The following is a 144,179-nucleotide window of genomic DNA, read 5'->3' on the forward strand; positions in this document are numbered from 1 at the left end:
AATCAGTTAGACAAAATTAGTCTGGCCTGTATAAAAAGATAGCTGTTCGCAAGGAACAAACAAATCAAATCAATCATCTGACAGTGTAAAATTCCAGATATGTTCGCCAGTCCCTGTATATAAGAATTCTTAATCAACTCGCACACACACTTTGACTGTCAGCATAACAGAGAATAAACTGTTTAGAAGACAAGGAATCCTTAGTTTCATTGAAAACAAATGTCCTGCAAAATCATTTGCAACTCAGCTAAAATGAAAACTCTGAGTATTGCTTCTATTTTGGAAAAAAAAAAAATTAAATCTTTCTCTGACTGAAAATTTTGGTGTGTGTGTGAGGATTTCTTGAGTGGGCTCAGGAAAACAGAAAAGCACGTTTATCCCCAGACATTCTGTATTCTCAGTTACTGCCTTTGAGGAAGCCAAATAAAATCAGGTTTCTACATACAGCAGTTTCTGCCTGGCATTGGGCTAGACTCAAGTCATTCACCTCTCAACCAGGTCCAGTGACTTCCACACTTCTACCCGTTCTGCTTGGTGCCGTGTGACTGCTCTTCAGACAGCGAGGGGGGATTTTTATTTGGTAACGGGACGACATTGGTACTAACAGCCGTGGAAGTACCACAGAGGGCTGTGTGAACACAAACCAGGGCAGGAGCCGTGTTCCTCAGCAGCACAGGCTGCAGCGGAGCAGGCCGAGGCCCAAGCTGCCCAAGCTTTGCTCGCAGGAGCTGCGGCTCAACGCACGTCCTTGGCCGAGCCGCGCACCCAGCTTTCCCATTTTCCCAGCTGCTTGCTTGGCACGAAGGTAACGCCTTCACTTCCCAGCTCTGTGCACCCCTTATTTCTGCAAGCCTCAGTCACCAACTCCCCACCTCGCAGAGGCGCCGGGCGGCTCAGTTCGTGATTCGTGTGGCGCTGACAAGACGGCCCGGGCCCGTCGGGCGGCGGTCACCGCGCGGGCAGCGGGGCAGGGAAGCCTCGGGCCGAGCCCCGCGGCGCTCTGGGGGCCGTTACGGCCGTTGGGGGCCGTTATGGCCGTTGGGGGCTGCCCGCCGGGGCAGGAGCGGGGTCTCCCCATCCCCGCAGCCTCCCCGCCCCGCTGTCAGACCCGTCCCGCCGCCCCGAGCCGGGGCAGGTGTCGAGGCGAGGCAGGCGGGACGCTGTGGGTCGGTCCCCCCTCGCTCCCCGCCGCCCGCCCCCGCCGCCGCCCGCAGGCGTGTGCCGGGGAAGGCGCTCGGTGCCGCTCGCCGCCCGGGCGGCGCTTCCACCCCCCCTCCCCGCCGCGTCCCCCCTCCTCCGCAGCCGAGAGCAGCCTCCGCCCGGCAGCGCCGGGGCCGCTCGCCGACGTGCCTGCCGCGCTGCCGGGACGGCGCCGCCGCCGATGGCCGCCCCGTTGCCCGCCGTGCCGCCCGGCCCCCGCGGCGAGGTGCGCTCCCCCGGGCGGCACCCGCCGCCGCCGCCGCCCCCCGACAGGTAAGGCCGGGGTCCCGAGGGCGCCGCCAGCCCGGCCCCGGCCCCTGCCCGCTGCCGTCCGGGGGCTGGGGGTGCCTGCACCGGGCGGGGCGGGGAAGGGGGCGAAGCGGCGGCGGGGCGACCCCGGCCCGGCCTTGCCCGGGGTGTGGGGAGTTGCTGGGCGGCGCTGAGCGGGGCTGCCCGAGGGGCCGGCGCTGGGATACGCGGCGAGGGGAAAGTTAACGGCGGGGCGGAGGGGCTCTGCGCCGGGCTGCCGGCCCGAAACGTGCTCTGAAAAGTTGCTGGGTGGGCTGGTGGTGCCCCGGGAGGGGTTCGTGCGGCGCGTCTGCTGCCGTGGGTGCGTCCTCCCCCGTCTCTTCCCCTTTTTTTATTTCTAAGAGGTTTCCCAGTTTGAGGCGAAGAGGGACGCCGCTGCCGATCCCGCCTCGCCAAGCCCACCCGAGCCGCTACTTCGCTGTCAGAGCGGCTTCCCCTGGCGCTTGGCAGAGCTGCCTCACCGCAGCGATGCTGCTGCTGTCACTGCTGCTGCTGGGGATGTGCGCGCTGTGTCTGGTACCCCTGAGGCTAGTCTGAAAGGCATTGATCTTTATTTTTAGTCCAGGAAACTGCGAGCTTTTTTTTTTTTTCTTTTTTTTCTTTTTTTTCTTTTTTTTCTTTTAATGGAGCATCCGATCAAGTTTAGGAAATATTGAAATGCTGCATATGCTATTTTTCACTCCTCCTTAATGCTGAGTGTCACGTTAAAGGAATGTGCTCTGTTGGTTTCCAGAAAGAAAACCGTCGTCAGTCCGCGTTGTTACCTTACCTTGATGGCTTTCCACACTTTTATACCAATTAGTATGTGAAATCTCAAACGACAATAATGAATGTAATAAAGTTAAACATTAAGCTTGGAGTCATCAACTCACACATGTAGAGAAATCTCATTATGCACTGGCAGAGTCAAATACCTGGGGTGCTTTGGGTGCTGCTCCCCAAATGAAATCAAGTAGAAAAAGTGCTCTTTGATATTTGCCGTGTGAGAAAACCATGCAGGGTAATGTGCCCAGCATTTTAGCCAACCGTGTTATTAATGCGGCACTTTAAGGCAGTGTATAACGGAGCTCTTCAGCAAGTACAGCAGCGATTAGCTTCCAAACTCTTGCAAGTGCTGCTTGGTGATATTTACAACACAGATATATTTAAGTCACCAGAAACTACTGAGACATTTATTTTGTGATGGAGCTATGGAGATTCAGATACAAAAGTAATTGAAGATGGAAATGATTGTATGCTCATTTGCTTTGCACTATTTTGTCTTGTCAATCACTTCGACTCCTGATTCTGGGGAAAAAAAGAGTTTCCATTTGTTCAATATATAGTTGTGATGTACTTGGGAAGTATTGCTGAGATGTTACATGTATCTGCTGTTGTAATATTTGTACATAGGGAATGGCATGAACACAGGGACAACAAAATATTTACTAATGTCCTGAGGAGCCAATATAAATATATCCATGCTCTTAGTCTGCAAAGACTTACACATATTAAAACAACTTTATATTCAGAGCTGAGTGCTTGGATTGCTTTCAAGTAGAGTTAAGCACTATATGTTAATAGATTCAGCCTACTGATTAAAAAATAACTGCACAAAAAAGCTAATTACTGCAACCAGAAAATATCGTGGTATTAGTGCCTTAGTATGGCATGCACTGTAGTTGGTTACTGCAATTTTAACAACATTTTTTTGTAATTATCTCTTTTTATTATGTATTCTGTTGAAATAGGAGAACAAAGAAAGACGACAGTGTTTTGGAGATCCCATCAATTCCAAATCCTTTTCCTGAGCTGTGTTGCTCTCCGTTCGCATCCGTTTTGTCAGCCAGTCTGTTGCCCAAGGCAACTTCAAGAAAAAAACAGGTAAGATTTTTAAATTATTATTTGACAAATACTAAATTAGTTTCATGAAGGCTTGAAGAAAACCCAAGTTACCTATTAAAATATTTTTCTAATAAGGGTGTTCCATATTTCTGTAATTTGGTGAAATTTTCCCTGTAGATCATCAGTGCTTGTAGGCAATGAGGTTTCAGAATCTGTGACTTAAGACATGACTATTCTTACATAGGGTCTAAATTGGACTGTACGGATTTTTTGGATGAAGCCGAACCATGGGCAGGCAATACTTTATGTCCTTAAATATGAAGTTAATTTCTTTCCTCCTCTGTACCTCCAAGTATTGTCATCAGTTCTATGGCATGGAGGGCTTTAACAATCACTGATCAGCTCCTTTTTTTTCTGGATGTCTAATTTTTCAAGGATAATGGAATACAAAAGAAACTGAAGGGAAAGGAACAAATGCTGTGTACGTGGCTATATTTTGTATCTATGTGCATAGTTGCTGTTATATGTGTGTCTCTCTATATGTCTGTGTATATTGTGTGTGTGTGTGTAGTTGATGTTATACATCTGTATATATATGTCTTGATGATGTTACTATATTTCTATAAATACCTTAAAGTGTCAGCCAAGGGAAGTTCTGAGTGGGCAGACACATCTGGTGGTGCTCTTGGTTCTGTTCACAAGCAGTGTATTTGTTTTCCTGAGCAGAGATAGAGGATAGAGTTTCCAATTAATGGAGATTACTGGTGTTGAAGATCCTTAGAAGCTTACCTGTTCCTTTTTTTCCTTTTTTTGAGACTCTAGAGAAGTCTGACAAGGAACACTTGTGAGATTAAGGGTGCTACTTCCTTCACATTCTCTTTTTTTCTGGTGGTCTGAAAGATCTCTGTCTTAACAGCTTTAGGAGCGATATTGGAGGTGTAAGAACTTTTACTGATGTTGCTAATTCAGTTTTTAAATTTGCATAAAGAAATGGTCTGGAAGTTGAAGCTTTGTGTAATTGTATTAACCTTCCTGAAGCTGACCAGCCATGTCTGTTTCTGTGCACCTGCTGGAAAGAATAGATGCCAGAGACTTTACTAGGAAATTTCTGGGTGGACACCTTAATGGGAAACATTTTCTTATTTTTCCCTCCCATCTCTTGTGAAAATCATGTGTGTCTGGGAAACTCTACTGATTCAATCTTGTCATATATTGTATGTTCTCTAAAAATAGCTGTGGTGTCTTTCTGACTATTTGTATCACTTTTAATTCTTTCCTACGATAGCAATGCTAATTTGGAGTATTCCTGGTCAGTTTATATGTAAGCACTGCAAATACAATGGGGTAAAATCATGTTAGTTTCATGCCTGTGCACTGACGGTCGTTCTGCAGAGGCAGGAAAACCACCAAACTGGTAACATTATCTTTCAGAACATAAGGATTGGGAGTCACATTTTAAAAATTAATTCAAATAACTCTTGTTGCTGGCTTAAATTTCACTCATTGTGGTAGTCTTCATGCTTGCAACTGGAAAGTAGATTTCCCAAGCATGATTTAACACAGAAAGGTCAACTGTCTGCATTTGGGGCCTGTCATGTTTAAAATTACTGACTGTCATGATCAGTTAAGCCAGTTAAATGTAAGCTTCAATCTCTGAGAAACTGAAGTTCATGGCTTCACTGATTTCACTTATGTTTTTTTAGACGGGCTCTTGTTGCACCTTTTGTGACAGTTTCTTCTTGCAGTCCTTTCATTTCCCCCATTTTACCATTGAAGAATGTAGTACCCTCTGGTAAAAGCAGGATCAAGAAACATTGGTTTACTTGCCAAAGAAAGTTAAAATAATAGTAGTGTCTACAGAGGGCCTAATCCATTTTCCAGAGTGCAGAAAAATAGAGAGGAGTCTTTGTATTTGCTGGAGGCATTTTAACAAGACCACAGTTTTCATCACAAAGCCTTTTACTTAGGTATCTGTGTATGGCCACTACTGGAGAAATGGTACTGGGCTACGCAGACCTTTTGTCAGACATGGCACAACTATTCTTTTGTTATTAATCTGAAGCTATCAAAGGTTACGACCAAATGGGAAGTATTGAGTTAAACTTGTAAATCTGAAATTCAGGTTGAAGTCTTCTAATATCTTTGTGAAATTACTTAGATATGAAAAGGAGAGGGAGTGAATGCTAAGCAGGTGTGCAAAAAGGAGGAGCAAGCTGTGGCTTTGACTTCCCATAGTTAGCTGTGGGGGCTGTGCTTGGAAATGTGGTATTTCCACACCATGTTCTGGGTTTGCCTACACAGCTCCTTCTGCATATACCTAATCACTATACAAACCCGTAATTGAATATAGCCCTGAAGAGCATGGATATTACTATTGCAGTGTGATAATTTCCTAACTCTTAAGAGAAACAAGAGGAACCAGGTACACTTAAGCACTCTTTTTTTTCTTCTTCTCCTTTTTTTTTTTTTTTTTTGTATACAGTGTTGACAGCTGCCAGAATAATTTCTGCTCACTCTGTGATGATCTACATATGTTTTCAATGATTCTTTTAGATTGCTTTATTTCTGATTTAGTTTCTTCGTCTTCTGTGTTTTTAATTTCAGGTATAATAAATAAAAATTACAGAGTGAGTTTCTACTTATGTCTAATAGGTAACTATTATCAAAATATGTGTTTCAAAAAGAAAAAAATAATTCATGCCTCTTTTGTCTTATTTTTATCTCCAGAAAAGATTTTCTATTTCCAGGGAAAAAAGAAGTTGTCAGAAATATCTATCTGTGACATTACCACTCTCGTATTCATAACACCCGTGACATCTGAAAGGTTGAAGTTCTTAAATATCTTTCTTTTTCTGAGTAGATTATTAACATTATTTAGAACTCTTGTTTTTCTAAACTGATGTTCTTACTGTCTTTTCATGATCTTTTATCATAAATACTCTTAAAGCATTGAACATGCTGCTTGAACAACATATCTGTTTGTGGAGCAAACAGCAAATTGGTAAAAAAGCACGTAGCGGAATGGTGAATTATCTTTGTGCTTGGGAAGTAGGAAATCTTTGTGTCTGAACATTACTTGGTCTGCCTCAAAAACACAGCTGTTGATCTAATTCTTCTTCCTGCTGTTTGGAATAATTGTGTGTTATATTCTCACAGACTCATAATCCTAACATGTTAGCAGTAGTTAGAAAAAGCTTATTTCAAGAGGCAACCTTAAATTTTTACTTATATATATTTTTTTAATTTAAAAAAGAATGGAGAGGGGAATGACAGGGTTCAAAAACAAGCAGTAATAGTACAGAGTCAGTATAGTGACAAATTTTATTCTCCTAGAGAGAGAAATGGGAGCCAGGAGGGTGGAAAGAAAGTCTGCATTGACCATGCTGAGACAGGCAGACTTGTTCCGCAGCTGACCTGTTCCCAGTGGAGCATTTCATGGAGGTGGTCCCATGGAGCTGATCACACCCGTGTTTGGGAAGGGGAACTTTGAGATGTAGCGTGAATGGGAGTGGGATTGTGTGATTAATATCTTCATCCTTAAGGGAGTAATCTGGAGATGAAATCAACAGCTGAATTGGCAAGGTTAGCAAGACCACTTTGTGGATTTTGAAATCTACTCTGTATGAAACCATCAAGTTTGGTGTCCCTGCAAGAAATGTAGGAGGGGATTGGGTGCTTTTGATATGAATAGTGTCAGAGATGTCCACATAAACTAAATTTTATGTTCAGGGTGAAAGACTTTTATTTGAAAAGGCAAAAAAAACAAACACCTGGCTTTCTCCTCATGCCCAATGCAACACAGTCAACTCAGTACATGGTGGCAAATGTTGCCTTTCATGACACTGGTTTAGGTGTTTGCTGTTATTAAGTGGAGTATGTGAGCGCACATATGGAAATCTAGTAGTGTCTGGGAGTCTGTTCTTTAAGAACTGGCAAGGAGCTGAACATGTAAAATACGTACATTAGCTTCTTAATTTTCAAAATAAATAACTCATACTTTTGTCTCTAATTAAGATCAAAATGGATATTACTAGGGAAAAATGTTACTTGTAAAAAAAATAAAATTTTCTGTTCATTAGTGTACTTTCAGCTTTCTTCTGTCAAATGACCAAAAACCATGTTACTATAGTTATGAAAGCTTTCTTTTTAAGTCTTTCCGAAACAAAGCCTGAATCATTTGCACTGGAGTGATAGTTCTTGCCCTGCTCAAGGATAAGCCAAAAAGTGATTCATCAAAAAAGTAGTTCAAGGTAATTAGTGCCTTGTTTCTTTAAATTCAATTAGGAGTGCAAAAATAAAACTCAAGTGAACCTCAAGGTGAAGAACACTCAATTCTTTGGTATAATATCTTGCCTCTTTTGTCTTTCTTGATGTTCTAAACAAGTAGATATTTTAATCATTTAGAATCTAAATATACTCCCACAATGTTCCTTCTTGGAAAATAGTTGTATAAAGAAACTCAAATACATATTTGATTGTAGTGAAACGTCACTTCCCTTTTTGCATTACAAAGATTTTCATGTGAGGCTCTTTGGAAAAGAAGAACTGAGGGGAACTTTATGGCAAGGAAAATATGTTTCTTTAAATGTGTGCTATTCTAAGTTTATGATTTATATTGAGCTTTGACTGTTGCAATCAGAGTACCGTTTTTTTTATAGTTGTAATTTAGGGTCTTTTAATGTACCCTCTTGAAACCTTATCCTTGAAAATATTACAGATAATTCTGTTAACAGACGTAAATTGCTAAGTATCTTGTACTTAAAATTTTTAATGACAGGGTTTTTTTTGGCTAAATTCCTGTTTCCTCTTGACTTTTGAACAATATAGACACAAAAACAATTTCATTCATATGTGTTAATTCATGAATGTACAAGCACGTACTTGCTGGTAAGTTAATCTGGAGTATATCATTTATAATATTGGCTAACTTTGGTGTTCATTTAATGCTTTTAGAACTTATTTTGGAAATCAGAATAAATTTTAATTTTCTGTTTTTTTTTTTTTTTAATTAATTATTTTTTTTTTATACTATGATAAGATTTATTCTGGTAAATAAGTGAGTGCTTACTAGTATAATTATGTTGGTATGTACAAACTGTGTGGGCAAGGTTTAATTTGTGCCTGTGTTTCCTCACAGTAGTCATTTTTTACTTCCATATTCAAATTTTGAAGGACAGGAGGTTTCTCATGTTAGTTTTCCATACTCTTAGAGCTGTCAAGTCAATAATTCTTTTGTTTGTTCTTACAATGCAAAGTATGCCTTAACATCTAATGTGTGTTTTGGGCAGTTGAAGGAAAAAAAATCCTGTTAGGATGGGGAGACAAAGTGGTGAGCCATTTGCATCTCTTCTTAGTCAATTCCACTTACCTTCTCTGTGCATGGTACTGTATCTGAACACCCTATATTTTTTAGTTCTAGAAAATCACGCCTTAGGTACCCATCATTACTTTTATATATTTGGTTTCAAATGCTTGTATTAGATGTAAGGAGGTCTGGAAACCTTGGTTTGAATAGCATTACTCCAGGATTTGCACTATTTTTAAATGCTTTAGAGATGAAATATCTTTTCCCACCAAAGATTAATTAGTTAAATTTATTCTATAATTCTAGTCTCTCTGTTTCTTGCCGGACTTCTTTCCAGGCTGGAGATCATTGCACATATCCACTGTTACCAGTTCTTAATCTTTTTTCCTTCCAGCTCCTAAACATATATCTGTTCCTGCTATGTCTTCCCCTTAAATTACACAAAAGACTTTCAGTTTGAGAGGCACAAGGGAACAAGAAAAGTCTTTCTAGCAATTTACAGATTAACAGAAAAAACATCCTACACAGAACCAACATAAAGAGCTCAAGGTTTTTATTTGAAGTCTCTAATAGGAGACCTGATTCAGTTGGACTTTTTTTTTTTTTTTTTTTTTGCAGTGACTCAGCTGGAGGTTTTTGCTCTAGTTTCCATACTCTGTTCTTTGTTTAAATGGCTGTGCCCTCTCACCAAAGAAGGATTTATTGCTATTACACTGGGTTAAAATTTCTTAGAGCCTTATTACAACTTGCTGTTTTAATGCACACACCTATATGCTTTGACCAGTCATCGCAAAACGGTGGCAGAAAGTCACAGGTTTATATAAGCAAGAATCAGGAGGCAGAGTTGAAAAATTTCTTATTTTAGCAATAAAGAATGTTGCCTGGTTTATATTCAGGTGGCATAGCATAAGCTGTCTGAAACATAACCTTGGCAAAACTTCAGAATAATCCCATGTTTAAGTCTTGTCTTTTTCTTTTTGTATTTTATTTTATCTTTCTGTTGGTTCATTCATTATTGTATCTTTCTTATGGAGAAAAGAAATTGCTTTCTGTCAGACTTCATATCAACCCTCAATGTTATTACAAATTAACCTTGTACTTTGTTACTGTCCAAAAACAACCCAAGCAAAGACTCCAAACATTCTAACTTTACAAAAATAGCATGTCTTCGCCTTCCCCCCCCCCCCCCCCCAATGAACAAGCAAACAAGGTCACTCTAACTTTGCTGGTTACTAGGATATTGCTCCTACCCCTTTAATTCACTTATGTCAGGCTTAAATTTTCCCTAATTTGTAGCTTGATAAAACAAAAAAATCATCAGCACTGTCAGAGGTTTTGGTTTTCTTCCAGTGTTTGTCAGATTGGAATGATTTTGATCATTCTTTTGATTTTGATTATTTTGGGTTTCATCTGCCTGAAAGTCAAAACTGAACTTTCTTATCTTTTCTGGTAGGACTGTTTTCTCAGTACAAGAAGCTGCCTCTTCTGTCCCATTCAGGAAGTTATATTTGGAATAAGAAACTTCTGGTAGATTGCAATAGATCTAATTTGTTATGTAGAAAACCTCTGCAAATTTGTAAATGCTGTTTCTCCAAAAATCTATGCTTTGGTATTCATCTCCTGAATTCTGAGTTCACTACCTGGTATTGTGGTCCCATGATCTCTCTAAAGAACCATGTAATCACAAGGTCACTGAAGCAGGCAATGTTAAAAACAGTCTCTATTTCTTTGAATATATAAGAGAATTGCCAGTTAAGGCCCGCTGAAACTGCAGGGAACTTCTGCTTTAACATTGCTGAATTACTCCTGATAACTCAGTTTTATTGACTTTGACTTTAAAAGACTGACTGTTCAGCAGCCTGAACCCTCATAATTTTCAGGAGGGAAGGAGATGTGGTAGATGCTAGGACTGTTCTTTCTCATAAGCATTCCAGGAATGGGTACATTTATGAGAAGTTAGACTGGAGAACTGAGATGGTTAGGTCATTCTGTATCAGCTCCATACCTTTCATGGATACAGATACATGATGAAATACGTATTTTCTAGGCAGGTGTTTTTTCCAGTGGCTTCTCGTTGGTGGCATTGTCAGTGAGTGATACCATTGGGGGGGGATGCAAGACTTCAGTTATAACAACAGAAAGCTAATGACCTGTTCCCTTTATGGAGCACTGTCTGAGCTGTCTTTTAATCCAAACAGAAAAACATTCCCATCCGACTTCAAGACACACAGTTTGGGTTAATTAGAGCAGTGTTAAATAACATTTGTAACTTTGTATTATCTATTCTAGATTATGATTAAGATGAACATAGAAAAATTGTGTGGTTTTCTGTTTAAAGGACTGACTTCTGTTGCTTTTTGAATCAATGCTATTCCCAAAGTATTGAGAATTTTTCTATTCCCCAAAAGATTGTTTTTAAAATCTTAAAAGACTTAAACACCAATGTTTTTAAACTGAAATTCTAAACATGCATGCTTATGTCTGCATTTGTGTGAGAGCTTCATAGATCATTTTCTCTTTTTATTGCCACAGCAGTTTCCATATTCAATCAGATACAAATAAGACTGTCTCATGTGCTTTTGTATTTCTTTTATTTTTCCTTCATTTTTTTTCCCTTTTTTTTTTTTTCCCTTCGGTTTTGTCATCTTGCCTTATAAAACCTCTGTGGTCCTGTTCTGATCTGCATTCGTCATCTCATTGACTAGTATCATAAACACCTGCTGGATTTTGTGTCCAAATGAAGGCTAGTGAAGGGTCTAGAGAACAAATCTTACAGGGAGCAGCGGAGGGAACAGGGATTGTTTAGCCTAGAAAAGAGGAGGCTTGGGGAGACCCTGTCATAAAACTACCTGAAAGGAGGCTGTATCTAGATGGGTATCCATCTCTTCTCTCAAGCAACAAGCAATAGAACAAGAGGAAATGGCCTCACATAGAGTAGGCTTAGGTTGGATATTGGAAGAAAATTCTTCATTGAAAGAGTTGTGCAGCATTGGAACAAGCTGCCCAGGGAACTGAGTTGAGTCACCATCCCTGAAGGTATTCAAAAGATGTAGATGTGGTGCTTAGGGACATGGTTTAGTGGTAGATTTGACAGTGGTAGTTTAATGGTGGACTTGATGATTTTGGAGGTCTTCTCCAACCTAAATGATTCTGTGATTTCATATTCTCCTAATTTTATAATGAAAACAGTTTAACAGTTATATAGTATTGAATGAGATGAGAGTAGTCAGTGATGAATGGTTAAATTACCTGAAATGCAAGAGGTTTGGTGAAGCTGGCAACTCAGATGTTTCTTATTGAGTAATCATGTGATTACTGTCAGGTTTATGCCTTTCACCTCCTTTGAATTAGAAGCTTTGCAACAGATGGAGAAAGCACTAAGTAGTTTACCATAAATTTTACTCTACAGAAACTAATGTAAGATGATAAAAAGTACTTGTATTTAAACATACTAAAACCTTGTCATCCCCTAGTGCTGGGATATTACCTGAAGAGTAGAGCTCAAACTCAGATTAATTTCTGTTAGGAGTTTTAGTGTGGTTCTTAACATAACTTTGGATTGTTGCAGTTAAGATGTTCTGAGAGTTATTTGTTCAAATTAGAACTTGATAGCTATGGAGGACAAAGTGAGGAATATCACCATTTCACAATTCTGTGTGTAAATGTTGCTACACTACAAATAGTTTAAATTTTGTGTACACAAAATGTACCTTCACATAAACATCAATGTTAAACCTGGTTAGTTTTCACCAGGTAGAATTAACTAAGTAATGCATATTAAATAGTCTTAAATATTTGTGGTCAGTAAAATGATTTTCTATTCATTATATATGTGTATCTTCCTGTAAGTTATTTTCAACAGATTGCTGAAGCCTTGCTTGTTCTGTGACATGATAACTCTAGAGCCACTAATACAGTATTTTGTGTTGTTTTTCCAAATTTTTGCTTTATGATTTTCTTACTCTTTGCAGTAGTAATTTTTATGTATGCTATGTCACAAAAAAAAAAATCAGGTAAAATCCTGTAATGATAAGTGGGAGATGACAGTTGACCACTGGCCATATTCTCCTTGTTTGTCTTGAACTTGTTTAAAGCTGTTACTTCTGAGGGAATTAATTCCTTTATGACTGCCTTCAGTTTGGGAACGAAGATAAAGGGAAATCTTCAAGACAGCATACTTAAGTATGCCTCTCATGTTAGAGTCCTGATGGGAGTCACCTCAAATGGGAAGATTAAAAAAAATGCTAATCAGGCCAAAGAAAATTTTTCAAGAAGGGCAGTTGCAGGAGGAGGAATTAAAAGGGAGAAGAAATTAGACCTCTGCTCCAATAACAGCATGAACTTTCTTTTCTCCTGGTTCAGTTGCAGAACATTCATTTGCAGCTAATCAGCTCATATTTTAGCCCAATAGCATTCATGGTGTTTAATACTTAAATCTCAAGAGAGAAATGTATATCGGTTATCTTAGAGGTGTGCCTGTGCTTCTAATTAGCGTACTGATGGATCGTTCCTGCCTCTTCTGGTAGGTATGCATATGCTGCACACTGTTATGTCTCTCTGTTTGCTTCTTAACTTAATATATCCACAGAAAAACAAGATATGGTAGATTGCCTTGTGATCAGAAATGGATTTTTCAACAAGTGCATTCTTGGGCTATAAATAGCGTTTTTATTACTTCTGTTATGATAACTCCTGTTACTGATTACATTAAGGCCTCGAGTTTGTGAGCAGCTGCAGGCACTTGATAATGACACAGAAATGGTATCAAATGTTGAGAAAACAGGCTGGAAGTTTGTTCACTAGAATTCACTGCTATATAGTGAAGGGAAGCTTGTACAGTGTGTGGGTTTTCTTATGACTTAGTTGACAGAACTTCGTTATCAGTATGTGTTTCAATTTGTTTTGAACCTATTGATTGCAGAAATAGGTAGCTGAAAAGCTTTGCAAGAACTGTTTGTGTAACAAGGATTTCACAAGTTTGTAAGAATTTATGAGGATGGAAAATTGCATTATGCTCTTTGATGCTGTGAAATTTAGCTGCATTAATGAATAGTGTTCAGCTTTTTGCCATTGTTCTTAAAATGTGAACATTTCCATAATCACAAACTATGAAGCTAAATAATGCAGTAAGAGGAGATTTTTATTTTTTTCCAAGCTGGTATGATCATTATTATTAGGCTTTCTCCAAGATAATTGAGCCCCACTCTGAGTAGGGTGCCGTAGCATTATGATACGGGAATATGCTGCTCCATTTTGGTAGGCAAACAGGATGGATACTCAGGTCATTTGTCTCTAGTACAATTATTACTTGTTAGGTCTAAAGGAAAACTGTATGTATTCTGATTTTTGAACTTTAACTTTGTTTCCATATCTTTAATTTTTGACTGTTTGCACGTAATATTTATGTCTGATTGTTCTCATTAAGCTATATTTCTGAAGTTTTTTTTTTTTTTTTTTTAATTTGGAATTTTTTCAAAGTATGGGGTTTTTGTGTTTGTATGTGTGTGACAGGAAGTAACTGTTGTCTAGTTTCAGGTTATGCTGGTAAGCTGTTTTACTTCTTCTTTAGGGATATGTTAAGATTTGTGAGATGTTCATTTTCTAGGTAGAAACTGAATCCATCAGTTAGGGTCAACCTGGGAGAAAGCAAGGTAATTTGGACTTCTCAGACAGGGAAAAAGCTCTTTATAGAGCTGAAGATTAAGGGTCTTGCTTGTGATGCTGAAGGTTTAAATCCTTTCATCAGTTTGAAGTGATCTGGATAGGAAGGCCTTGCTCTAAGTAGAGCAAATCTGTCTTCTCTTCTTCTCTGGTGTTTTGATAACCAATAATTTTGAGAAAAAAAAAAAAAAAAAAAGATTTCACAGTTTTAAAAAAATAATTTGTAATATTCTGAAAGGTGGTAGTATATGATTAGTCACTTTTGTAATGATAAATCTGTTTGAGCTTATTGTATTCAGGTAACTAGAGAACATGGAACTTTCAAAGGAAGTTTGTGTGTTGTCACCTCTGGGCAACTCACTGGGTGATGAGATTCACTTTTACCCAAGTGTCCACAAAACTACTCATTGGTATGATCTTCAGATAGGATACTTCTCATTCATTGAAATTAGGAGCAACCAAGAAAAAGGTACGTTCTGTGTGTGTGTGTTTTTTTTTCTGTGTTTTTTTTTTTTTTTTTAAATAAGATCAAAAAGGAGTTGAAAGGATTTTGGAAAAGTGCTGCTTTTCAGTTACTTCTTATAAAAATTTGTACTTTATCCTTTGTACTTCTGTCCATGAGACAATGACCTTATTAAATAACATTGAAGATTAAACATTAATACAAGTCAAGTATCATAACTTTGTTCTTTTTTACCAGGCATTTGGCAAAGAGATAGAAGATCTATAGGTATGAAAGATAATGCCAGTTTTGTAACATTCCTGTTATGCTTGGGCAGTAACTGGCAAAAGTGGATGGCAGGAAGAGAATTTATGGAAAACTGGAATTTATAACTACTTACTGGGTCAATCAAGCTGTATAGAAGATGTAAGATACTCTGAAGCAATAGGTCAGCAGAACTGCTGAAGGATGAACTAATAATAGTTGGGTGTTCCTTTTCCCAAATCCGGAATGAATTTATAAACAGCAATTACTCAGCTTTTCAGGCCCAAGGAAGGGTGATTTGTAGGATAACTGCAAATAAACAATACGTAAGTTGCTGGAGAGGAAAGGAATGAATAAATCTAGGCTTTTTCTAGAGAGCTACTGTGGAGAAGTGATGGAAAAATTACTCCCAGTCTTTGCATTTGGGGCTTATGCATTGGTACAAACCTTATATGATTGTTACCCACTTTTAAAACTCTTCCAGGAGCATTACAGTATTGAATTAGGAATTGTATTTACCTAAGTATAAAAATCGCCATGTGGGAAGTTACTCATATTGACTCCTCTAAATAAGATTTAAGAGAGTATTTACAGTTGTGACTCTGAGATAAAACACATTTCCAATTCAGTCTAAGCAGTCTGAACATACAGTGAAGAAAATACTTTGTTTGAGGAGCTTCCTCACTTGCATGACGGACTGCTGTCATTGGTTGATTTCTGTGTAGCAGATACTAACAAGGCATCTGCTTTTCAAATGAAACTAACTCCTTCAGAACAGGAACATATGGAGAGAGTAAAACTGAAGCCAGTGATTCAGTTGTAGCACAAGAAGCTGCCTTACGTATCTTTGTCCGCTCACTTTCTTCCTGCAACATGTTCTGGTTGCTAAATGCAATTTCCTTTGTAAAACTAAGACTTGATAAGAAAACTGTTTTCTAATACAACCAGCTTGTAATCTTGAGTGTCAATAGTCTCTGAGAATTTTTATCCGAGAATCTGGTTTTGTGTATGTGTAAGGCTCAATTTGACCCATAACTATAACCAGGAGGAAGAAGGAAGCTGATGAATGGGTTAGTAATTCAGGGACAGCATTAAAAAGGAGTTCAGAGTTTGTGCAGTACATACTGCTTTGCCAGCAAAAGAACAGCAATCTACTGAGAACTATGAAATAACAAATTTGGAGATGGCTTTTCAGTGCAGGGTTTAGGATCTGCAGTTATCTTGCTTTGCCATTAAACTGCTCCATCGTCATGTGTTCTTTGTAATGCCTACCTCATACATGGAAAGGCTGAAAGAGGAAGAACTGAATCTATGAATTGTGCTATTTCTGTTTTTTTTTTTTTTTTTTTTTAATTATTATTTTTATTTTAAAGCGCATTATTCTCAAAATAGAAGTATAAAATAGATGGATAATTGTATGAAGAGACAGGAAAAAAAGAGATGATGGTGCAAACTTGACTGTGAAATCCCTAGATAAGTTATACGTATGTTGCTTTACAGGCAATATATTCTGTGTTAATGCAATCGTTTCTGCATAGAATCAGTTATTACCAACCCTCTAGGAGGGTGCGCTGTATATTCTGTTTTGAGGAATAAGACCTTGTTAAGTTTCTTTGTTTAAGGGACTACAGGAATAGAAAGGCTCACATCACTTTGAAGCCTTTTTTTTTTTTTTTTCTTCCCTGTGGGATAATCCTATTTCAGTTGTAAAAAAAAAAAAAAAAAAAAAAAAAAAAAAAAAAAACAGCTATTTGACAAACCTATGCAAGAAATGCTCTATATATGTTTCCATGGTCATATTGATGGTATAACTGATTCTTGCTTTAGTAGAGAGACACAAGTCACCATTTGTGCCAAGCAGACATGAACACAAATGAAGACTGTATGAACTGTATGAAAAATAACCTACCTGGCTTCACATTGGTCTTGTGTAATAACCTTCTGATTTAGCTTAAAGGTAAAATGAGTATAAAAAAAGCAGTGTCAAAGTTTTTTGTTTGGTTGGTTTTTTAAACCTTAATGAATTTATGTTGTCTGGATTTTATTTTTTCATCTACAGAGGCAAAACCTGGCTCTGCTTTGCTTGTTGCTTATAAATGCCCACATTCCTGTTATGTCTGCCAGAGCCAGGAATAAAATCAGCTGTTGTGACTCCCTATCCAGTGCCTGAAGTACAACACTGACCTTCCTCTACTAGCAGGATATCTGTGTTACATATGTTGATATAAAGCATGTATTTGGAGCTGCTAACTAAGAACTGTTCAGTTCTTATCCGCTCAATTTAGTCATGCTTTCTTTAGTGGCAAGAAGTAGACATTGCTTGTATTTTGAAGTATCTAAAAAGTATCTGAAGAGTGTTTTTAGAACTGTATCTGGTAACTGAGTGACAAAAATAGGAGTGAAAAGCTGCATAAAAAAATTCTTTTTTACAGAGCTCTCAAGCAAGTGAGCTGGATCTGGTGGACAAGAAGGAAATCAAAATTGTTTGCATACCTGGCATGGACAAGCCAAATCTTTTACCTGTAGAAAAGAAAGTGATTATGTATGTTTGCCTGAAGGCATAATTTGCTTTCAGAGCTGTCTTGTATCTCATGTTTATCAACAGAATTCATCTTGGCTTTCATATGGTGAACTGACTCTGCAAGGCTTGCCCTCAGAAGTTGAAATGTCACTTAAAAAAAACACAAAACATTTATTAACTCAGTGTTTGTGTTTGGAAATTTAAGAGTTGAAAGTATTTCTTTATGTTCCTTTGGTGCATCTTTGGTGCATCTTTGGTATCTTTGGTGCATCTGATGTGTACTGTCACTAGTAAATGACTGTAGAATTTTGTTGTTGTTGTTTAAAATAAAATCAGATCTCAATATTGGCTTTTTGAAACAAAAGTCAGACAACACTTAGGTGTTTGCTTACTTTCCAAATAGGTCTGACTTGTATATCTGGCTGGAGAAGATAAAATATAGATAGTCTCACTGAGGAAAATAATTCCCTGCTTCACCTTGCAGACAAATAGGTCAGTATTATTCATAGAACATAAAGCTGCATGTGCTTTTGAAGAGACAAGGACCTTCAATACTCAGGGGTAAGAAAAAAAGGCTTGGGCTAGTTTTGCTTCTTTCCCAATGAAGCCGCTAATGCAGTGCACCAAGGTTTACAATTATTGTTTCCCAAACTTTTTTTTTTTTCCTCCCGTAAAATCCAAGGAAAAAAGGTTGTAAGGGTAGGTTTTTTTAGTCTGGTGCTGCAAATATGTATATGTATAATGTTCCTGGGAGTAGAATTCCTACAGGAACAGGCTCTGGTACTGCAAGTTGTTTTCTGAATCTTACAGCAAAATTTTGAAGTCATTTTATAAAATCTTGGGAATATGTGCTCATAGGAAACAAAAGCTGTGTGCCTGAAAGGTAAAAACCTAATTACAAACATTTATCATAGCTATCTCTAGTGGAAAAGAATGTTACAGACTTAACAAACAATTATGCTGGAGATCATGTTTATTCTTCAAATTTCTCAAAACAATCTTAAGAGTTTTGGACTTCAGAGAGAAAAATAGAAGTAAGTGTGTAGTATGTAATATGTAGAAGATCAATTACTATGAATTTGCTGCTGCCATAGACTCAATGTAAAATGAGTCAAATTTAAAACTGAATGCTTATAGTTGAAACATGAAAATGGCGAATACCTCCTGTATTTTTCACTGTTTTGATGGCTTTATTAAAAGCTCTTCACATAAAGCTAACTGAACAAGGATTAAATGTTTGTCTCCAAACAAAACCTCTTTATTATTGGCATGAGTTTCTTGTCCTTTTTTTTTTTTTTTTCCACCCTGTATGTCACAGTCAAGGACAACAGGTTTGAAAATTTAGGAAAATATTTGTCTTTACTTCCTATTCTTTGTTAGTGATTTATTATTATTTGAACTGCAGGTAAAAATAGTTGTGTTTTTGGGGAGGGAGTGTTTTGTTGTTGTTGCTCTTGTTTTTTCTTGTGTTTACAGAGTTTGTTTATCTTGTCCATCAACAAAATATACCAGAAATCTACTGATTTTTGGATTCAGGAGGGTAATTGAGCACAAGAATAAATGTTTTGAATCTATGAAATCTAAAGTATCTGACTGGTATCAGTAATTTGTTATGTAGTTTTGCCACTTACAAAACTCTCACAACAGCAAATTACATTAAATCACATTGTTAATCTTTAAATTGCTGGTATGTAATTTCTTACATCTGGGAGCCAAGACACATTTTGAGACAAACACTAAAGGGTGTGTTTGTCTCCAATTAGGGAAAAACACTATCAATGTGTTAAGGTGAGTTGTGGTATGGGTTGTTTTCAATATTTTCCAGGACAGTTCTCAACACGTCTAGGATGTCTAATTAATGAGATGTGTACTAAATAGTTTCTCTGGAGTAACTTTGTATGAAACTATAGTAGTCTGCATAACTGGTATCATTTTTTTTGAAATGCTACAAATACTTGATATGAATCATTTTGCAGAACGACTGCAGCCTTCACCTGTGGTGAGCAAAGTTTTCAATATGAACTGCTTGATCAAGAATTGTAAGACAAGTATATGATATCACAGTAATAAATTTTTTTTTTACAACAGAATTTTGCTTACTCATGCTGCATAACAACAGAATAGAAAACATTTCTGCTATTAAGTATGACCCTTAGAAAAGATTATAGATTACCTCACGTAAGCAATGAAGTAATTTTTTTTGACATAAAAGAAAAAACTCAGACTTTATTGGTTAAGATTAAGCAGATTAATGAAACCAGGCTTTTTATTGAGATATTTAATGCATAAAGTAAATATGCGAGTGGGGGTGATCAACAACTTGAATTGATAAAATATTCAGTCCTGTAACATTTTCCCTACCACTTTTCTAAGCCTTCATGTTGCAAAGGATAGAAATTGCATTACTTTAAGTAAAAGGGGATTTTTGCCTCTGCTTTGAATAAAGGTGGTTCTTTGATAAAGAAACATGGAATGGATTTAGTGCACCTATTCTTATGCTCAGTTACCCTCCTGAAACTATCAGGAGCTCCTATCAGGAGCACTGATAAAGAAGCTTATTTTATTTGGTGAAAGAGACCAGGAAAAAAACATTACTGCTGTAACCATTAGCGGTGGTTATAAAATTGCTAGAATACAATCTTCAACAATTTTTTTTTTTTTTTTTTGATAATGAAGACAGGATTCTGAGTGATAGAAATGCATGCTGTTGTGCTTGTTTTTATAGACAGAGATATCAGTGTGGGCCTTCCCAAGGACAGAAGACAAGTTTTTAAGCTCTTTGGTTGGTTGATTCCTGGTTAGTCCTACCCCAGGGCCTTATGTAATTGCCTTTGAGTAGGACTGGATTCAGATAAACAGAGTGACATTAACTGCGTTCTTGCTCTTTTCTTTGCACTGACTCTACAGGATTTGGGTTATGAGAAGTTAGGCTTCAAGGAATATTGCAAAGTACTTAGTTCTGTTTCATGTTACCACCTGAGTGAAGGTTGTCAAGTTCTAAGAAAAGCAGACATGAGTTTGTCTTCAAGAAGAGTGACATTGCCTGCAGTTATGCCAATAACTCTGCAGAAACGGGTATGGCATTTAAATCGATCTTGTAACTAACTTTATTTTGAGTTGATAATGCATTTGCTTAGTGTAAATAAACTGTTTTAAATAAACATAGCTATATTTACATTCTATTTTTCTTGTGTAATAATTTTTATTGTCTGATATATATGTGAACATAATACTCATTTATATTTATATATATATATTTTGTTATTGTGGTTTTTTCTCTGTCACAATTCTGTAATTTATGGAAGAAATTTGATTATAGATTAATGTAGTACTTAAATACAGAGTATCATGATTGCATTTCAGAATATTGAAATAGACCTCTGCAAAAGGATAAGGGACTGATCTTAATGAAAGATAACTGGAGTCCACTGACACAAATTTTTGACCAGCTTTAAACAGAACATACTTCTTCCTCACACTCTCTGGCTAGCATCTTAGTAGTGGATGGTTCATCATGTACTTTGGGAATCAGGGTAACACTGTACAGTGCTTTGCTTTAGCCACTGTAGCAGGCTACAGTGCCAATGTAGTAGTTTTCTTTCTTTTTTTTTTTCTTTTTTTTTCTTTTTCCCTTTAATCTCACTAAAGTGTGGAAGTAATACAAAATCATTATGCCTATGTAAATTAGGGTTGCTTAGTGTAACTCTGTGGATTGGGGATATATGTAAAGTTAAAATACACGTGATGTATGGCAATATAAATCTCTATTATGCTATTAAATGGTTCTCACCATTACTTTACATAGAACACAGCATATACTTATGGTGTAGGTGCAGTGAGTCTAAAATAGTATATGAATGCATAGCTGTTATTGATTTAGTATTTTTAGTTCTTTCAGATTAATTTATCACTTGAGTTGCAGAGGAAGCCTGTGAACATGCAGTTTTAGTGTTATCTCAATTACATGGTCATATATAACTTTTCTGGTATAGTAACTTCCCTTTCAGATTCAGATATGTGCAAGATGTTTGAGAGAGATACTGTGTAAGAGCACTCTACAGAAATGATCTTTAAAAAAAAAAATTTGAAGTTTAGCTTCTCAGCTCTCATTCTTCCAATCCTGTGGTTCCCTGCCCTTCCTTTCTCCCTGCCTCCCAGTCCTCAAATCTTCAGTTGTCATAGTTGTTTTATTTTCAGCTGTTATTTGGTTATCTCTATGTTAGGAAGATGAAGGTCTTTGTTCTTGAAGTGTGTAGTTGTATTGGACTCCTCTGGTATGCGCAGAGCAGTGCATGGTGCTATGTGGGAGGAGAGAGATGCATAACTTCACTCAATCTAACATTCTGAAGGCTAGGAAACTCAGTTTTAACTGTACTGTATATTTTAATGGATTGTGTTTCATTTTTTGCTGTTGAGAGATGAGCATCATTCTCTGAGCAAACTTAAAGTCTTGCTGTTCTCTCCTAAGGCATGGTGAGTGAGATAGATTTCTGTGCATTCTCTCCTATTTTAAAACACAAATATTTTCACACTACTATCAAATGAACTATTGGCTTTACTTCTTGTGCTCTTTGCAAGCCCAAAATAAAAATATGGGACGTGGGAGGAGGAAGCAGCACAGGATATTGAATTAGGTAGGTAGGTATCAGATTGCACACAGTTGCAAAAGTTCTCAGAGGTGTGTATCCTCCCTGAGGGCTCACTGTATGCCAAATTCGTGTCCCGTTTTTGCTCATGATGGTTATATTTATGCCAGTAGAATTCCCTGCAAATATATCTCCTCTCTCCATTCACAAGGCTTTTTTTTTTTTTTTTTTTTTGTTACTTCTATAGCACTACCCTAATTCCTGGAACTGGAATACTACAGGGAAGGAAGGCAGGCAGGAAGCAGACAAGAAAGAGGCTAGCTTGTAAGGGATAATATGTGTGCGTGCATGCATGCATGCATGCACATGTGTGAATTTGTTTTTTGTGGACATTAGAAACATAGAAATGCAATTCAGTCATAATCTATTATTCTGGTATGTAGTGCCTTCAAATCAATTGCTTGGGATACTGCTTTTAAGTAGTATTTCTGTTAGACATTGAAATTGCAGTGCTCTAAGTAAAAGGTGATCTTCAATTTTATTTTCTATAATGTAAGAAGAACCTGGACATTGGCAATATAAATATGTTAGCATTGCATTGTCAAGAGAAAATTGAGCAATAATTCATAAGGTAATATTTTATGCTATTGATCATCCCCAATAATTATTTCTTTAATGTAAGCATCAGTGTTTATGTAAGAAGTTTAGTTTAGTTATGGTACTGAAAGAATCTTTTTTTCCTCCCTCACAAAAAGTGACGTTTTTTATTGTTATAGCCTGGCTGTTTTACCAGTTTCTTGAATGTTTTTTTAATTTTCATTCCAAGTAACTATTATGTTTTGTCCATTTTTTTCATACTTTTTTATTTTAAAATCAGAAAAGAAGTATGTATCATAGTTGATCTGTTTTATTCTTAAGTAATATATTTTTAACTAAAGCTACAGGGCCTCATTTAGATTCCAAAGGGTCTTTTCGCACAGGCAGAAAAATGAGTTGCTTAATAAGCATGGGGAATTATGCATATCGAGTATTATTAAAACCAGATTTATAGTGTGTATATAGACTAGACATATAATTAATCCACCACAGTTAGAGTAAATGTCCTTTTTTAATCTTTTGTGTGAATAACTCCGTACTCTTACAAAAATGTTTTTAAGAAATTAGATTTAAAAGGTTATAATGCGTTCAAAACAATGTTTTACAGTCAGTTACAAACCAGTCATTTATTCAAGACAAAAATCTGCAGGTCTGCTAGACTTGTTGTGTGATAAGTAGAAGAGTACTTAAGCAGCTGATGTTGGATGAAAGGTTTATAAACAGAATTGCTTTTTTTTTTTTTTTTTTACAGCAGTTGGGAACTTCCTAGTACACTAGGTCACACAATGTTGGAAGGCCTTGTGTACACAGGTAGTATGTATTGCAGCTGAACAATTTCTAGTGATTCTTGAAGAGATTGCATAGTTTCTTTTTAATGGAAGAAATATTATATTGAATAGTTAGAAGAATAAATTGAATATGAGAAGAATGATTAGAAAATGAGCATGTAGTTTAGATTGCATGCTTATGACAATCCTGGATTTTAGCAGTTTTCAAGATTCTCTTGGATCTTTCTTCCATCCATTTTTTCTGGCCTGAGATCACACACTGCTTTAATGAACACCCACCCCTCCTGCCAAGTAGAAATGGTCACTTAAGCCAAATTGTATTGAGAATTATCAATGTCTGTCTGCAAGGCTAGGAGTGTGAAAGTAATTTCTCAGTTTTGCGTTTGGGTTTCCTGAGATGAAAGGCCAATGTGTTAATCCAGGAATTTTACATAAATGCACTTTAAGTGATATGGTAATGGTGCCATTAAATAGAAATATCTGGAGACAGACAAAGCATTCATGTATGCAGCATCTCCTCATAAGGACAGTTTGAAAAAAATAGTCCTTCAAAGATGCATAAATACCACTCATACCCTCTTTCTCTTTTGTACAGTGTAATAAAAGAGACACATCATACAAAGATTTGAAAACACATGAGAAAAGTAAGAGATGGGTTTGACTGTGCTTCAAAGACTTTGGGAACAGTGGTCAGATGGTTGAGGTGAAGCATTTTGAATTGCTCTTACATCTTATTTTTAGTGGAATGTTTTTCTTCATGACTTGCTGGGGGGTGTGAGAGAAAATATTGGGAATAACCGCTAGGTAAAGTAATACAATGGGCCTGACTGGAAATTCAGTATAGATTTAATGATCTTATTTAAAGTACTGGGTGTAATCCGGATGTACTGATACTGGATGTGCAGAGTTTGATACAAATAGTAAACTTTTAAGCCTGAAGAAGGGTTAGGAGCAGAAATGCGCGTGTGTCTGTATGTGTGTGTGTGTATATATATATATATATATATGTATACCTATATATATATTCCTATACATGTATATGTATAGGAATGGGCAGAGACACAAACTCAATACAGGAGATGGATAGTTTGCTTTTGAAATAAGTTTGTTTAAAATTGCCAGAAGGGGAAGCCAGTACGTAGTCTCAAGGGAAGGTCTTGCCACCTTTGTGGCAAGTAATATGTACTAAGATATCTGCACTCATTTCCTCTTGATAATACATAAAAACTGCATGGAACTATTTCTATAGGTGCTTACCTGTTACCTCAGATGTTTGTCTGAGGGAACATACAAATTTCATTTAAGCTATGAAAGGATGATCTGCCTCAGATTCAGTCATCTGTCATACTGTAGTTGCAGATATTAAGTTACCTGTTCATGACAGAGACTGACGTGATTTTGGAAGTTCAGATTGTGGATGATAAAGAAGGAGGAGGGAGGCACAGTAGCATTTTCTCTTTGTGGAAGAGGTCTGGTTATGCCTCGTTAAGCCCAGGAACTGTTAAGGAGAGACCTACTGACAGGGCCTCCTTAGGGGAAGTATCGCAGCACTTTCTCTGAGGAAGGTTTTGGCCAAGCAAATATAGATCTGGTACTATACTTTAGGAAGGTTCTGGGACCAATTTTTGCTTTGAGAATGCATTCTTTATTCTCAAACAGTCACACACCACTTGATCAGTTATACTTAGTGGTTTCATGTTTTTAGAAGCAGTAAAGTTTTTGTTCTGTGTCAAATTGATCCCAAAATTTATAAATGAAACCAAAATGGGACTAACTTTACCGAGGGGGGTGGAGTAGGAAGGGGTAAGGAGGGATAGGGGAACACTACCCTGTGATATTTCAGTCCCTATGAGAAATCAAATTTTATATAATATTTTTTTATACAAAACCATCAATGATCTTGGAAATTAAAATGTATACCACTATATTGCATATTGCCATGAAAGGTAGGTGGGGATGTATGTGTGTGTATGTATAAGAGAGTGAATAATGAGCGTGCAGAGCTTTTAGGAAGTCTCTTAGAAACCTTAGTGGTTTAATACACTTGGTCATTATTTGTCCCTTGTATAGTATGACAAGTTTAGAGGCACAATTAACATTGCACTCTGTCTTCAGTTCTTGAACAGACCTTTGATACATTTTTCAGTTTCTTCTTGCCTTCTTTGAACATCTAACATCCTTCATACAGTAACCAAAGAAATTGGCTGTGTTTAGTGCCCTACTCTGCTCATAATCCTTTTCTGTTGGCAGAAAATCCTTTGGAAAAAGAAAACAAAACAAAAAAAAAACATAACAAAACAGCTTTTTCATCAATTGAAGAAAGTACTTGGCCATTTTCTAGCTCTAGAACTTCAGTCTCCTCTTGAATAAATTAGGCTTTAAGAAGTCAGAACTTGACCTTCAGACTGTATTACTCAGCCCTGAAATGTATCAAGAGCCATTGCCAAAGTCATCTCTACTGGTAGTAAATCCCTTATTTATTATGTTGCATTGTTGTATGTGAAGGGAAAAACATAACAAACAGCACACTAGGTAGTAGTGACAGTCCTATGCTAAAAATCAAATTTTCCGTACTGATGTTACATGTCTTTTGTGTGTGACTTTCAGCATACTATGATACATAAGCAAAACCCTGAAAAAATAGAAGATTTTATTTACTTTTGATAAAATAAAGAAATACTAATATGCACAAAGAAAATGTGTCACCTTGCACCAAGGAATTACTCAGATCCAAGCTCTCTTGCTTCCTTATTTCCATGCTATTGCTATGGGTACTGCCCAACTCCTTGTTTTTCTGCCTCTGAGTCAGGAACAGAGGCAGGACCCATCCCAACAAAATGCCAGCTGCCTTAAGGACTTAAAGAAGAAGTTATGACTGTCTGATCAAAACTTTTGAATCAACATAAATCTATTCTAACACTGAAGATTTTACCTTGCTTTCAGTCCATCTTAGTCTCTTACAATTGTCATTGTCTTCCTGAACCTTCTTTTTCAAAGTTGCACATATTCAGTTGCTTTCAATCCTTTATTTATGATTATATATTTCAGAGCAACTTGTTTTCTGTAGCTTAAAGTAGTTACACGAGAAGAGATTTATTCTGGTACAGTGTATAATGGGTGCCTTGGGAACAGTAGAAAGCAAGATAAGTCAAACTTCTTAAGAATACATACCCAGCTTTTTGAGCCAGAGTTGCAAAATCTGTTTGTGTTTGCTTAAGAAGTGGAAGTTTTACTGGATGTGTGGCTCTGAACCCATACAGACTCAAAGAGATGAGGAGTCTTTTACTCCTCATTTGTATTCTATCCAGTAACATATTTCATCTCCTTTCTCTGGCAGATCATAAGCTCTGGGAGGTCTTGGACTACTTACTTATAGCTCTACCAGTACACATGCTGGGACTTCAAAAAATGTTAACCTGGGGAGTCATCCTTTGTTTAAAATGCATTGCACTTCCCTGTGGTTAAAACTTCATACTGCTTGTTTCTTTGCAGATACCTTCTCCATTTGGCACCGCTAAAAATCTTTGGAGGGACTGGAGGAAGTGTTCAGCTGACATCTGTAGTGCTTTTCATTTATTTCGTACTGGTATCCTCTTTCTCGTTTGCTCAGCATACTGTGCTTTCTTTGCAGTCTTTTCATTACTCTTGTTGAATGTTGTATCATTTCTACCTCCAACTTCTGCCCTAAAATAACATCATGCTTTTTTCTTGGACTTCTTAGGCTTATTTTCTAAACCAGTTAATTCTCTTCTGCAAGATTTTAGCAATCAAATGGTATCTAGACTGAATAGCAGTTGGAGCCCTCTACTTGTCTTGTATTAGCATAACAGCCAGACATAAGTAGCTCATGAAATTATCCACCAGCTGTGTATGCAAGCTCTGTGTTGTTGATTTTCCTTCGGTTGTGTTGATTTTAACTATTGTTGGATTGTGTCTGTCACCATGCTTCTGAATATCCTGTTTGATAAGACTGCTATATGTATTTGTGTTATGAGCATTCTGTCATAATCTGAACAAGGACTGTGTATGGTAAAAAGAAGAAACAGCCAGACAGCCCAGAAGACCTCTGGATGTAGGTTATCACAGCATGTGAAGAGATGAAAAATTTACTGGTGACTTCTCAGTTTTTTTGTGTGATTGAAAACTGTTCAGTTTACATACCTAATTTTCCTTTTAGAACTAGAACACATGGTTACAGGTAAATATTGTCAAAATATGTTAAATTACTGAAATGATTAGTTTCTATGAGTAGTTTCTATTACAACATCATCCTTTTAAAATATTCTTTTTGTTCCACTAGTTTTCATGACTGTTTTGCATTAGATGACTATCAAGTTTTGGCCTTTAATATAGGAATTAATTCTAAGCCCAGGTGCTCCCTGTAGTGACTCGGATTTATCAGCAAAATTTGCTGACAAATCTGTGTTAATGTGAGTGTCTAGTTGAAGGTTTTACATGGTATGAGTAGGCTTGCTAGCTTTATTACAGGATTTACACTTTATTTGGATTTCATGCCTTGGCTTCAGGGAGCAATACTATGCAAATGAAATGAAAGATGTTGGAAAGTGCTGAAGGATAAAACATTCTGTCAGAATAACTATTCTATAGCAGTCATACCTTGCCATTGTATAGCACCAGTGACTAGAAACAGATACCCAAAGACAGTATTGGGCTGCAAGACTGCTGTAGTCTGACCCAGCAGAACAGTTTTCATCATTTTATACCAAATGGCAAAGTATTTGGAACAGGTTGCACAAGGAAGTTGTGGAGTTACGGTCACCGGGGGTGTTTAAAGAAAGGTTGGTTTTGGTACTTAGGGATGTGGTTTATTGAGTGATATTGGTGGTAGGGTGGATGGTTGGACCAGATGATCTTGGAAGTCTTTTCCAACATTAATGATATTGTGATTCTATGATTTTAAACCAACTGTTCAGTATGATGGGTTAACCTACATAGCCTTTGTCATACTTGCTCTCAAAATTCCTTGTACCACTCTAGAAATTATGTGAAAATTTACAAACTGAATTTTATTAAGCTGAAAATCTAAAACTCAGTCTTACTGAGTCTACAGCCTTTTTTCCTCTAGTGACCTCCAAGAGAATACTTAAGTAATAAGGGCAATGACAAAGGTATTCTTAGATTTGAAACTGTATTGTAGTTCAAGCCAGAACTTTTATATAAAACAAATTATTTAGAGACTTAGTCTTTCTCTGCTTCAGCAAGAGAGATGCTCTGCTGAGAAACCAGCAACATAGTGTGAAAACCCTGGTAGAAACAATAGGTACTTCTTTTTATAGCTGGTATCTCTTCAGAAACATAGAGTGCAGCCAGAATGTGGCAGTAACAGATTTGCTTTCTCTTGTGCTGGAACACAGCATTCTATTTATCTCTGACAAGCGAAGGATATGTTGGACAAACTGAACTATTAAATACAGAAAGCCTCATTTAAATAATGTTAACGCTTTGACACAAATAGGGACAAGCTAGTCAAACATAAGACTGATAACATTCTGCCCTTAACTTTATTGTACACAGAAAATAAAAAATACAGGTGTATTTTAGTGGCTTTATATAAAAAAATCATTTCTCCCCTGAATTTTGTATATGACTTCTTTGGAAGGTGTGGTAGCATGTTGATAATTTATACCATATTTCTAGTTTGGGGCGATAACTTAAGTTTTGTACTGTGAACTGTATTGGCTGGACATACTGTCAAAATCCCCATGCTCTTGGTCAGTAAGACATAGTGGTGCATAGGTAGAGAAGAGAATAGCCTGCATATGAATGTACTTGTTCTAAAGTTGGATTATGTTATGTTCTCTAATGAATTTTAAAATTTTCCTTGGTTAGAGAATTCTACTAAAGCTTCACTGGATTATTTTATTTTCTTTTTTCTTTTTTTTTTTTTTTAACTTATTTTTAGTGTATAGGAAGATGTAAAACTGTAATTGAGATCTACATGTCTATGTACTAGGTTTATATTAACCAGGGGTCCATATGTACCATGCACTGAGATTGAGAAGTGATCTACGTTTGACTAGTTGGCTGTAAGTAAGAGGTACATAGACGACAGAAATTGGGAAACTTCTACCTTTCTCAGGACCAAGGTGATTTTTAGATACCTCTTTGTCAGATGTTAATACACACATTTAGCATTTCTCAGTCATGAAATGAAAAATAACCAAGACTCATTTTTATCATGGCTTGTAAGACATGGGTTCTCCACTCTCATTCAGAGGTTAAAGTGAGTGAGTCTGAATTTACTTGACTGTAACCAGCCATTCTAAAAACGAACAATTCATTTTAAATTTACCTTTATCCTGCAGTCTTTAACTCCATGAGTGTTCAATCTTCATGATAGGTATTCTTTTCAAGGACTTTTGAAAAGTTATGGATGCCAATCAATGTGAATTGCATTAAATCACCAAGATTTTTCAGAAGTATGATGATTACTGTAAACCATTCTAATAACTGCTGTGAACAAAATGAAGAAAATTTTAATAGAATGGGTTTTTTTCTCTAGGAAGAGACAAAGTAGGTATAATCCTTACCTATCTGCCTGACAACAGTGTGTCACAAATTCACAATGCAACACCCCAAAATTAATCTGCTTCAATGTTCCTTGTGTAGCAGATGGTTTTTTCCTCTTTCCCAGGACTCAACAGAAGTTTATATGCCATCTTCATCAGATAAGGAAGAGATGGAGTCTCAGCCTTCATTTATGTTAGGATAGACTGAGGTTTGCCATTTAAGTTTCTTTACGTTTTAGAGTGTATAACCGTATTTTAACTGTTTGTTGTTTGCTTTTTCATTTCCAGTTTCCCTTCTTTTTAAAGCAGCAGTGTGATTTCACATGTAAAGAGTAGATCTGGGAATATAATACTCCAAAGTCATTGTGAATAATTAATGCAAATAAATCATTCAGCTACTCTGCAGTGTGTTTATCTTGCATAAGTGATCCTTTGGCTGCTGAATCATCTAGCGAACCTGCTAATTTTCTTTGATTTCTGCTATTCCATGGAATTATATTATTTGATTTTTTTTTTTTTTGTCAATGATGTTTAAATTCCCTCACAGCTTCCTAGTTACTCATACACATATTACAAGTTGTACTTAAAATGCCTCTTTAACTGCTCTTGTTTGGAATCTCCATCAAATGAAGAAGGGAAAAAAAAAAAAAAAAAAAAAAGAAAACATCCCCCCCAAAAAACAACCCACAACCAAGAGAGGCAGAATATTTTGAGACTCTGTATTTAAATAAATTGTCCCGTACTCCCCCTCCACTTTATTTATAAATCTGTGCATTTTTTAAGGGCTTTCTGTTTTTTTTCCATTACTTTGCATTTTTTACTCTTGATTTGCTTCTTTGTGGTGAAGGCTGGTGATGGTGATGAATCTTTCACTTGCAATACTTGCAATGTTTAATCTGTATGTTGTTTATTATTGCAATTCCTACTTACAGTATACTGAACTTCACAGTGTAATTGTTCGTATTTAGTGGTCTAATTATAGTAACTTTTTGAGCGAAGTGTCATATAACTATAGCTAATAGTTAAAAAGAATCTCACTTTTTTTCTCTAAAAATAGTTGCACTATGAGTTAATTGTCCGAAGCGTGGAAGTTGCTTTCTCTAGACCTTGCCTTTTGTTCAGTTTTATATGGAATTCTGAAATATTTTATAACTTGTATTACTTTTTTTTTTTTTGCTTCTGTTGACCAATATTGTAAAAGTGTATGTATAAACTTCAGGATTAAATAATGGTATTTATATTTTAACACTCTTGCTGTCTTTCAAACCTTGTTTCTCTTCAGTTTTACTGACATTGTCTTTGAGATGATTGCATGTCAGCATTGTCCTCATTCTGCCATTTTTTTAACATCATAATGTGATTGTCATAACCTTCGTTTGAAAGAACTTTGCTGCTATATTTTTGCACATAGCTTATTATAATTTGGAGATCTGCATAATTTAACCTCCCTCTTTATAATACAACATATTTACACATCTAAAGCAGTAGTCATAAGAGGAAGTCTAAGTGCTTTACAAATCTTAATGAGTTCAATCTGTTACCCTGCTGTATAGAAACAGATTTCATTTCCCTTGCCCCATTTTACAAAAAGGAAACTGAGGGACTAATAATCACTTGCCCAAATTCAGATGAGAAATGCCTATTTTGAAACTCAGAATAGGACCTTTTTTGTGTACAGGAAACCTCAAATATTTTTGTTACTTCTCCATATTGCTGTTCAGATTTTTGTGTGCATGTGTGATTTTTTTCCATTCATAGAATGGTCAGTCTCATGCTGGATTGGACAAGATAATGCTAAGAGTCAAGCAAAGGGGGGTGATTGTATGGGCTCAAAGATATAGATAATTGCCAAATTGCCATAGTAATTTGTCAGAGGGCTTTCATAGAAAGTGAACAAAAATTGTTTTAGTTTATAATGTGCCTATTACCATGAATTTAAACATTTTTGAGTACCTTCTAACATAATATCCTAACAGAATGTTTGTTTGGTAGATCTTGGAAAAATTCAATGTGTTTTAGGTCATGGTAGGAAAAATAGGCATTTTTCCTAGACTTTGTACTTCCTTTCTTGGCACCATGGTTTCATTGCAAGACAGAGACTTAATTAATTATTAGTACATTTAAATCTTTGGTGCTTTTTGTGGGACCTTAACTCCATCTGTCAATAACAGCTAAATGTGTACAAAGTTTACTTTTGGTCACTTGGGAGAGCAGTTATTCCTCCTTCAGGAAGTTACTTCCTTCTTTGTTATTTTCTGTCATTGTCTGTGAGTGGAGTCTTAACTTACGTTCAGTTTCTTTAAGTACAAGGTGCTCAGCTTCCCCTTTAAAGGGGTTGATGGTCCTACTATAAAAGGTGATGGTTTCATTTCACTTCATGTCTTGAAGTTCTCTTGAAGCTATACTGTTTCAGGTAAGAAGTCAGGATTCACTGTAACCAGGATTTCACATAGGTTTGTTCCAGACTTGCCTTCTTCCCTCATGTACGTGCTTTCAGGTAATTGTCCCTAATCAATGGATGACAATTCTTGCCTGTCCAGTTGTACACATTGACAAATCTGTGCAGAAATCATGTAGTGCCTTGTGAACCATCCTTCAGAAGAGAGGGGACATCACAGGGACATCTACAGGACAAATTTTTGAAAGCTCATGATGTGGCAATGGAGTAAATAGTTGCTTTGCAATGAGCAGCTACAGTTAATCATTGTATCATTTAAAAAATAATAAATTATAGACATCTACAAACTGTAAGAATCCTTTCAGCCTTGAATTTTCCTTTTTGGAAGAATATTGGAAGCTGGCCTTCTACCTGTAGTCTAGGGTATTTGAAGGGAAAGTCTTGCATTCACACAATTAACTTTAACAGCATGCTATTTAAAAAAAAAATAATTGACTTAATCTGTCCTTGAATAGTTTTATGAATCCAAAGTTTTGCTCACTCTTATAAAAAGGCTCTCTAAAAAGTAGTCAGACTAGAAGTTGTAAAATAGTTTGGAATGCTAGAAATTTCCAAGTTGAATGCACTTCAATTTCCGATTTCAAATACACCTCAAATTCCCCTGTCCTCTGCTAATACCAGTAAATTAAAAGAATAAAAAGAAAACAAAAACAACAAAAGCTTTGTCTACCAGGGAGTAAGATCGGAAATTTGAGAACAGACAAATAGCCTGTTAGTTAATACTAATGACAAAGGTTAGCATTTTATCAAGCAGATCTCTAGGGACGTCTGGCACCCTGGACTATAAGACTCTTTAAAGGCTGATTTTGCATACAATAACTCTGCATGTTTTTTACTTACATTACAATTTCAGTCCCTTTTATGTTAAATGTAATTTTCTATTAATGGAGAAAAAGTGAGGAATGGATGAGCTAAAATTAGATACCTGTATCTTTATAAATAGAAGTGGCCTGATACATATTTAAAGATGCTGGTCATCCATTGATTTCATGGCCATACAGTTGCAACCAAAATCTTGTAACTCAGGTTATTTGATGTAGGCACCTAAATATGGACTCCATGTTCTCTGTGCTTCTTTTTCTGTTGGATCTACCTGGATTTTTTCACAAGTCAGGACTTAGTTTGAAATTTAAAACTGTTCAGTGCAGGGTATGGTCTTTCCATATGTTTGTGTCATTTCTGCAGATTGAAACTTCCAGAACAGATGGCTTGAAAATTCTGAAGAATCAGAGACTTGGACACCCTCTCTTAAAAATCTACGGAACACATTATTTAATTATTGTAGCGGAGATGATGTTTGAGTGTGGAAGGAGACTTGAGAGAGTCGAGTCCAGCTTTCTCTTGCTCTTCCCACACTGATTACCTTATATGCTCTTTTACTTATACCCCTTTTATTTAAGCAGTTTCTGATTTTTTTTTTTTCTCCTTCTCATTATTTCCTACTCTGATAGTGTCTCCTTTCTCTATCCTTTGTTAAATCCTGTTACATTTTTCAACACTGATTATACATTCTGAGTTAAGATGATGAGTGAAATGGAAACAATAATGTGTTTTATTTTGAAACATTTCTTAGCAATATAATTTTTGGAGGAATAAATGTGAAGTGCATGTGCTTTTGGGATCTTGGTTGATTTTTATAATATATTGAAAAGGAAAGAGGATGGGTAGGTAAGCTGTACCTCCTTGCCAGGTCCCATAGACAATGAAAATGATTGATACTTGTCCTGCTCAGTCTCGTGCTTTCCTCTTTTAAGAAGATCTTGGAGTTGCTAATTTCTTACTTCTGATGGCTTAAATGGAAGCTATTGAGATGTTTCTTCTGGCCTTGGGAATAGCTAAAATCTGTATATTCATGAACTAGACAGGAAAGAAGATTTGAGCACAATAGAGGCAACTCTTTTTTTTTCCCTCTCCTAACAGTCTTCTAATAAATATAGTCAAGGCAAATTACATGGCTGGCTATAGGACAAAGCTTGAGACTATATGGTAAAGAAAATGAATGATAGCTTGTTCTCAACTAGCATCTCTTTTCCTGTGTGATACTTTTGAGAAAAAAGTTTAGGGGAAAAAATGAGAGAGAGGATGACTGATCAGACTAATGCACAGTGGTAACTGCTAATAAAAGTAAAGAAGTGGTTACTCGAGCATTCTCATCCCTATAAGAGGTCAACAAAATTGGCTCTTTAGCATAATCCTGCCACCCTTTAAGTCTTAGAGCATCCTCTACTTCTGGCAAGAGAAGTATCTATTGCATCATATTTGCAATGAAACAATGGAAAGCTGATTTGATTTTATGTTTCACTCCCCATGGAAAAAAATACATTCCCAGCAAATCCTATGCTAGATGTTGCTTCAAACATACAGCAGAAAGTGTGGACAGAGCAACTTTTTCTAATTAAAATCCCCTCAAAGGTCACACTAACTGATGAGATTTACACCATCACATTCAATTCATTAAACTAAGACTGTAACAGAAGTTCAGAAGGGTCTGTTAGGTGACTGCCTGACTGCTGTCTCCTGCTGTATTTCAATCTCTTGGAAGGAAGAGGAAAAGGGCACAGCATTTGTATTTTATAAAGTAGCATGTCATAGCTATGGGCTGGGGTGATCAGTTGTCCTAGACTTGCACAGGATTTATTTCCCTATGCTGAGAAAGCCAGGTGAGAGAACTCTAAGAGCACAAACACTTTTTTTTTTTCTTTTTTTCTCCTGTTGTTGTAGTGTTGTTTTGTTTTAGTCGTGCTGCTGTAGTCCAAGGCCACCTCCAAGGCTTCCGTCTCCCCAAGTTGAATGGCTGCAGGCAGCTCATTATCATGACTTGTGTTGCTGTCTTCAGCATTTTAAAATGTCTTTTTCCTATTTCTTCAGCAATAAGAGTCTAGTCATCTGCACTGCGACTCTTAACCCTTTTTAAAAGAGTTTCTCTAAAAATCATCCATCAAGGGCCTCAACATGGGCTGTACGTGATCTTGCTGTAAAACAAGCACAACACCTCACTTGATGAGCACTTGAAGAAAACCGTAGTCACTAGCACTAGTTTGTGCTCACGGTGTCCCTAGCTGATGTGGATCCTTGTCCTGGCTTTATTGGAAGCATGTGGAGAATTGTTAGGAAAGTCACTTTAATCTTCTCTGTATCTTTCCCTCTCCCATAATGTCACTCTCCTGGCACTTAAGACTGTAAAATTTTTTAGATCAGCCTGACACAGACATATCAAAGAGGCTAATGAAGCTGTCTGCCCTTTAGTACTGCCCAGAACAGGACATGTTTTAAGGTCGTAGGATGATGTTTTGTCTACTCAACTGTACAGCCCACCACCCCATTCACAGTGTACCCTGCCAGACAGCTCTTATTTTTGTCTTTGAATCCTTGTAAACACTTAATGGATTTAAATACTTCATGCCAGTTTATCTTGAACTGCAAACCATCATTTGTGTGTGACTGGAGTAAGGGTTTAAATTGTGTATGGAACAAGACCATGCTGCCAGCAGACTGTTGTTACCAGTATAACTTGTTTAACACTGGGAATGCTGCTAAAGCATATAAAACTTGTAAAACCAACAAGAGCTATCTGCCATTGTTGTTTTGCAAGTATTGATCCTTAATTTAATATTGATGTAGTCTTTTTGCCTTTTCTATTACATGTAAGTACTTTGCTGTAGCTAGGCCCGTGGGGACCATGGATTAACTTTCTCTGAGGCCTGCCTATTTTCTCTAGAAGACTGCTTTGAGGATGTTGATTGATGAGCAGAGATGATGAGCTGAAATATTAAAGCAAATCATCATGGACTTCATGCTGATTTGATATGCTGGGACAAAGTTTGAAACAGAACTGTTGTAATTACATAAAGAAAAGCAAATTTATTTATTTATTTTTTGAGAGGAGTATGGTCATCAGCGTGTTCTAATATGTAAGTGGTTTTCAAATGGAGTCTGCTTTTCTTGTTCAGATGTTAGGATAGCATGGGTGAGATGGCCTGATTTTTTAAAATTATTTTTAAATTTATTTTTGGATTTCTGCCATTAGTTGGAGGGAAGCAGGTGCCAGGATGTACAGTTGGAACTCGCAGCTGACTTGCCTACCAACTTTGGCACAAAACAGAGAAGGAGCCGCTGTAACAAGTTGAGACAACAATCTGTGGCTGATTGTTCCTTAGATGCTTGAAACGAGCATTAGTTTAGTAAGGTAGTAATAGAGGCCTGACTTAAAATAATCATAGAATCATTAAGGTTGGAAAAGACTTTCAAGATTATGTGGTCCAACCATAGACCTACTACCAATGTCACCCACTAAACCATGTCCTTCAGCATCAGGTCCAACCTTTCCTTAAACAGCCCCAGGAATGGGGCTATGACTGACTACTCTTTCTGAGAAGAAATGTCTCTTGATTTCCAACCTAAACCTACCCTAGCACAACTTGAGGCCATTCCCTCTAGTCCTCTCACTAGTTATCTGTGAGAAGAAGCCTACCCCCAGATCCCCACAGCTTCCTTTCAGGTAGTTGTAGAGAGCAATAAGGTCTCCCCTGAGCCTCCTCTTCTCCAGACTGAATAATCCCAGTTCCCTCAGCTGCTCCTCACAGGACTTGTGTTCCCTGCCCTTCACCAGCTTCATAGCCCTTCTCTGGACATGTTCCAGGGCCTTGGTGACATTTTTGTAGTGAGGGGCCTAAAACTAAACACGTTACTTGAGGTGTGGCCTCACTAGAGCAGAATACACACGCATGTTCATCTTTAAAGAACTTGTGTCTTGATGTTTAATCAAGGATTTACAGTGGTAATTAATGGTACTGGTATGTTTAACGTTATATCAAGTCTTCTATTCTTAATTCACATATTTACCTGAATGTTTGTGTTTATAATAAGATCTTAAACATCTGTATTGTTTTAGGGACTATGTCACTATTCCAATATACATGACAACAAATAAGAGTTGATCCTGATATCAGAAGCCTCAATATTTTTTGATTTTTTTTTTTTTTTGAGTTTTGTCTACTTTATTTTTTAAAAAATACTCTCTTTAAAGAGAAATAAAAGGAAAAAATGTAACATAATACTGAGTTTCTGGACTGTTGTGAAGAATTTAAAATAATTTTTTTTAAAAACAAAACAAAAAAAACACAACACACCCTTTTTGGTGACTTAAATGGGATTAGTTCCTGTGCAAAGTTTGTGACAATAGGACACTAGTGAATTGTGTCTATTCCATCCAACTTGCTGATTAATCTGATTCACTCTCCTGCAGAGACATAAAACAAATATCTAAATTGACGTCTTCTTTCCAGCAGTCTGTATGCAATAAGACTTGTTCTTTTGGTTTGAAACTAAGCATGAGCAGGTGTAGCCAAAGGTGCACCTCTTCAAGAACTTAGTGGGTACCCAATTCTTCAGGACTCTAAAATGTGTACCAATATTGAAAAATATGAATTTTTAATGAAATTTAAAAGTTAAAAGGACAAAGACATGTCATGAAAGTTTGTATTGCCTCCTTCCAAACACCCTTAAGAGAATAAAGTAATTTGGAAAAAACTACAGAGATAAAACGATAAAAATTGTCTACTTTGCTCTGTTTTTTGCATGTATGTCTTTCAGGACTTTTTGTTTTCCTGGTCTTAATATGATGATAACTCTTTCCTGTATTGATGGCTTTGTTTCTTTATATGTGTATATATGTGTTTTTTAAAATAAATAAATAAATAGAACTCATAGCTCCAGTTCTTGCCTATCCAACATACTTGGATTAACTGAATATTAAGTTCATGGATATTTCAGCACTTTTATTTCTTGCAGGTAATTAAAGTTTATAGTGAAGATGATACTAGCAAAGCTTTGGAAGTCCCAACTGATACAACAGCCAGGGATGTATGTCAGCTGTTGATATTGAAGAACCACTATATTGATGACCACAACTGGACTCTGTTTGAGCACCTTACTCACACAGGTTTAGGTAAGACATTCTATACAACAGTATGGCAGTAAAGAAGGTGTATTTTCATTTTTGCCATTTAAAGGTATAGCTCTAATACGCTTAGAAATAAAGTAATGAGAGTGATGGGAGTGTGTGTGAATTTGTTCGGAGGGATCGTTTCTGTTTCTTTCCTTTCCTTATTTATTTATTTATTTTTTATTTCTTTGATAGCATGCCAGTAAAGTAAATTTTGTCACAATACATTTGTCTTGTTCTGCTTCATCTGTACCTGGAAGAGTGATTTGGAAGACACTGACCATTAAGGTTCTCTCTGCAAATTCTTCCTTTCTCTTCCTTGCTTTTCTTTGGCAGTTCTTCCTCTTCCATTGGTATTTCCTGCTTACCTCTAGCAAGTATTGGGATATTTTCATTGCAAATAAAATCATTGTTATCCCCAACACATCTGAGTGAAATTTCTGACATCAAGGACAAAACGTGGTTACACAGTGCTGTCCTTTCTGGACAACAGAACTCAATCTTCAGAAACAACATCAGAGTAGGCTATCAGTATTTTCCTTCAATACAATCAATTTGACTAGATTTAGCGTGTTGTTGGGACAAGACTAATTAAAAAGTGAAACAAACCCACTCTTTTCAACTTTCAGGTATGAATCAAAGAACTTGCATTGAAGTGCTTTTATGCTTAGTATTTTAAGTGGCTAGAAATAAAACTCTTTAAAATCCTTCCACACCATCAGCATTTCCCTAAGAAAATAAAAACAAATGAACAAAAAGCAAGCAAATAAGACCTCTATGTGTATTATACAGTTATGCAGTTTAAAGAACTGATTTGTGGTTTCAGATCATGACTATAATTTTAAGTTATGGTCTCTATACCTTTTTATAATATATAGACATGATTTTGCAGCACATTAAGACAAGCTAAATACATGGAGAAGGGGGATGTTTGCAAAGGAACACAGGAAAGCCTGCATTCAGCAAAAGATGCATTCAGAAGCCTGGGTGAGCCTGGGTGAGGGTGTAGTATTAAATTGGTACTCTAATCAAACAACCATGCTTGCTTTTACAGCACTACTTTTCAGTATTTTGTTTATTTTTGATTGGGAATTACATCAAAAAAATCTAACGAGACTAATGACATAAAAATACATGTTTTGAATTTCATATCACTCAAAATTTCCATATTATTCTTAAACTTTGCCACTGCGCTGGAGTTACCAAAGCTCTCCTGCAACCTCAAGGTCAGTTTTAGCTTGTGCAAGGTGTTGTTTGAGACAGAAGTTTATGGGGAGCTTCCTGCATTTTAAAATATATAAAAAATTCCTTGGATGCCCTAATTTTCAAAGAAGATTGTACTGCTACCTGGTAACTGCAGTATTTACTATTCAAAATAAAAATGCATAAATAAATGTTAAAAATATGCTTAAAAGCTATTTTTAAAAAATCTCTAAGTATGTATCTAGGGGATCTAAACTTGTGCATTTATGTAAAATAAACTTGACTGTGAATCTCAACCTGTATTATGTTTAACAGCCATATTTTCAGGATGAACTATAAAAGCTGGAACTGTTTTTTGCCCTTTTATGCTCCTTTATCCTATGAAGACAACCACAAACGTTTTTCAGTTTTTTTTTTTTTTTTTTTTTCTTTCTTGCTTTGTAACATTTCAAAGGTATTTATAACCTTTTGCACTGAATGTATCAGTTGTAAGATGTTTCCAGCTCAGAGTAAGGTCACAGTTAAATCTGGGTCGAGACTGTAAATGACTGACTGCTACAGAAGAGGAGGTATAAAAATGGCTTTAGACAAGACTACTGTATAAATAGTAGAAGTGTTTTCTGTAATTTATAGCGTGGCTGGTGTTTAAGTAGTGTAATAAGTACTGAAGAATTCTCTTTCGACAAACTATGCCAGAATCATAGTGGTGGTGTTTCTCCTGGTTTATTTATCAAATAGCGTGTTTGCTTCTGTCTGAAGGGTTTAGTGGAAGATTTCCATATCAAATCATCAGTGAAGTTGCTTTTCCTATGACTGTGAATTTCTCGAAACGGTTGGTGCGCTGGTCAGAAGACCTGTGTTCACCGTGCAGTCTTCTGAGTGGTCCAGCTGCTTTGGGCATAATTTTAGAAAAAAATGAATTGCTGATTTCCAAAAATTATTTCCTAGATCGTGAGGATGGGAATTCAACATTACTAAACATTACTAGTCAAAGAAAGGAGCAACTTGAGATATCTTTGTTTCTTTTTTATAGTACTGATTATTATTATTATTATTATTATTATTTTTTTTTTTTTATGATACCGTTTGATAGTTTTTTGTTTGAAAGGTTTGATATTGAAAGGTTGATCTTGACTTCCATTTAGTATATTCTTAAGCACTGGATGAATAGCATGAACAAACATTTTTCAAATGCTGACTTAGTTTTGGACTGTTTGCTGTTACTGTCATACGTCATATCCGTGGAAATTTGGACAGTCTTTTTCTGCTTCCAAGCTAAATGAATGGGTATCAAGAGGAGAAACGCTGTGAGCACGTGTCTGTGTAAATTCCAGTATGACGGTGATTAATAATTCATTCATCAATTAGTGAGCATTTTCTTTAATATCTAACAGCTGTCTGAATACTACTGAGTTACATATGATTGCATGAATCTCAGTGAGCTGAGCACAGCGTTCTGCTTTTAATCAAGACAGACATTAATTACATCACTGGAGCGTGCCCTCCTCACCGTGCGAGGTGTGTCTGCCTGCCAAGGTTAAAAAAGGCAGAAAAAACAAAAGGCACCCCGGAGCCGCTGTCCGTGTATCCACGGCCGGCCTTCCCACAGCCCTGTACCCGCCTTAACTGCCCTGCCCGGCGGGCGCTAGGCCTGTTCGCGTCCCGTTCCCGAGCCTGGGCCGGCGCTGCCCGGACCCGAGCGACAGTGTGAGGGGCTGCCCGTTGTCCCCCGGCCCCGGGCGCTGTCCCCCGGCCGCTGCCGGGCCCCGCTGTGCCGCCGGGGGGCACCCGCGCTCCGCGCACCGCCGGCCTGCCCCGCATCGGGGCCTGGCTTGGAGCAGCTGCGGTGCTGGGAGGGGCAGCGCGCCTCCCTCAGGTGTCCTTTAGTCCCGAGCTGCTGAATTCACAGAAATCCACGGCTGTTCTCAGGTGCCGTGTGCCGCCTCAGCTCAACAGGCTTATTTTCCGAGGTTGCTCTTTGAGAGGCCCTGGGCCAGGCACCTCGCTGTGTTTCAGTCTTCCATCCTGTGTTCGCTGCCAGCATTCCTCCAGGCAGCCCGTCGGAAGGCTGCTTGTGACCCTGGCCTGAGGAGTCGCACGAAGCTCTCACTATCTGTGCAGCAGGGTTAGGCAAGGGCCTTTCTGCTTTTTATTTTTATTTTTATTTTTTTAATATTTTTTTTTTCCCCACTGGGTGGCTAGAGAGGAGGCTATTTAAAATGTGGCCTGTCATGCTTTCCAATATTAAATCTTTTTCCGTGTGCTCTAAGTACTTCCCATAGTTAAGAAGACTTTGTTTTGGGCTGTAGCAGGTGGTCTGTATGTTAGAGAAAGTGGTAATAAAGACAGGATAGAGAGGCAGGAGGGAACTCTCGAGTCTAGCTGGAAGAGGAAAAAAAATTTCTAAATAAACCAAGGCGGAGCTTTCTTATGGCAACACACGACAATTTGATTCCAGGACTGTGTTCTGGGGTATACTGAGTGCTTCAGTTACGTCAAGAAAATAAGTTGAATCAATTGTAAAAGATTCTCTAATATGACACCTTAAAAATAAAGAAGTATCAACATCCTTACCCATCCATGGGGGTGATGCAGAATGTCTTATTTTTGTACCAAGAAGTAACTCTTGAGGAAATGGTATTTTCCTAAATGTCACAATGCCAAGCTTGCAAGAGGTTTAAATGTCATCCCAGAGGAGAGCTTTCTCTGAAAGGAAGAAAAAATGCTGTTTTTGAGTAAGAGCTTCAGTTCTTTAGTGTCTCTCCCCCTGCAACTGACAAATGTATATTTTGGAGTAGAACAATCTGTCCAAACCTCTAAAATACCTGGTTTTATTTCAGTATTTTGGGGGTATTTTCTGTTTCCTGAATTACTCTGTTTTTTATTTGCATTATTTGATCTGTTTACAAAATGTAAATTTCATAAAGCATCTTTACATTCTGTCTTTTTGGGCTTAAAACTCAGTTAAATCCAATAGAAGTTTAACTTTCCAATACTTGGTCTGTAGATCATATGAGCACTTTGTCTTCTGCTAGTCACAAGCTTAATATTTTCATATTGGGATGAAATTTAGCTGTATGAGTGTATTGTTTCTAAACTTGCTAGCTGGAAATTTCTTGAAGAAGCTTGTAAATTTGCAGGCTACAATAAAGCTGTTGTCCACCAGACTTCTCAGTGTGGAAGTATGAAGCAGTGACTGGTGAAAGAGGTGGCAAAAGAAGATTGGTATCAGGATGTTGTTGTTCTAAAGAGGTTTTTATTGTCTCAAGTTTGAGAGATTCTTATATTCTTTATATTCTTTTCATAAATTCCTTATGATAATGCAGTGAAGTCTGGGAAATGTGATCAGAAAATTGTGTGAGTTACATGTTTTTTATATTATATTTTAATTGCATTTTCCCTTTGACAGCATGATAAAGACTGGATGTTAAAACCTAATAATTGGCAGGGAGACATATATTTGGATCTTAAACCAGCCATATGAGTAGTCCTACTGCATTACTCAGAGTATGCATTTCTTAAGCATGCACAACACATCTACAGGAAAATTCTTAAATTCTTTCCCATAAATGCATTTAATATTGCTTGGCAATTGAAAAGTTCTTTCAAGAATCTATTCTGCAGAAGCAATATAAAGTAGTAAGAATACCGATTCTGACCTCCACTGCTGTGTTCCCCATAATTGAGTTCTTTGTCTTTTCTTCCCTTCCCCTTTACCTATTGCAAAACCAATCTGCACATTAGGACTCACTTTGTAGGCTTTGGGTTTGTTTTGTTTTTAGTTTTTCATGGCTTTTACTGTTCCTTTTGCATATGTTAGTGCTACAGCTGCTAACGTTCTCAGTATCTCTGGCTTGTGCAAAAGCGTTAAAACGCTGAAATGCCCTATGTTCGTCTGCAGTTTGAGAAATGCTTCAAAAGACAGCAGGGTCCAGGGAAGAAGGCAGCTTTCCCATGTTGTGGACGGCTTACAATTTATGAATGCTTCATTAGAGAAGGGGGTGTCAGGAAGACATTCCAGACACCCCAGGCAAGGTAAGTAGAGATGAGTTGTTGAGGTGGTCTGCTTCCTGCTGCGCCATGCATCACAAGGCAGGAACTGCCTGTGGCTTCTGTTGCATGGAGCCTGTGGATTTGGTCATGTAACAGAGCTGCCTCTGTTTAAAAAAAGCAACCAAACAAAACAAACAAAAAAACCAAAGCTACATGAACTACCTCAGACGTTAAAGTTGAGCCCATTTCAACTGGGGTGGAACAGTTATTTGGTGTAACATGCACCTGATTAATGGGCTGTGCTCAGATTGCTTGTTTAATGTTTTGTAACATAAGTAATTTTAATTATTTGACCTCTACATCTTCATGTTTTACTGTTTATGTTCTTAGGTGCAGATTATGTGCTGTTTTTTGTTGTTTTTACAGGAAGAGCTATAGAAGACCATGAATTAGTGATGGAAGTCCAGTCAAACTGGGGAATGCAAGAGGAAAACAAATTCTATTTTAGAAAATATTATGCCAAATATGAATTTTTCAAAAATCCTGTGGTAAGTCATAACGTTATATCTGTGAAGTGGTGCATTTGCTGGTGCTGCAAAATAGTCTTTTTTTGTTACACTCAAGCAGAGTGTAAAGAAGTGTAATGCAAGTCAAAAGGAATAACTGGGAGGAAGTTTATGGGACCAAGAAATATATTACAGTGCTCGTATATGGTGGCCAGTAACTTTGTTGAAATTTTAAAGTATCAGTGTTCTTACCTTTTTTTTTTTTTTTTTTTTTTGGTGAGGATGAGGGAATAAAAGAGAGACATGGATTTAATTTTCTTGAAGTTTACATGTTGACCTATAACAAAATGAGAATTATTTGAAGTTAAGTTTCCATTAAGTGACAACAAAATATAAAATGAAGCAGTACAAGGAGAAGCATCTGTAGCAAAGATGATTTTATTGCTAAAGTGAAAATTGAATGTTATGGTCTAGCACTGACCAATGGCAGCTTCTCAGAGCTGCAGCTAAATGACAACTGACACAAAAGGCCATGGGCAGCCATAACCTATTAGGAGTAAGTGAAAGTGAAGTCGAAGTTAGCATATGTAAGAATTGGAAAGGGAGCAGAGACAACTTGTAAGTCAAGGATGCTGCCAAAGGTTAACGCTGCTGATTCAGAACTTTTCTAATGGCAAAGACCATAGAAGCAGTACTGGCTCAGCAGGAGAAAATTACCATCTGGTTACTCACATGCATGGTGTATTTGGATCACTCCTAATACTATCTGTTACAAGGCCAGCTTGTTTCAGATGTCAAAGGGAGAAATAGAAATGAATGAGGACTTGAAAGGTGAAAAGTGGAAGGGAACTCAAATTATCTACCTGTGAAAAGGATGAGAAGGTAAATATTAAGACACTACAAGATGTAAGAGATTTGAGGGCATTTTCCTGTTCCAAATGTGTTTCTCTGGACAAATTGTAAATTCCCCTGTCATTAGAGATACTACTGCACTAGTGAAAAATTCTGAGCTTGAGAAGCTTTCAAAAAGTAAGTGCATGTGTATTGGTTATCTAGTGAGTGGAACCATCTGTGGAGCATGGCAGGCATGCAGCTGTGAATAGCTCCAACAGCTGTGCCTAATCAAAGTCCTTACCATTCCTGTTGAGTTATTCTTCTGGGTACTGTGGTAATGGTGTAGCAAGAATGCTTTATTAGAAATGTGTTAATATGAATTAACCCTACCAATTTTATTTACATTTTATTAATTTTATTAACAATTTTATTAAAAACGAAGGTCAGTGGACATTGGGTGGTAAGGGAATACTAGCTTCAAAACTGCCCAGATCTTGAGGAAACATAACTCTTGGTTGGTTCATACATGTACGGTCATGACTATATTGAACTCACCAGCTGCAGGTCTGTGCCATAAATCACCCCTGGAGCTTTTCATGATAATAAAATTGACACTTTAAATGTGGACTTTTTAACCACCCGATATTGATGTAGTCACGTTTTAGTGTTGATTCATATTTATATCATTCAGAATAGTCAATTCAGAAAAACAAACAAAAAACCTGAAAGTACATGTTCTCTATTAATGGAAGTTATGAAATACTTTACCGAGTTTCCTTTGTAATGAAAACAATAGAAAACAATGTATTTTTCAGCATGTTGCAATATGACTAGCACTGCTGTATGAAATCCTCATGCTTACAGATACTGTTGATGTTTTTCAGCAAGTAAGATATAGGATGTTACAAATTTAGGAAGGATATTACATCCTTTTTCTACATCCTAAAGAGATATGATGTTTAATAATTATTTTTACAGAACTTTGATAGAAATTATTGTCATTGCAGAGCTTTTTCCCAGATCATATGTTATCTTTTCCAAATGAGACCAATGCAGCTATAAGTCACTCTGGGATATTACAGGTATGTAACCTTTGAAAGATGATGAGCCAATAAAGCGTGGAATTCCCAATTGTCTGTATTTGTGTGAGCATAGCACTTTGTCACTGTCACATCTGTTGGTAGATTTTGTGTAACTCAAAATATTTAATTTCTTATGAAATATGGAGCATCCCTTCTAGTCAGTTACTACGTGACTACTGTTAGAAAATCGCACATTCAAAAAGTGCAAAAATGGCCAAAAAGGCAGTAAAAGTGGTTAATGCCTGTATCAAGTGTTTCAGGTGAAACTGTTTCCTTAAAAAGTGCAGCACTGAATTAATTAGCCCATACTTAGCAGCAGCACAACAGTAGAATACTGAGGAACTGGTAATGTGATAGAAATAGATATAAAAAGAGTTAAATTGTTGAACTTAATGAGTAGAAAATTTAGACTGACTAGTATGATTTGTTAGCGTGAAGGCTACTGTAGCCTTCCAAAAAAAAATGGTAGGTCACTCAGTGTTAGTCATCTTTTAAGTGGACACAAGATTTTAATTTACAGTGGGAATAATTTCACAGAATGACCATATCAGGGATCATCATCTTACTTCTCAAAGAGGGGAAAAATGAGTAATAAAGGTGGAAACATACACATCATTCTTGTTTGCTTGTCACTAGGAAATTTAATTAATAGAAGAACTTTCACTGGTCTTAAGACAACAACCCGATATGTGAGTTTTTGGGGATAAAGAATGATTGGGAAGCGAACGTAATAACACAAGATATTTTAAGGTAGAACTAAAAGTAATATGGAAATTATTTTTTTTTTCTGTATTCATATAATAAATTCTACCTTAACATTCACCAGAAAATGAAAAACATTAAATAACTAAATTTCAAAGTGTTCTTCCATATCAAGTAGTTATATCTTTATTGATACATTATAAGAGGGGATGCTAGTCAGGATCTTACGATTACCCTCAAATGTTTGTTTTTTAAAAAAAAAAAGAGGTTCCAAATTAAGTGTAACTGACACATAATGGTTTCTATATATCATTTTTAGAAACCTAAATCATTTTTTTCCTAGCTTCAAAACATGCTTTTAGCAGAGATTATGCAGCTTAATGCAAGCATTTAATTCAGTCATTAAATGTTGTCCCCTTTGTTGTTAAAACTTAATTTATTTTGCTAGCAAACAATCTGATAGTTTAAGTATTTATTTATTATTTTTTTTTTAATGAAACTGTTTGCCATACCTGTATACCTTTGCATAGATTCTCCTTTTGTCGTGGGAATAGAATATGAGATACGGGGAACACGGGGAAAGCTTCTGGGCCAGATTAAGAATAATTCAAAATATATAATGTTAAATCCAGTTTTCTTAGCTTGGAAAAAATGTTATGAAATCTACTTTGTTGCTATTTGATGTTCTATTGTCTGATTGTATTTGGTCTAATAAAACTTAGTGGACACAAAGTATGGAATACCCTCTTGGATTCTGCAGCTGCCACACACGTTTCAGCAGAAACTATTCAGTAGATTGTTTACAGTGTGTTGCTGTTTCCTTGGAAACTTTCATTAAGACAAGTTAATGGGCTTGCGTTATTATTTGTGATGTGCTTGGTCAGGTATCAAGAGAAACATTAATTTTAACAACTCAATGCTTACAAATGATTAAAAAAATCACTTCTGATACTTTTATAGCTTTTTGTGGATTGACCTGTAAGCAAGTAAAATGTTTTTCAAGTATGCTTTTCTTGACTTTCAATGAAAGTGCAAAAGTATTTCTGCCTGATGACTTTAAATCAGAGCATCTAAGTAGTCTTAAAAACAAGCAAAAAGTTTATCTGTCCTTTCTGTTTCACATGTGTAAGTAAAATTACAAGGTCTGAAATATGCCAAATATCTATGTATACCAAAGACAGGGATTTAATCTTTGCCATGACAATCTTTAACTTAACAAGATACTTTTTTTTTTTCTTTTTTTTTTTTTTTTTTTTTTTAACGCTGATTGGAGTGTGACTATTCTGCGACACGACATTCTATGCACATGTCTAGTAGTAGTCAGTATGGATCATTTTAAACTTGCTTTAGGTTATTTTTGCGAATTGGATGCCTTAAAAAATACACAGTAGTATATAGATTTTAATCTGAGGTCTTTCTCATAGCAATAAAATGACCTATTATTTATAAATATATTTATATTTTTTGTGAAAAAGTAACTCATAGGTGGGTAACAAATTCCTTCACTTAGTTTAATGAGACGTGAAACTTGCTGGATGTAATTTTAAGTGAGGCTTGTGACTTGTTTAAAATGTGGCCTGTTTATTGGAGTAACTTTTATTTTGGATGAATTGATATATGCTTTAGCTCCTTTTATGTTCTTATTCAAGATGGTGTTCCCAATGAATAGACTGCAAAACATCGTGTTAACAGGACTGACTCATTCTGAGTTAGCAGGTGAACTCCTCACTGGAGTCAAAGAATTTCTTCTACAATTACTGTAAAGGATTATTTTTTTTCTTAGGTTTCTTCCATTTTCTTTTTGCCTGAAAATAACATTTCTTCAATTTTGGAGTTTTTTTAATCTCTAATTTGGATCAGATTTTTTTTTCCACTATGCAGGTTGTCAATCACTTTAAATGCAACAATGACATCCTCAGTTTAGACAATAGATGTTACTTGGGCTGTTATGCCTTTTTTTTTTTTTTTTTTTTTTCTGGTTTTACTGTAAGAAATTCCATGCCATCTTGGTTGTTCAATAGATGTGATCAACACAGTTCTGTAGGTAAACTTGAAGTTCAGAGTTCAAATCCTGTGTTCACCACTTTGGCTTCTTTTTAACACCTTTTTAAGTATAATCTGAGTACATTAGAAAATTATAGATAGCACCTGTCCAAGCCATCTTCCATAGCAATGAAAAAAAAAACACCAAACCTTTCACCTAATGGAGAATATATTAGAGAAATTAACATTAGTATTTCCTGAACAAATATAAAACATAAATGTTGTATATGGAAAGGTAAAAACAGAACAAGATTATGAAGGCAAATGCTCAGAATTTGGGAAAACTTGGAATTACTGATATAATCTTTCCCTTTTTCCCTTTCCTCTTATTCCTTTCTTCATTGCCATCTTCTTCTCCTTACTCCATACTCTTAATTGTTCCCATTCCTTGTCTTTGTAGATTTAAGACTATTAAAGACTATTAAGACTTTGTAGATTTAAGACCATCAAACTCAAACTTAATTCACAAAGTCTTAGGAAAACAACAGATTCCCTAATTTAAATCCCAAAATTGTGTGTACCTGCTCAAGAAACATTCACCTCAAAAAATGTTGTTTTCCCCCAGTATAGCTGTTCCTTCACTTAAAATGTTGAAGGCATTACAAATGCCTTCAGTGCCTGAAAGCAGACAATTAAGTTGTGTAGCTTTCAATCTTTATTTTGTTCAAGTGACATCTAGTATTTCTGAATCTTTTACTATTCATCTGAGAATATGGAATGTCCTTTTTCTTCCATTTTTTTCTTGTTGACTTCCCTTCCTCAAAAAAAAAAAAAATAATTTTTGTTGTTGTTGTTCAAGTTGGTTTTAAGTTGGCTGACTTTACAGAAAATCATATCATAATCTGGTTCTTGTTGCTGTCATATATTAATGTCTGAAAGACATGGTGACATTTGATAGACCCTACATATCAAGTTGTATATTTCACTGCATGAGGGTGCAAACTTATTTCTGCATACTGTGTGATCAGTAATCACTGTCTGCATCGTATCATCATTTAACTCTCCACAGTTCTTCCACCTGTATGAAGCACTTTTCTTATTTTTGTCTTATTTTGATTGCCCTTTCTCTGCATAAACAGGGATCCTTTCCCCCCATACTAAACTTCAATCTTGCACATACTTCCATTAAAAGAAAAATCAAAAATTTACTTTTCTACTCTATGTAGTTTTATATATTTATTAAAGACATTCACTTTGCAGATCTTTTTACTGCTTATTCTTTGGACTATTTAATGGTTTTGACTTTACAAATACAAAATATTGTATTTTCTCTCACAGTCCTCAGCTGTCTTAGAAGGGAAAAGATGGATCTAGGATTGCTTTTTTTCCTACAGTTATTGCTACTTTGGTTGAATTGATAGTGTAGACAACAGTGGCTGTTGAAGCTGAGCTTTGTATTGTTCCTTCACTTTGGCCTGCTGAATAAGAAAAGAAATGTGTTTTTCATGATTGTGCTTCTGGTTGGAAGGTCTTAGGGAGTCCTGGGGAAGAGCTTGTGCAGGCTAGGAGCCAGGCACTCATTTCATTTTTGGCAGAGAGAATGCAGCCTAAAGAGATGCTTTTTGGGTTTTACATACATCAACTGTCTTAGATTATCCTAAATTTCCATTTGACTTTGGTTTTGCTGTAAAAGTACTTTTCAGTGCAGGCTATATATTCACCATCAGCGAACCTGTTAATATATGGCAAATGGGAAGATTATCAGGAACAGCTACCAGGACCTGTCTGCTTCAGTGTGGCTGAAATAGCTTGAACTGCATTTGTACGTGGTACAAATGGTGTACAGGTACATGGTGTACCTGGTCTTACTGTAATTTACTATTCAGGTGAATAGCACTGAAGCTCTCTTAATGCATTCTTAGTTGTGGGCTAGATTTTCTGTGTGCTCCCCTGTCAAATGAAACCTGTCTTCATTACTGCATTGGTAACAGCTGAATTTAATCAACCTGGGACAGTCTACATGTGGTGCTGTCATGCATCTGACTGCAAGGTAGGAAAACAATAAAAGTGAAAGTAACCTTGTTTATCTTGGTTGGACTCCATTATTTAGTGGCTAAAGACGTTGGTATACTTCCAAAATCACATTCACTTCATCATTTTGCTGCAGTCCGGTGCCAGCCAGTCTGCCTCTTGCCTGGGAATCTGTTGCTTCGTGTCCTCAGCTCAGATGTTCTGGAAGTGGCAGCAGAGAGGAGGAAAACAAAGTAATGAAAACTGCAGAAATCAGCAAGAAAACCCCTTCTTCCCTACCATATGGGAGCCTAGATAGTTTTTAAGGTACTGCAGGCCAGTCTGGGGCAAGGTTCCTTGAAGAGGTTAGTAGTATTTTGCATGCATGGAAATTAAAGAATTCTAGGTTAGTATGTTTAGATATGAGTCATAGTTCTGGGTAGTTTTCTTGAAAGGAGAGGAGTAGAAATGAATATGTTACATAGACGTAGAATGCAGTTAACACAGTTGGCAGATTTTAGTAGGTACTTTTGCAGTCCTCTAAAACTGTACTTGGTCTTAGCAAGACAACAGCTGTGTTGCACCCTGATAAATTCTGGTAGAAATGGCTAAAGCAAAGAGAATTGCATTAGTTAGCTCCTCTCAGTGCATCAGTTAATTTCATTGTCTATCTGTATCATTCTGCCTTTCCTATGGTTTGGGTGTAGAGGGGGTGCAAACTTATTTTTTTGGTTCTGGAGGCAAAACGGCTGATCCTTCTGAGACTTTAAAGGCCTTCTTCCTTGCTCCTAATGCAGCTTTATTCAGATAAACACACTCTACCTTATGACCTTGAGCACAGGCAGCAAATACTTGGTGGCTGGCCCAGCCTCTCTGCTCCATTGAACTGAAGCACCCACTTAAGTACTACTTTAGGTCCTGAGACCTTTGTTCCCTCCTCTTTTGAAAATTGCAATATTCTCCAGACCTGTGTGATCTTGTGATTTAGATTTTGTGATTTGTTTGATTGAATTTTAATTCAGATCCGTTCCTTTTTCTGGTTTGTAATGGGCAGGGGAAGGCGAGATGTCATTTTTTTATTTTTTCATTCTGTTGGTAGCATTGATTTGCAGTTTTATAAAAATAGGGTCTGAGGCATGGGATCAGAAATTCTTACACTGTTTTTGTTGCTGAAGTCAACATATTGCATAACTAATGCTCTCATTTCAAACCATATGTTTCATATAAATATGTAACTTGCCTTGCATACCTTGGAGTTATGTAATGTTCTGTATGCCTTAAATCAGAGGTATTCTAATGGGATTAGATGCAATAACTGAACTACTGTGATATAGTGAATTTAGGGGTATATTCCCCTTAGTCTTGTCTGAATATCTTAATGAAACAGAAAGGTAGTTTCAGATAAAAAGAAAAATGCGGGTCTGATATTTTCTTTCAGATGTTCCTAAGCTCCAGCACATATCCTGAGATTCATGGTTATTTGCATGCAAAGGAACAGGGGAAAAAATCATGGAAAAAATTGTTCTTTCTTTTGAGAAGATCCGGTCTTTATTTTTCCACTAAAGGTACATCTAAGGTAAGGCAAAGCAAACAAACAACAACAATAAAGAAGGGGGAGAGAATTATAAAGTTAGAACAAATATATACATATTTATTATTTGCTGTAATATTAGCTGGAATTTGAATTTTATCTTACAGTGAAAAGGGAAAATAATTTCCATTTATAGTAGAAAAAATATATATAGAGATAGAGATACAAAATTGGGAAAGCCTTATATGTGGAAAAACTAGCTGCTTTTTTGCCTGTTAACTTTTCCTTCAGTCTGGTTCACGTTTTTTTTTCAATTGGTTAACAGGGTGGGTATCTTTTAAAATTTGTTAAAATTCTGAAATAGATGCTCTGAAAGATGGGCACAATGCTTCAATATGTAAATTATACAAGAGCATATGTATAAAAGGATTATATTGGAAGATTTTTAGAGTTCTTGAAGTCTGTCACTGTTTTTCATTTTGCTAGTTGAAATTTTTGTCAGTACTTAAACCTGACTGTGTTAAACAGGATACATTAGAGATAAGACACCTTTTATGTAAACCATGTAAACACATGCTTTTCATTCTTTTGAATTTTCTGTTAGATGCCAGAGTACTCATTGAGATGCTTTTTCATTCTTCAACATATATATTTATTTTTCTTCCTTGACCTAATTCATTGGGAGGATGGAGATAATGGTTAGAAATACTACTGGAAAGTAATTATTACAGTGTTTTTATTTTATTATTTTTTTTCAAATTCTGAAAGTATGTTTTATTTTGATGCTTGAAAACTATACTGCACTCAAAATTTCTGACTACTACTTTTACTGCATCTTGAATGTAACGGATGTTTTCCCAGAAATCATATCACTTGTACTTTTTTCCCCCCCCCTCTCTCTGGAAGAGTGAACTCTGCCTAGTTTATAAGGTGTTTTTCCTCTGCATTAGGAAGTGAATTTTGCATTGCCTCTTTCTAGATTTCTTGAGACAATTTCACAGTTAAAACTGAGATATGACTGTATTTTGGGTTAGAATAACTAGTACGCTACTCTGAGTTTTTTATCTGGAGAGGCTAGCTAAAAATAGTCTAACTGTATTACATTGCTCTTCTTTTTAGGAGCCAAGGCATCTGCAGTTTTTCTGTGAATTCAGCAATAGTGATATGTACATGTCTTTGACAGGCAAAAAGATTTCTGGAGCACCAACAAACTATGGATTCTGCTTTAAGGTACAAGCTTATCATTCTGATACATATTAAAGCAAGCCACAGTTTTTAGGTAAGCTTAAGTTTCTTTAAGGTTTTTGAAAACAATGTTCAGCTGTCTGTTATAAAATAGGAGAATTAGTGGCTTTTATTTCAACAGGTATTATCTTCAAGATATGCATTAATGCTAAAAAAAATGTGCTGTGGCCTTCTAGCCTAACAAATCAGGAGGAACCAGAGACCTGAAACAGCTCTGTGCAGATGATGAGCAAAGTAGGACCTGTTGGATGACAGCAATTAGGTTGCTTAAGGTAATTTTTCTGTGTGGAGTTAACTTATTGCTTAAGTTTACTATGTGAAATTCTGATCTTGTGATTTAGAGAAGTAACATAATTCCAGGTTCCCATAAAATAGCAGTATCAATTTTGTACAATGAAAGCTGAACATTCATCCCAACAGGGACAGACTAAATTGCTGGAATCATTTTAGGGGATGGGATGATGTCTCAATGGAGTCCTGCAAACATTTAAATTTAAGATTAAGCATGTATAACCTGGCTGAATTTTGTGAGACTGTTGGTGATGTTGAACAAAACTACAAGAATACACAAGATGGGAACTTTAAAAATATTTTTAAAAAGTGTCTGTGACAAAACAGGCAAATTATGTATTAATTTGCACATTAATTTTACACAAAAAATGTGTATTAAATAGTCAGAATTTAATGCAGAGTATACATTTAGGAAGGCAACAGCAATGACATTGTTGTGTGTTTCCTTATCCTACCAGCATTTGTCCCTGCTTTTTAATGATTAAAAAAAAAAAAAACACAACAAAAAGGCAAGTAAGAAAGGTTTATTGACTTAGGTTTATAGTTTAAAATGCTAACCATCTTATTTTCTGGTTTTAGTATGGGATGCAGCTGTATCAGAATTACATGCAACCATATCAAGGTAGAAGTGGCTGCAGCCCTTTGAATATAACACCCATGGTATGTCCCACAGTAGCTCCATGAATAAATACTTTGTTTCTGCCATCATGCTATTTTTAAGTGACTTCTGTCAGTTACACTACTGACCTGATCCTGCAAATCTTTGTACATGTGAATGCTTGCTGAAATCTTTAGGGACCTCAGGACAGACTAGAGAGCTAATTAATTAATTTACTTAATGCAAAATGAGTAGTTTAGACCAATTTAAGAGACTTTTTCCCCTTTGTCAAATCTTCAGTATTTTGGGAGTTTACTGGCTTATTATCACTGTCAAAGAGAATGTAAAAAAGAATTTAAAAAGTGAAGGAGAACTATAAATGCATTAAAAAAGAAGCAAAGTGTTTAAGGTCACACATGCTGTAAAGGATGAATACAGAAGCTTTAACAAATCCTTTTCAGTATACAGTGTTGTTGTTTTTTTTTTTTTTTTTTTTTTCCCTCGAAAGTGGTTTAATACTTACTTCGGATTTCATCTGATGTAGTATAGAATGGACTTCAGAGGAACACCATAACTTGGCAGAACTAGGTTTAGGAGGAACAGCACCCTATACTGGATGCTGTGTCCATCTCCTTAGTCAGATAGTTGGGGATCAGGTTGTCCTTTTCTTTAATATATCTTATATTTATATATCCCATATATCTATATATATATGTGTGTGTATATATATATATGTGTATGTATATATACATACATATACACACATACATATATATATATACACACACATATATATATCCCAGTTCTTTGAATCATTTTTTTTTTTTTTTGTGAGTGATTTATATCACTATGTCACTTCATGCTTTTCATTGGCTAAACTGGGTAAAAACAGCTTGTTTCCAGAACTTGTGATGATGAATTTATGGTGTTTGAGCATTTATGGTAGTTCTTGATGTTAAAGCACCTAAGATATACATTTGTCATTATGGATATTCACAAAAATGCTGTTTTATGATATTGCTAATAAGCATGCTTTCAAAATTGCACTTAATATACTGACCATGTTTTTATTGTCTGTAATAAGAAGCTAACGATAGCCAGCTGCTGCCTTTATAATGGGTCTTGGAGCTATTATTGATTCTCTCTCTTCTTACACTGCTGCATGCATATAGCTCATGTAAATTCTAATGCAGGCGGAATCTATAACTGGTATTAAGCCTGGTACATTTTTTGTACTTGTGTATAACTGGTGAATTAAGCTCAGGAATTAAGTGCTTAAGCTAATGTATGCACTTCATAGAGGAATCACTTTCATTTCTGAATAATTCACAACCAAGTCAGCTGCAAGGAGTTCCTGCACTCTCCTAGAGAAACACCAATTCTCTTTCTTTGCCCTTCTCTGTTACTTTTGCAAAGTTTTTTACAGGTTACAGTTACTCAGGTTCACCTTAGACTACAGTGTCAACAGTTACAATGCACTATGATTCCATTTTGAGTTATATTCATGCTAGAAGAATCTGCTTGTAACTAAACAGGAGCTAAACAGGTTTTGGACTGAAAAGTTTTGTTAACCCTACAGAACTCTGTGCCTCCTATGTTCTAGATGTTACTTTCACTTACAGAACACTAGAGTGTTCTTTTAATTATTTGATCTACCAGTGCCAGTGAACATTTGAGACATTACAATCGGTATTAAACTTGATTTTATAAACTTGGATTTCTGGCAACTGTTTTGGTGAGCTTTATGACTGTTTTGTCAAACATGAAATGCTTTTTGTTTTTGTTTTTACTATGAGGAAAAAAGACAAACTTTTTTTTTTTTTTTTTTAAAAAAAAGTATTAGATTCCATAACTGTTATGTCTGTGCTTGTTCTGTGATAGTTAAGAGCTTGAAGGGAAGTATTAAGATAAAACTTAATCTCCATAGAAATGGCTTTTTTCCAGTGGTTAAATCTGGTAAACTTTGGGCAAAACTTTATATAGAAGATGCATGAATTTATGCCATAGCAAAATAATTTAAGTCTTTGTTTATAAGATGATTATGCATAATAATTTTGCATTTTCTTTTTTTCTGGTACTTGGACAACTTTCTAAATGTATCCTAGCTTGTCCTAACTTATCCTAAACATGCAAAAGGATAGTTATAGTTACAAGTATAAATAGAATTTATGGTAAAGGGATGTATTTGTTGTCCATCACAGTAACGCAAAGACATTATTTGTCCTGCTAAACTGTAAAATTGAGTTTTATAGTAGAATACAGGAGTTACAAATGTTCCCTAGGGTGTAATGAGTTTGGCTGTGATGGGAAATGCTGCAGATATTTGTAACACCATTTATAAAATTCAATGTTTTCTCAGAAACTCATTCGTAAAACATAGATCTTAAAAACAAAACAATAAACCAAAGTAAACAAAAAACCCAACCACTAAATGTATTTTTCTTTGTTGCAGAGAAGTATTTCAGAAAATTCTTTAGTAGCAATGGATTTCTCAGGACACAGAAGCAGAATTATAGAAAATCCAATGGAAGTCCTTTCAGTTGCAGTTGAAGAAGGATTAGCATGGCGGGTATAAGCATTTTATCAGAGTACTTTTTTTTTTTTTTTGATTTTAACAAAAAAGATTTGAAATAATCTTTACTTTTCTCTCACACAGAGGAGAGGGTGTCTGCGACTCAACTCACATGGTAGTCCTATTGCCATGTCTAACATGGGTATGTGTGAGTTAATTCAGTACAGAAAAATGCAATAGTTGGTTGTTTCAATAAATTCAATATGTTTTTTAAAGATCTTTATTTCTCCAGCTATACACAGATCTCAGTCTTGGTTTCATCATAAAATCTCTAGAGATGAAGCTCAGAGACTTATTTTGCAGCACGGACTTGTAGATGGGTAAGCTAATTCTTTACATAACTCTTCGGAGACACATTTCTAGTCAACAACTGCTATTTTCATGTACTTTTTATTGCGGGGGGAGACAGAGGAAGAAAGATTTTGCACTTATCTAATAGAAATAAAATGTCTTTTATATAGGGCTATCTGGGGATCAGTTGGTTTCTATTTTATGTCTTCTGGAAGCAATAAAATGGTGATCTAACACTTTGATTCTGTCACTGACAGATTACTTGTGTCCACTCAGAGCCAAGCACTTGAGCTCTGTATTTGCACAATATTCTCTGTGAACTGTCAATTTTGGCACCAGTGTTTTTTGTGTCTCTTATTAGTGATGAAAGAATGAAGGAAACCATAAAAACATTGCCTAACCTTATTCCAACATGAACTATGCAGGGATAACCATTGAAAAAAAAAAAGCTTTTACTTGTGAAATGAGTAAGAATTGTACTATCCCTTAATGGTAAACAATAAATACTAGGGTAAGACTATTCATGTTTATTTTTCCGTCATTTAAATATTAATTCAAATAAAAATGACCAGGTATGCATTTCATGTTCAAATCTTATTTTTCATTTCTGTTTTTTTATCCCTAATGCTGTATTAAATGTACACATGGGCCTTTTTTATTCAATGACTTATTCTATGAAACTTGTGCATTTCTCTGTCTGTTTCCAGTTAGGTACCTGTAGCCAGGTAACTGGTTAAATTCCTTCAGTTTTAGATTAAGCGTACTTTAATACTGTTTACTACATCTGTGGAAAGGGTTCTAGAAAACAAAGAAAAAAGATGGGAAGGAAGGGAAGACAAAGATAACCATACTCAGCAAGGATGGATATTTGGACTTTTTTATTTTTTAAATTTCAGGGGTCTTGTTTTTAAGCCTGGGTAATCACCCTGAAAATGTTCTGTACTCTGCATTCATTTTTGCATTTGTTCCAAGAGAGAGATGGGACATGGGGATGATCTACATGTCTGAGCAGTATGTCATTCTAGGACTTGATGAATCTTTCAGTGTATGTCAGTGGCTACATAGATATTGTTAAATGAAGCCAAGTAGACCTGGGGAATAAGCAGCAATAGCATTTGAGATGAGAACGTGAATATCATGCTAGGTATTAAGAAATACTTGCTTAATATAGTGTTGTTTATGGTATATTCTTGGATCTATTCACAGATACATATGGTGATCTTGATGAGGATGATACTCTTGAGTGGATTGTTTAGAATTGATTAGAACATGAGCAATCATATGTTGGCATACTCCTGAGATACAATGAAGACACAAATACATTACAGCTTGTGAAAAATGCTTTGCTCTTTAAAAGAAAAGGAAAAGGGCTGAAAGAATGAATTAGCACCATAAATACAGAAGTTTTTCATGGGAGTAATAAGATTTTAGTTTCTGCTGAGGAAAAAAAAAATCCAAGCTGAGCTTTTTAAGGTGTTTTAGAGATAGAAAAATGATCCCAAGCAGGGCAATCTCTTGCATGTATGACAGCAGGTGATAGGGCCTCTGTAATATCATATGTACCAACAAATGCACTGTTCATGTTGGCTTATGGAAGGTGAAGGGACTTACATAAAGGAGTAAAGAATCTGCAGAATTCCTAGTAGTAGAATAACTTAATGACAGAATTACAGACAACAACTATCTTTCAGGGTGTGCTACGAAGGAATAATATTTTCGGATCTACTGTTCAGATGTAGAAGAAACATGCTTAAAGGCATTTGTGTAGCAACATTGCAGATTTCATACTTCATCCTCTTATGTTTGAAGACTTTTCAGTGATAAGTGGTTGACAGGATTGGAAACTAATTGATACTCAATAGATGAATTGGATAATAGCATTACCAAAAGGGTCATGACAAAATTCAATTGGTCGTTCAGAGAATTTCTTATATGTTTATGAAGGAACAGTTTTTTTGAATCATCCAGCATGTCTAAAAAGCTCCCTTCCAACCAATATTCCTAAAATTCTATGAAGTACAGTCCTTTCTTTGTAATAAAATGATGTTTTAAAAGGTTCTTCAATGGCTAAAGTAGTTCTGTTAGGATAGAGTTAGGAAAGAGTAAATAAGATCTTTTTTATGTGAAGGAGAAGAAATGTTGCTCATCTCTCCTGTCCAAACAAACAAACAACAAAAAAGTAGGAAAGTAGGCTTCAAAAGAAATGATAAATGGGAACATAAATCCTAATCGACATACATTTTCTTTTCTATGCTATGTCATTACTTTGTGTATTGCTTAATGTGGATCACCATACCATATTTGGGTTTAGAGAACTCATTTTGTATATTGGGAAAGTGTCACATTCTTATAATGTCTTTTTTTTTTTTTTTTTTTTTTCCTGAATTAAAAAAAGACCAGGTCTTAATGACAAACTTAAAAAAAAAAGATTTAAGTTTATGCAAGGGATGACTACTTTGAAAAAATTAATTCAAGTCCTGGAAAGGGGTGAGAGGCCACTAGGTGGTGAGAGAGAGCTTATTAGGAGAGTCTGAGTGTATTGAGAACTATTTGTCCTTATTTTCCTAGCCCTATGCGGGGCTGACAATTATCCATCTTTTAAGACTGAATTAGTATCAGAATTCAGAATTAACATAATTTTTTTTTTGATAGAAATACTAATGATTATGAACTCCAAATTTCTTAATTCCAGGTATTTTCTTACTTCTGTTGTAAAAATAAAACTCATTTAATCCTCAAAATTTTAAGAATACCCAGTAGTTTGGATCTTTGTTGTTAGTTTGTGAAAATTCACTGAAAGACTTTGTTGTGTTTTCTTTTTTTTTTTTTCCTCTCCCCCCCCCCAAAAAAAAAAAATATCCTTGATTTTCATATAGTTGTTGTGCTCTCGTTCCTGGTAGATGGTTGGACAAAAGAGGAGACTAGCACTCACTTGGTTGACACCTGCAAGTCTACTTTGCCCATTTGTTTTTCCTCCTGAAAGAGGAGAACTCTTGCCAATGACTGTCCCTCCATTTCCCTTTTGTGATACGTTTGTTAACTATACCTGTTCCAGACCTGCATAGTACAAACCGTTCAGTTTCTCCACTACAAAGCTGTGAATCAGGTACTTCCCTTTGTCCTCCAAATTGTTCTTCTCTGCCAGTAGTCCAAACTCAGTGATTCAATGAAATGGTATTCATTCTTCATCTGCATCAGATTATCATACCAGGATTATGGCAAAACTATGTCTATAATCTGGTTGGAATCAGTGAACTACTTGCAGTGACGGTGCTGGCCATTGACAGTGTTATCAGTAACTATGCTGTAATGTATAGACTGTAGTTCTGTCTCCGTGAGAATTTTATCAGTGTGCAGATTTGAGTGTACGTTTATGAATATGGGCCAGATGTGGAAAGTATTCTGGTATGCCTTGCATTACCTTTTCTGTAAACTTCCTGTTGAACATCCTTTCAAGTTTTCCCTATAAAACTTGTGATTTAGGTGACTGTCAGAGTCCAAGGAAAAATTTTCTTCAAGGCACAAACTTTGAGAGTGCTTTTCTGTCTGAAGAGATGTATTGTAATTCTATGCAGTGTAAAACTAACGCCTACAGTGTCATTCATTCTGAAAATGCATATTTTTCACATAATAGACAAGGTGAAGAAGAATTTAAGAAAAGTATTTCAAGTGACACATTTTCAAAGAAATAATGATTAAAAGCATAATTTTTGTAATTAAGATTATCTCTGCTTCTCACAATACTTACTGTTTTAAATGTACAACAATTTTAACTGGGTATTTCCAAAGCTTTCCAGAGTGAACCTTAATGTGAAAATTTTCAATCTCTTTTAGGGTATTCTTGGTCCGTGATAGCCAAAGTAACCCCAAAACATTTGTATTGTCATTGAGTCATGGATTAAAAATAAAGCATTTTCAAATTGTACCCGTAAGTAAAATTTTCAATATACTGTTGTAAGCCAATACAGTCAAATAATTGTTATAGTTTGTAGTTGTTTTTTCGTCTTTTTTTTTTCCCTGCTGTACAGATGATAATAAACATAATACCTGATACCTGTATCGCTATGTTGCTATGAATCATAAATATTCTAAAGTTGAACATTTTCGAGCTTTGCCGTTTGATTTATTACAAAGCTTGACTAGTACTATGTAATCCTATGTTTTTGTTTACCTATAAATTGCCTTGAATAAATGCACAAATCTGTTGGAACTGGAATAGAAGCAACCATGATGGCATGAAAATTGTATTTTAATGAAAGTTATATTGTCTTTTATTCATCAGCTTAGGTGGACTGCCCATGACCTCTGCGTGTGTGTATCACTGAATCATCTGTTTAAAAGTTTCTCACTTTTATTTTGGGTCAAACACTTCTGTTTTCCTCTTTTCATGATTTATGCTATTGTGGTATATTCATGTCCTTGCCTTCTTCAGGGGGACGATTGTAACAAAAACCTGATATGTTTATTTAGTTCAGTTACATACAGGCAAGCTGAAATTTCCTAAATTGAAGTCATATTTTTATCAGTTTTCCTTGATGATATAATCCAATTCTACTGTCCGAATGGCTGGCTTTCCCAATCCTTTCCACTCCCTCCAAAGGAGGTTTATACAGTTTTCTTTACAGATTGCTTCTGTTGAGGAAAGAAACAGTTTAGCATTATCTATTTTAGCCACAGATGCTTGAGAGTAGAGAATACCTGTAGCTTTTTCTTCTATCTTGACGAGAACCTTTCTTCCAAGCCAAATAATACTTGAGCCTCTGTTTATTCCTATTGAAGTATCTGGGAGATTCTGCTGTTTCTCAGGAGAAATGTATGTAGTCGATTCACAGAATTTCTTTATTCCTTATCTAGGGCTTTAAAACAAACAAAACAAAAACAAAACTTTCCTGTAGAATAAGACTGAAACATTTTTGCATTATTTGTAATGTGAAAATGAGGGAATCAATGTCAGGTAAAAGAATTGTCCAGGACTTTTGCTTCATTAATTACAAGCATTGCAGGAGCCCTTCATCCAAAAGTGACAGCTATGCCCTAGTTCCTTTGTGAGCGTCAGCATATATTCAGTGATCAGAATCCCAGGTTTAAGATCTCTGTGTTTCTATTGACTGTGGTCGCTTCTTGTATTTACTTTAGGATAGCTGTCGTATGGTTTAGAAACCTTTCTGAACTCTGTACAAATACTGTATGACTCTGCTTCATTGGGATGTCGTGTAAGTCTCAAATTCAAGAGACCACTTTTTCTTATCAGGAAACAAACCCTTTTTTCTTTAAGAGCAGATGTGGCAGGAAGCTGCACTTGTCTTCAGTTTGCTATGGACCTGTATGATTCTTCTCTTCACTTAAAAAAAAAAAAAAAAAAAAAAAAAAAAGATCTGGTCAATTCTAGTGTTCTTTTGCAGATGCAAGCAGTGCATTTGAGGAATTAATTATACATGTGCCTGCTAAAACTTTGCTCTACTGATGTAGGACCTGTGGAGAAATGGGGAATCTGTTTTGACAGTCTACAGATCGTATCTCAGAGCTGAGGTCTGAAAGACCTGTATCACTTTAATGTAAAAATTGTCTGATTTTAAGGAAAATTTGATTGTTTTTGTAAAGCAATTTATCCCATGCTAGTTATTGGGGGGGGGGGGGGGGGTTAGGGGGTAGCTGGAGGGAGGCCGGAAATCTGCAACAAGTACAACTTAATCCAGAGGGAGAGAATGTGAGTATGGAAACTGTTATTTCTCCATATATATGCACGTTTCAATTCCTTTTTGTAAAGTAACTTCCAGTAGCCTTCAGTCCCTTATCCCCTTATGCCATGTCCAGTATGCTGACTTACTGCTTGCTTGGTTTTTACTAGAACAATACTCTTTAAGGAGTTCAGAAAAATATTTTTGAGGAAAAAAAAGTTATGCTTCTAGTTGCATATGATTTTCTAAATGAAGAATTCTAAGAACCGAGACTTTTTTTTGTGCTACTGCAGTAAGTTTATAGCATATTAGTTGGAGATCAAGGTTACTTTCTGGAACTTCAGATCTTACTGTTCTTCCAAAATCTTGCCTTTTTCCCTCCATGGGGAAGGAAAGATAAACTTTCCCCCTCAATGTTAATAAAGAAATAGCACTCCGGATTTTTTTTTTTTTTTAAAGTAAAAAAAAATGCAGTCTCTCAATGATTTTTCCCCCTTACATTTAGTTTACTTCAAGTTGAAAATGTCCCCAGCAGGGTGTACACCCTGCTAGATCGTTTCACCTACATTAATACATGTGTCGTGTTAACACTGGTAACGTACAAGTATTGGAGGTAGGTAGCAGGGAACTGAGTTTTAAAAGTTGGAAAGAAAATCTTTAGGAAACACTTGAGATCCCATACTGTGAAAATTAGAGAACTTGATATCTTAAATTTATTCTTCAATTTTAGTACATTAAGCTAATAGAAATCAATTTCACTGTCGTCTGTCCTGAAACTAGCTGTTCTTTAGTCCATGGGACTGAAGAATAATACATATACAGCTGTTTCTGGGACTGTCCTTTTCTCATAAATGCTCTCTCATTGCAGCCTTCCTAGCTTGCAGAAGATGTTAGGTTCCTGGGCAACATAACTGTAGTAGGAGCTTTTACTTTGCAAAACGCTGTTTACTTTCTTCAGAGAATTAGCAATCTGTCTGGTATTCACTTCAAGGTATGGGAATGACTTGGAGCAGGGAAAAAGCATAAAAATGAAGTCTGGTCAACAGAAGTCTGAATCCTCAACTCTTTCTTGTCTTCAGTGTGTTGGCAGGAAAATTGCATGCATAAACAAAGTTCAGTGGATGCTAATCCATTTCTTGTTTTTCTGATGGAACACAGGAGCTTACACATGCACACATTGATAATTCCTAAACTAGAAGTGTTTGACCTGGATTGACCAAAGTCTGAAAAAAAATTACAAACAACTTCCAGACATGGTAGAAAGGGAGGGGTAGAATAATCAGGAATCATAAGCAGTTCAACAGTTGCTTCAGATGAGGAATCTTAATTACAGGTAAGAGATAATTGCATCTTCTCCATTCCATGTACTAAGTAGGATAGTTGCATCTTTTCCTAGCACAGCATCTATTGCTCTGTGCTAGCACAATTTCAGGGTGTTCTATTCACTACTCTTTTGGTCTTGTAAAATATCTTTTTCTTTCCCCTCTTCTTTAAAAAAAATAAAATATTTTTTTACCCTCTTACCTATTTATATTAATACTCTTGTGCTGAAGCTTCTTGATATTGGATATACCAACAGAAGAGGAAACGCATTGAGAACAGTATGTAGTAGCAATGCAATACAGATTGTGCAAGAGCTAATGTTCAGTAATCTAGAACAGGTTGTTTTTCAAGGTATATTTTGGCATTTCTTCTTTTTCTCCTGTATCTATTCCGGCATGTGCATTTGGAGCAGCAGCAGTTCCTTCTCCTACACGACATATTACTACATCAAGCATGTTACTTTTGTGATAGACATTTCGTCCAGTACACCAATGCACTAGTGTGTAGCCACATTGCACCTTAAAAAATAAGTGATATAAAATGTAGAAGTTATACAGAATAGTGAGTTGAGCAAAAGGTGAAACCTATGAGTAAGTTGCAGCTTGTTTGTTGTCATTTTGTAAAAACTCCATATTTATATTAACTCTAGCTATCATTCCAGAGCAAAGTCATAAAATAAAGGAGTATTCTGTTACTTACTAAACTATTACTTCCTTTTAGGCATGTACCTGTCTTAGAGAGAAAGATAAAGAATACATGATTTTTGTTCTTTATTTTTGATCTTTTTATGTTTGATCAACTTATTTTCCCTTCTCTCCATAGTCATAGGATTATGAATACCTTGTTCTCCATGAAGATTTCTCAAACAAGTATTCTAATCATGAAGAAATACCATATCAAAAGAGGATTTGATGTTATTTTGTTTTTCCATTTTTACAGTTGGAAGATGATGGAAAGATATTTTATACCCTTGATGATGGTCAGACCAGATTTACTGATCTCATCCAGCTAGTGGAATTCTACCAACTTAATAAAGGAGTACTGCCTTGCAAGTTAAAACACTATTGCGCACGAATTGCTCTTTAACCAAAGCATCTGTTGTTTCATCAAAGGCAGAGGAAGATACTAGAATACTTTTTTCCCTCAAGGCAATTTCTATAGTAAGAAGTGAAAAAGCATTACATTGTAAAGATTCTAAGTTTTAGTTACCAAATTAAAAAAAAAAAAAAAATCTGTATAGGTAAGAATTTTGCATTGTGATTGTCAAAGCAAAATAACTATGTTTTAAAAAACGTTATTTCATATGTAATTCTTTAGTGTTGCCTGGACTCTTTTTCTTTTTTTTTCCCAACTGAAAACAATTTTTAAAAAAAATATTGTGCAACTTCTACAAAAATATAACTGATTGTTCTTGGGTTTAAAATGAACTTTGTCTTTCAAATGTTTCTCATAATTTCTGTTCATCACATGGAAGAATTACATTTACTGTGGTAAGGAGAGGCAGAACTGCACATTTTATTTGTAAATAAAATGAATAAATATTTTGCACTATATTTTTGAATGCTACTTTGACGATAATCATACAAAAAGTGAAAAATCATTAAAGCTGCTTGTAACTGATCCACTGTATTGAGTTGTGCAATTTCTGATGTTATACTTTAAAAGTTTTTTTTTTTTTCTAATCTAATGACTAGATTGACACCTTTACACAGAGCTGTGGGGTGTCACTTGGCTGTGATATGTATAAATATGCATAAAAGGTTCACCTACGTATGTGCACCTATAGCATACACCTACAGTCTCTAACACGTGCCCACACACAGACCTGTTAAGTGCTGTGGATTGTTTCAGAGCTGAGAAGGGAGTCAACTTCAGTGGCCCTTGAAATGAACAAATAAAGGTGAATCCAATGAACTTTACTCTTGCTGAAAAACTGGCTAGAGCCTATCTGCAGTTGGTTCTTGGCTTATTTTATTATTTATCACAGAGTGACACATTTCAGAATAGCTACCAGTTAACTAGTCTTTAGGGATTACAAAATATCTAACACTCCAACTATAAAGAGCTAGCTATTAAGGTAGAGTGAGAGAAATTTTGGACTGTGGCATTAAAAATACTTTTGGTATCTATTTTGAAAGAGGGATGATAGTGCTGCATTCTTGTACAAAGTCTTAAGTGAAATGGGGCTTGGAATGAAAGTTGTTTCCCTGTCCTGATGATTGCTGTTTCCCTTTGTTTGATCTTGTTATGAGGGTTCAGGACCTGGCCCTGAGGTAAAGGCTGTAATGGAAAGTAGTGGTTAGAGATGGTTCATCATGCTAAATATGGCCCCTCTGTCCTTTGATTGCTTTGATTCTCTGATTGTTAGACACACCAGCTGTTCTGCTGTTGGAACTGGTGGAGAATGAAGGCGAAAGAAGCCTGGCTGAAGGACTTTGTAAGATGGACCCAAGACACAGCATCACAAGTGCACGTAAGCTGACAAGGTTGCATAGATGGGTGCATTAGAATAGTATGGTAACTACAGCCTATAGTTTAGTTATTGTATGCCTGTGGAAGGCAATCATAATAACGTAATGCTGTGATACTTAATTTACTGACTTGATCCACACATCACTGACCTTTTCCTCTGGTATGCAAATACAGTTTTTAAAGCTCATTAAAAAAGCAACTCTTCATAACGTGTACCAAAGATGCAACATATGTGGTGTCTGAGCTCATTACATTAGAAATGCCTTGTAAAACTCTTCACAGTCTAATGAATTTAACTCTTAAACCTTGAATATAATTTCAAATTGTAATTACAAAAATTTAGTTTTAATTAAAGCCTCTTCAGATTTAGTTTAGCAATGGGATTATTTCTGAGGTCTTGTATTATTTCAGAGATTGTATAGAGTAAGGAGGAATTTTCTCCTCTGCATCCCTGTTTTTTAGATCATTTTCCAAGAAATGAATTGAGTTGTATACTCTAGTCTACTTGGAAATGTGAAAGCTTTGCCATCATTTCTACTTGTATTTGCTGCTATCATTGGTAGTGAAGCTAACCACTCAGTGAGTACCTTTTTACTTTTGGAAAGGTAAATGTGAGGAGTATGTCATGTACTGGAAGGACATCAGCCATCAAGAATCCTCACCTGTTTTTTCAGTTTTAATGAGTGAAATAGGAAGAAACAACATACACACAAAAACAAACAGACAAACAAAAACCCCCACCATCAAACAAAAAACATTTATAATGAAGTATTGCTTAATGAGCATGGGTTTTGGACATTTGAAAGGGTTTTTAACTGGCAAGTATTCAAAGCACTCTTGCTCTGTAAAGTGGTACTCCTGCATTTTGACAGTTCTTTGAATTAAAATATAAACTGAAATCTTGCTGAGAATAAAATACCTTTTTTTTTTTTTTTTTTTTTTTTTTTTTTTGAATCTGCATACATTTCCTGAACTGTTTGGTTGTTTATGACTATGCCCTAGAAAAACAAAACAGTTAAACCAATATAATCTTGGCTGGTGTGTAAATCACTTAACAGGCTACCTCTTCATTTCAGTATTACAGAAGGAAGAAATATGGAGGAAATAGTCTTAATTTCAAATAAGCAAACAAAACAATACACCACACCCCAGAAAAACCTCTTTGATATTTCAGACTACTTTAAAACATGCTAAATGGTACAGGTGGTTGATATATGGCTTAAAAGATCCTTGCTAGCAACTAGTATTTTCTTGTCAGAAAAATGGCGAGGTTTTTTATTATATCACACAAGATATGTTTGAACATAAAGTTCTTTAAGGGTGTAAGCAATGCTGTTTAAACAAAATTTTAGTATGTTACTGTGGCTTGTAATTAGTAATACTACACTTCAGTGCCCACCTTCACAAAGAAAATTGGCAAATCAGGAGTTGTTAACAGCTCAGGGAGAAAATCAGTACTATTTTGGGCAGACTGGTCTATCTGTCTCTTAACAGTTGCTTCTCTATAAAATATGGACAATTTTATATCTAGCTCATAAAGGATTTAAGAACTCTTTTTTTTTTTTTTTTTTTTTAATTGCAATTGATATTTGGAAAGGTTTATTTATTTATTTATTACGTAAGAAGGAGATATATTTTTACTTTTGGGAAGGTCAGAATCTATAGCCTTAAACTAATTGGGGAAAAATCAATGTCAAAGCAACCAAGTTTGAAAAACACTCCATATTTTCTTCTGATTTAAAATTTTAGGCTTCTGTGAGTATATCTGTGTAGTGCAGTACCAGGAAGAGATAAGCTTGACATGCAGAGATACCAGAAGCAGTGTAACTGCAAGCACGTCGTTTTATCTGGGGTAATTAGCCCTGCAGGGGTATGCTCTTCAAGATGTGAGCTAGTTTAGAGATTGCTCTGAAGTTTGCCATTGTATTTGTTGGCCATGCCCTTTGTGCCTTAGTTTCCAGTCAAAATCTTTTTGGCTCAAAGGAGATTAAGAGTTAATTCATTGGTGTTTCATAATACATATACATATACAGCCAGAATTAAGGTTACATTAAATGACATTTTTAAACTTCTGAATGTTTTAACATAACAATCTTATTAAGTCACTTAATGAATTTTTTGACATGTAGCGAGCCTTCAGTTCGTCAAACTAAATGTTTTGAGAGAGCTTTAACCCATTAAATAAAAGAGGATTACATATGTAACTAACTAGAAGTGTGGTCTTTCAATAATTGCATTTCTGTCAAATATTCTCTGTTACATTCTGGTTACACAGTTATAGCATTTTGTGCTACCCTGGGGGTAGAATTACTCTGTAGTGTAAATAGACTTGGGGCATTTAATTCTAAGATACAAACCAACTTATTTTAAGGGAATAGCTTTATAGCTTTTTTTTTTTTTTTTTTTTTTTGGTGCTATATTGTTTAGAAGGTAGTCATCTTCACCTAAATTAAAACTACTCAGCCACAAATTCCAAGTTTTAACTGTTTAATATACGTAGCTTGCAAATCGATCTAGCATTTATTAGTAAGTCTCATATAGTTTTTGTTATCTTTATCACTTTATTTTAAAAAGCAACCTATAATACAAATCAACGTGTAGTTTACATCAATTTTTATTTGGTTAGTAAAATAATTATTTTATTGCTGTTCGGATATTTGGAACTACTATTCTTTAGTACTGCAATGCATTTAATTTTTAATGTAAACTTTGTAGCCATAGATTTCACTGAAATCCTTGAATATGGGACATACCCCATTACTTGAACATACTCGCAAGCTTTCAGAGGTTAAACACTTATGGTCTATGCATAATCAATGTGTATGGTAGTGCAATTAATGTTAACTTTAATGAAATACATGAATATTTAAAACTTAATGAATCTGACTTTACAGCATGCTTTACAGCCCGGTTCACATACGTGAACAGTATTGACTGTTGGCCTCTGGATGTCAGCAGCGTATCACAAAATTCCTGTTGCCAGCCACTGTTTTCCTGCTACCTCCCAGAAATATCTGTGACTTGTGGTCTCTGCACACCTCTAGAACACCCAGTGCTTTTTCCTCTTATAAATTATTCACTTGCTCTGTACCAATTAGTTCTACCAGTTGCTAGGTTTGTTATCAAGTTAAGCTTCAAGACAAGAACCTGAACTCAATGAGTGATTAAAAATTTATTAGCAGAGATGATTAAATATGCAGATAGTCTGTGAAGCTTGTTCTTGAAACCATTATATTACCTTTTTAATACTAATGATTTGTATAATTAATTTTAAAAAAGCCTGAAAGTCTTTTAAAAAATCAGAGTAGGACATAAAAGGAAAGAGATTAAATGCAGAGGAGGCAGTGAACCTGAGTATTAAACCAGCTCATTCGCATGTATAGGCAATAAAGTGATTTCCTTACAGGGATAGTTTGTGTTATTTTTTTTTCCCCTATGCTAAGATGATTATTTTATTAATCTTTTAAGCAATTTGGGAAAATTCTACCCACTAGTGAGCTGCATTTTCAAAACAGAATTTTATTATGAACACTAAAAATACAGATTATTCCCCTAAACTTTATGGTAAAAAGCTAAACTGTGGTTTCCATGTGAAGTTGCAGCTTCCTCAACATTTAAGCATATGCTTGATTTAGGCACTCGTGTGAGCCCAGAGTTTCCATGGGAACCGCTCAGGTATGTTAAGGTGAGGCTGAAGGCACAGGGCCGCTGCCCTGGGAGCAGGCCCGAGAGGCAAGTTTGCCCGAGAGGGGCTGAACCTGGCGGTGAGAAGAGGCCGCTGCCTCTCAGCTGTGCCCAGGGCAGCAATCGGGCAGACTTGGGATAGGAGGCAGGTGGGACCTCCCAGAGTCCAGCTGAGGGAGAACTGGCCAACAGGCCAGCTGTGGAGGAGACAGGTCTGGGCTCAACTCCCACACAACAACAACAACAACAACAACAACAACAAAGACTTTATTTCCCAGTAAGGGAGTAGCTGGAGCAGAAAGGCGGCCCTGGCTTTTTGCTTTCCTGAGGGAAGCGAGCCCTAATGGTGGCACAAAGAAGCTGTGGTGAAGGAAGGCGTGCAGCTGGGCAGCCGTTGCCCTGAGGGAGCCCTGGGGCTGGCTCAAGCCAACACTGGAGGCCTTGTGAGACTTTCCAGAACATTCTCACATGTGGACACGAGCAATGTATTAGGTTGTAATGACCCTGTGAGAGGGAACAGGAGGTGACAAGAGCTGGTTACAGGCCAGGGACATGAGAGAAGCTGAATGGTGAGCTGCAGTCCCTCCAAACAGCAGGGGCAGGTAGGAGTAGCCCTGAGGGTTCAGTCCCATCCCCTGGAGATGGAGCGTGACCCTTATCTGAGGGGAAGGAGAGCAGAAGCCACATGTGGCTCACAGTTTTCTCCCTCTTTCCTCCCAGCTCCGTTTCTGTGCTGCCCAGTGCAGCCCTACCAAAGAACATTGCTGAGGGAGCTTGCTATGGATGAAGCTTGAATAAAGGTGAGGGCCTACCGCAGTATCTCCTGGGGGCCCCTCTTTCAGCAGACATGTGCAAAAGAGGTTTTGAGCAGCCCCTGTACCCTTTGCCTCCTGAAAAGGTTGGAGTGACCCATCAGCTGCTACTGATGAGCCCCAGGATCTGAGGTACTGGTGGTCATAAGAGCTAGTGAGCATGCCCATGTTACAGCTGTGTGCTCTGGGTGTGACTGGTGGTGTGTTTGGAGGAGGCATATGCATCAGAGTGAATTCGTCTCAAATGGTAAATGAAATTGTTTATACATGTATTTAGCTTAGGTTCATAGGCTTTAGTGTGTGTGGAAAGGCCTTTTTTTCTATTGTCTTTTATAAATTTGAGTCTCTTTATTTTCAAGTACTAAGTTGTGCTTACTGTTCTTCAAACTTGAATTATGGTATGTTTCTAGACCTGATTATAGTAGGTAGCAGAATTGGAGCAGAGCACTTTGTAGAATGAGACCCACAGAAGGTATTTGTATTGCTGTTGCCACTGAATTTGCACAGTTAGAATTTCACAGTGGGGGATGTGTCTAAGTAAAAATGATTGTTCTTTATCCAAAATACCATGCCTCTTAGGTGGTGTGAAAATAGACTGTGACCTAGGAGCTTCCTTAACAGACAGTAATCCTGGAGGCATTTCTCTAGTCCTGTGGGAGATGCATCAACCCAGGTGTACAGCTTTCTTTTCTTGCTTTTCTCCTTGCTCTGAGCTAAGTTGAAACATCACTTTTTACAAACGTATTTCAACTTCCCCTTCCATTGTACTAGCTGACTATTTGGGGAAAGAGAAGGGGCACAGTACAGCATTACTTAAAACAAGCATGATGGTATAAAAAACAGGGGATGTTGAATGAGGTGCTTCCAGTTCTGTTCCTGGTGGCTGAAACTGACTAAGTGAATGAGTTCTTATTCTCGTGTTCCTGATGTGTTCCCAAGGGGGATCAGAAGTTTGGATTTTGTTGTTGTTTATTAACACCAGCAGAAAATTTCTAATGTGAAAACAACAACAACAAAAAACTTGAAAGAGAATAAACTTTTAATTTGAAATCTTTTTACCATGCAAGAGGAAGCAGGTGGGAGAAAATACATGCACAGGTTTCACAGACTTTATTTATTTACCCCCAAAGCTTAATTTGTTAGAGAACTCTGCAATTGCCAAATCCATGGTGTGTGTTGATTGTTTGAGCTCTGGAACATAACTCATGGGAAAAAAAAATCTCTGATGATGGATGTGAGGTCAGCTATTCAAACTAAAATACTCTCTCCTCAGTTACATGGTATAGGGCTGTGGTGCTCAGACCATATGCATAGTTAGTTATTTTTAGACATTTGAGGAGAATGTAAAGGAGGTGATGTGTGTAGGAGGGTGGAAGGGTAAGGAAAGAATTTTAAAAGAGATATTAACACTTGGAACAACAATGGATAATAAGCCACTGGAGAGAATTTCTAGCCCATATGCCTAACATCCAAAGGGGTTCACTTCTGTACCAAATGATTAATGAAGTCCTCATTCCTTATATGATGCACAGCACACAAACAAACACATGCGTAATGCTATACATTTCAGTTTGCTCAAGATAATATGTGTGAGCGTTGGCAGGATCAGAGTCAAAGATGTCAAAAATAACTTTAAGGGCTTGTGGAAATTCACAAAGTGTAATAAGGTGAAACTTCACTTGGTGCTGAAGTGGAAACTGTAGCTAATATATTTAATGATGGGCTGTGGTCACGGAGTTCACTGTGACCGAACAATACCCATCTCTATTTTTGAGGTAAATGAAGAGAAGTGTATGAAGTTGAACTAAAAATTAGGGATGTCTTTCCTATTTAATGCTTGTACATTGATACTGTTATTTGCATTTTTTATTCTGTATTGGGGGGGGGAGGGGGATCAACATGCACACAACCACCCAAACAAAACTACCCAAAGCCTTCTTTATGAGCAAAGACTTGCAGTAGGAATCTATATTTGAAATGGCCTTGGCTTTGTGAAAATGTAAAATGCATGATACATTTGAAGAAAAATTTCCTCATTCCTTAGCACTGTAGAGTTGGGCACTAAAAAGAATTATCTGAGTAAGCTAATTGTTTCTGATTTTGTTAGTTCAAACGGTATCTGCCATACAGGTGGCCCTTAAAAGGGCCTCCCCATGGCAAAGATGCACAGCTGACTTGCATTACCCCTTTGATTAGGATAATGTGGCTGCAATAAATGGATTCTAGATTTTGTTGTATGATGAAGTGAAATTCTCCTTTGTCTGTGGAAATGTATTGCTTTATTTCAAAATGGAAGAAGCAGAAAACACATCTTAGCATGAACTTAGAAGCACAGGGAGGAGTGAATGTGCTTCTGTCATCAAGCTGATCAAAGGAGTTTCAGGAACTTAAACAATTAACATTCTTCTAGATTTTCAATCTTTTCCCTGTGTATGTAGCATTTTCCTAGACTTTTTTTTTTTTTTACAGGTTTATCTATTTCTCTTTAAATAATTGACCAATTAAATATTTCATCTTTCTATAACTTATTGTAAAGAAAAAAGGAAAACAATTGATATTTTATAACAAGAAAAGCGTTGTTCGTTTGCATTTTTTAGCAAGTTTTTGATGTAATCTGGAAGCAGTATAGGTTCTGTAACTGTAGTTAATGAATCAAGTGCTGGAGAACTTGGTACTATATGGATTAATGAACATGTACTGTTCAGGATGCTTTTACAGTTGTTATGCTCAGAAAAATGTATGTGATGTTATGCAGGCTCTTCAAAGAGAAGTGATGGTGGAGATATTCTGCTATACAAGGTTGTACAGACAAAGAAATTGGGCTTGAGGTAACAAAGCCTTGTAACACTTCCTTTACAGAGGAGTGGATTGCCTTTAGAGCATATCAGACCCTGTGGGTAGTTCAACAGAAGAAAAATAAATAGAGAGTAAGAGCTCCTGAAGAGAGGTATGATGATGAAGAGGTGTGAGGAAGCGAGCCCCAAGAGAGCATAGAGAACTATGGCAGTTTAGCCAAGTTGACCATGGCAGCTTCAACACTGAAAACCCCTAAGAACTAAAAGAATAAATGATAAGATAAAGTGGAAGTGAAGAGACAAGAGAGCAACAACTACTCCAGCTGTTTTGAGGAAAAAGTCTTAATCAGGTTGACCCATGATTATGAGGCTTTCTTGCAGGAATGTGTATGAATTTGAAAATTGTCAGAGTCAGTCACCTGCAGAGTCTCATGGAACAGTTCCGAGCTTGTATAGCACCTGTGTTTTTACTGAGTAACTCTGAATGCATCACTCAGCAGTCTGATGTTGCAGGCAAAGTTTCATTCTAAGAAGTGTATGTGTTTGACTCTAATCTTGTGCCTTGCCTAACAAGCATCAGCATAAGTTGGAGACAGGTGCAGAGATGGTGAGACAGACAGAAGTGGACAGAGGCATGGTATGAGCCAGAACTATGGGGAGTGACCTAAGATGGGGTGACTAGCAGGACATCTTATTTCTCTTTCGCAATGTAGCACTGTTTGGTGATTGTATGTAGTTGTAGCTAAAATGTTGTTGTCTTGTAGTTTTTTCTAGGTTGTTGTTTATTATGTTGAAGATAAGTATCTACTGTACCTTGAAAGTTTCATTGGAAGTTTCTTGAAGTTTTGAAGTAGTTGAATGCACTATGAAGTTTTAAACTAAACTGTGCTATGATCTCTCTGCTGAAAAGTAGTGCAGTTTAAGAAAGATACAACAAAAAGTAGAAAGGTGGAAACCAGATACATAAGCATGTTAACTTTTAATAAAAAGAAATCATTCCAGGAGACCTCATTAAGCCAGGACGATATTCTAAAAGTGAATATACATGTTGACAGCTACACCCATAAATTTGAAAACTGCAAACATGTTCAGCATAAAAGCCATTTTCGAAAAAAGCTGTTGCTCTGCCCTTGTACTAATTTAAGAATTGTTCTTTCATTCTGATTTTTATAGTTTGTCTTCACATATATAACTGGGACAGTTTAAAAAATACTTTAAAGAATCTTTCATGATGTCACAAACTTCATAATGCAGATGATTATTTTTAAAAATACATGCATTACACAATGATTTGAGGTATCAAATAAGCTCAATAAACCATTCGTTCATTTTTTAAAGAAATAAAATGACCTGTCTTTAGAATGTACTGTATTTTTGCAAGGAACCTCTGTTTCCCAGGAGTAGAGATGTTGGTTTAAATATCTTGACTGCAGCATTAGTCTTAGGGAAGAGGTTCTCTTGTTCTATTAATGCTGCCTGAACATACAAAATCTTCAATGTGAGCATGAGATCTCAGACAGTCTCTTCTTTCAGTATATTTCTGTCAGTATATTCAAGGTGCGTGCATATTTAAGTTGGCTTCAGCAAAACAGGGACTGACACTAGCACAGTTTGGAGAAGTGTAGCTGGTACAGAAAGACCGAGTACTCTGCTTGTGCAGACAGACTCCAAGGAAGAATGAGATACGACCAGTTGTGACCTCAGGTTTGTTTTTTCATTGCTGTGGGAGGAAGGAGGAGGAAAGATTCGCTTGGTCCGCTCTGTGTAGGTGGAGAGAAGATGATATTCAGAAGCTAGGAGAATTTTAAATGAAGATCAGTAATGAGAAGCCCCACCACAAACAATATGGGAAGATAGCGAAAAGTCTTCAGGTGACTGAGAGGAACTGAGCAGGGGCAAAACCTTGGGTTGGAATAGTTCTCTGGCAGTATGAAACATGAAATATGATTTTGTTTTGTTTTCTTTGAGTAAGATATTGTTTTTTGTTTACCATTCATACCCAGATTGTACATACACTATCTGTTTACTTATATCTTGTCATATTTAGCAGGGAGCTCCTAGGTTTTTCCACAGTCCTACTTTACATTTGCTTGAGAAGAGATTGTATTTCATGCTTAAATGTTTGTTACCATAGCTCTTCTGATGAATGGCTGATGCCATGTTGTCTTCCCTACTAAGAGACAATTATGAAAATAACCTTGAATTAAAATATTTTTCATAGAAAATATGTTCCTCTGACTTCCTTACTGAGTGGTGATGTAGTAAAGAATGGGAGAGAGAAAGAATTGTTAATGGAGGGAGCTTTGAGATGAATCAGTAACTTGCCAGTAAAAGCAGAAGTTATGATAAAGATTTTGATACGTTCACTGAACTCTACTAGTGTAGCAGTTCAAAACTTTTGATAGGTAGACACTGTTTGCTTTGGTAATAAATGGAAGACCGAGGTAGAACTATAAGGTAAATCCGCAAGGAGTCGCATTAATACATGTGTGTTCAAATATTGATAAGATTGTGTTTAAGACCTTGTCTTAACAGCCAGAAGTACAGCTCTGCTGCTGAAGGCTTGTGAGGCACCTTGCACAGCTGAATTGAAATCTGCACAGAGGAAAGTTGTAAAAGCTACGGAGTTCCCAGACAAAACTGACAAAGAATCTTTCTAATGAGATTAATTGCTGACATAATTGTGCTGTTTCTGGCCTCTTTCAATCTAAATGAACATAAGCTCCTTAAACAGGCTTTTTATTAGTGAATATTAGTGGAACCATCTGGTAAAGGAGAATCTGTGCAAAGTCCTACTTTATTTCTAATTAGTGGTCTCAAACAGATTTTCATCTCTCTGATAATATGTGTATGTTATTTGAGGGTAGTAGGAAGAGGAGTAAGAATAAATTTCTTATCTAAATCAAGTGTGCTAGTCAGCAGCCGTTCTCTGTCAGTCCCAAGGCATTTATGCTTCCTGTGTATTGAATTAGATTCCTGCTTCAGTTTTACATTTTGTAACACATTCTGCTCTGGTATCTTTGCCGTAAGCAGGGGCAGGGAAACAACTCCCAATAGAAGTACATAAAAATACAATTTCTTTTTTAGGTGACAAATAATATTAAAAACAACTTATATGAATCCTTTGGTTTAGATACATATGTCTAGGAGATGCTTTATATAGTAGAAACCCAAGAAAATTGTGAGACTTGAGTAGTAGTGGCTTTGGCATGTTCTCTACAGCTGCAGCTTCCAAGATCATATAATAACATACACCATGGACTTCCAACAGCGAATCTTGCCTGTAACTTTTCAAGGTTTTTGAGCTTGGAATAGAGCCAGTAACAGACCCATTAAGGGTGACCAGCAGTTTAGGAAAAATGTTTTGTGACAGGGAAAGGACTAGAGTGATGCTATATGAGGATTAAAAAACACTGACATCTAGGAAGAGAGAAAACAACAGACTACAGTCTGTATTGTAAGAGCAATTTCCTTGCTCTGGCATGAACACTTGTATATTGCCCAGCATGTGCATTGAAAAACATCTTTAGGAGAAGGAAGAATAAAGGCTTGTTATATGATGCTGCTGAATATGGAGTAAATACAGTGATGAAAAATCTCTCTTGTGTAAGAATTTCAGTTTTCCTCTGTTAACTGAACGGCATTAGAGTTTTCTGCAGAGAGAGGTAACAAAGAGCAAGAGGTAAGGGCACATAGAACCATGTGTGTGTGGGGGAACCCAAAAAACCTAGGTATCCGTTACTGAAGGTGTCTTCCAGTTCTTGAGATCTGCCAATTTACTTGCTGTTGATCCCCCGAGACAGAAAGAAAAGAATTGTGCTTGTGTGATACATAGGGTTCAAGGAAGGAGGTGTGTTTTGGGTTGTCTGCTTTTTATTGAACATCATCTAGTGTCAAGGTGGTGTATCCAAAATATTACTGGTGTCCCACAGGCGATGTTCTGAAGTATAACCTATATACCGTGTACATCCTAACAGTCATCAGCAATGCACCAAATATATCAATGTGCTGCTAGTATCTCTAATGGCAGTCAGTTGTGGCTATTCCTACATATAGATAACTTTTTTTTTTTTTTTTTTTTTTTTTTTTTTTTTTTTAATGCCAAAACATCTTATCCTTTGGGTAAGCATCCACATTCTGTTTTTATGCCAGGTAAAGGAGATATCAGTCAAATAAGTAAACAGTGATTTATACCTGGGCTAGCAGATTTTTAAATTATGCGTTATACCTAGAAGAATACCTTTTCATTTAATGTTGTTTTTGTGCAACACAAGCTGCATTTGCACTGAAGAAGAAAATAGATAGAACTGGGCAACTGAGCAAATATGACCATATGGCAGCATATCGTAGTATATTCTTCCACATTATGATGTGGCAGCAATAACAGTAAGACTCCCATGTTATAAACTAGCTTCTATATCTAGGTATTTTTCTTAATGATGATTTAAAAAATCACCCAGAAAAACTCACAGTATTAATTTCACAGTGTAGTCAAAACTACACTGTAAGTACGGTTCCTTGTTAAACCTCCTCCTCCTGTCAGGGTACTTACCTTCTTCCATTCCTGAATACGTTGGCCTGTAACAGGAGGCATGGGAGGGTCTATTTGCATTATTTGAAGGCCAACATTTCTTTTTGGTCTGTCAGAGCACTTCATCTTCATGGGCTGCGTCTGGTCAGTTCTTAATTAGTTGTTACTCAACCGTCAACTGTTTCCAGCCCAATTTGGTCCCATTTATACACTTCCACTACATCTCAGGGAAAGTTTTGATTCTTGTTATGTGGAAGGATTTTTTTGTTTTCAAACATGCTGTCTGATATGTTTACCAGTTGCTGTCTGTAGATGTTTGCAAGTGACAAGCAGTGAGCATGGTCACCTTTACCTCACTATTTCATTAGACGTGGGCATAACTCTCCTCTGCTGGGAAAGAGAAACTAGGCAAGTTGGACTCTTTGTTTTGGAATTTTTTATATACCTGATTATATATTATTTATATATTATTTCTGTATACCTGATCCTACTTATTGTGCTTTTCCCAACTCTCTGCTTTCCTTGAATGATGTTATCAGAGCTGTGCTTAGCGTGGAAGATCTGGGTATGTTTGGATTTACAAAGTCTTTTGTTCTCCCTTTCCTTCTTTGTGGTTCTTAATGCTCTATTTGCTTTTCTGACCTCTACTGAGTGTTGAGCTGACTTTTCTAGAGCAGTAATATCTAACTGGTGGCTCATCACTGCATGTGTGTGTTTCAGGTTATTTTTTTTCCATCGTGTTGAATTTAATGACACTTTTCTATCTATTTTTTTTTTTATCTACTCTGGAAGCAATATGAGAGTTGATGTGGTCCTTCCTGGTGTGTTATCGGATGTTGTTCTCAATGTTGTCCAATGAAACTTGAAGAATGTGTTTTAGAACAGAAAACAAAATTTGGGATTACATTGTTCTGAAAAAGTCTGGTGAGGTAGTAAAGATAAAACACTGCTGGACAACAAAGAGAACGGAAATTAAAGAGGATTTATTGGAGACAGTTGGCTGGGCTGGCTTTCTAAATGAAGAAAGGTACTGATCCTGAAAAGAAAGGTACTGATCCTGAAAAGAATGGCTGACAAATCTAGGACATCAATGAAGAAAGCAAGAGTGGCATGAATGAAACTGTGTGGCTGGAAGGAAGGTGGAGCATGAGATGGCTTGGTTACCAAACAGTTTCAAAGTAGAAACTTTTTTTTTCTTAATTTAGTTCATGAAATCATTTGTGTACACTTTTCCAAATGATCTGTAAATGAAACTTCTAAAAATTGCCATTTCTAACTATTGCAAACTGCCGGTTTGAATGGGCTGCGAAGATATCTTTCCATCCGCTCCACTTCCCCTGCCACTTTCTGTTAAGATTGGATCCTGATGGATAGCATCATTTTGTCACATTGTGGCACTTTATAAATAACATAATGCAGTGATGTACAGTGCATTGACAATTGCAGTTTTAGTAGCTATTGGGAAAGCTAAAAATGAACATTTTCCATAATCTAGATCATTTATTCAGGCTGTCGGGTTTTCTGCACATCTCCAGTATGTATTCCCATAAGATATTAAAAAAGATGTATATGTTTTTATCATATTGTGTATACACTTTAGTAGGTGTAAAATAAGTTTACATTTCAAATGCATTTGTGCTGCTATCAGAGAAAAGCAAAACAAAATAAATTGATGCCAGGGGAAATGTCAGGCATGTAACACAGATTTGTTAAATAAACATTACTGTGTGGCATTAGCTAATGTTATTACTTTGTGTCCCTAGTGGCTCTTTTTTTGATTATCTGCATTTCTAAAGACTGTGCACATTTCATACACACTAAGAACAGAGCACACGAGTTCTGCTTACATGAAGGGCCTTGCAAAAACTTAATTTTTTTTTTTTTTTCTGTTTACAACTCTGTTAAAACATGCTTACATTTTGGGTGTAGAAGAGATAATGGGAAGAAATATATTTATATATATATTAATTTAAACTGTATGGAAACTATGTGTAGGGGTAGGAAACAGCACAACAAATAGACTTTCAGGGATTTTAACACACAGAAAAGTATACTTTTCCTGAATATCTTTTACCAAGGAAACCAAAATAAAAGTCTAAATCAGAATTTGTTTAAAAGTGCTGGAGAAAGGATGGCATAGTCTTGCTTACAACTGTGGAAGATTATTTTATAACTTCCACTCAATATTTTACAGGTAAATGTTTCTAGGAGCACTGCTGAAGCCAACATACAGCACAGATAATGTTCATACATAGTGTAAACTTGGGAAGCCTTATGAAGTCTTTTTTAGATGGAAAATGTTTCTCTTGCTCTCTTCCCTCTCCTCTGTCCCTCATCCCTTCTGTTTTCCTTTCCTCCCTCTGAGACCACTTTGTACCCAAGTGTGGAGACTGGGGTTGCTTGTAGTGCCCCTGCATGACCGACTTGCATGAGCTGGACTTGTTAGCAATGAGTCACAGCAAAGCTAGCTAGGTGCTGGTCTGTTTACATGCTGCTAGTATTAAATTGGGCAATGGATGTATTTTTATTTAAAGAGTATAGAGCTAATATTCAGGGTTTGCATAATCAGCATATTTCAAGCAAGTCTGATGCAGAAAAGTGACTGGGGTAAAAAAGAGTATCAAAGCCGAATGTTGTAACCATCTGTTCAATTTATTTCATATACCATGTTGCTGGTCTTAGTCCAAGTCCAAATTGACTTGTATTTGTGCTACAGCTGACATCAGCTGGCCTTTTGGCTGCTGGGGGGGGGGGGGGGGAGGAGGCAAGAGAACTGATCTCGAGCATGACTGAGATGGGCTGACTGGAGTTTTTAGAGGGGAAAACTTGCACTGGCGTTCACTTCTCCAGAAAGACAACTTAACTTGAAATCAAAATAGTATGTTGGGCACATGTTTAGTTGTCAGTACTTGTTTAATAGAGAAAGAGAAATTTTTTATTTAAGAAATAATGTTGATTTCTGTCTTGGCAAATCAATCTAGTATATCCTGCAGAATGAATCTTTACTCTGACTTAATGAAACCAATATTAGAAGTTACAAAAACGAGAAAGAGAATGCTGTTAATCTCTGGTGGTGAACAAGAAGATAAAACCTGAGTTTCAGGGAATTTTTTTTGTGTGAGTGTGATGAGGACTATTTGTATTCACGGTCTGACTTACTTTCCCTTCATCAGACTTGGTCTTCTAGCTAGTCTTGCTCTCTCCTTGTGGCAAGAGGGCTGACAAGGTGTTATTATCTCCTCTTACTCTTTGCTCTTGACTTTCTGATCATTGCACTGTTTCCTGTAATTTCAAAATATCTTGGATGGGTACAAACCAAACAGCAGTCTCTCCAGTTTCCTTTCTAGTGCTGCCAAACATTAGGAATTCCATGCTACCAAGAAAATGGTTTGTCTCAGGTCTGAATGCTTCAGCTTCTGGTATATCCAGACCAAATATATTTTGAGGATTTTGACTGCCAAGATATGGCAATGGTCACTTAAGTATGTGCAAACGCCTTGTAGTTTTGTCAGGATAGGTGTGGCCTTCATGTAGGTTAGAGTGACTTGTTTTCCCCCATTTCATATTTAATTTCCAAAGTATAGAAGGATGGGAGCACTCCAATTACATCATTAAGGACTTTTGTCAGGAGAAATGTTGTCTAAGATAAGTGTGTTTCCTGTCTCCCCCGGTACCTTGTGTTACAAGACAATCAAGCGAGAAATGATCACTCTGGAAAAATGTAATTGCCCCAAAGTTATGATATGGTGAGAATATGGCTTTATGATGGAGAGAGAGATGTCTAACTACAAATATTTGTTGTCTGTATCAGTTATGTTAGGGAGCATATGCGTGCTGGAAACCCTCTTGTAGGCAACATGCCATGCCTGTATGGACAGCTGTGTCAACGCTTCATTGTACTGAACCTGTAATAGCTTATTTTAAAATGAAAACTTAAAAAACACTTCTGAGCCTGATCTAGCTGAAGATGATAGTTGGAATACCATTCATTTCACTGAGAGATGGATCAGTTTCTATAATATTCTTCTGTTGCATAAAACTGAAAATGAAGAAATTCAATGAGTTTTGCTTTAAGTATAAAACTAGCTGCCACAACTCCTAATTTCTAGGCTTATTTTCAACTCTTAGAAAACTCTCTGAACTATAAAATTAAACCTCTTTTTTATTTTGTCATTGTTAGCCCTATTAATGGATTCTGTTGCCTACTGGTAGGACTCTAATCCTAGCACCTGCCATTTCCCATAATTTTCCTGAAATTTATCATTTGCGGCATGTGGGAGACTCTTAAACAGTGACATATTTATCCTTAAGAAGCAGGTTTTGCTGGGGTTTATGCTTGAGTCCGTTTTTCTTATCTTTCTCAAATGGCCAAATTTAACTGATTTGAAAGGGCCTCATTTTAAATTACATTCATTCAGTGAAAACAGAAATTAACACTTAGAGACATCTATATGCTAATGACTGTAGCTCAGGGAATACCCTTCTAACCTTTTCAAAAGGAGTTGGTAAAAAGCCATTTCACTTGAAAGCAACTTAGTAAAAATGGTAGATTAATTAAATACAATAAAATTTCCCTAAAATCTTTATCCCATTTATCACTTATCATTATTTTTCCTTTTTACATGTGGTACCTTAGCTCCAAACCAAATGTTCCAGGATGCATTTATTAAAACTGTTTTTCTGGTGGCATCTATTAGAAGCTGAAAAACAGAGGTTAATAATGTCATGAGTTTTAGGGATGGCATGCAAACAGAGGTGAAAAAGCAACTTCATCTATCACCCTCCATAAGATACTAAGTGTATGAATTTTGGCAAAAGGGTCAAAAATGCAGCAGGGGGAAGGCTTCCCGATGCTAAGCAATGAACTGAACAAGAGGAACTCAAGCTTTCAGACCTTGTAAGTGCTGTGTATCTTTATCCATTAAAGAGTTATCGTAAATGCAAAATATGATTTGCTGCATGTAGGCATATTTACTATATATAGATGCAGTCTTTGTTCTTGACTCTGTAAGTGGTCAGAATTCCTGAAGAGGAGGACTGATGAGTATTGAATGTAACTTAGTTGCTTGTCCATGTTGGTGTTACACCTGGTAGCACCTGTGGTACTGCATTATGTGCAACATTTCTCAGAGAAGGTCACTGTTGTGTTTAAAGGACTTGCAGGTCCTTGCATCTTGTGTTCTTGTTTGGGGAAATAAAAAAGAAAAGCCTGTGGAAAGAGTTGCCCTGTTGTTCTTACACTGACTGCTGTTTGTTATGTGTTTTGTTGTAAGAGGAACAATTTCTGAGGAAAAGGCCTAAAAAGCTAATGCCTGAAGCCTCTTTGAAGCCACCCGTCTGATTAGTCTTGTGGATCCTGATATGAAGTCAAACTAGGGTCAAATAAAGTATTAAGCCCTGGAGTAAGTTGTGTCTGCCCTAGGCTAGAAGCAATTTGCAACTCATACTTGGTTTAAATGTAATGGCAGTAAAAATCCTATTGAAACAAAATGTGGCAATTATTGCTCTTGAAATTCCAGTGCAGGAGAGACTGGAGGAAGGTCACAGATCCGTATTCGATTTACTGATGAAAATCTGTTAAAGTGATGCAAAGATTCAAAAGGATCATAAGCTTTAGAAATACTTAAGTAGGTGTGAGGGAGCAACCTCCTTTCCACTGAGCAGAAGAGGCCCAGAGCAGCCAGGGTGGCTGAGCTGTGGCTGCAAGCCCTGAGCAGCCAGGCGGGCATAAAAACTGCTCAGCTTTACCTCGAGAGAGAGAAACAAATACGCTGGGCAACCAGATGAGAGAAGATAGGTGGTGGCAGTCCCTGAGCAGAGAGGGATGCTTGTGACTTGAGGATTGGAGGGTGAGATTTTTCTGCAGGAATTGAGGGAGGAAGCTAAAAGAGTGGGTGATAGCTTCCTCCTACACAGCAAAGGCAGAGAGGCTGGGGATCTTTACACGAGGAGCTGCTAACAGGTAATGTATGATTAAAAAGGAATAACTGTGCCTTGAAGACACAGCAGAAGAGTAAGTGGGGTGTTAAAAAAATGGCTTTTACAGGCTTTATTAGCAGCCTAACTGTACCCTAGGTTTTTTAACGGTATCAGAAAAGTAATGATCTACACTGCTGTGTTTTTGTCCCCTGGACTGCAGAAAGACAGTTTTTAAGCAGCTGTTGCCTAATACCACAAAAAGCTAACATGACCTGGGATCAGAGCAGTTATGAACAACAGGATCTTTGTTTTTTACTGTTCCAAGTGGGAGTTGTTCCCTCTACTCTTAAGACATCAACTTTTCCCTGGGTTTTAATCAAAATAGTGTCTTTTTTAAGATCTTTCATAAAGGGGAAAAATCCCGTTTGAGCTGCAGCCTTTAGCAAATGTGTAGTAATAAGACATTTATATTGCTCAAATGTGTCTCAGTCCCCCCTATCTCAAAAGACAACTGCTGAAATTGCAGTTCTTTACCTAATCAGTTTTGGAAGTGGCACTCATTTCTTTCTGGCAGCCACCGAATAGCTATCTTGCACTGATTTGTTTCCAAACAAAATGTGATAACTCAATTTATTTTCTTAGTTTAAGGTGAGATGATGTCCTTCTTTTGGCCAGTAGGCACTTCAGGTTCTAGGTCTAGCTAAATAAGAACCTTGCTGTCTTGGCTGTTACACGGGGCACTCCAGAACTGTTAAAGCTGGAGAGGCAAAGCTTTGTGCTTGTTCTCTTACACTTCTCACATCAGTGTGTTGAGCACAGCAGGGAACTGTAACATACTCTGCTGCTGGTCTGCAGTCTGAGACTGGCTACAGGCTTTCAGCACTCTTCTTGCAAAAGGTGGTACTGAGAAACCAAACGATTTTAACCTGAACTATTTTATATGTTACAAAGCACTGGCAAAACGCTTGTTGGGTAAACAATATTCACATTTTAGAGGTGAGCATACTTCTATAGCCTGACTTTTTGTAGTAATAGTTAATGATTTTCAGTATTCTGCGTATGTTGTTTGAGATTTGTTGCACTCCTTGAGCTACAAGCTTTGAGTGCTAAGCCATATACAATCATTTAGACACTGCAGTCACAGTACTTGTGTGAATGTAGGGAATGGGAGAAATATAAATTTTATAAACATTAGAAAATGAAAATATAACTGTAGTTTAAGTACTGTTTTCCATGGCTCTGAATGAGGGCTGCCAAGCACTTCTGTTGGCCTGAAAATATTTTGTGGCTACCGAGGCTGTAAGCCAGTGTGTGCGTGACTGCTCTAAGAAAACAACAAAACCACCCTCATTCATTGATCCTGCGTGCAAAAAATGGTGACAAGGCTCATAAAACATTGCAGAAAGGAAAAATATTGTTGGAAGAGAAAGCAAATAAAAAACGTTGCTTTCACTGTGCATACCATTCAATGCTAGCCTATATCTACACCGTGCTGCTGGTCAGGTTCTGTATGTCCATCACCTTGATTCTGAAAAAGGGCTTAATTATCCCCCCCAAAAACAAACAAACAAACAAAACACTGCAAAATCCATGTGTAGCTTAGTTTTCTGGCTCATAAACAACTTCATTAAATGGGAGCTGACTGTCAAACCCCTGCTGAGGACCACTGACTACTCTCCACCGTGGGGAAAGGAGAACAAAAACAGAGGAAGGGGATTATGTAGGGCAGATGATGTATGTGGTCTTTGATCCAAGACACCAGAAACTCCTTTTTGCTGCTCAGTATTGATTTGGAGAGGGGCCTGATGTCCTCAGAGGTGTCCTTGGTGAGTCCAGAACAGCTCCATGTGCAGTGATAGCAGGAAGTCAGGGAGACGATGGATGTCAGGAGCTTTCAGAGCAGTTTTTTTGTTTGTTTTCAGAGGCTTGACTTGTCCCTTGCCCCATGGCACATGAGTGCCGCAGGACTGGTGTGGAGTTTTTAAGTTCCCTAGAGGTAGTGGGGGCAGGCAACTGACGGCAGCTCCGTGTGCCCCGGGAAGTCTCCCCACGTCTGTCAGTAAATCTGCCCACTTCTGATTCACAGCCGTCAGTGTGCCAGACTGGGTCGCTTTCTCAGAGGTGTCAAACATTGCTTGTCTTCAGCCTGTGGTTTATAAAAGCAAAACCACATATAAATCCCTCTGGCACTGTAATAGAATTGGATTTGCAGGAGTTTAGTGAGCTAAAGAAGATTCTGCAAGTTGAGCAGGTATAGATTTAAAGCAATGGAAAAACCCGACTGAGGGAATTTCACAAATCCTGTTTGCTGAATGCATCAGTAAACCAATTGTTTGGTTTGTGACGGCATGAAAATATGGTTAGCTGAGATAGTTATCAGTCTTTGAAGGTTGTACTCCCTGCAGCAAGATCAAAATTGACTGAAGTTGACAGTTTATTTTAACGAAGATATTTTTAAACAGATAGCTATATTATAGTTAGCAATTATAACAGCATCAAGAACAGAATGAAAAGCCTATCAGAAACCTTCTGGGTGAAGATAAGTGTAAAATTTCAATCACTTAATAGTTTATTATAAAACTAAAGCAAACCTCTCTTAATGAAGTCTTATTTTCAGTTGGTGACACTCTGCTCTGCTATACCTGCACAGGTTGTGATATAGGCTTCTAAGCTAGAGCATCTATAGGCTATAGCTGGATTTGGAGAAAAAATGTTCTGTGGTAGCTTATTCTAACTACTAGCTGAAGTCATTTGTATCAAACAAAAATTTCAATTTAATTAAAAGGTTATTTGCTAAGCTTATTTGAAAAGTGTCAGTAGGATAAGGCTGTATCATATCTGCTTGTGTTGCTGGCTCTATCTGGAAAACAAGGTACTCTGTCTTCCTTTCCCCTTTGGGTCAATATGTAAACTGGCACTTCAGTTGTAAAGTTGCAAATCTGGTCTATATTTATAGATAGATGAGCTACTGGAAAAAAAACATGCTAGTCTCTGAAATTCACCCCTTTCAAATGCAGAACCCAAGGACTTGTGCATCCTCTTGTAAATGAAGTGAGTTGTTAATCACTATCTGATAGGTTCTTTCATTACCTGAGTTAATGTAGATACAAATGAAAAATCGTAATGGTAATCTTCAATAATATATAGTAGTAGTAAAGCTTCACTAGCCTCAGATTTTATCTGTATGCAAAAGAAACAAGAATGAAGCTGTATATACTACTTCTGTATTCTCTCAGATCACTGAGACTCTAATTAGAATTGAAAGTAAATTCCCTCCTTTTATACATTTTCTATGAAGCTTAATGTAGAATTTTCCATTGTAAATGCTCGTGTGTTGTTCCAAGAAAAGGTGGCTTTAAAATATATAAACAGCTACTTGTAGTCAGTACAAATAGGCTCCTGATACAGCTTCTAAACAAATTTAAGAATGTTTTCTTTTTTTCCCCCCTGCATCTTGGTTAAAGAAACCTCCATGTTAAATTGAACGTAATTTCAGCTGACTCACTTAAAAGGAAAACAATTAGTTCTCTTTGCTCTTTCACTGTATGTGAAACCATAAAATCCAAAAAGTTGCTTACTATAAGGTAGTCATTTAGAATATTAGTGGAATGGAAAGCAGCTCAGGCAGGGTGATGTGTGTTGGTCCTAAGATTGAGCAAACAGTTACCAAAGCAAGGAGAAGCAAAAAGGTTTCCTGCATGTGTAAGCAATACATTTAGATTGCATGATTTAAGCGCAGGAAGATGTTTAACATTAATGGACTTTTTCAAAAGATATGTTGCCTGATTAGTTAGTTTCTACTTGGTCCTTGCTGGCAGAGATTTATTTGTCTTTGCGCTAGCTTTTAGGTATTCTGTTGCTATAATAAGAGCACAAAAGTGCCTTGTAAGGACAAGGAAAAACACTCTCAGGAGGGAAGAAGGACACAAGGCCAGCTTTGAAGGTTTGGGTCTCCAATGCTGTAACCAGGCACAGAGCCAAACATCCAACTGATATCCAGTGTATCACATGTAGGGGTGACAATAGGTTTGTAATCCAGCCATAACATCAGTTAATGACATAATCAATTAGAGTAATCTGTATTTTTAAGAACTATTTAATGAAAATACTTCCTTTGCTGAATTTCAAGGGTTTTAGTGTTTCCCTACAGGAGAATCTGATGAGTTACTTAGGAAAAGGAAAGCACAGGCATCCATAGGTTTTCATTTACATGTGGTATCTGTCATTGCACAACAGTATTGCTATTTGCGCTACTTTGTGTGACTGTATCATGGATATTTGGGTCCTGAGGCTCTCTCACCAAGTTATATCTGTTTATTTGGTCCTCCTCTGTGATTCAAACCATAGTTTACTGTCCCCATTTGTGTAATTCCTGTAGTGTTAGACAAGGGATGCAGAGTAGTGCACCTTAAAGTACTAATGTAAGGTCAGTAGTAGTGCTTTTAAAGACTGCTTCTAGGTAAGCTGTGCCAGGATACAGAAATGAAGGTGAATACACATTTAACACTGGAAAGTAATACAGTATGTATTTTACAATTAACATACTTACTATATTAGTTATATGGAGTGAAACTGATATTCATTATATGTTGGAGCATACTCTGCTAAGGATCTGGGAATTCTCTACATGACGTATGTTGAAAGTGTTATTGACATTACATCCCAGGGTGTTACTGGTGAATGGCATATCAATGCCTTTATGCCTGCTGTTAATTATTCTTAGTCTATGATTGTGCTGTGCTGAGATGGTGCTACCTACATACATTAAGTAGCATTTCTAGGCTTTGGAAGGAGGTGAAAACCATACCAAGCAAGAACTGAGTGGAAGAAAAAAGAAGCTAACTAGCCACAAGAACATATTGTAAATGCTGTGGGTCTTGTGAACTGTGTTCCAGACATAGTTTACAGAGATTTGATGCTGGTATTTCTGTTTGGTTAAAAAGACCATACAATATAATGCTACTTAGACCATATTTCCTACTCTAATTACAGTGGGAAAACTGCTCTTCAACATCGTTTGCAATATTTTGTGGAAACCTCTCTGTGCTTTTCAGGATAAGCAATGTAGGTGGTAATTTTCTCATCTTGATGTAAAAAATGGAGAAAAATATAACAAGAGATTCATGCAAGAGAGGTCTCTGGCAAAGAATTTGCAATTAAATGTATAGAATGGAAAGAAGACTTTCATGCTTTGCTGTGTAACAGTCCTGGACTTTTGATGGTTTTGTGTCATTTTGAGAAGTGTAAGAACTGACAGCATAAGGCATGTGGCTCCGGAAAGAGGGTGTACATTTTAACCGAAAAAAAAAAAAGTCTGTATTAAGTACTTTGTCCAACTTTTGCGTTTTGCTTGTGACATTAAAATTAGGACCTAAAGTGTTGTTGGTAGCTTCAATAGGAAGGCCAAAGAATTACCTTTCTTGTGCAAACCCTCAGCCATTTGCATTATAATTGAGATGTTGTCTTAAAGCTGATACTTCTTACCTACCCTCCAGGATAACAAGATATCAGGCCTGTCTGCTTCCCTTCAGTCAGTTGTAAGACTTTCTTAAGGGAGAAGATGGTAGTATTCAGATTCATCCCAGACATTTCTCCATATTACTGCAGGTAGGAAGTCCAGCACTGGATACCACAAGCTGGAAAAACTCTGCATCTAGGAAAACAACAAAACAAAAAATTCAGTGTGTTGCATGGTATGGATTTGTAATGCAAATAATATATTTTTATTTTCTTAAGCCCAAGTGAAATTCATTGAAAAATACTTTATACATTCTGCCTGTGATAGTTTGAACTGAAAACTTTAATTAGTTTGTAGGGCTTTTTATTATTATTTTATCTTTGTTCATTATTTTTTGCTCAGTCTCTGTGGATGTTCTGTATTTTCATCATCAAATAACTTGCTGGCTATTTTTGTCAAACAAGAACCCTGAAACCATCACACTGGAGTGCTGAGCCTATCTGCCTATTCTGTCAACAGGATGAAAGTGAATCTCAAGCTTTTTTAATTACAAGGATAACATGTTCGCTCATCTAATAATGAAGATGGTTAGCAATTTTAAATTTTAATAATCAATTACTGAAAGTAATTCTCCATTAAACCACAAGAGAGCCATTAAATCTCAAAAGATGGGACATGCTGTATGTAACAGTAGCAAAATTTCTATTTTTAAATATCATTAGGGAATATCTGATTTTCATTTCTCTGCTTTTCTTTTACCTTTTTCCTCATGCAGACCATCTCATTTTCAGCAGGAAGACAGCACATGATCTTATAAATAATAAAAGAAAACCCTTGCAAGACTTGATCCAATGTGTGAAATATGTGCTAAGAATCTAATTTGTTTCAATCCAGAATATTTTGACTGAATAATAAGGAAAGTGACTAATTAATATCTTAATATGCTGAGGGCTGGGTACAATGGTGGGCTTGCTACGCTCTCCTTTCACCTCAGGAGACCTGAGTTCAGATCTTATTGATATCGCGGGTGCTGCACAGAGTCTGGTGGCTTCTCTTGCTGCTGGTATAACTGCCATTGAATATCGCCACCAAGCAGTATGGTTGGCAGCTTCAATTATAAGCATGCTGAGAGCTGGAAAGCAGGAGGCTACAGCTCTGAGAAAGGTTGGGGTGCTTGCATGAGGATGCTGCTTTCAGTGACAAGCAAGTTGGCAAGCACACATTGATTGTTGCTTCCAGCAGAAGTAAAACAACCCCAAAGTATTGAGGGCTAAAGAAGAAACAGGTTAGTCTTGCCTTGGGTGCAAGAGAACTGTTTTTCTTTCCAGGGCATTTAAAATTGAAAGCCAAATAAGTGGATTGGAGTGGATTGTTGATAATGTTGGAGTTACTTTAAAAATGTGTACTATTCAAGCACACAAAGTAAAGTACAATAACTGTACAACTTGTCACTCCATATGGGGAAAGGCCCTGAACCATTGGTATGGGTTTAAAAGAAAAAATAAGGCTCTAGAATTATAAGCGGGTACAATGATTAATTTCAAAAGGATACTTATTGTTGTTAGCTTTTGTTACCAAGGAGCCACTGGGGCTACAGAGCACAGATCTTTCCAGCAGATCAGTGTGTATCAGCACACGCAAATTCCAGTTTGATTCCTTGAAACCCCATCACTGAATTACCTTGTCTGAAGGTGCCTGATGGCCCAGCGCTGGAACCATACACAGCTGAAGGGTGCTTAACATTGGATGGCATCAGTTCCCTGCATTCAGAAGGGAAGGCTCATCTCTCTGATAGCTTGGCTTAAAGCAGGATTTGATGACAGCAGAGGAAAGTTTAGCTGTCTTTTCAAGGGAGCAAAGATACCTTAGGAGCCAAAGTCTTGTTGGAAATAAGGTAGAATACGGATTTTCTTTTTTTTGAAACCATAGTTGTGTACCACTGACATCTGGAAAATTCTCTGTTTTTATTATAATCTGCAATTATAATATTGTTTTCAGCTTTTTGATAGGGACTATTTTTTTTTCAAACCAATCTCAAACTCTTTGGTAAGACTTATAAGAAAACTTATAGCTGCAGGGCTGGAGGTAGGAACAAACAAGTTTGGGAAAACAAAGCCACTTTTCCTGTCCAAAATAAGAGAAGAAAAAAACTTCAAAAATTAAATACAGGTTGAGAACAGTTGCTCTGAGCTTAACTTGATTATGTCTATCAATTTGGCAATTGGAAAGAAAAGGTGATTGGACCTGTGGATCAAAGGGGAAGTATTAACAAGGAGAGGGGTGACAAGGTCACTAACCATATCATAATTGTAATGTTCTACAAAACCATTGTCACTTTCTCACTACAGTTGTCACTATGGAGCTCTCATCTCTTATTTGCTTCTTCAGTTCTTCCTTATGTCAGGGCTGAGAAGATAGATAAGGAATGACTCCTATGTGAAAAAATTCTGCAGTAATACTTAGTATTTCTGTCCTTTTTATCAGTTGTCCATTCATATTCCGGTTCACACTAGTTGTTATGAACTAGATAGCTGAAACCATGGATAGCTTTGTATGAAGCATAAATACTTTTAGTGTTGTGTAGTTATGGCAATGAATTGCCAACTTCTGTCTTGACTGCTCCATCATTAGTCTGATTCTACTTTATAAAGGATAAATTGTGAGGTGCTTGCTTCCAGTTATAGGTTTTAATTTAGACTTAAGGGGTTCAAAGGCTATCAGCAGAGTCTGCAATTGTGAATAAATTTCTTTTGAGGTATGGTCTTCTGCCAGTATAAATTGTAATGGTTTGGTGAGATTTCAAGGAAGGCTGGTAGGTAAGTCTAAGATACAGATGTTTGGGCACTTCTTTATCTTAAGAATGCACACGTATTTGGCATGCTTCTGAAAGAGCCACACTTCCTAGAGGAGCTGGAGAACTCTAAGGAGTCTGCATTAAAGGAGGATCTGCAAATTGCCCTTGAGTTGCTAAAGGTGCTCTGAGAGTGAGCAAGGTAGTGTTTCAGTGTCAACCTCTGGCAATTTTTGTATTTAGAGGCCTGGGGCTTTTGTGGAGCAGGTCTACAGGTTGCTCGTGTTTTGCAGCATGAGGAGACTGCTTTAGACACTGTTGCTGGAGGAACAGTTTTTGGAGAGAAACTCTTACAGGAATAGTCTGCTAGAGGGGTTAAATCATCTCCTTTTTGAAATTAATCAAATAAAACTTAGAGCAATTGCTCTCAGTTAGGAACAATTAAAATACCTGAAGAAGGCCTTATGTTATTGGAACTTGTCTGACTTCTCACCATTGTCAAATACCTAATTTTATGTGTTTTGATTAAAGTGAGGTTTTCAAGGAAGGGTCATCTCTTCTGCTTGCAACTAGAGCATCACAAGCACAACAACATCAATGTTAGGGAAAGGAGGTGCACGAATGCATTTGGAGACTCAGATCTTCTGAGTGCTTAGTGTGGTGCACGAGCTCGGGGAATTTTGCTTCTGGATATCTTGGCTAGCTGGTGACACTGTGATACCCTTAATGTGCCTGGAAGAAATACTGTATGGCATTCCCTGTTTCTGTCTGTCTTTGCCTCAGCCTTCATTGTTTAACTCTTCTTATCTTCTCCTTTCTGAGATATTTTTCTCCTCTTTGGTGTATTTAGGTTTTACAGTTTGAGTAAAACTGGACTACTGAACTATTTCTGTCTGATTTTGAACTTGTATAGTACTTCTCGAAGTTTAAAATTCATTACATCTAATGTCATCTATCCTCTGTGCAGTTCCCCTGCTGGCTCTGCTAACCTGGCTTGTGACACAACTGTTGCTCTTTTGATGTCCCCTCTCCTGTCCTGCTGTGCTTTCAGTGCTTTTGGCTGCTTCCTGCTCGTTGTAGGGTGATCGTAATTTTTCGAGTACAGAGAGAAGCTTTTAAGTGTGAGCTTACACGTCGCAATGGCAGGAAACCTAGCAATACTTTAGCTATCATGTGGATAGGCAGAAACACCACCAAGTTTATTACAGTTACACATCAATATGTGTTGTCCATCCCTTGGCAGTGCAGTCACAGCATCTCCCCAGAGTTATTGGTTGTGCAAGCTCCCTTCTGACAGGCTGTGGAAGGGAATGATTAAATGCATGTTGATTGATGTCTGAAATGAGATGTAGCTTTTGGCCAAGCAAATCAGGTGCCTGGGGCAGCACAAGAAATGTGTTGTAGAGGGTTTTTCTCATGACATAGGTAAGCAGTGCATATTCAGCTTAATTGAAGCTAAATACAGGGGAGTGGAAATGCAGGAGCAAGAAACGCTGTGCTGTTGTATCTCTGGTTCTTCTATCAAATAAACAGGGACAGATTTTTTGTCTAGGTGACAAGAAAGTCTTCCACTATGAAGAAATAAACTTTCCTCTGCTGTTTGACTCCGACTGTGTCCCAAGAGATGGGATTATGTTCCATGTAATAAAACCTGATAGCTGCAAAGAAAAAATATGACCAGAGTTGTGCAGAAAGAAAAATACAAAGTTATCTTCAAGAAGCTAAGAATTATCTAAGTGTGCAGGTCACAGCAGCGATAAATCTAACCATTCTTGCCATTCAGTCCTAGACACAGTAACAAACCAAGAGTTTGGATAAAGAAAAAATATGGTTGGGGATATGCATGTGGGAGCAACCCATTTTTGAGGGCGAGTTAAAAATCAGTTGTAACCGCATATAGTTTGGCTATGTGAATGAAATATTAGACATGGCAAAAGCTTACACGCAAGCAACAAGAAGGAAGGGCAGTCTGATGTTAGCAAAAGGAGAATTTAAGTAAATGCTTCAGAAAGCATGTAGTGATAAGTGTTCTGCTGTGGACTCCACAACATGGAACAATTAAAACCAAGGTGCTGAAAGTACTCCTGAGGGTCCTGCAGTGTCCTGTGTTGGCAGGTTGCTAATCAGCTAGATCTGTTCCACTGCTAATATCTGATTCTGTACAAAGGCTGGCCTCTGGAGGGGAAGAGGAGAGATGGAGGTTGCAGAGGATCAACCTGTTGGGTTTAAGTCTTATTTAAAGTTACTCTTGGTATTCTTGGTATTTAAAATTGGTGAGATGCAGGAGGGGCTTGTACAAATGAGCCTTTCCCTCACAGTGCAGTGCAGGTATTCTCACCTGTGCTGTCCTCTGCTCCACCCTTTTCCTGCACCCTAGGATCAGAGTCTTCCAACTGAATTATTCACCTTGTTGCTGTCATCTGTGGACAGTCCCCTGGCCTGTGAATTTTGGTGACATATAATGATTATTTTTTCTTCCCTATGTATCTAGCTGTTTTCTTTTGCTTTTCTGTTTATTCCTGTTCTGGCCTCGTGTAGAAGGAGAAAACACCTGTCTGCCTTGCTCCAATTTCTGTTTCTGTGGAGGGGAAAAAAAGCATAAACATGTCAATGGAGAACGCAACAAAGGGAAATCAGAAATCTTGCATGAATGGATGGTGGATGGACTCAATCACATTACATTCAAATTCCACAACAAAGCTGAAGTTGCACATGCATTTAATTGTACAAACTTAAAGGTCTTGCTGAGCATTGATCCTACTAGATGCTCAGCTGACGTGACGGTACTTGAATTCTGCTTGTACCACAACAAAATTTTGGCTATAGTAGGACAAGATTGAGTAATACTTGAAGAGAATGGCTGGTCTTGAGGTCCTGAGGTGAAAACTCAGGGGATATAGGTTTCTTTGTTCTTCACCTTCATCCAGGACATTTGAATCTATTCCTCATCATTTCCTCAGAAAGTGTATTAACTACTTTTTCACAGGGCACCTGCTTACCTCCATTTCTATCTCATCTTCAGATGCAAGAGCTCTGGTGTCTTTCTGTGCTACTAAGAAGATGGACAGTACTAACTCTTATTTACAAGGAGGGGAAAGGCTGATTCCAAAGTGGAGAAGAAAGTTTTCATGTCATTACTGTTGCCGGAGTTTGGGACAGCAAATGCTTTATTGCGTAACAGCTGCCTCCTGACTCTCCTATCTTGGTGTGAACAAGAGGCAATGGTGGTCATGGAGTGACCTAGAACTGATGACTGTTGTCATATTCAGCATGAAAAAGAGGGGAGTTGCTTGTGGTGGCAAACTGCTTCACACCTGCAATGCTTTCAGGCAGTTCTGGTGTGACATACACCCTGCTGAAGTCTTAACAACTGTAGTGGCCTTTTTGGGCTCCGTGCAATGAGGTGTTATGCTCACTTACACGTTCTTGTGATTTGTTAAATAAAGCACTTGAAAAATCCCACAGCTTCTTCTCTCCCTCTGCCCCCCAATTGAATGCCTCTGAATATAAAAAGGTAGTACTGATAGTAATTTAAACTGCCTTCCTCTTCTGCCCTCATAGTGTAAGCTTTAGCTGTTGCATATTTTTCTCCCTTCCTTCACCTACCTCCCTCTGTTTTTCTTTTTCTTCCTGTCCCCCACCCCTCTCCAATATTCCAGATTTAATAAATTTGTAATATTCTTGCTTCCTTTATTCAGACAAAGGTTCAATCTGCTGTGAAGGCACATAAAATTTCTGGGACATCTAAGTAAAACAGAAACAAATATCAAAAGTTTATTCCTTTCAGTGTCCTAATGAACTTCTCATTGAATTTAGGTGTTCAGGGACCAGATCATGTTAGGTTTAAGACATTCTTGACATTGAATTTAACTAGAATTATACTTCTGGCCGGTGTTTGTCTAACATGCTTCAGGTCTTTCAGACAAGTTGCAAATTCAAAGTCCTAGTTACCTCTTTTTGGAAGAGGAGGAACGTTAACACCAATGACCTGGCCAAACTCCAACTTCAGTAATTACCTCCTGTCTTCTTAAAAATAAATAAATAAATCTATTTGCTGTTTTCAGGTGAATAAGCTGCTCTTTGTTTTCTTTCCAAAAATACTGCCTGGTGCTGCTGAGTGTTATGAAGCCCTTCCATGTGCTCAGGTCCAGGCAAGCATCAGCACAGACTCACCAGTCATCATTTCCTTGGCTCTCTGGTGACCTGCGCACCCCCTTGTGCTGAACACTTGCATGCATGCAAATAGCTTCAAGGAGTTCTGGGTAATTTATAGCTGAAGTTTGAATATCAGCTTGTAATAGCTTCTTTCGTGATGAAAGCACTTCACGCTTTAGAGCATTTTTTTACTATTCATCTCATGTTTCTTTTCTTTCTCTTCCTTCTCATTTTGGTGGTTGGAAAGGGAATAAAAGACTATTTTGAAATATTTTTTTAAGCTTACAATATTGCTACTTGGTATGTTTCTTCCAGTTCTCGGTCACGTGAACAACCATTGAATACAATCATAAAGCATAAAATGTCATTTTCTCTTGGCTGTTGAATTCACTGAAATAGCAGTTGTTGTTTTTCAGTGTTTCTCACCACTGAATTTCCTTCCACCACCCTGTTACAATTGAGTATATATATATTTTTTTTTATTAGGCATTTTCTGGAGGCTTCATTGTGACTGAGGAAAGGATGAAGTATAAGGGAATTGACAATGTTGCTTCATTCAGTTCAGTTTTGCATTTATAGATGGGCCTACCTAAACAACAGGAAGATTAAGCTTAATTTAAAATTAATTCCTATATTGAATATTTTGAGCTGTGAGGCTGGTGATTAGGCCCTGAAATATTTTCACAAGAGTGTAGCTGTGCAGCTCTCAGGAGCAGAGAGTTGGGGAGAGTCCACGTGGCGTTCTAGGACATGCCAAGGGGAGTACAGTTCATCTGAAGAACTTGATAAATGTTTCAGAACTTCTCTAACCCGGTTGGTCTAGTTTGTTTTCCCGCTTTGCTAATGAATTCCCTGTACGCTGCAGCCTTATAAATAAAACCAACCTCACCATAAGCTGAAACTAGAGCTCTCCTTAAAACCACACAGTACAATAAAATCTGAAAGTAATACACCAGGAATAATCTCAAAGTTTGTACCCCATCCATGGAAACAGTGGAACCTAGTGAAATGTTTGAAGACTGCATCTATTTCACCATTAAAAATAAAAAATAAAAAAAGATCCCACCTAAAACCAGAATAACAGCAAAGCACACCAAACCTGTTGAACTGTGTGGTGTTGGTATTCTGATTATTGCACATACATATTCAAAAAGACACTTGCTACTTTTCAGCATGGCTATGGGAGGATATAACTTCTCACTTCCATGACTGCAGTTTTGCTAAAGTAAAACTTGCAAAACACGTGACCACAATCTCTGGAAATGCAGCTTTAGCATTGTACTGTGTACAATAATTAAATACAAAATGCAAGAGGTTGCCTTCTTGACTTTCAAATCATACTTTTGCCACATCCAAAATGAAACACAACTGCAGGGTACTAATAAAAGTAGGCATGACTAGGCAAGGTAATTTCCTCCTGCATTAATCTTAAATTCTTTAAGAGTCATCAGAGTTTTATTTTGCTGGTTCTGGTTTAAATGGCTGAGTTTAACAACACATTAAAACTTGCACTGGGGAGATCAATTTCAAACAAATGCTCCCTTTGCAGTTGTGTCTGTATGAAGAAAAACAATCTTCTGTTGATCAGTAACTCAGTGTACTGTAAAGAGCATTTGAAGAAGCCAAGTGACTCATGTACACTAAGAGGCCTGGATTCTTGATGTCCAGTCTTTTGTTAAAGGGAGTATAATTTTAACAGCAAGCACAGGACAGTGTTTCCTTCTGCTCTGAGACTCACTGAGCGGAGAATGGATGAGTAGCTGTCAGGGAGCAGGTTGTAAGTAACCACAACCAAACTCATGCTGTGCAGCAGATCACTCATACACAATTTTTTTTTTTTTTTTTTTCCTTCTAAGTGATAGTGTCTAGCTCAGATCTATAAGAAATCAAACACCCTTTTAGCTTGCTTTGTAAATTTGCAGTTCTTTTCTGGACTCCCTTTTGCAGGACAGTGGTAGGGTAGAAAGGGCCCCAGTTTAATTTCCTGAATTTAAGGGAAATGATTAAATAAGATTTCTCCATTTCTGGTCTGTGTTACAGAGAAGATTACCTTATTCATCTGTGCTATAGTTGGAAAAAAATAAGGCAAGACTACCATGCAATCCTTGTTTGTTTCTGTAATCGTGATGTAGATAACGAATATCCTAGTCAACAGACTAGAGGGAGAGACAACCCTGTTGTATGACTGTGGGCATCTTATGCCTTGGCGTTCAGAGATTTAGGTAGCGGAAAGCACAAGGAAAGAATGAATTATTCTGATGGCAATTACTCTTTTATTTAAACAGTCCTAGTGAAATCTTTGCAACTACTTAAATGTAGTAATAGCTTCACATTGCAGACTTCCTAATTTCTGAATTGTGTTGCCTGATGTCTGGAAGCAGTATTTGAGCCAAACTGCCAAAAATATATATATATATATATATATATATATATATATATATATTTAAGTTGACATCAATGCAGAAGTATTATGTATTTTGAGGGGAGACTAAAACAGCTCTTGCTGAGTTTTATGTTACTCTTTGGCTTTGCCCAAATTACTTAGGTGGCTGGTTATGCCTATATGGCAGGTATCTCTGTGACAACAAAGTAGATGTGCTGTCATCAACAGAAGAGCAATTTCTCATCACAAGTAAGAGGGTAAAATATATACAGTTCTCATTCATGGAAGAAGATTGCAGTTTGGTCTGGGAGGCTTTTCCTTGCCCTGTTCTCAGGTTTGCATTCATGGATTAGTATCTCTGCTCCAGGGCTTCCAGGTGTTGTACATTTTATCAGTCTTGGGCATCCCTGCTCACCTCATGTGTTCAGGTGGCTGCAGGCAGCCTGTTTATTTTATAAAGTTTCTCTTAGGGTAATGCAGGGTCAAACTCTGTTTATTCTGTCCAGTTTCTCTTAGGATAATGCAGGGACAGTTTGGAGAGCTACAGTTAGGAGGTGGCCTTATATTTCTTGACTGGATTTCCCACAATGTTAAATGTACTTGCCTCCCCATCCCCCACTTGGAAGTTGTAGAGTTATTAGGAGAAGGAAGAAGAGAAAGTTCTTCAGGGTCTATGAAATCCTATTCCCCAGCTTTGTCCCCCGTCAGAACTATTTACCCACAATCTGCACCAGACACCATGGTAATACTCATACTTCAGTTACCCAAAATGTGTCTGTGTTCCCTCCAGTTCCTCTGTTCTGGGAGCAGCAGGCATTGCCTCTGCCATCCTCTAGCATCCTTAGCAGTTGGAGCTGCTAATTTTTCAGTAGCCACAATAAGTCATCAGTGGATGTTTTCAGACAACTTTCAAATATGCATATTAGGTAATTAAATTTGCAATATGTGTCACTCCGTTATGCTAATGTTAAACAAGCAACCCTTTCCTTGTCATTCTATATTAAGCCTTTTCTAAACTGATGTGTCAATAACTAATTTTTTCCAGCTGTTCTAGATCAACAGTTATTTTCTGATCTGTAATGTAAAATAATGCTCTCACCTCACTTATACCCTATGAAAATAAAGTGTAGTTTGTATAGAAGTCATGTTATTGCATTTGGTTTTAACGTTCTGGCTTCAAAAATTACTTTTCTCCTTTAGTATCATATAACACTTAAAGATATTAGATATATGCTTGTAACAAATATATTTTGGGCCATTCAAATCTGTCAAGCTGCAAGACCAACAAACCTTTAACATAGAAAAGAGTCTTAAGAGATGTTATTGAGAAAATATCTTGTACCCAGAAAACCTGCTAATTGCAAGTAATAAAATTTCAAAAACGTAACTTCTTTCTCTTCAAATGTCTCCTGGGGAAAGAAAGCATTCTTACTGGGAGTGGGCTGGCATCACATCAGACTTTTCAAAAAAGTTCAGTCCTTTCAAAAGGTTGTTTCTGAGTTGTTTTGCTTTCAGATTTATTGTGTAGGACTGTGAGTTATTCTTACTTTACTTAATTCTCAGGTCTTGTGTCCCAAACACTAGGATTTACCAGTTTTGCAAGCAGAGAATAATCTCTGTTTATAATCTCTCTCATCATAATCTCACAGTAGTAGCAATAATGCAACATTATTCAAAAACTTGTTCCTGTGGCCTTTCTTGCTACAGAAGAAAGTTTACTTACTACTACTAAGATTCAGAGACATTATACTCAGAATAGAGGAAGCTTTCCTTAATGAGAAAGACAGGCTGTGGTGGTGGAAGGATGAAAACTTCCCATTACCAGGGAGCCAAGGCAGTCTCCTGCGTAAGCAAGCTTTAGACAGTTTTCTGTGTGTGACACATCCTTCTTGTCTCAAAAAAAAAAAAAAAAAAAAAAAAAAAAAAAAAAAAAAGAATAGTTGTTCTCCCTCTTGAATTTCACTATTTGTGAAAAGCAATCTTAATCTGTTTTTATTTTGTGCCACAGTTCCTAAACACATTGCCCACTAGCATGCGTTTGGTAAAGTCTATGATAATCTTAGCAATGTAACTTCAGCAGTGGCAGTGGTGCACCCTAAAGATAGGAAAGCCTTTCTCCCTTATGGATTTAAGTAGCAACTGTGGTACAAATTTCTTTTCATCCATCAGGGAAAGCTCCCTCATGTGGAACAAAAAAGGTAAGGGCAGGGCATTTAGCAGAATGATAACATGAAAACATTTGTTTGCACTTTTGTTGTTGTGCTTTAGATTGGTATTCCCTATTGTATGTGTACGTTGTGGATGCTCCAAAATCCTGTCTCTACGTGGAATACATAGCATAGGATGTCACGTCTGTTTACCTATAGAAAGCATGTGTTATGACTTTAAAAAGCCGTTGGATGTTTCAAGACTGTGTTGTAACACATGCATCAGGAAACAGAGTGTGTGCAACCTTAAGCCTTGTCATTTCCTGACCTGTGTTTTCTTCCCAGCAGCCTCAGTGGCAAGCACTGCATCCCTGTTGGATTTCGAACTGATCACCCAAACAGGCTCAGCGTTCTCTTATCATGTGTCCTTTTTGATGTTTTTTGTAAATAACATGATCCCTGTGTTTATAACAAACCGACTTTAAAATGAATGTTGCTGCAGAGCCAATTTCTATCAACAAATTTGACTTGGGGAGTGAAATGTCTGCTGCCAAATGACTAAGCCCCACTTCTCATAGTTTACAACACAACTTCTGGCTATGCTTAAACTGGAACAGTGACAAGGTGATTACATGTGGTCATGATGTCTTAGGATGAGAAATACAGCATAATAGATTTCTGTGTAGAAAGGTGCTCAATGCCCTAGTTTTTCAATGTTAATGTAATTTAAAGATGGGTATGTGCAGAGAAAACTGTCCCAAAGGAAAAGCTCTTTACAAAGACATATTTTCCTTTATTGCAGTTATTTAGTATGCAGAGGAAGAAATTTGTTCCTCTTTTTCGCCTACCAGCTAGAATACAAGAAAACTCTAGAATGTAGTGTTTGTGGGTTTTGTTGTTTTTCTTTAAATACTGCTTTTATTAGCTTTAGCCAACCTTACGAGATGAGCTTACAAGGAAAGCATAGTACAAGTGCCATAGAACTTTATTGATTGTAACAAACAAACAAAACCAACTGCTTTTCTTGTTGCTGTGTCTGTTTTTGTTATTGGCTTGCTTTGAAGTATTTTGAAAATTCCCATGACATAACCTCTCATTTCCAAAGCTTCCTAAAGGAAGCCCTATGACATAACAGAATTAACATGAAGTTAGTCATCCACAGGAGATTCAAGGTGAGGTTTAAGGTGCTTCCAAATCCTCTGTATAGTCTACACAGTTGTATTTGGGCTTGGAGGTGTACATGCTCTTAGGAGTCACAATACAGCTCCTATGAAATTGGGTGTAGCAAAATCTGATGTTTAGATGCCTCATTTGCAACATGAAACCTCTACTTAGGCTTCTCTGACTGATAACATTAACCTTGAGATCTACCTGTCTGTTTTATGCAAAGACACCTATTATGCAAGCATCTAAATCAGTCAATAGGAGACCATGACTATAAGCAGTATCTGAAACACTGCATTAAGTTTTCAATGCCTGAACCTCTGTGTTGCATTTATAACCCTAAATTATTTCTTGGTGTTTGATCCTTGATTTTTTTATTTACAAAAGAGAGGTTATCATTTTTCTGAAAGGAATTTTTGTCCACTGGTATGGAGGGTTCAGCAGAAGGAACATTGATCAGGCTGATAGAGACCCAAACCTGTGTCAAGTTCAAATGTGTGTCTCCATCCCCAGTGAGAGACCTCACTATACCATAGTATATCTGGGTTGCTCTCCTTTACAGGAAAGATGTCTTGTCCTGGAGGGAGCAAGCAGGACTCCTGCCAGGAGCAGTCTTCTAGGAATGGGAAATCTATGCTCTGCTTTCTGATCCAGTGACTATTTAGGCATTTCACCCATTAACTGTTTCATACAGAACGCATCAAATTTATTTCATAAAAACAGCTTCACAATGGGTTGCATCATTAGAACCGTTAAGTGTTCATAAATAAGATGCTTCTGGACAGAGTTAGAAGCAGGACAAGTAAGTCTTCATGGCTGAGAGACTGTTGTGATGAGGTACCTGAACTACAGGCTAAAAAAAATGAAACCACATTGTCATTATGTCATGCCTATGCTCATTGCATCACAAGAAAGTTAATAGAGTTAGACTGCTGCTGGTATCTGAGATGCCTTGGGAACCTTATGGACTTACTGGCTTAAGTGTAGGCCGTGTCAAAATATAGATACTTTTGTGCTGTTTCAAACAGCCTATGGTATTTGAGAGATCTGCAGGTAGCCAGAAGTAGTACTACGGGAAGACTTCACCATAGAAGTTGCAGCTGGGAATAAGACAAAATGCTCAGGAATCCTGCAGAAGTACCTAATGCAACTGAATTCCGTTCCTGGGAACATCTTTAGACATCTATGGAATTAAGCAAGCAGGCAAGCATCTAGAGGTTGGTATTTTTGGATTTCTGAACATAAATCTCCCCAGTCCCCTTGATATATATATATATGTATATATATATATATATAAAATATTATTTTTTCCCCTCTGTGAGTGATTCCACATTAATGGAAGGAAAAGTGGTATGCCAGGATTACTGGCAGATGGCTGAATTGCTCCCTGGGGAAGTTGGAGGTATGGATTTGAACCTCTTCAGACAGCAGAAGAAAACAGAAAATTGATACCCTACCACAATTTAATAATGCACTTGAGCATCCACTCAAAAGCGGCTACTGGGAGTGTCTGTGTTGCACTGCAGATGTCTCTGTGGTGCAACCTGTAGTCTTGCTCCCCGATCATCTAAAATGAGGTCCTTCTGGGTTGACTGTGAACACAAGTTTTCCTCTGAGGGGACCTTTCCCAGGGAACCTGGCTGAAAACCTTGACCCAACCTGCAGTCTGATTGCAGCCATGTGTGTTTCTGGGCATCAGAAGACCCAGGGGACTGTTGACTGTCAATACATGGGCAGATAAAATGCCTGGATTATGATACCTGTGGTGTCCTGCTAAATTCTAATATTTTCTCATCTGTGAATATGCTTATGTAGGTGGCTTGTAGACAGATCAGTCACTGTGTTTTCTAACCTGGTCTATGGTCGTCTTATGTTGAAAACTTCTGTGCAGACCATGCAGATTTTCCCTCAATGCCTTAGTGTAACAGAATTATAACATAGCCTGAAGTTCAGTTCATAGAACAAAAAATTATTTTCAACGTTGTATCATTGCTGTGTATTTTGCTCCAGACTGCTCACTTTTGAGCTCTTTGGAGCACAGTCAATTCTCTGCTACGTGTCTAGAAAGGACTACACATGATGAGGGCTTCTGCCTCCCTGGCATTTGGGTGTTATTTTGATAGAGAAAGTAATGTTGTAGTATCATTTGCAGTGAGCATGGGAGGAACTGCATTGTAGATTTATGGTAACCATAATCTTAAGCACTTAATGATAAGAAATGCAAGCCTTCTATTATACTTTGTCACTACAGTGACATATACAAATACAGTTTTCTCAAGCTGAAATCATATCAGCTAAAATCATGTCACTTGTATGTATTTTCAGGATGGCCTCTTTAATTTTTGTTGTTAAATCAAAGGTGGAAATTATGACAAAATATGCTTCAACTGTCTTTGTTTTAGTTCCCTAGTACTGTATGAAGCACTCATTCAGGCAATAACTATAAATACATAGTGGCAGACAAGCAGTACAAATGAACTGAAAGCTATATATGTGAGAAAGAAAGAGGTTTTTGCACTGGTTAAAGTGAAAAAAGGAACATTTTCCTTTGATATCAAAATACAGCTTGATTGAAGATATGCACAGGCGTACAAGCACACACAATTACTGCTTAAGCTTATGAAAATGTAGCTCTTAATATCTGTTCTAACCTCCATTAGGAATATTATAGAGCTGCAGTCTGCATCTATATTGGTTATTTAACAGTGATAGTGCATATTGTAATTGATCTAGATAAAGATGTTAGCATAAAGTATGGCAGATGTGCTTAAACCTTATGTCCCTATGTAGTCATATTGGCCAATGATGGCTTAATTTTCCCTGAGATAAAATGTGCAGCTCCACACTGTAGCTTGGTGCATCTTTTAAAAGAAAAAGAAAAATTCCTGTGCATCTTTATTTAAAGTGACAGAGTTGTTATTAAAGAATACAGATAATTAAGTGCTGAAACTGAAAACCATCTCAGAGTGAAGAATTCTGCTGATTTTGTGTGTGTGATTGTTTACAGATTTTGTTCTCCATTTGCTCCCAAAGAATACACTTAAACACTCAATCAATGAATAACCTACAGCAGTTTGTTGTAGATTCAATAATGGGGAATGGTGCATTGTACCAGGATAGTCAGATATACCCATAGGGAGTGTCAGTGGTCAAAATGCTTCCATTGCCAGAAGGTAGTCTGAAAATGGTCTAGAAATTCAATACAGCATTGACCCTACATTGTATACATGATCTGCAGTCAGTTTCTCAAGCTTACTTGAAGTTTAAAAAACAACCATTTTAATTCTATCTTTCAAAATATATACAAGCATATATATTCTGGATTAAAACTCTCTCTTTTTCTAAAACAATCAGTTTGAGTGTTTTTTTTTTTTTGTTTTGTTTTGTTTTTTTCTTTCTTGCTGTGCATGCGTCATATTATTTTATTTTACTACAAGCAGGTCTTATGGCAGGTTTCTGAAAATACACTTTTAGAACATTTAATCTCCCATTGAGAGATATCTCTACCTGGTCTGTCTCCAATACCAAATGTTTTTGAAATGCACAGTGATGCCAAATTAACAGTAATATGTCTGTTGCTAGATTTACTGAAAAGCTTTTAACTCCTTTTGATATGAGGAGGTGTCTTAAGCTATGAAGTTCACAATTCTGTCCATTAATAATACAGAAGTTTGCTTGAATTCAAAATATTTAAATAGGTGTCTGAATGCAATAAAAAAAAAAAAAGAAAATTACATTATACTTTTAATTCTGTGTACTCTGGTAAACAAATGAAAAAATGTGTTCTAGCCGGTAACAGAAATATGCTTTTTTTTTTTTTTTATTTTTATTATTTTTTTTTAAGAGTAGGCAGCAATAAGGATCTGAATAATGCTGCCTGGTATCCTGCTTGCTCCCAGTGCCCAAATGGGTCCAAGGCTGCATGCAAGTTGTTTGACAAAACAAAAATTTTCTACTGACTAATGAATTTCTGACTTCCTCCAGTCTACCAAACATTCTAGGTAAGTCAGACATGTTTCTCTTATAGTGTGGTTCTTATTTTCTTAATTGCCAGTGAATTTCATGTTGAAGTAAAGCAAAATAGTATGTTGCATTACCCTGTGCTTCAGACTGATGCATATTAAAGAGGGTGTTACTACTAAATACTTAGCAAAACAGTCATTAAGCTAAGTGCCTAGAGTTATACGTATGACCATAAAGCAAGGTTACACCACAAGCAATTTTTATGGCGGGATTTGTATGGTGTTGCAGGCCGGTTTTCAGAAATGAGAGCACAAATCTACTCTTTGTTTTCCAAGTGGAAGTCCAATTGTTTTTATTAAAATAGCAACCATCAATTTATTGGGTTGATTCAAATATTAACAAAGACCTTTCTCCAAGTCTTTTTCCACGAGATTTCAACTGTATCCTATTTAGCTGATGCAAATGTTTCCTAAAAGCAAGAGAGCAAAATAACCTTTCAGCTTTTTCTGAAGCCTAGAAATGTTTTGTTTTGCCAGCTGTCTATGGAAGTTCAGTGCATAAAAGGTTAGGAGCCTGACTTTTTTTTTTTTTTTCTGTCTTGTATATCTTTGAAAAATTGGTTTATGGCGAGTCATACATCATGTAGCTAAGACATATGGGAATAGTTAAAGATTAAGGTAAATAGACAAATTGAACTGCTTTAAATCATTTTTCCCTGTTTCACTTTTATGAAAGAGCTTATGAACAAAAGTTGACATTAAGCAATCACAATAGGCTATTCTATATATTTTAGACAGTGGTAAAGACTTTAGTGTCAGAAAGTGTTGCATCACTGGTAGTTATATCAATTTGATTGGTGTCCAAGTTTTAAAAATGTTACTTTGTCAAGTCGTAACCTTTTCTGAGTCTTTCATTTGTCATTGTTTTGATGATTATATCTTAAAAAAAAAGAGGGGGGGGGGGCAGGCGGGAATGTTCTTTGCATTAGGAGTCATATCATGTTTTCTAAGACTTATCAATTGCCTTGATAAAATTAGGGATTTTGTCATTCTTATGCAATGTAATTGCTTAGATGTTTGGCAGTAAATGTTTTCTTTTAAATACAAAGATTAGCAATTTCTCCCAAGGAAAGTATGTTAGAAAATGCACCTTCATGACATGTCAGAATATACTTTTACAAGCCAAAATACAAATGAGAAGATTTTTGTCATACATTGTCACCATACTCTGGCTGTTATACTTAATAGTGTTACTGTTGCTGGAAGCTTTAAGACCAAAAGGAAAAAAAGTCATCTGACAAAGCAAGGTGATTCAAAATTCAAACTTGATATAAGCAGACACTTTTTTTGTTTCTGTCTTGACTGGTCCAACAAAATATGGATATTCTATGGATCCTGAATGATAACTAAGAAGGAATGGATCTGTTTTGCCTATTTGTGTGCTTTGAGTACTTGGCATGAACTTAAGAAATGAGAAATAATAGGAGTTTCTACTAAAAATGTCATATGTGATATAAAGTTTTGTTTCCTTTACTTTGTGATTTCAGAGGAATCACTTGTGTTGTAATTTTGAAGGGCTGGGAGCTGGGTTTGGTGTTCATGATATTTCAAAGATGAATTGACCACTGTCTAAATATTTCTGTGTGTTATAGGAAGCTCGGGGGGAAGGAAGAGGGAAGGGAAAAATAACCAAGCTATTGGTAGGAATTTCATTCATATCCTTGGGGACAGTTTAGCCAAACAATCCTAAACTTTTCCAAAATGGAGTCTAAATATAATGACGATGGTCTTGATGCTTTTACAACTGTGGTGGGTAATATACATACAACATAGCTACATTGTTTTGCTCCTTTGCAATACTTATTTCTTATTTGATTGTAGGGAGATCATCGCCACTTTTAGGCCTTGTGTTTTTGTCTATTACTTAGCTGGTAACTAATTGCTAATCAGTTTGGGGTTTGCTGTATGCAATAATACCAAATACACTGGTAGTTTCTCTGATCCTTTTGCAAATAAGTAGTTTATATCAATCTCTCTGTAAACAAAAACTTGTGAGTATCTATCTGTTGCAAAAGGTCATTTGATTTCCAATACAGATGATGGATTAAAAAAAGAAAAAAAATAATAAAATTTAATACTGGAAATATTCTTCTCTGTAGAAAGGTAACATTACTTGGTAGCTATTTTACATGGGATGCTTAGTGTTTTGAATTAAGGGATTTATTTCAAACGTTTTTGTGAAAATGCATTGGTAAAGCAGATTTGATTATTTTCAGTTCTGTGGGTATTAGTTCAGCTCTTAGTCTCTTTGGTAGGAAAATATTTGTTTCCTGAAATCTATTGCTACCTTTTCTATCACATCAGCTCAAAATAAGGCAACTGATGAGTACCCTAAAATAATCAGAATTCTTAACTGAGTTAAATTCTCTAAATTGATGGAGAAACGGCTCTTTGTAAGAAGTGAATATTAAAATGAATCTCTAAAAAATACTGTTCTAGAACAATTTTCTATATTAACATAGATTATTGAACTACATGAGAATTTTGTGTTATAAAGATGTATTAGTGTGGTTTTCTGGTAAGGCAACTTTTCTCCCTCTTTTATTCTGAATATTGGCTGCGGAGAGTGCCAGTAAGCTTAGCATGACATGACTGTGGCTCGATTCAGGCAAGGGAGTTTTGCCACTTCAATCACAAGAGGGAGCTGTTGGAGCTAAAACTACAAGAAATGTGCGCTTACACATCGCTGTTTTAATCAATACTGCTAGTTCTAAATATTTAATGAAATACATTAACAATTATTAGTTTCCACCATCACACCCTATGACTACCACTGACATGCATTTTCTAAGAGAAGTATGAAAACAATAATTAAAGTGAATAAACCTATACATTGGTGGTAATATATTTGGCGTGTGTGTGGGAACAACAGCCAATCTTTTCTCCTTATGTTGGTGACAAGCTTAAATCTGCTTCAAAGAAAACAGTCTTGTCAAGCAGTGAAACATTACTTTCGTTATAAAAACCTTTGTTACTCATTTACATTGTTTTGCATCAAAAGTCTGTGGGTCCAACTTTTCTAGTGGCTCTGGTAAGAAATTGAGCTCACACATGAATGTCATATGGTGAAGAATGTCAGTTTATATGAAAATTGAAGAATTATCTGTTTTCCCCCTGCAGTTATGCACAAAGGCATCATTGTCAGTTGCCTTTCTTAGACCTTCCCTGCAGGCATGATCAGACTCAAGCAGACAGCTATTTTCCTTTAATTTTCCACAGCAAGCCAGTAATGCTTATGATTATTGTGAAGTCAGGAAAAGTTTAGTTTCATCAAGTGACATGTAGTGTTGCAATTAGTTACTTAAGCACTTCTTATAAAATTTTCTGCTACGGTATCTAGCTTGACAGATGCAGCTAAATATTAGCATCTCGTATTAAACAGGAGGGTAAAAACTCCTAGCAGAAAGCACAGCTGACAGCTCTCAACATGAGCTGAATGATCACTCACAATTGTAATCGATTCTGTAAGTACTGAACACAAACCCCCAGGCAATTGAGGAAAATAGGATGATGAAGGACTGCAAACTAATACGTTACACATCTTCATTGATTAGTCATTGATTAACCATTATTTTCCTGAATGACAAACAGCTAGCGGTAAAGTAACTGGAGCTGATGATTTATTTACATGTTAGACAGAAGATGACTTCTTTATTCAGCTGATCGTGAGCTAATGCAAAATCAGAAGACAGCAACAGTTTAAGAATAAAGGCAGGTTTATAATCTTTTCTGACAGCATTCCTAGATTCAAAACGTTTTTACCGGGAAGAAAAGTAACTAGGTTTTTCAAGCAATGCATGAAATTAAAATGTGGATCATCTACACAGTACCTGTAGTATAACTACATTTAAAGAGAAGATCATTTTATAGACTTGGTATTTACAAGAATATTGATCAGTGTTTATTGAACTTTTAATTTAATTCTCTGTTTTGTTCACTGCCTTATTGGCAATTAAACATAGCTGCAGAAATGGCAGAATAACGGTTTGTAATACACCTACTGTCTTTATTATTCTGAAAGATACATCCAAACCTTAGCTATGAACACCCCATGGAATTAAGAAATGCATAATTAGGAAGCAGTCTACACATCTGGAGATCATATTCTCCTTTACTACATATCAAACACCTAATTATAATCAGCTCCTACCAATACACTGCAAAGTAAAACTGACTGCAGTAGAAGGTGGTAGGGCAGGGGGGTGGGGAGTGAGCTTGCTGCCAGTCCAGTAGACCTATGTTGAAAGTCCAGTTGACCTTTTCCCCTTCTGTTTTCTTTTGTACCCTCTTTTTTTTTTTTTTTTTTTTTTTTTTTTTTTTTTTTTTTAACTTTCCCTGAAGAGGGAATAAATTTATTCCAAGTGAATGTGGTGCTTAAATCAGTTTAAGGAAAGAGGCTTATGATATTTTCTACTTGAGAGATTCCGCAGTACTCCAGGTATGAAAGTATTGTGGACAGTATCTGTTATTCATCAGTGGTGAATCAGTAGTTTTCTTGTTTTTTATAGTGTTAAATTGTGATGAACTTTTTGTAAGCATGGGGATACAGTACGTTTTTTTTTTTTTGTTTTTTGTACAAATTAAGTTCTAAATTAACATTAATTAATGTCCCCTTAATATAGGGTGCTAGTGATCTTTGTATATGTATGTTACAAGTATCTGAGAGAGTTTCAGTGAAAGGTGTATGCTTTCAGGAAATATGAATGCAGAAGAACTAAGAGAAATTCATCACCATTGCTAGATTTAAAGGTTAATTATCATATCACATAAATTAAGAAAAAAGAAAGATGCCAATATACCATAGAACTGCAGTTGAAGCATTAAGTGTGCTTGATACTACCTCTAACTGTTCCATTATTACATGTATAATTGTGCTATTCTGTTGTCTTCTGGTCTTAGTAGATTCCTAATTCTGTAGATTAATACATTAAAATATCACTATACTCTTGACCAACTCTTTACATGTCAGATTCTCTCTCCTAATTTTATTGTGATGAAAACTGTATCATATACCTTTTATCTTCTGTGTTTTTATAAGAGGCTTGCTTACATGTGGATAGCAACTGACATCCAGCTGGTCCCTCGAACATATTTAATATGAACTTCTGTTAAAAAGTTTGTCAAACAGCAGTAAGCATGATCTTATTTTAGGGTTTTGAAGTAGCACTTGTAACTTGCTCTCAAAAGAGCTGTCGGTCAGAGGTAGATCTGTACCTTTATTATTCTTTCTTTTCTGCCAACTGAGTAAATTTGGACCACTTAGCCCCTTGGGACATCTAGCTCTTCCTGAGTTTCAGGACCAGATGAGACTGGGGAGCAGAAGCATTTCACCATGCTCCAAGTTGCCACTTGCTTGGCAGTTCCATGTTGTAAACCCCGAAACAATGATATGTATCAATTCGACACATCTTAATTGTAAATCACTACCTCCTTATGGCTAATCGTCCCTGTGCATATCTGATGAACCTGCAGCACTCCTGCCCTCCTAAGTGCTGCCGTCCGCTGCATGCCAAGCATTTGCAACTGGTCAGTGCTGTTTGCTTTAACAAGTCTGAAAAATAACAAAAGAAAAATTGCTCTTGCTGCAAACCCAAAACTAAAACCTCTGTGACAAGGTATGAAAGTATACAGTTCCCTTTCCATTACACCTATACTTTCAGTACATGTTGCTGATTCCTTGAATAAAAGTAACAAGAAATCCAGTGAATCCTTGTGTAATTTTGTGTGTCATAGTCTGTATCACCCATTTAAATCACCAATTAGGGGGGCTATATGCATGAGCAAGAGTGTGATGTGGCCTACTATGTAATATTAGTACATATTTTGTAATTGAGAAAAAAAAATATTTTGGATTTTACTTGTCATTCTTTTGAGTGCAGATACATTATCACTGCTACGCAAGGGGTAGAATATGCCTCAGTGTCTTCAAGCATATTTAATATCTTTAAATTTTTAAATGAAAATGTAGCTGTCAATTTTAAACTAATTTGGATGGACAGCAATAAAATGCAAACCTCACTTCAAATTAGAATTTTCAGTGAGGATTTCTAATGGAAAGTAATTGCTGACAATAGGAAATGACAAATTACTAATTACTTAGTTCAATTAGACTTTTGTGCCTTTGGTCCTAAGTGGCAAGCATACAGCAAATCTTGCACTTTTATAACAATTAATGACACTAAAACTATTTAAACTGCCAACAGATGTGAGTAAGAAGACATGAATTGAAACTTACTTAATTTACATACTATCACAATTTTATATCAAGTAAATGGTGTTTAATTTTTATGTTACAATTAAATATAACCAGCATAGTGTAATTTCTGCAGAACTTTTCAGGATTTTCAGGATAAAGTAGTTTTGCTGAAATGCTAGTGCTAATGCTCTCTTCCCTCTCTTCCCCCCCCCCCCCCCCCCCCCGCCTCATAGCACCATCTTCAAGTGACTGTAAAATATACAGGGGCAGAGGATGGAACATATATTAATTATATATATTTAAGAGTTTATGCTAACAGTTATCCTGAAGTGGGATGGCATAATTGCCTCAACTAGACTACTAGAATGTAAGATTTCAAATTTTCCTTCTAATTTATGGGTGAATACAAAATTTTATCCAGTGCATAGCTTTCAGAAGGAATACAAAATATTTGCTTCTCAGTCTTTAGAAAGTCTTTCCAGAATTTCTCTGTTAGATCTTGTTCTTCCATTAGCCCTGTGATGGTTTATGCTTTTTTTTTTTTTTTTTGATAATAAAGTCTAAATTCTTCATGCTTCACATCTCTCAGCTTAGCTCTTTTGAATTTCTTTCAAGAGTGTTTCTACTGAATGTGAGCAATGGCAGACCTTACATCAGCTGTAATCATTTCTGGACAGTTGTTAATATGTTTATGTATAAATATTTGTTCCCTATAAACTTGCCCTGAAGTTCCGCACCTCCACATTTCTTATACTAAATGCCTAAAATGAGATGCCCAAACAAACCTTTTGTACCTTAGTGACTAATGGCCTCTTTTCACAGCATTCCACATGGTCATTAAGATTTCCTTAGGTGTTTAGTAGTTCTGAGAACCAGCCACTTCTTTTTGGATATATGAATACCTAGCTTTGGAAATACTGCCCACCCATATGTTTTTAGTCAAGACAAGAAGGAAAAGATATGAAATTTTGAAGCTATTAATCCATGAAAACACCTTCTTTACTGATTATTTTGCACTTTTCTGAGACAAAACAAAAAGTAAGCTAAAGGCAACATTTAAAACAATTCATTAAACTTTCCAGAAGAATCTCCCCATCCTTTTGTTTTGTTGGAAGATATAAGGCAGTACATAGTACTGTAGCAATCTGTGTTCCTGCTGAACAGTATATATTGGAGAGAATATTCTAAATATGAGAGAAGAAATAGGAATGTCTTTATAAATGAGAAAGCTACATGAAAACTAAAATGTAGGATCCGAATCAGGAAAGATTTGTAGAAGTGCCTACATCTGTTTTCAGGAGTTGTCTTGAAAAAGGTGTTCTGTAAGGAAGGTTGTGCAGGTGTGTAGTTTTGGTTTACAAAAGAATTTAAGTATTGATAATGTTATAACTGCCTTAATGCAGCATATTACAGGAGAGACAAGCACGAGACTGAATATACTATTATGGCACTCTTCCTAGGTATGTTTTTATCTAAGTTCTTCTCTGCAAATGACTGTCAATTGATTGTTGCTTTCCTCGGTCTTTCTATCCTTTAGGTAGTACTGCAAACAAAATAATATAACAAAACTCTCAGTGATTTGAAACATTAGGCAGCGTGAGTGCTGAACTGAATAGGTGTAGAGAGTCCTCTGTATATTACACACAAGGGTTATAAACGTACAAATATATACCTCAAGAAGTAGTTCTTCACCTGGATTTTGTTAGTGCAGTTTTGTTGCCAGTAGAGATGCTTCAATCTCACCACTTAAGTCTGGCAATTCCTATTGAGTTTTACTGTTATAATCCTCTAAAAACCAACTTTGCAGCCTAGGCAGTCTGTGAAACTCCTGGCTTTCTGTATTTCCCACAACAGATTTGTCTTGGCATTTTTGTTTAATTTTCTTATATTTCATTTTGTTTTATGCTTCCTGTAATTAGGGTGATTATACTATTACTTTACAACAAAGATGGTAACTGAATTGAATTGCCAGCAGTAGTTTTGGACAAACCTATGTTGTTTCACTGCAGCTGTAGTTTTCTCTTCCCAAAAGCTCAGTGAACTTTAGAGAGACCATACCTCATAATAGAGGAGAAAGGAAAAGCTTAGGCAGGGGGTAGGAAGCCTGGGCAGGGACAGAGGAAAGAAAGACTTTCACAAATCAGAAAGGGAAAAAATATGTGGCATTGGTATTGTGCTTAGAAAGAGATAATGTGGAAAAGAGGTGAGAGCAGGGACAGAAGTATACCTGGAGCAAGAAGGACAGAAAAAAAGAAGTGGCCTAATTAGAAGAAAAAAGAGAGAGACAGATGATGGGGGGAAGCAAAAGAAGGGTCAAAGATACCAGGCAAAAATAAAAAAATAAAAAAATAATGAAGCTAAGGAAAATTAGCAGGACAGATATAAGGATAAGAATATGGTGTCTTCATTCATGCCACAATGAATCATGAGGGGAGAATGTTTAGGCTGATTTAATCACCCGCGGAGTATATCATTTCCTTTACAGCTCCATCATAATTACTGAGGCACAGGCAACAGATGAAATGCACAGTTCTTGATTGTTTGGACTACCAAGGAAAATGAGGGTGGAAAGGACAAAAGGCAAGAATACAAATGTATTTATGTTTACTTGTAGTTGGAATGTAGTGTATACATGTAAGTGTACATACAGCTCGTGTGAGGAGATACCTGTATCTCTGGTGACGTTAGCATGTAAGCTAGATTTCTAATGTCAGAGTAGCGTCAACTAAAAAGGACCGAGAGTGTAACATTTTACTTCAGCAATACTTAATATATTTTGCTTAAGTAATAAAACATACTGAGTAAAATTAACTGTTTCTAAAATATAATCATTTTGTAGTAAGCACTTCCTTTTGCAAAATATTTTTGCATGATAAAAAGGTTTAATTATATAAACTGGGAAATGCAAATACCAACACTATTTTAGGATTTATAAAGACCACTTAAATTGCCATACCTTCTCAGCTTGTTTGGCCCAGAATATTTCAAAATGTCATTTTTCATTATGGAAGTTCTTAGCTGTATGACATGATTATTCTGATATACATTTCTGCAGTATGAAAAGTAATGTAAATGAATTATTATCTTACCTTTCTCAGATAATTTTCTGTTATCAGGGAAAATGAGTGATACGTATGATGCTGTAAATATTTTCTAGCATATACAAGTAAATACAAATACGGTACTACCTAAGGAATAGGTGTTATATTATTCTTTGTCATGGAAATTATACATTTCCATTTTATTTTTAAAACAGTGAACTACTAATGATTCTAAAAGTAACTCTATGGAAAATTTCTGATAAAAGTCAGTTTAACCCCTGTTTTATTCAGTGACTGAAATTCCATTACTAGTTCAGAGTTTCTGAACAGGTAAACAAAACAAACTGAGCTTGCCTTTTTTTCTTTTTTTTTTTTTCTTTTTTAAAGAGAGGAAATCTGAAGTGTGAAAAGAAAAATTGGTATCATTTAGAACTAAGACCCTGATTCAGCAAAAATCAGCCTGACTTGTGCACTGGGCAAGGCCGCTGAAGTACTGAACAATTGTTTTTCATAGCTACTCATGGCATGGAAGACAGATGGTTGTTTTACTAAATGAAGTCCAGCTATCTTAAATATGCTTAAAATAAAACGCTTATTTAGAGTACTTCATATACTTTATAGCATTAAATAATGGTTCAATATTAATAAGGGATTGTTATATGGATTGACAGTTGTCTATACCTATATTGTATGTGGTGTATCTGTAAATTGCAGTTGTTAATGAATTAAAACCTTGTTAAATTTCATGCACTTTTGAAAAAGAAAATGATCAGAAGGATAACAATTTCCAAAAAAAAGTGTAGCTACAAAATGAAAATGTGAAAATAAGAGAAAATTTAGTATATTCTTTAACTATATTAAGGATAATTCACTGTCATAAGTAAAAGACAAGTCTGTATACAATTCAGAAGAAAGCAACCACCCCTTTTAGAGCTCAACAGTACAGAAGAAAAATAGGGAAGTAAAGAGAACAACATTTATTGGAACAAATACAATAAGAAGGAGATGCTTTTACAGTTAATAGATACATTGTAGAGGAAAAAAAAGACTATTTATTTTTAATTAAGATAAAGGAAGAGAAACTAATAAACTCAGTTATTGCTAATAGTTGGTGTACCAGTACAATCAGATAAAATGCAGATTACAGATATAGATTTTGTTGTTGCTTTGTAGTGGATTTGCTACTGTTATGGACAAAGTGTTTAGGGTGAAATGTCTTTTTAAGAGAACAGAGTGTTAGTACGCACACAACACTATTGATATTTTCATGTCTTTGTACATGTGTCTTGAGTGACTGGATGGTAGGAAAGAGCTAAAACAGGGAAACATGATTTTTGGCCTGTTGCACAGCACTGACCCTTGGAAACGAGGTACTTACATGCCATCTATATTGGTAGCTGTCTAGAGTGGTTGTGACTAAAAATTTTACCTTGTTACTATGGTACTGGAGAAATAAGCTAATGACTTAGCAGGCTAAACAAGTAAAGCAGGCTAAGCAAATGTGTTTTGAAGTCAGTTATCCAAAAAAACAAGGTAAAGCTCATGCTTGAAAATGGCTGTTGCAAAATAAAGCAAAAGAGAACTTTATATACACTTTTCTTCCTAAACTTTTTGACTGAATTTTGTGGGAAGATACAGATAAGAACAGAAAAAGATCTAGTGCTAATTATGCTTCCTACTGCCTTACCTGACAATAGGTTCTCAAATACCTGTTATTGCCAGACTGAAGCAGTCAAAATTCAGTTCTCTCCAAAATCATGAGCTTGTCTAATCTCATGACTTTTGTAATGATCATTTTCTGGTAGTCTGTTTTTTTTTTTTTTTTTTTTTTTTTTTTTTTAATTGCCAAGCCCATATTACCTGGTCTTTTTCCTTTTCCCTTTTTTTCCTAAGTAAAAATGGAGTTCTTCAATTTAGAAGCAGGACTTTCATTAAAAGCAGTCTATTGCAAAAGCTTAATGCTTAGGAGCACGGGACATGGCAATGCTGAAAGTCCTCGCCTCTTGATGTGGCACATACTGCAACTCATCACAAGGAAGTAAGAGTGAGTAAAGCTTCTTAAGTCTGGGCTGTGCTTTTCTAAAGAGCATTGCCTACTAACATCCCAGGGAGGTGGAATCAGCTGTCAGACTGTCTCAGAGCCTTATGGCCCTACCAGAAAAATGGATTTGTGCGGCATTAAGTTGTTCTTGGCCCCATTAGGTTGCATCACTGCTACAGCCAAAACCTGCTTTTAAACTTCTCGTGTGTTTGATCCCCTGACTTACGTCCTCTCACTGTTGTAAATTGCTTCTTTGGGGAAAGGAGAGGGGCTGCCCATGTCTGTATTGTAGACCTTAGTATCAGGGATGTTCCACTTCCTACAGTGAAGGGGAAAAAAAATGAGGGAATTTTTTTTTTTTTTTTTTTTTGTTACAGAGAAAAAACAAATTAGTAGGTTTAGAAATGGATGATCTCTTAAATTATAACAAGTGGGTGAGCTTCTGTTTTTATCTTGCAAAAATGTAATCCAACATTGTCAGCAGATAGATATGTCAGGAATTCGTTCCCCTGACTACTTTTGCTATGACCTGAGGTCAGTTTCTCCTCCCCACCACACCAGAATGGGTCTGGTGCGACTCTTCAGACACCCATCCTCCCTAGAGCTTAAGGGGATGCCAAGGCAGTGAGGAGGAATAATTACCCCATACCTTGAGACAGCCTGTGAGTGGTGCAGGTACGCAACTGCCAAACTGAATTTCGGAAATGCAGGGTGGCCAATCAAACTAGAATAGAATAATTCAGTTGGAAGAGACCTTCAAAGATCACCAATTTAGGAGGAAGTTCTCCACTCAGAGGGTGGTGAGGCCCTGGAACAGATTGCCCAAAGAATCTGTGGATGCTCCATCCCTGGAGGTGCTCAAGGCCAGGTTGGATGATGCCCTGGGCAACCTGATCTAGTGGGTGGCATCCCTGCCCGTCGCAGGGGGTTGGAACTGAGTGTTCTCCAAGGGCTCTTCCAACCTGAGCTGTTCTAGGAAGCCCAACTGCCTGACCACTTCAGAGCTAAAAGTTAAAGCATGTTTTTGAGGACATTATCCAAATGCCTCTTGAACACTGTCAGGAATGGGGCATCAACCACCTCTCCAGGAAGCCTGTTTCAGTGTTTCACCACCCTCACAGTGAAGAAATTTTTGCTCACATTCAGTCTGACCCTCCCCTGGTGCAGCTCTGTACTGTGCGCACACGTCCTGCCATCAGTGACCAGGAAGCAGAGACCAGCTAACCTCCTCAGGGAGCTGCAGAGCAGCGAGGCTGCCTCTCAACCTCCTCTTCTCCACAATGAAAGACCCAAGTGTCCTCAGCCTCTCCTCACAGGATGTGCCCTCCAGCATATTTACCAGCTTTGTCGCCCTCTTCTGGATGTTTTCAGGTACCTCAACAACCCAGTATTTCCAGAGAAGTGGTGAAATAGTAAGCTGGAGAAAGTGCTTTTCTTTTCTGCCAGGCCCATAACCGCACTGAAAGTACTGTACGTTTCGGGAAATGTGATTTTAATTACTCTCCTGTTGCTTGCTGAAGTCTGATGGGCATAAGTAGGAAACGGCAGCTTCTGGTTCCTCAATTTCCTTCTCTTCCTTCTTTTTTTCTCCTTCTTCCCTCCCTCCAAAAAAAAATCCAGGCATTCTGTAGTGATTTTCTACTGCCATATTGTGAATACAATCATAGCTTGATCTTCACTTCTGATCATCAAATATTATGTTCCCTGTATGTATCAAAAGATCTTGTTTTGCCATGAAGGGTTTGTTTGTGAAGAAATGAGGAAGTGGAGAGTTAAAAAAAAAAAAAAAAAAAAAAAAAAAAAAAAAAAAGAGTCTTATTGGACTGCAAAATGAAGGATCTGCTAAGTTCCCACAAACAGAAATATGTTTGTTGAATATTTTTTCCTCCTAGAGATGAAATAGCTGTAGGACCCTCAGCCTGTCACTGGAACCTGCCTTTTGTGCTCGAGGCATGAGGGCTGCAGCACCCCGAGCCTGAGGCACAGTCCCTCTGTGTCTAAGTGTGGTACAAGCAGACCCTTCAGTTTTTCTAGATTCTTGCTTAGTCATGAAAGGTAATTTAACTCTGACTTTAGTACTATCCACAGGGTTTTGGCAGTCATCTATTGATTTTTTTGTGTGTGTTTTATTTTTTATTTACCTCTCTGAATTCCATATGGCTTTCGATTTAGTTCTACTGGAAAAGGACAAAGAAAAATCCCACTCTGGTATGTCAAAAACTACACTTTGACTCAATAGGGAATGACAAGGGGTGAAAGACATTTTCTGCGGGCTTACAGAACGCTGTTGTTGTTTCAATAATTCACAAAACCACTGGTGTTCAGAAACCATTGTCTTGTGCCAGGACGTGCATTGTGCACAGCTATGAGGAAAGGACAGATCCTGATCTGTGAACCTACTGTCTAGCCATTTACCTCCTGCAACCAGTGAGTTCCTTAACTTTTATTTATTGATCGATTCATTCTTTCTAGCGTATATTAATGTTAACACTGAAAAAGATGATTTTCCTCCCGAGCAGGTTCATTTTCTTTCCGTCCTTGTTGTCCTTCCTGTGTTACAGAGACAGCTTTTGGTTTCCAGGCTAGCTAGCTGAAAGACTGTTTGTGGCTATAAAAGAGCCAAACCGGGGCTCAGTACATGGATCTGAGGAGGATTACTAAGGATTCTAGGGCATTTTGCTTCTGTCCAAAATTACTTTAAGGCATAGGTGTCAGATAGCTTGGCTGTGTCTGATGGATCAAGGGGACGGAGTGAGAGTGAGAAAGAGAGGTGAAAGGGATAAGGAACGGATTGAGGACAAAAGGAAGATCAGAAAGCAGTCTGGGTAGTGAAGGGAAAGACAGGAACAATATCTTACTTGTGAACTTCTATTTCTAACTCTTTGAATACCAAAGGCAATTGAGAGCATTTCTTCAGACATATTGACACAAACTGGAGACAGGTGGCTGGCTTTAAAATTTGTCACTGATTGCAAATAATCTACATCATACTAAAATTACTGTATTTGACAGATTTTAGAAGAAGGAAATACATTCTTATTTTGAATCAGAAATAAAAATGAATCAAGTGTTTTACACTACATATCTATTTTCTTCCAAATTCATTCAGTTTGAGAATTCTGGAACCATTCAAACCCGCAGTAAGGAAGGCCATCGGGTGCCTGGCATGCCTGCGAGCTGCTACTGGGGTATCTGCACTGCAACGCTGACATTCCTGGAGTTTGCCTACCAGCTTTGATCACCAATACCTAGTACTGTGACCTTCATGGCACGCAGAACTGTTCTCTGGGTTTTCTGCAGAGTAGTTTTGCAGAAGGATGGTCAGGGCTGTGAAGTCTCCCTCAGCCCCTCCTTCTCTGAATAAAAATAAGGCTTCATTGTTTTAGTGTAAGTGCACATGTATTGGTTTATAGCCAAATAACCAAATGTGCCAGGTCTGACTGATTTCACCATCTGCCCATCTTTGAATGTATAGCCCAAAGAAAGGGTAAATTTTTGCCTGGCCACACGAATGACCTGCTATATGTCTATGAATCTTACTGAACCTCTGGTTTACCCAGGGCGGAGTATGACCATTGCCATGAGGTTGGCAATAAAAGAGCCCTAGTTATTTAACATATATAACTGTTTTCAGAACTGAAATGTTAAGGTGACTTAAAAATAGCTAAGAGGTAGATACAGCAAGTAAATACAGACCAGTCTTCTGTATTTTTGTTATTATTCTAGAGCGTTTGGAACACACTGGGGGAGAGGAATGCAAATTTTGATAAAGAGGGTCAAATTTTGTCTTTGTGTCTTTTGGATTTTGATTCTGTATTTCCTGTTCTCTGTGTGCTTTACTAATTGAACTCACACATGTATGCTTTTTTCCCCCTTCTATCAGCATATAATCATATCCCTCTTATAAACTTCTGAACAACAAACATGGTAAAGTAATTTGTGTGGTAGTTTTATTGCATCCTGCAACTTTCAAAGTTTTGTCTAAAATGTATGAAGTGACCATGCGACCCAGATTTTCTGTTTGTAGAAGAGTACCAAAATTTATCAGAAGCTTTGATGAACAGCTTCAAATTTATCAGGTAAAATGAAACTGGAGGAACCAGTGACCCATACAAAATGGAATACTGGAATAATGTTATCTGCATTTATAAGAAAGTATGGATTCAAGTAATAAAGGAGTCATGGTGGAAAAATAATGCAGATGCCAGTAAACCATACTTTCAGAAGTAAATGGCCTTTTGCAGTGAAGACCAATATGATTCAAATTTAGTCACATTTGGCTTGTAGCTATAGAAAACACATGACTATTTATATCAAAAATAGGTGTTGCTGGGGGGAGGGTCCGGGGGGGAACAACAATAAAATAAGAGCATCAGTCTCTGAAAGCTAGTAAAACTCTCTACTTACTGAGATAGAGATATGTATATATATAATTATGTATGCATATATAATTACATTCTATTGTGTTTCATTGATTTACTTTGATCCCAATTCTTTGCTAGTGATATAATGAAGAAAGCTAGGCATACTCTTTAAATTTTTTGCTATTGTTGTTCAATCCCTTATATTTGGTCAAACTGCAGTTTCATTGCTGGATAATATGGTAAAAAGATTCATTGTAAGGGTTACCTAACAACATTGGTGGTGTTGATGAATAGTTGCAATTAATACATTCCCTTAATTAGTCTGATACCCAGAAGATGCACCTGGCAGGTCATTTTAATACTACAATTGATTTATTGCTGCTAGAAATGATTTTACCAGCTATCTTCAGAGAGCACAATTAGAGAGGATTTCATTTTTTTATGCATTTTCACTGAGGAATAAACATAAAAGGTCTATGTAATTCAGAACAAAGCAGCTATAATGTACTAATGGTTTATGGATTTTATTAATATTCAGCTAACATTAGAGGCAATTTTAGAGAATAACAACCTATTTTCTATATGAAGTATTCCATTTTTAGTATCTGAGTGCTTTATTTAAAAAACAAAATCAAAGCATGATATTTTAAATGAGTTGCTATTATCAGGTATGGGAAATCTAAATGGTGTAAGATTATAGATAGATATGTGTTTGTCTATGCTCTGTGCTATGTGGTATGTGTGTCAGATGCATTGAGATTTGGAAAAAATATAAATTATGTACTATTTTTGAATCATGATGAAGTCCCTCTAAACAAAGAGATGTTTTTCTGGGGTTACTATACAGTGTTAGTAAGTCAATGTCAGCTTTGCCCTTCACAAAAGTATCAAATCTTATTTTCATATATTCAAATCTTTTCTTTTCTTTTCTTTTTTTTTGGTTGAAAATGATCTTGGAATTAGCTTCTTCTCTTTTTTTCCTTCAGCTTACTGTATTTTGCTCCATTTCCAGTGCTGCAGCAGACAGCATGGCTGCCTTTTCTTAGCTTCTCTGTGCAGTAATATCACCGACACTATTGTGGACACCTCCGGCAGGCTCTCTTTCTACATCTTAGAACAAAAGGTTGTTTCTTGAATAGCAATTCTTAATTCATAGGTACTTATAAACAACTTTTTTTTTTTTTTTAATCTGTTTTCCAAGTAACAAAATGTTTTTAACTTGATAAGAGGAAAACCTTTTAAAGGATGTGGGCAAAAAACATATATTGCTTACAATATGTGGGCAAAAAATGTATATTGCTTGCATGCTCCAAGTTATAAATCATCAGGAATTTGTTTACCCAGCAAATGCAAGATTGTTTTAGGCTAATCTGGGTTCATCTAAGCTTTGTCTGTCCTCAGAAGGCCTTTAGAATTCCCTGACAATCGAACAGACCAACCTGATTTGCAGAGTGCATCTCTGTGATCCTCAGTGCAAGGGCACAATGTGTGGACACAAGCTGTTCCCTCAGCTTTGGTTTCTGGAATTTAGGGATCTGGATTAGGAAGCCAAGTCTTGCTTTTCAAATTAGTGCACTAATAGAATAACTTTTGACCTTTCAATAAATGCATGAGAAAGTAATTATAGTTCAGTATTTATGAGCAGTATTTAGCCTCATGTTATACTACTCCAGGGTATATAAAAGGCACCAAATAGAACAAATAAAGAAAATGTTGACTCTCCAGATCTATTTGCAGCATGAGCCAAAAAATGGTGTCAAGCTCTAACAATAAAGTAGGAAATTGCTGTTGAACAAGGATATGATTTATAGCATGTTTAAGACCTGGTTTAAGTCTCCCTGAAGTCAAGGTCCAAGTCTGGGATCTCTGCTCAGAAAAGATCTATCTCTGCATGCTGAATTTTCTCTATTATTATTACTAAAATGTTCTGGTTGTGTACATGAATAGTTTTTCATGTGAATTACTAGTGAAGAGCACTTGGGTGACAATCTGCAAGAAACTTTTCAACCTGAGGGCTGAGCAAATAACACTGTGTGGAACGGCTACTAGCGGCAGCCTTGTTGATAGTAATGTGGGCTTCATCAGGTCGTGGGTAAAGTAGGTAGGCACTTTGGGGATGACAACAAATATGTGGTAGCAAGAGAGCATCTACAGTGCATGACGTAGGTAATATCAACACTTTCAGGCACTGTATCTTGGGGTGTGGAGCCTGATGGAAACATTCAAAGTTGTACTTGTGTCACCAGGCAGCAGAATCACCTGGACAATAGTCTGGGCTTTTCATGAGACTCTGAAAGAGGGGAAGAGTGGTCAGCAGGGAGCCCAGAGGAGATGAAGATGCAGTGATCAGTGATTATGAATGACTTCAAGGAGTTTCTGCTAAACAGGAATTGTTTTCTTTCTGTTTAGATGTCAAGGAAGCTGATGGATATTAGAAATATTGTGGAATAATAAGAGGCTGGATATGGATCTTGCAGGTTGGAGACATAGGTTAAAGTTGAAATAGATATTACAAATTAGTTAGGTTTATAAGCTAAAGTAGAAGGGAAATAATACCTCTGGATGATTTCTTCTGGAAAAAAAAAATTAGATTGGAGTCCTTGCTTTTATTTTCTTTTTATTCTTTTTCCTGCTCATATTGTCATTAGATTTGATACCTTAGGTGTAACACGAAGCCCTCGGATGCCATGTAGTCTGGAGGCTGTTGAAAACTGTCTTAACAAATATTCCTGTTGTTAAAATACTCTCCTATCTTTTAACCTTTGTGGAGGACCCAGGGGTTTTTTTATAATTAAGACTTAAACCAATTGATTAGAAATACTGTATAACAAAGTGTAAATATAATTTAGCTTCATTTTTTTAAGGCTCAAGATTCCTTAATTAAAGAATACAATGAGTGTAAAGGAATATAAACGGATAAGAACGGATTCAAAACAAAATAATTCCAAACATTTCATTTCTGAAAAAAAAAGATAATCATTTTCAGCGCAAAGTTAATGTCAACACTTTTTTTTCCTCTTAAGGATTTTAGTGAAGATTTACGATTATCATAGGACTTGGTGCAGTTTGTTTGCTCCCCACAAAAGCAGAGATGATTTTTATTGACCAATCTTTGATCTGAGAGATTAAAGAAAGTACTGCAAGAGCAGTGAAAAGGATAACACCATGGGGGTCAATAGGCTTACTGCTACTTGGAAATGAAAGTGAAGCATTCCACTGGGAGAGGGGGGGTAGTTTAGCATTCTTACTAGGAACTTGTTTTCCCTTTATTTATTTATTTATTTTTCTGGAAAAAAAAAAAAATCATTTTGCTTACAGGTTTCTCCATGACTTAATACCATGGCCATAATATGAGGTCATTTTGAGGGCGCTAGATTCGCCAACATAATTCTGCACAATGCTTTTTAGCCCAAATGGCCTGGCTGTCACATACTCACACTCTTGATTGAAATGTTTCTGGTAGACTTTTGGAATGCAGTCTGAGGGCTTAGTGACTCAATATTTTCAACATGAATACATTTCCTATCTCATAGAAAGTTTCTATGAACTACTGCAGAGTTAATGTGTCTTCCTGTTGTTTCTTGAAGCACTGTAGGCTTTACACAAACCTGGTAGAACTGTATGAATCAAAAGGAAATGAAGTCCTAGCTTGATACAGTTTCATTTTTTTATGGCGTCGTCATGGCGGTACTTTATGAGGGTATCAAAATGTCTGCTGAATGGCAAATTTTTCTTTCTCAAAATAACCATTAATATCCCCTTTCCCTCGTGTGTGTGTGTGTTGTTCATCCCCTCCCCCCCCCCCCCTTTTTTCCACCCTTTGTCGAGGTGGTATGATTTTTGTCTTCCCTTTCACTGCAGAGAATAAGTGCAGTGAGAACAACAGCTGGTATGACTTCAACTGGGGATGCGCCGAAGTGCTTTTGTTTACAGAATATTCACAGAGATGCACGAGGCCTGGCAGAGGGCTCATGTCACGCTTCTTCCTCTCTTGAAAAATTGCCAGATAAATCTGATTGAAATTGGCCAGTTGTACTTCTTTTGCTGCTTACCAGAGACAGGTTTGGAAGTTTAGTACGTTTTCACATTTTATTGAGTTTCCTGCAGGTAAATAGTAAATGATTATTCAACAATTTTTTTGGGGGGGAGGAGTAGGAGGACCCTCAAAAACTTCTCAGAAAGGTTCTTGTGTCCTGTGAATGCATGATAATGCTTAAAGAGCATCACAAGCATTTCATCTGTGATAACTGGTTTTATCACAAACAATAATCATGCTCAATTCACCTGGTGATAGCTTGTGAAACTTGGCTTTTCTGCTGGCACAAAACAAGGTTAAGATTCCTTTAGTGAAAAGCAGAAAAACCCTGTCTATCTGTTTCCAAGGTTGTTTCAAAAATGTAATTGAAAGGTAATTCTATTAAGAACAATGGCAGAATGCCCATGGACTTGACAAGAATTATTATGTTTTTTACTTTGTTTATTTTTCCTCCTTAATTTCCTGAAGACTAGTGACTTTGAGTACTTTGTTTGTCATATGAAAATTAAAGACTTAAGCTGATTATTAAAATTCATGAAGCAGCTATATAAAATTACTATTCTGTTTACAATCAAGTCATGTGGCTTTTTTACAGCTCATTTACTATTTGCAATTGGTTGTTGGCAACATTATCTAGGTTCTTGAAACTGTCTGCTCTGTTTTTATGTACCTGGATCACGTTAGGTTTTCTAGAAAATTGTCACCACCCCTGTTGTTATGCACTTCTTGGTCATTGCTGGGTGTGGGTGGTTTGCATTTTCTTTTTTTGTTTCCCTGGTGTTGACTATTCTGGAAATTGTAGTTCTCAGTTTTGTTAATAAGCTTTAATGTAGCCAAGAGCCATTCTCAGTTAGACCATGGTGAGAAAATCAAAGCTTTCTGAAAGTTTACAAGACATGTTTACTCCTTTCTCCTATACTCCTTTTCAGATTCAGTGCTCTAAATTTACACCTTTCTCCTGATTCTTTTCCCTTAGGGTAACTTACAGGCTTTCATCTCTTAGCTGTGGAAACATGCTGCTGTACTTTTGTTCACAGAAGATGTTGCTGGCTTCCATTCTTTCTTCTGATCATCTGTTTCACAGATCTCACACAATATTTGTTTATTTATTTTATTTTTTTTTTTTTGGGGGGGGTGGGGTGGGGTGGGGTGGAGTGGGATTTTTGATCTTTCTAAAAGCCTCAACTGGTAGAGGAATCTGATTATATGTGAACCATCAGCTTTCTATTTTTTTTAATGGTAGGAAAGTGAAACCTAAAAACTGACTAAACTCTAAAGCTTCAGAAACCGGAAGACAAATACAATGAATCCCATATGTGCTATGGAAAAAAAAAAAAAAAAAACAAAGCCCTTTTGATATGGAAGGGCCTACCTTTTTAATGCTGCTCTCTTGGGGTGATATTGAGGGAATCTAGCACCATTGCGTGGTTGTATGCTCAGGAGCAGGATATAAGAAAAAGCCCCTAGTGTAGCAACAAAGATTAAGGGTTTTACTGGTAATGACTTAAAAATGAAACAACGTCTGTACTCAATGCTGCTTTTGGGTATAGTGGACAAGAAGTGGTATTAACTTTTATATGCCCTGAAATCACAATATTTTCTCTAAAAGTTAAGATTTTATATAAGTAGAAAGTTCTCTTTTAAGGTTGGAGACAAGCTGGCTATGAAAATTTGTAAAAACATCTATGCAAAATCTCTGCTGTGTTCACACTTAAGTGGCACTTTTTTATGGTTCATTTATTGTGTGCCCTGGCTGTTGTCAACATTATCCATGTTCCTGAAACTCTTCTGTGATCTGCAGAAAAAAGGCTGGGGAGAGGTCAGGGTGGGGGATGTGGAGAAAAAGAAGGAAAATAGGTAGTGCAGATTTTTGCAGCTCAGCTTTCTCATACAGTAAATTCATCACTAACATCAGCCTTGTATTTGTGCAAAAACAAGCAAATGTCTTTTTGCTGCATTTTGGAATTAAGACTTCTTTCTTGCCAGGAATGTCTAGGGTTTTGGCTAAAACAAACTGAAGGATACACCCAGTGTTATCAAATACTTCCCTTCCTGTTTTTCTATTCAAAACTGAATGACTTATTTTATCAAGACAGAAGAGTGAGAAAAATGTGAAGTTAAGCTAATTGAACGTTGTCATAAGCTGTGAAAGATGTAGAAATTAGGTTAAGGATATCACTGAAAACAAACCAAAAAGAAGGCTTCAAATATTGCACACTGGACTCCTTGTTTTTGTGTGGTAATTCAAGCATTTGAGTATTGAGAGATTGCTGTTTAAACTATTGATAGCACCTAACTGAAAAAGCATCAGGAATTTGTCTAGTCTGATTTGTTTGTCATCTTTATACTTGCATCTGTCCACTTAGGGCTAAGAGTTTGGTTGGCATAATTTATTTAATCTTAGTTATTTTCTATTTAATCATTAAATTGTCACCACAGGTAAATCCTCAAGGGGGAATGAAGACTGCTATAAAAAGGCCAAACCAAAGTGATTAGGACATACCTTAGAAATGTAGGGTGATTATTTTAGTTGATGTGAAAACTTGCAGGCTTTTTTTTTTTTTTTTTTTTTTTTTATTATCCCCCTCCCCCAAGAAAAACAAAAGATGTCTTTTACATTCAAAAGTACTTCTTTAAGAATTCTTTTAAAATCAGGCCTTCTTATTAAGTTTTCCTAAACTATTCAGCAGATATGAAGGCAGGTGTGTGTTTGGTAGTTTGGTATTCACCTTATTGCAGTATCCCAGGTGCTCCAGAAGGTGGTGAAGAATAAAAGAAATATCCTTGAACGGTCTGTGGGGTTCCAGTCCATTAAGTTCTGTCAAATTAAATATATAAACCATTATTATAGCAAATATATCTTAGAGTCATCTCAGTGGAGTAGGCATGGGGCGGGGGCAGGGGGAGAGGAGTGTTGCTGCTCAGACACTAGAAGTCCCTTAGGGTGTCAACTTCAACCAAATTAAAAAATGTGTGCCAGCCTCAAGTTGGCATGCTTGAGTTCACTTCACTCCAGTCAATGAGGCACCTTAGCGCAGTAAGCACAATAGAGACAAAGAGATGCCTTGCAACTGACAGAGAGAGAAAAGAGTCCTTTGAGATGAAATGTTAACATAAGAAGTGAAAATGGTTTGTGGTAGTCTCAAGCTGGCTCTTTTGGGTTCACTTTCCTATAGTTACTGAACTATAGTGCTGTACCTTAACAGAGGAGTCTCAATAAAATTAGAAAGATATCCTAAAAAGGACAGAAGACGAGAGAGAGTAAAAGAGAAAGAGACAGAGAGAGAGAGAGAGTTCTTTTGATAAGAAGCTTAACAAAAGTAGAAAAAATGGTTTATGTGAATGTTAGTTTTCATGGCAGTCTCAAGCTGACACTTGGGCTCCCTTTATTACAGTCAGTAAGCTACTTTAGCAAACAAAGGAGAATGGAGAGAGGGATGGCTGGAAACAACAGAAAGGGAGAGAAAGAGAGAGCTCTTTGACAGCAACTAACAACACGGAATCTCTGCTTCTGCTTTTCCATTTTTGAAATATTTTCTGTAAAGCAGAGAAATACAAATGTTAGAATCATTGTGAGGTTACTTCATAGATAATTAAACAATTTTAATGCTGAGATTTTAAAATTGCTTAAGCAACATAGCAGCTTAATTGTGCTCAATAAAAGGATGGGAGAAAGGCAGTGAATTGCCTTCTTAACTCTCTAAAAAGAATTTTCTTCAGCTTGCTGTTTTCAAATATTAAGAAATAACCAGGAAATTATATTGTAGTGTTGAATCCATTTTAAATCTTCCTATGTTTGACAATATGTTGGAAATAAAATCAACAGAATATATATATATATACATATTTCTAATAGAGTAGTCAGTAGTGCTTGAAAACAGGATGTGTACAGGCTTATACTTACATTGCATGACTGATAAGTGAATCTGCCTTTCTAAACAGGTGCAAGAAAAATTGCTAAACCATCTTTTCTCTGCATTCAATTCAGTCCTTTAAGTCTTCGGTACTTAATCCAATCTAGTATTTCAAGTTTTAGGTATTGAAGTTCTGCCTCTGACCTCTAGTTCTCAGAATACACTGGAAAGGAAATATGTTTGATTAGCTTCCACAAATTTAAGCTTTGCAAGGTGAACATGAGAGTAAAAAAAGATTTCAGGTCTATTGTACCTGTTAGGTAAATATATGAGGTAAAGTAAACCATACGCATCAAAGCTGTAATTAAAAGACCCCTGAAAATTGGCAGATTTTGAACATCATCTTTTCACTGCAAAATGGGCCATTATATATCTGGCTGACAAATGTTTTCCTTCTGAACCTAATGTGCACTGATCGTATGTCATCTGCAAATTCTGTAGAGGCACACTTTGGAAAGGAAGGGAAGTCACAGTCACAAATTATTCTTGCCCTCCATTAGGCAAATTGTCAACTTTATAGAATCAATAGAAGATTCTTTATAATACACAAATTGGTATGCATCCATGAGCAAAAGCAACTGAACAACTAAGGATGAAGTTTAATTAGAGTAGAACTTGCTTTTAACGATACCAGATAATGAAGATGCACTTCTAAGGAAACAATGTTGAAGCTTCCAGCTTCCTCATCGTTTTGTAATACAAAATCCACTACAATCCAACTTCACTTGTGTTTTAATACAATTTCATTATGGAGGGATATCATCTATTAATCAAGATGATTGTTTATAGAAGCATGATAGAAATATTCTAAAAATAACAGTAAGTCAAATTTGCAGATGGCATAAAGAATAGGGGAAAAAAGTACTTATGTTCACTTATGTGAACAAATTTCAGTCTGTTTTTTTTTGTAAAGTGTTCACATCAGCCTTATGCTGTTTTTCATATTGCATGATTGTTCACTGAAGTCACTGTGATACATCTACTCCCTAATGGCTTAGTTTGAAATGTTTGAACACCCCTATAACAAGTAAGAAGCAAATTACATCATTCAATACAATAAAATTTAATTCATACTAACAGTCATGAAACTTCAGCAGTTCAAACTTTTTCACTACTATTCTTCAGCTACTCAAATATTCAAGAAAAACCTTTAAGATGCTAGAAAATCCACTGATATTTCCAGTTCTTCTTGGAAAAATATTCACTGTTTTCATTAACATTCAATGAAAACCATGTTTGGATTGGTCCTTAAGACTTAAACTTCAGTTATTTTGTTCTGATGTCTTTTTGAAAGCCTCTGTCAAAGGCTGAAGACATGTGAGAATTGAGTTCTATGTATTAGGTCATAGCTAAGGGATTATGAATCAGTTACCTTATATTTGGATTCTGCAGAAATGTGTAGCTGTATCCTGGCCAATATTAGTCAGGAGAGCATGGGAAATAAATAGGGGAAAAATAGGTGAAGAAGATGAACACGTTTTCAATGCTGAAAAAAGTGCCTTTTTCAAGTTAATAATGGATCTCTGGGTTTTAGAGCTGATGACAGTGTTCACAAGGGGCTGCCACATATCCATGGGACTCTGGTGGCAGCAACACTCAACCAAATTTCTCTCATTTGTTTTACTAATCCCTTAAATTATGACAACACTCTTAACTGAGTATCAGCTCATTTATTGCTAAAAAATTGAACTATTTAACTTGTGCTGGATGAAGAAACAGGAGTGAGAACACACAGCTATTCACAAATAAAGAATTAAGGAGAAAACTAGAGACCACTGAAACAAAAGAATGGGAGATGAAAAGATTCTGGATAAGAAAAGCAAAAAGATTACTACTGCAAGGCAAAGAGGAATGTTTCCATCCAGCCTAGCAGCACTGCTCCTGCATTATGGATTCCACTGAATTCTTGCTCTGCATTTTATTGACATTTATTTTAACTTGATGAATAACTCAGTCCCCAAGTTTAGATGGTTTGAGAAACTAGTTCCAAAATATCCAAATTATTAACCTGTGATGTAAAAACAACTTTAATTGGTAAGGGTAAAAACAGGTGGCAAGAGTAAACTTGCAGTATAAATCAAAATATTCTTTTTTCTGCCTTACTGATGTGGGGGTGTGAGAGAGACAGACTGACATCCATCTGCTTGGACTACAGAGACTAATCTGAACAAACATGCAGCATAATAAATGCTCCTCCACAACCCCTCAAGAATGAGCACTTCTGTTTAGCATTATTGTATGCCATCCAGTTTTCTAAGCTACAGAAATTCTGACCTACCCCCAGACAGTTCATGTAAATGCTGTTAATGATTACTGTCCACACTCTGCCAAAAACAGTTCTGATTCTGCTCCCTTTGCTTCATGTAATCAGTTCTTCCTTTTGCTACTAGTTTGTAACAAGCCTTGAGGTAAAACTGCATCAGAAAGCAGTCTCTCCCTCACCTCCCCTATATATGTTGAGTGATGACTGCTTCTGACATGAAGACTCTAACTCTTTAAACTTAGATATGCTGTTAATGTGTCCTTTTCCAAAAAAGAAATCGTACTTGTCAAAGACACTTTTGGTGTCTAGACAAAGTGAAGAAAACTTCAGGGGTTTAAGGTATCTCCTTTCGGCTTAGCTTTAATTTGCATTTCATGATCAACCGTATCTTTCGACAGCAAGTATGTTGAGTTACTGTTGAGGCATGTATTACACCAGGCGTGGTGCCTGGTTTTTCTTCCACCTGTAAGGAAGTAAGGAGAATTATGGATTATATTCAGGAGTGATAGGATGAAAAGATTGTTTGTGTTCTCTTAATACTAGCATAACAGTGAGGGGGAATGCATTTCTGGTAACCCAGGTGTCCTGCATGGCAGTTCATTTCTGAGCAGGACGTAATCAAGCTGTCTTGTGTGTGCAGTTGCTTTGCCCTGTCTGTATCATGTTATGCCACTGCTACTGTCTAATGTCCAACCTGAATTAATACAACTGGAGCAGATGCTAAATGACGATATCCAAGTCACTTGTGTCCTATTTTACACTTCATTTCATGATCGGTGTGAAGCTGTGTGAACATTTGATATCCATCTTAGAGTCTCACCATATGCCCTCACATTTATAGGCTATAAATCCATAATCAACTACTCAGTTGATTTTGGTATTGCTTCCCTTAACTGCATACATGAGTCAAAGTGTTTGGAAATGATCTTACATGAATGACCACTGAAGAATCAGAAATGATATTTCACATAACGCTGTAATAAAGGGGGAAAAGAAAATGAAGGATTCACTACAGATACTAGATACTTATGTAAATGTCTAGGAGAGCTCTCCATAGACTTGAACTTCATTCACAGGATTTGAAACTAAAGCTCCAAATGTGCATACAAAATTTGTTTCATTACTGCGTAGCTTTCTGTAAGAAAAATGATTAAAAAACCTCTTTAGCTTTGGCTGACTTTTAAAATAAAGTCTTTTTGTTGTTGTTGTTGTTGAAGATAATAAGAAACTTTACTTTCTGCTATGTGTTCCCTTCACATTCCCTTCACTTCAAACACCCCATACTTTTCTATTTGTCACCCTGCAGTTCATACTTCTTAATTCAGCCTTTCTACCCCCCCCCCCCCCCTTTCTCCTGTCTGCAAAGTAAAATATTTGATAAAACATTTCATTCAGCTCTCTGCTCCCTCCTGCCCATTAAACACATGAAATGTCATTTCAGATGACTGGCAATTCTCCATAAAGAAATTTTATTCGTTATTAGCAGTTGTTGTGGTGAAATGGGACAACTTACCCCTCTCTGAGCAGATTTCTTTACGCAACACTTTTGGCAGCAGCCACGGATACTCCAAGTTAGTACCCCGGTAGTTTTGAAGCTGTAAATTTCTTTTGCATTTTACAGGTATGGGCTTTATTTAGTGGCCATAGCCTGGTAATCTGAAGTGAGTGAGCATTGTGTTGTAGGAGGGTAGTAAGACACAGTATAAACATGAAGAAATTGCTTTGCCTTTTTATTCCTCAGTATGTTCCAGAAAATGGGTTTTAATACTGGCAGCCCCTCTGAAGTACTGTTGAGATTAATAGAGTGCTGAAAATGCTATTTATGTAAATATGGAAGATCATGTTGTGTATCAAAGGCCTCATCTTGGAGGACTCCATGATTAATCTTAGCTCGCGCAAGTAGCTGTGCTGATTCCAGTAGGTCAGAGTATTGTTGCAGGGCAATATCTACTTACATACAAACAGGTTATTTGTGACTCTGCTATTCACATGAATGCTTTCTTCCTCTCTGTCTCTTTAAGAAATTGAATCTTCATTGACTTACAGATGACTGTATTGGATTCATAAAATAGTCTTTCACTTCTCCCTGGGCATATGCTGTATCATGAATTGTCTCCTTAGAGACAGCAGGCCACCTCATTATGGTTACAATAGACAAATTCCTAAGCATGTGGTCTGCTTTTATGGCCTTGACTTGTACATTTTTTACCTCAGAGACTTGCCACTCATGTTGACACAGATTTGTTGTGTGTGATGAAGTGATAAAATCAATGAAGAGGACACATGTGCTTCTCTAGCTTTCAGAAAGACTTTATTATTTATTGTTTGTTGTTGTAACTTAAATCCACTCAACAATTTTCTGCAAAGGTACATTTACTTTTTGGATTTGTTTTATTCTGCCTGCAGCTTAGAAGTTGCTCTTAGTGCATGCTGTACGTGTTAGCTTTCCAAAACTTGCACTGGAAAAAAGTGAATATAAATCTATGTGTCTTGGCAAGAACGATACCCAAGGGAAGGTGGAGGGAGGAGAAGCATTAAGTAAACAATTTTAGAAAAACAAGCAACCTGAATGCTAAGTATTCCTGTGTTATGCCTATTTTCTTTCTGCCCAGCTAAATATATTGCTATTTAAAGGGATAAAGAGAGCCAAAAAAACATTTTTTATTCTTCTATTTTAAGACATACTGGTAACTAGAGCTCTCTGATATTTTTTTGTTATTATTTTTGGAAATTAAAAAAAAAGAAAAAAAAAGAAAAAAAAAAGCGAAAAAAGAAAAAAAAAGAAAAGCCACCTGTTTACACTAAAAAGCATGCGAAGATTTTACTATTGACAAGGGCTGAAGAATGGCAGTGTCATTTCTGAGGAAGCTGAACATCTTGTGGATCAGTACGGCACCTACAGTTACAGGCACCTGTGTAGAGTACACAGTAGGCAGTTTCGAGAGTCTAAATCTTTGTGTGCTTTCAGAATAAGGACACGTTTTTTATTTAATTTGCAGGCTTTGTTCAACTTATTTCTCCCTCTTTGTCCTTTTTATTTATTTTTTTTTTTTAAAGGAAAGGGAAGGAGCAGGTAAAGATCCATGTGATTGGCATCTAGGTAAGGAAAACAAGAATGAAGCATTTTCAGTCAAGCCTGAGCTTGTCAGTGTGGAAAGAAAACTTACTGAAACAAACTAGAATAGGCTGATGATCAAAATTATGCCACAGGCATGAAGGATATGGCTGTAGAGAGTTTTGCCAACCACCCTTTAATAGAACCAAAGTTTTGTTGCATGTAAGAAAAGATCTGAAAATAACTTACTGCAGAAAGTAGGCTTCTATCTTACTTTACAGAAGTTTTTGTAATATGAAAAATCTTGGACAAAGTATTTTAGTCTATAGGTTTTTGTATTAGGTGTTGCCTAAGTCATTTCCCATGGTTATGGGATCAACCCTAAGAAACAAAGGGGGCAGGCTAAATTTTGGATGCATTTATAATCTGCCTAGGTTGGTGAGAGTCTCACTGATGTAAGTAAAATAAGAGTAGTAATTTACTTTTTTGTGTTATTTGCAAACATTTTTAAGCTATTGGCTAACTCATTTTATAGAGTAGGAACATTTTAAGCTGTTACAGATTGGTGGTCCATCTTCAAATTTAACTCTTCTTTAGGGGGTACATTAGAGTGACATTAGACAAATTACCCACCTTTTTCTTGCTTCTCACAGCTCAACTTAATCTGTATGACCTGCAGAGTCCATTCAAACATAATTTGATGGGAGCACTGAAGGGAAAAGGAAAAATCTGATTGAAGTGATTTTTGAGGCTGAATCTGACTGGCAGACCCCAGTCTTGATTCCTAGCTCTTGTATTGAGAAGGCTTTGTTTGATAAACATATAACTGATTGCACTCAGTAAGTTAGTGTGAAAATCTAGATTGTCTGGAAGAAATAGGTAAAAAGATGAAACACAACTGGCTCAATCTTAAATTCTGGGAGACAGAAGGAATGAAAAATTTGAGAGACAAGATGAAAAAAGTCAAACTTGCTGGAAGACTGACCTCTTCCTTGATTGAGGGCATATGACCACTGGTTTTTAAGATAGTGTGAAACATCAGTGTCCTGTTCAGCTTCTCTCTACCTCCAGGACACACATTACATCATGTTTTTATTATCTTTGATTAACTAGGATTTTTATAGTTGAGAACCTTGCTACTGAGATACAAATATAGACCACTGCAATGCATCATTTTGCTGAGGGCTGAACATGATGGTGTCCCAGAAGCAGTAACTGGTGCAGCACACAGAGGTGTGACGCAGAACCTGATTTGAGAGAGTAGCACAAGTTTGTGTTCAGTGAGCTGCAGTTGTCATCTGCTTGTGCTCTTTTATATTTTTTTTTCATATGTTTAAAATTAATCTTATGCTAAGAGCTATTCTTTCCTGCCTACCCACCCCATATAATTTATCAGGAATTCTACAGTGAAAAGGTCAAGAATAAGAGTCCCATTCAGAGGGATGGATTAGAAAGGAAATCCAGGATCTAAACACTTGTTCTGGAAAGCAACAGGCTGACACCGAATCAGCCCCTGTTCTTCTTTGTCTCTAGTCAGACACCCTGCCATCAAAAGATCTTCCTCCACTGTCACAGATGCCCTTTCAATTTTTGTAAACTTATGTTAAAAAATTGCTATCTCAAAAGGACACTCTATGGAAAAAATATGCAAAGCTTTTCAATTGATTTCATTAAAAAATGTTAATTATATAAGATTTTAGGCAGATTTGGCAGATCAGTGTTGGTGAAGAAAGGGTAGAAATAGGTTAGGGGATAAATTAAGATTTAATGAACAAATTAGCACTCTTCACTTTGTTTATTTCTTCATTTGCATCATCTTAGAGAAACAGTTCTTTACAGCACTGAACATTAAAAACTTGCTTACTGTACATGGCCTTGCTGAATCTAGTGAGACTGTAACATGTAAAGTTAAGCATGTGCATACGCCATTTGCGAAGTCATGACATATTTTTAAATTAGTGACTGGAATACAGAGACCGTGGTACTTGATGGTGACCCCCTGTGCTGTGCTCCAGTAAGAGGAGAAGCAACTTTGTCTATGAATTTCTAATAAGTTCTGAGAATAGAAATCCTGAGGTGATCAGACCCAACGCACTATGGGTTTCAGGGCGTGCAAAGTCATGCAAAACATTTCTTGAGCAAGTCAACCCTCCCCACTGCCACCCCACGCACCCCAACTGTGTGAAATATTTGAAAAAGAATATGTGCATGCTGGTTAGTGTGCTCTCAGCCCTTAAGAGGGATGTGATTATTCTCAATGGATGCACTTAATGCATAGAGAATTATGAAATATTATAATACACGCATCTTGTTTTGTGTTTGTCAAGCACAATGAAGATTAGAAAAAAAAAATACAGACCTGAGTACTAAAACTCATACTAACCCTATTCTCCGCTTTGAGTGACTCGGCCCTTCAGTGTTCAACAGTATTATCCAATGCTTTTAGAATGATTTACTTATCAATGCATTTTGAAACAGTTTTTTTTTTTTTTTTCCATTGTCTCTAGCAACAGTTTTATTGAATACCCATGTTTACTTACTGAAGTGCATTTCACTTGGAATGGAAATGCAAAACATTAGTGCAGGCTTTGTGAAATTTACCACTTCTCTGATATGTGAAAAGTACTTGAGATACAGACATTGCTTCAACAGTGCTGGGAGAAAAAAAAACTATAAGCTCTTCAAGCAAATATAGACTGTTTATTTGTCAGTGATGTTTGTATTTAACAAGCTCACTGATTCAGTATGCTTTTTTGTCAGCATTTAAGTCTACTGATTCCTTCAAAGATGATCTCTTTTTCTAACTGTACAGTTTTTTTTCTTTACGGTTTTTGTTTGTCAATAACAAGAATGAAAAACTGATATTTTAAGGGAGCTAAGCTATGAAGGGCTATGCAAAACTAGAACAGGTGCAAAACTAGTATTTTACTTTTTGAAATGATATTTCACTAAATCAGTTCTTAGTTTGTCCTGACTTTCTGGTTTGTTACAGTTGTATCCACTCTGAATTTTAGATTCCCATTGTATAAATAGTTGTTATTGTTCTTTAATACTAGGCACTAAATCTCTACATTTTGTTTAAATAATAAGTGGAAATGGCTCTTATAATCTACAAAGCATTAAAACTGCTTGCAGATTACTTACGTCAGTGGCTTATAACCTTCTTGATTTGTGGATCCCTAAGTACTTTTCGTTGGAGGCATGCATCTCTGTGCAGCAAAGGTTAACTTACTGTAGTAGGCTTCCTTTTCACATAGTACGGCTGTGTGAACCCAAAGAGTCTGCAGACCACATGTTGAAAATTATTGATCTACATTATTTATATATGACTTGTTCACTGCTGAAATGTTCCTGCTTTTGAGATGACTCAGTAACACCATGCAATAGTTTTCAGGAAGGAACTGGAAAAAGAAAATGTAACCCTTGAAAGGGGAGTTTTAGATCAATAAAATGTTTCCAGGATTCAGGAATTAAACGTTCTTCTTGCCAGTGATGATAGATCTAAAAAAAATGAAGGTTGGGTGTCAGTTTTATGTTTTACATCAGCAGTAGTTTGCAGTGATTCCATGACTGCAACAGTTGGACAAATTGGTTCAGTGCTTACTTGGAAGGATGTGCCGTTTGATTTACTAGGTGGCTGCCAATCAGAGGATTCATTGTGCATTAAATTGCTTTAAAGATATTTAGATTATGTATTTATGTGCCTGCACCTCCCAGAGCGAGCTAGGCTTGCTCTACCCCAGCAAGGGACCTGGGGCCTCCAAGGCTTCCACTGCTACTTCTGCAGTGAGGTAGAATAAATAAGAAGATAGTTTAAAACACTTCAATGTGAATATCAGATACTAGGTTATAAAATGAACACTTTTTTTCTTGTCTATATTCATGTGATCGAGCAGCTAATCAGCTTGGTGTATTTTTAAGATTACATTGAGTAGCGTCAGGGATGCTGAGTTTCATACATTAGTGAAGCTGATGTTTTTCTCAACATCAGATGTTTATCGCATCTGGAGATGTTCTTTTTACTTTCTGGGCTTCCTAGTGTGCAGTGTTGTGACACAAAATTCTTTTAAATGTTAAGAAAACATTTTTGTTTGTTTGTTTGGGTTTTTCTCTGTTCACTTGGCATCAGTTGATTTTTACTGGTTTCAGCAGACAGTAAAAGTGGGAAGCTTGAGGCTTAATGACACTTTAAGGAAGAGCAAGGATAAGAAAAATGCATATTCTTTACATATTTTAAAATTTTGTTTATACTAACAAAAGTTAATATAAAATGTAGTAATTTGTCTCTGAAAAGACCAAATGATTTGCTTACAACTACAGCATACTTTTGGCATATTGTTTTTTAAAAAGGTTTAAAGTCTAGATTTTGTTTATATATAAGCTTTTCTGGGGGCTTTGCTGCATAGGATTCTGTCTGTAGGCCACACTCTTTCACAGAAGTGTCTATATAAGCAGTCGATCTGAAGTGCTGATTCTGTTATTTGATTTGGGACTAAGCAGTCTGTTGCAAGCCATCTGTTTCCCTATGCACGTGTCCTTGAGAGGTTAGATTTCCACAGATACTGCCCCATAACTTCAGCCAGTGCCGGAAAGATCAGAATTAGCCAAAGACATATGCCACTGAAATTATCTGTCGTATCCTAGAGGACTGGCTGACATCAGTGCCCATGTTGGAGGAAAGTTTACTCTCTCCAATTGCTGCTGATTGAGAACCCTGCTGCTTTTGGCCAGGTGCCACCAGGATCAGGATTGCATCCTTCGAGGACGTTTGAACAGTTGATGCTCGATGAGTGCATATAAAGCTCCAGCAGCTTTTTAAGCAGTAACTGTCCTCAGGAACCAGTTCCTCTGGTGGATGCCGTATTGACCTGGGACAAACCCAAACTGCTGCCATCGGCCGCACAGCTTCCTTGATAGTCTCTGTGACAATTAGGGTCAAAAGATACATTTTGGTGTCAGTCCACGGTTCAGCGACTCTGGAGGCTTACAGAAACCTTATGTAGCTGGGCCTCACTCTTATGTGTGATGTTTTTTTTTTTGCTGGGTGCCTGTTCAGGCATCAGCGCATGGGTGCTGGCTGCACATGCGATGCACATGTTGCTAGGCAGGGACTAGCGCTGCAGGAGAGCTCACGTCCAGGCAGTGGGTTTAGGTGTTGAAAGGAGCTCAGGCCAGAGGGCGGCTGCTTGAAAGCACTGCAGAAGCCAGCATGATAAGCTGCCTCTCAGCACTATGTTCGTACAGCTGCAGTCTCTGTGGCTGCTTGAGCCTGGGACATTCAGGCTCAGTGTCACAAGCCACACAGCACTGCTAAGGTCTGTGCCAGCCCTGTCTGGCAAACCAGTCACAAAATGCCTCTTCTGCATCATAAATCCTCTTTGTTTCAGCTGAAGGCTGGAAGCAAACTCAGGTTTTGGTTATCTTTGGTGTTCCCTAGGTGTGACTATCTCAGGGCTGGTTTCACTCCACACTCTGCAAATTTATGCTGCAGCCTGCACTACAAACCAATTGTCTCCTAAAACTGTCAGAGTTCAATAATGTTGTTCAGCCAACAGGATGGACAGTCTTGTCCAACATTATTTGTGATTTTTTCTAGTTTTGAGTGGGTTTGTTTCAAGTCTTGCTTTAAAACCTGATTTCTGAGAGTTCTGGAAGATATGGGTTCATAATGCGACATTGTTGAACTAAGTCCTATTGAATCTTGAGTCATTTTTGTGGGATTCTTTGTTCTGTAATGTCACTGACAAATTTAGAAATGTTTTCACTTTTACTCATCAATCCAGCTACAGAAATATGCTGGTGTTCTATAATTTTGGGTGGAAATTTGCTAACTCAGACATCATATACCCAGCAAATATGCATTTCTACACGCGAACCAGATGACTGGTCAAGTTAGTATTTGCAAATTGCCCTGTTTATTCACATAAATGCAGTTTTTATTTGTGCAAAACTGACGTGCTTGCAACTTTTGTGGATTGTATTAAGGGAAGCTTGCTATAAATGTATCCCCTAAAATTTAGCTTTTGATTAAAAATACTTACTAGGCAATCCTCCTGATAGAGTTTCCCAATTTACATTTCCAGGTGAAAAGGAGGCTTTAAAACCTTTAAAAGCAGCCATGGAAACAGAGGCTGCACAGAGCTAGGCGGTGACACAGGGCATCACATCTAAGAGGCACATGTAAGGGGGGAGCTTGTCAAGAGCAGAAAATGATGCTTGCTTGCTCTTAATGTAGAAATAGTACTAGACTGCTGATGTGACCCAAGACTAGAAATATGACGATCCAAGAAAAATGAGGAATTTACGTGAAAAATATACGTCTTCCACCTTTTTTGTCTTCCCCCTTCCTCCTCCCAGAAAGGGATTTTAGCAAGAATTGAACAACTCCTTTTATAAGCAATAATTTAATTTCCAAATCATCAATGAAATAGTCTTTGAAGTTATTGTTTAAAATTATATTTCTCCTGAATTTCAGTACTGCAGAACACATGCCACAAAAAAATATTAGTATATATTTTGAAAGATGTAGTCCTGGGCCTTAAGAATTCCTGCACCTGGGATACCTGGGCAAGTTTGCATATAGGCGTATATGTGCCTACCTCCTACCTGCAGGTATTTGGATCTAGTTCAGTCATACTAACTAAAAAAGTGGAATTGTTGAATTTCATAAGATGTTTGCTTTTGTTAGGGGGTTTAATAAGGCTCTATTTAAAAAATCAAGTTTCTGTAAAAGTCTGGATTTGGTATCTCTGTTATTGCTTATATATATTGCTTAATATAGCTCTATATTAGGGAACCTGTATTAGGGAACGATTATGAACTTTTTCCTTTTTTTTTTTTTTTTTTTTTTTTTTTTTTTTTTTAAGGAAGTGAATTTTCCACTGCTGTAGAAGCCCAGCACTGTACTGCTTCTAAACTGCATGTGCCTGGGTGCCTGGCTTTCCAGTTCATTTATGCTACAAGAAAGCTTTCTGTTAATGGTCCAACTTTTCCATAAGGCTTTATAGGATCTTCAGGTGTGGTGTTGTTCCCTTCTTACATTACATCAGTATTAAAATGTGAATAATTTGCCAGCTAATTTATATAGCATACATTATCAAATAAATTAAATTTAATTTTGGGGAGCAAGCAATTCTTTTTTTTTTTTTTTTTTTTTTCCCTTAAATGTCCAGGTTTATGCAGATTGGGACAAAAGAGAACATTTCCCTCCACTTTCTAAATTTCCATGATATTGTGTAGCAAGAAAGGATTTATTCTTTTGCCTCCTGCCAGCAAGAGCATGAGTGAATGTGGTGTAGTGGTGACAGCTTTATTCTTGTTACCTGAGGACACATTCACAATCAAATGCCAAAACGTCTATGTTCTGGATTCCTGAGGCATCACGCTCCAAGGATTTGTATGTTTGTCTTGTAAGTAAGGAAAACAGCTTGGCAATTCAAAACAATTGTGAGAGGACTTAGCACAGAGAAGAGATCTTGTGGCTCATCTCATAATATTGCTGATAGGGAACATCAAAAGCCTTTTTTTCCCAAATATATTAGTGTATTGAAGACTTATTTTAGAAGAGCTTGATTAATGTGAAGGAAAGGATACATTTCCAAGCAAAACCATCACATTTAAGAAGAAATGTACAGTGTTTAAAAAAAAAAAAAAAAGAAAGGAAAAAGAAAAAAAAAAGGCCTTTAAAGAAATCATTTCATCTGTGCTGTACTCCAACAGAAAAATGATTCTACTCATCTTGTCTATCCTCATGATTCTTTTCCTGTCATCCTGGATTTAGTGGAATAAACTGTTTCACCTCTCATGCCTTAGAGCTCATTCTAATTTAGTTGAACTTGATTTCTTAGATTTCAGCACATTCAGGCTGGAATTTTCTCTTACTGTTTTTGGCCACTTCTTAGCTTTTTCTAAAGCAATTTCTTCTAATTTGTAGGAGTAAGAAAAATGAAAAAGAGATGTTTTCAGCTAAATGCTACATAGACATAGATTCTATAGGGGAAATTTATATCTTTGCAGCAAGTCAGCATGAAGTCTGTTCTGTATTTATGCTTGACTTGGTAGACCAAAATAGGAGGAAAAGCTGTTACCAGACCTTTGTGTAGGGGTTAATGTTTTCCCCCTTAAAGTATATGTAGGCCACTGCAGAAAGTTGTCCTTCAGAATATACAAATGTATTAAGAAATCTTCAATAATCACATACCAAACTGGTAATGTGACTTAAGTAAGAAAATATAAAGTCATTTCAGTGTCGTTCTTTTATTTATTTTATTTATTTATTTATTTATTTATTTTATATACTGGATATAGTAAGATAGTAGAATTAAAACAATACTTATGTAGATCTTTTCCATTCCCTTTAGTATTCCATTCTAAAATTCTATCTAGTTTTAGTACAGTTTAGATACATACTCTGTGTGTGATTTCACATATAAAAATACTCCTCACCATCTTTGCTGCTAGTGTCCATTTACAATAATGCAGAGCACTTTCTCTCTATTTTCTGGAGATATTTTCATCAATAACTCTTTCAAGTTTAGTCTTAATATCTTTTGTGTGTTTTCATCTCTGCATTTGATTTATGGAGGGAATGGAAGGAAACATGACTCACCATTCTATCCCTTTGCACCTCTCTTGTTTCAGTCAGTAGGGAGCATAGAAGCGATGT

At 36.8% G+C, this 144,179-nt stretch overlaps 1 protein-coding gene across 2 annotated transcripts; it reads left to right on the forward strand.

Moving 5' to 3' along the window:
• Nucleotides 1–1,314: 1,314 nt before the first annotated feature.
• Nucleotides 1,315–65,830, forward strand: GRB14 (growth factor receptor bound protein 14). Of its 2 annotated transcripts, none has more exons than XM_082763048.1 (14): nt 1,315–1,473; nt 3,240–3,372; nt 38,276–38,432; nt 44,052–44,173; nt 45,973–46,047; nt 52,181–52,318; nt 53,393–53,503; nt 53,695–53,790; nt 54,389–54,469; nt 56,860–56,976; nt 57,064–57,121; nt 57,212–57,299; nt 61,105–61,198; nt 65,211–65,830. In XM_082763048.1, the coding sequence occupies exons 1-14, from the start codon at nt 1,382–1,384 to the stop codon at nt 65,355–65,357; spliced, it is 1,509 nt and encodes a 502-aa protein (XP_082619174.1). In that variant the 5' UTR covers nt 1,315–1,381; the 3' UTR covers nt 65,358–65,830. The 2 variants fall into 2 exon arrangements, with proteins under 2 accessions (XP_082619174.1, XP_082619175.1); XM_082763049.1 differs by having other exon boundaries at nt 65,094–65,334.
• Nucleotides 65,831–144,179: the final 78,349 nt, after the last annotated feature.

Source organism: Aythya marila (assembly GCF_965140915.1).
Source record: "Aythya marila genome assembly, chromosome: 6".
Taxonomy (NCBI): domain Eukaryota; kingdom Metazoa; phylum Chordata; class Aves; order Anseriformes; family Anatidae; genus Aythya; species Aythya marila.

Coding starts and splice junctions, on each gene's coding strand:
- GRB14 (XM_082763048.1), top strand. CDS start 1,382: ATGGCCGCCCCGTTGCCCGCCGTGCCGCCCGGCCCCCGCGGCGAGGTG. Junction 38,433..44,051: donor CCTTACTCACACAGGTTTAG/GTAAGACATTCT, acceptor TTGTTTTTACAG/GAAGAGCTATAGAAGACCAT. Junction 53,504..53,694: donor ACTATGGATTCTGCTTTAAG/GTACAAGCTTAT, acceptor GTGGCCTTCTAG/CCTAACAAATCAGGAGGAAC.